Source organism: Trachypithecus francoisi, unplaced genomic scaffold (assembly GCF_009764315.1).
Source record: "Trachypithecus francoisi isolate TF-2019V2 unplaced genomic scaffold, Tfra_2.0 Lachesis_group19, whole genome shotgun sequence".
Taxonomy (NCBI): Eukaryota; Metazoa; Chordata; class Mammalia; order Primates; family Cercopithecidae; genus Trachypithecus; species Trachypithecus francoisi.
The window spans coordinates 4,359,596-4,469,111 of record NW_022681464.1 but is presented as its reverse complement, the minus strand read 5'-3'; the positions used below and the strand labels follow the sequence as shown (position 1 = coordinate 4,469,111).

The following is a 109,516-nucleotide window of genomic DNA, read 5'->3' as shown; positions in this document are numbered from 1 at the left end:
ACCCCGTCTCTACTAAAAAATACAAAAAACTAGCCGGGTGAGGTGGCGGACGCCTGTAATCCCAGCTACTCGGGAGGCTGAGGCAGGAGAATGGCGTAAACCCGGCAGGCAGAGCTTGCAGTGAGCCAAGATCCGGCCACTGCACACCAGCCTGGGCGACAGAATGAGACTCCGTCTCAAAAAAAAAAAAAAAAAAAGAAAAAAGAAGAGCGTTACAGTGTTGCCTGGGGCGATTTACCCAGACTGTCAAGATGAAATCAGACTGTTACTCCACAATGGAAGAAAGGAAGAATGTCTGGAATTTAGGAGATCCCTTAGGGTGTCTCTTAGTATCACCCTGCCCTGTAATTAAGGTCAATGGGAAACTTAGTATCACCCTGCCCTGTAATTAAGGACAATGGGTTACTACAGCAACCCAATCCAGGCAGGACTACAAATGGCCCAGAGTTCAGAAATGAAAGTTTCAGTCCCACCAACAAGTAAAAAAACCACAACCAGTGGAGGTGCTTGCTGATAGCAAAGGGAATACAGAATGGGTAGTAGAAGAAGGTAGTTATTGTTAGGGACAAGCTGCCCCAGGGATTCCCCCCCACCCTCCCCAGCAATGCAGCTGACCCTTACCCTGAATACTCTGCAGCTGAATTCCTGAACCCTTATCTAGGCGCCACAGCAAGGTCACCAGACTTGCTGAGCAAACCCTGATTATAGGCCCCCGGGCGGCACTGGAGAGGTCACAAGAAACCTAAGTTACACCCTCTTGTAAATTCCTATTTTCACAAGACAATATATTGTAAGCCGGTCACGGTCACGAGATGATATGTGGTAAAGTTAACTGACAAAGAATCCCAGGTCTCTCTCCCCTATATGAACCCCTCATTTTGTAAGCTCCGGGCTGCTTCCTCTGACTATGGTGGTGTTAACAGCCCGATGGGTTAATGAACTTCCTTGCCTGACCTTGGGTCTCTCTCTCTCTCTCTCTCTCGTCCTTTCTTTCTACTAACCTTACAGTTATCAATACCAGCTACCACTACATGACCCATTTCAGAAACGAGGACTGTAATTGTCATGAGTATACTTCCTTATTTTGTTAATAATACGTTTGTGCATATATACACCTGTATTAAGCAGATCTTTGTTTTATGTCTTTTCTTGTTCCTTTATGATGTAACATAAGATTTACTGACTTCACATCAGCACTTAAGTGTTGTTAATTTTATGTAATAGTATTTAAGTTAAGGATTAGTGCATTTTCAATTGTACAAAGGATAGTTACATTATGTTGGGTGGAATTATGACCTTGTTATTGTCTTTATTTGGAGATAAGTATGATTTAAGAAGGTGTGTGTGAGTGCCAAGTTGACAAGGGGTGGACTTGTTATGGTTAACGTAGATGTCAACCTGATTGGATTGAGGGATGACTTCATGACTGGGGAAGCATTGTTTCTGGGTGTGTCTGTGAGGGTGTTGCCAGAGGAGATTGACATTTGAGTTGTTGGACTGGGACTCAGTGTGGGTGGGCACCATCCAATCAGCTGCCAACAGAGGCTGGAGCAAAGCAGGCAGAAGAAGGGGGACAAAGCAGCTTGCTGAGTCTTCTTGCTCTCTCTCTTCGTGTGCTGGATGCTTGCTTACTCTCCTGCTGCCCTTGGACATCAGACTCCAGGTTCTTCAGCCTTTTAACTCTGGGACCCCCACCAGTGGCCTCCTGGGGGCTCTTGGGCCTTCAGCCTCAGACTAAGGGCTGCATTATTGGCTTCCCTGCTTTTGAGGCTTTTGGACTTGGACTGAACCACACTCCCAGCTTCTCTCTTTTTCCAGCTTGCAGATGGCTTATTGTGGGACCTCACCTTGCTATCATGTGAGCCAATTCTCCCTGATAAACTCCCTTATATATATATATGGAAGAATATATATCTGGAAGAATGCTTCCAGATTGCAACTTGGTTCCCTTTTACCCCATGTAGAATTCTCCACAACCCCAACAACAACTGCCCAGGCTAAGGGGAGCCTTGAAACTCTGACCTCACTGCCTTTGACCTCCCCTCTCTTTCTGCATCCTTACTCTTGTTTTCACCATGCTGGTGCCCACTGTACAGCTTTTCCACTTGGTCTTTCCTGTGCTTGAAATGGTCCATACCCAGCTGTCCACAGAGCTCACCCTCTCATCTTCAGGTGTCTGCTCAAATGTCACCTCATCAAAACAACCTACCCTGTTCTCCCTGTAAAAAGCAACCCACTTCTGCACTTTCTATTCTCTTTACTGTGCTTTAATTACTCTCATAACACTACCAGCTAACATATTCTGTGTTTACACATTTGTTTGTTCATTGTCAGTCTCCCTTCTTTAGAATGGAAATTCAGGAGGATAGGGACTGTTTTGTCTCCTTAAGTACACCTGGCACCTAAAACTAGGCCTGGCCCTTGATAAGACACTTAAAAACTATTGGTTGAATGAGTGAATATAAGTTGAATAACAAGGAAGCCTTATTATTTATCTTTTTTTTTTTTTTTTTTTGAGGCGGAGTCTCGCTCTGTCGCCCAGACTGGAGTGCAGTGGCGCAATCTCGGCTCACTGCAAGCTCTGCCTCCCGGGTTCACGCCATTCTCCTGCCCAGCCTCCCAAGTAGCTGGGATTACAGGCGTCCGCCACCTCGCCCGGCTAGTTTTCTGTATTTTTAGTAGAGATGGGGTTTCACCATGTTAGCCAGGATGGTCTTGATCTCCTGACCTCGTGATCCGCCCGTCTCGGCCTCCCAAAGTGCTGGGATTACAGGCTTGAGCCACCGCGCCCGGCTATTATTTTTCAATATGGAATCAACTCTTTAAGGAAATAATTCACTCCACACTCCCAGCCCATATCCTCAATTATCAGTTACCTCAATTACCTACTGGTGTGTAATAGCTACTATTTTTGGCTACCTGGCAAGCTTCCACATCATTCTTACTCTAATCCCTTACTCCACTTATCCCCGGGAATAAGCACACACTCTAAGCATGGCCAAGTGGTGTGCTCCAGATAACTGGTCAGAAATGAGCTCACCAGCTAAGCTTGGCCAATCCATGACTTCCTCAAGATCATTCTCACTGGAGTTAGGGAAGAGGAAGTAGCCCCTTGACATGTGTCACATTATTGAGCTAGAAGGCTGTGAATTAAGGGCTCTGAGGGATGTGTTTTTCCCCGGCAGAGAAAGAGATGGCTTGAAAGAAAGTCCCAGCAGCATGGAGCCCTGGGTCCAGTTTCTGGAGCTCCTCTGCTTCCTGCAGCTCTTCCTGCAGTTCCAGGATGCTGGAACCTAGGAGTTTCCCAGCATCCTTCCAACTTCCTTTGCTGCTTTAACAAATACCAACTGAACTCCTGTTACGATTAAAACTCCTCACTAATATGCACCAGGCACCAGGCTGTTCACTGAGGATGTAGTGATGACCTGGACACTATCCTTGCCCTCAAGGAACTTACAACCTTCAGGGAGAAAGCAGAAAGGAAGATGGCAATGGCAATGCAGTCCGAACACATGTATTGGATACGGGACTTGCCAGAATTCAGAGATCTGATGTGTGTCATGACATTGATCAGCTACTTTAAGTTCTTGTGATAATTCTATGTTCAAAGCAACCTAAGGATCTAAAATAATATTGTTGGTCATCAAATCAATATATATACTAACTGAGCACCTACTGTATGCAAGGGTTACCCTAAGTGCTATGATACAGACCTGTAGGGCATTCTAACAGGGGTAGGTTGCCCTTCTAAAAAATAATACATGGTAAGTATGAAATGAAGTCATAGGGCATTCTATTTCTTCCTATCTGTGTCTTTCTTTTTTTAATTCTATTTTTTTTTGAGATGGGGTCTTGCTCTATCACCCCAGCTCGTGTGCAGAGGCACGGTCATAGCACATTGCAGCCTCCAACTCCTGGGCTCAAGTGATCCTCCTGCCTCAGCCTCTCCAGTAGCTGGGACTACAGGTGTGCACCAACATGCCCAGCTAATTTTTTTAAGTAGTGATGAGGTCTTGCTATGTTGCCCAGGCTGGTCTTGAAATCCTGGGCTCAAGCTATCCTCCCACCTCAGCCTCCCAAAATGCTGGGATTACAGACATGAGTGAGTCACTATGCCTGGCCCTATCTGTGGCTTTCTAAAGGAGCAGTTTAGCATATGGTTGGGAGTGTGAGCTTTGGAATCCCAATTGTGTCACTGGCCAGGTGATCTTGGGCAAAGTCACTATCTCTGTGAGACTCAGTATATTCCTGCAGACTGGATAATATAACTATTTATTTTACAGGGTTGTTAGGAAGATTAAATGCATCCATTTGAGTAAAGCAGTTAGAATAGTGCCTGACACATAGTAAATCCTCAATAAATGTTAGCTAACAACACTATGTCTAAACCATATAAATTACAAATTCCTCAAAAGCAGGAGCCTTGCATTATTTGTAGCTGTGCTAACATGTACAGACCACTCAAGATTTTTCTAGTTGCTTGGCTCAGCAGCATTAATATATTAGTAGATGTAGCATTGTCTTGCTTGCTGGTTTTTCCATCTGCTCTAAATTTAGTACTAAATAAAGCCAGTTGTGGGCGTGGAGGAGGTTTTAAAGCTCTCTGGTCCAAATCCATTAGGTTTTTTGTTTTCTTTGAAAGCTGTCATCCAGAGAGAGTTTGGAAGCATATGCTAAAGACCATTTTTAGGCATGTTTTGCAGAAATTTATAGCATCTATTTACATTATTATGTGTTTCCATACTTTAAACTGTCAACCCTTTGCATATAGTAGTATCCTAACTGATGTTCCAAATTTGCTACTATGCTATACGTGGGCTTGCATAATTCCTAACTCATAACATATGGATATTAAATAAATTAGGTTATGAGAAGCAATTCACTTTTTTCCATCTTGGTAAGTAGAATAGTCACAATCCAATAAAGATAAATAAAAATGTCTATGACTAAGGCATCATAATTACACCTTGTATTTGCATAGTGCATAATAATAGCTTACATTTGTATACCTTATTTAATTCTTACAACCACTCAGTGAGGTAAGCAGGCATGGAAGTATCATGAATTCCATTTTACAGATGAAGATATTAAAACCTAGAGGTTTTAACTGACTTGCCTAAGTTTACTACATGATAACAAATGGCAGAGCCAAGATCATACTTGGGTTTCTTGACTGGTAGCCCAATGCCCTTTTTACTTTAGTGGTAGAGGAAAGTGTTAGTAATTCTCATTTTCTTCCACCGATATTTACAGCCTGACTCTACAAAGAACTTTGCCAATGGTGGTCTGTTGTGAGCCTTCGGCAAGGTATGGGTCTGGTATGCTTAATCCCAATTTGTAAATGTTATAGAACCATCCCCATGGCAAGGAGGATTCATATCAGGCAAATGTTGCAGATAACAGTATTTAGCTGCATGTGCTAGAGCTGACAAACTTTGGAATCAAAAGAAGAATCATCAGTGAAGTAACTCAAATAATGGGAGAGGATCTTCCAGTCAACACTCAATCTCCTTGGTCCTTAAATTTCAAGCTAAAGATGCCTATAAAACTCCATATAATATAATCACAGAAGATATTTTGTAGGTAGTACTTTGCACACAAGCAATCATAGGAGTTTTACAGTTTGTTTTTATTGGAAGAGAGCCACCGCTCTAGAATTTCTTGTCATTGAATAGATGGGAGGGAGCGGGAGTTAGAAGCAGAAAAGAGAATCAGCCTGAACGTACAGATGCTGGGGACTATGTGGTTGGGGCAGAAAATGTTTATGCTGTAAGGAATTAGTATGAGTGGTAGAGACAGAGTGACTAAAATTTCTACACACTTACTGCATAAATTCTTTTTTTAGTATGTAAATTCTGATCAGACCTAGTGTAAACTGGCATAGACAAATATGAAGCAGTTGATGTTGGACATAGAAATGGGAGAAAAGAAAGCCAGACAATGTAAAAAATTTATTCCCGGGGCTGGGTGCGGTGGCTCAAGCCTGTAATCCCAGCACTTTGGGAGGCTGAGACGGGCGGATCACGAGGTCAGGAGATCAAGACTATCCTGGCTAACACGGTGAAACCCCGTCTCTACTAAAAAATACAAAAAAACTAGCCGGGCGAGGTGGCGGGCGCCTGTAGTCCCAGCTACTCAGGAGGCTGAGGCAGGAGAATGGCGTAAACCCGGGAGGCGGAGCTTGCAGTGAGCTGAGATCCGGCCACTGCACTCCAGCCTGGGCGACAGAGCGAGACTCCGTCGAGACGGGCGGATCACGAGATCAGGAGATCGAGACCATCCTGGCTAACACTGTGAAACCCCGTCTCTACTAAAAAATACAAAAAACTAGCCGGGCGAGGTGGCGGACGCCTGTAGTCCCAGCTACTCGGGAGGCTGAGGCAGGAGAATGGCGTGAACCCAGGAGGCAGAGCTTGCAGTGAGCTGAGATCTGGCCACTGCACTCCAGCCTGGGCGACAGAGTGAGACTCTGTCTCAAAAAAAAAAAAAAAAAATTTATTCCCCTCCCACTCCAGATAACACCCCATTGTTATCTGAGAGTTAGGAGCCCATATATTTCAAGAGACTGAAAACCAATTCAATGAGCTTGAAAAATAATAAGATGTATTGATTCTCACAGGTCAAAAAAACAGGGATGGTACCAGCATCAAATGCAATTGTCTCAAAGGATCATAGGGTTTTCCCTCTCTCTCCTTCTGGCTTTCTACTCTGCTTTCTTGTTTATTATTTTCTTTCCTACTGCAAATGAGCTTCCTCAATGTAGTCAGAGAAGTTGGCTGCCAGCAGTGGCAGGCCGATACTCCATGCTAGGGTACCACTGTTACACCAAATCCCAGCACAAAGAAAGAACACTTTTCTCTGATGGCTTAAATGTATAATGTCTTAGAGAAGGATTGTGATTGGTCAGTGTGGACCACATGTCTGCCTGTGAACCAGTCTCAAGCTCTTGAGCAATGGAGTGCCAGGACTGGCCAATCCTTAGTTATGTCTTCACACTTGTAGCCAAAGCAGATGGAGTCCATCACCAGAAAAGTGGTAAAGAATTTGGCTGAGCTATCCCAGTTCACTACAGCAACAGTTCCCAAATTGACCTGAAGATAAACATCCCCTGGACCCTTGTTAAAAAACAGATTCTTTGGTGCCTAGCTTAGACCTCCATAATCAGAATTTATATAGGAGAAGGATGGTAATTTGTATATTTAGCAAGTACCCCAGGTGTATTAGTTTTCTATTGCCACTGTAACAAATTAACAAATTTAGTGGCTTAAAACAACATGGATTTATTATCGTCTGGAGGTCAGAAACTCAAAATCGGTTTCACTGGGCTAAAGTCAAGGTGTTGACAGGTTTCCTCCAGAGGCTCTGAGGGGAGAATCCATGTCTTTGCCTTTTTCAGCTTCTGGTGGCTGCCTGTGTGTCCCGTTCCACCATCTTTGAAGAGCATCACTCCAGTTACTGCTTCTATAATCACATCACCTTCTCTGACTCCTTCTGTGCTCCTTTTACAAGGACCATTGGACATTGGGTCCACTTGGATAATCCAGCATAATCTCCAAGTTCAAGATCCTAACTCAGTCACATCTGCAAACTCCCTTTTGCCATATGCTATATGGTTTGGAAGTGTCCCTCAAATTTTGTGTGTTGAAAACTAAATCCCCAAATTCATATCTTGATGCTATTTGGAGGCAGTGATTTGGGGAGATAATTAGTATTAGATGAGGTCATCAGGATGGGGCTCCTATGATGGGACTGGTGGCTTTATAAGAAGAGGAAGAGAGACTTGAGCTTGCATGTCTGTGCTCGTTTGCCATATGATGCCCTTCACCATGAAAACCCTCACTGGAAGTTGAGCAGATGCTGGTGCCATGCTCTTGGACTTTCCAGACTCCAGAAGTGTGAGAAATAAATTTCTTTTATTTATAAATTACCCAGCCTTAGGTATTCTGTTATAGCAACAGAAAACAGTCAAAAACGGCCGGGCGCGGTGGCTCAAGCCTGTAATCCCAGCACTTTGGGAGGCCGAGACGGGCGGATCACGAGGTCAGGAGATCGAGACCATCCTGGCTAACACGGTGAAACCCCGTCTCTACTAAAAAAAATACAAAAAACTAGCCGGGCGAGGTAGCGGGCGCCTGTAGTCCCAGCTATTCGGGAGGCTGAGGCAGGAGAATGGCGTAAACCCCGGAGGCGGAGTTTGCAGTGAGCTGAGATCCGGCCACTGCACTCCAGCCCGGGTGACAGAGCGAGACTCCGTCTCAAAAAAAAAAAAAAAAAAGAAAACAGTCAAAAACACTATTCATGAAAACCCTCACTGGAAGCTGAGCAGATGCTGGTGCCATGCTCTTGGACTTTCCAGACTCCAGAAGTGTGAGAAATAAATTTCTTTTATTTATAAATTACCCAGCCTTAGATATTCTGTTATAGCAACAGAAAACAGTCAAAAACACTATTCAAGGTAACATTCACATGTTCCAAGGTTTAGGACATGGACATAGTGGGCCACTATTCAGCCTACTGCACCAGGTAATTATTATCAGGTAAATCTGAGAAACACTGATAAAGGAGTTAAAAAGAAATTACTTACGCAGGTTGTGAAGGTAAGGAAGTCCTTGGTAAGGTTCTCCTTTTAATGAAAAGCAGCCCCCAAATCATTTTCTTTTCTAACAAGAGCAGCCTGTAAAATCGAGCTGCAGGCACAGACAAGCAAGCTGGAAGCTTGCACGGGTGAATGCCGGCAGTTGTGCCCATAGGAAAAGGCTACCTGGGACTAGGCATGATTAAAATGGCAGCTCCATGTTTCCTTCTCTTTGCTAGCCATGTGTACAGTAAGGAGCAGGCAAGATGGCACTGGCCAAGTGGAAATCCATTTGCATAATAAGATTAGGGTGGGGCAACCAGCCATCCCTGTGTGCTGTGTAAACATCACACCTGGTCAAACCAATCTGTGGGCCCTTTGTAAATCAGACACCACCTCCTCAAGCCTGCCTATAAAAATCTGCTGCAGTTTGCAGCAGGCCAGCTTTTCCCTTCAGACAATGCCTCTCTCCTCTCTCTCTCCTCTCTCTCTCCTCTCTCTCTTCTCTCTCTCTTCTCTTCTCTTTTCTCTCTCTCTCTCTCTCTCTCTCTCTCTCTCATAAAAGAGAGCTGCTCTCCTCTTTCTTTTGCCTATTAAACCTCTGCTTCCAAACTCACTACTTATGTGTCGGTGTCCTTAATCTTCTTAGCATGAGACAATGAACCCCAGGTGTTTACCCCAGACAATGATACTGCTTCAGCACCATAGGAATGGTTAACACCACAAGTGCAACATAAATATTCCAAACATAAAAATTCTTAATATTATATAAGCCTAACTAATCACTTAACTGTATATAATATATAGATGCCCCAATTGGGTGGCCCAACCACCATGTTTTTGAATGTGTCAGTAACTCATTTCATTTTTATTGTTTAGTGTTCCATTGCTATGGTTTTGAACATCCCCCCAAAACTCATGTTGAAATTTGTCATTGTGATAGCATTAAGAGGTAAGGTTATGATGAAGCACAAAGGCCCTCACCAGATGCTGCTGCTATACTCTTAGTCTCCCCAGCATGCAGAACCATGAACCAAATAAATTTCTATTGTTTATAAAGTGCCCAGTCTCAGGTATTCTGTTTTAGCAACACAGAATGGACTAAAACATCCACTGATGAATTTGCCACAATCTATTCATCCATTCACCTATGGATGGACATTTGGATTGTTTCCAGTTTTTCTGGGCTGGGTGTGGTGGCTCACACCTGCAATCCCAGCACTGTGGGAGGCTGAGGCAGGAAGATCACTTGAGGTCAGGAGTTTGAGACCAGCCTGGACAACATGGCGAAACCCCATCTCTACTAAACATACAAAAAATTAGCTGGACGTGCTCACTTTAACCCAGGAGGCAGAGGCTGCAATAAGCCAAGATCGTGCCACTGTATTCCAGCCTGGGTGATAGAGCGAGACTGTCTCAAAAAAAAGAAAAAAAAAAAGAATATTTATGGAGCCTCTTCTACACATATTACCTCTCCCATCTCACCCCCTACTTCACTCATCTCTTATCCTGCCCTAACTGTGTTGACCTTAATTCTGTTATGTGAATACACTGAGCTTACTTCTGCTTCAGAATCTTTACATCAGCCCTCTCCAGATTTTTGCATAGCTCTCTCCATCATTCAGATCCCTACTCAAATGTCACCCTCTCAGAGAAACTCTACTGGTTGCCCTATCTAAAATAGTACTCCACCTCCTCCCCCAATCTAATCATTCTCTATGGTCTTTTTTTTTTTTTTTTTTAAATAAGATTGCAATTATCACTTTAAGATTATGTTATCTGTTTGGCCACATGTTCATCATATGTATCACCCACTAGAATGTAAGTTTTTTTTTTTTTTTCATTTCTAACTTTTATTTTCGGTTCCTGGGTACATGCACAGCATGTGGAGGTTTGTTACATAGGTAAACATGTGCCATGGTGATTTGCTGCACAGATCATCCCGTCGCCTAGGTATTAAGCCCAGCATCCATTAGCTATTCTTCCTGATCCTCTCCCTCCCCTCATCCCATCTCATCTGACAGGCTCCAGTGTGTGTGGTTCCATATATCCATGTGTTCTCATCATTTATTGCCCACTTATAAGTTAGAACATCTGGTATTTGGTTTTCTGTTTCTGCATTTGTTTGTTAAGGATAATGGCCTCCTGCTCCATCCACGTCCCTGCAAAGGACATTATCTTGTTTCTTTTTATGCCTGCATAGAATTCCATGGTGTATATATACCACATTTTCTTTATCCAGTCTATTACTGATGGGCATTTAGGTTGATTCCATGTCTTTGCTATTGTGAATAGTGCAGCAACGAACATATGCATGTATGTGTCTTTATAAAGAATGTATTTAGTAAGTTCTTTAAGTGGCCGGGCATGGTGGCTCATGCCTGTAATCCCAGCACTTTGGGAGGCCAAGGTGGGCGGATCATGAGGTCAGGAGATTGATATCATCCTGGCCAACATGGTGAAACCCCATCTCTACTAGAAATACAAAAATTAGCTGGGTGGGGTGGCATGTGCCTGTAATCCCTGCTACGCAGGAGGCTGAGGCAGGAGAATCGCTTGAACCAGGGAGTCAGAGGTTGCAGTGAGCCGAGATCGCGTCACTGCAGTCCACCCTGGTGACAGAGCAAGACTTCATCTCAAAAAAAAAAAAAAAGAATGTATTTAATAAGTTCTTTAAGGGCCAGGAATTTGTCTCACACTATATCTCCATCTAGAGCAGTGCCTGGAAAACAGCAGAAACTCAATTTTTGTTGGATGAGAATTTTCATTTAAATCTTAGGAAAATAAAAATTTGAACAAGTGTTATACCTCCTTTTATAGCTGAAGCAACTGAAGGTGAGACAGGTTCAGTAACTTGCCAGGAGGGCACAGAGATAGAGCCAGGATTTGAATGCTTGTCCATTTGACTTCAAAGCCCATCCATTATCTTAGCCTCTATTCTACTGTCTCATAATGAAGTGGAATGTATACACACAAGACTACAAAATCAAGTGCCAGTGGACTGGCTTGAGGTTGTTTGGATGAGATCAGCGGAGGAGATGGAGTCATCAGTAGGAGGGGAGTTGGCGTCATGCATGAGTGAGATTTGTAAAGATGGAGGCAGGAGGGAGGGCAAACCTTGGGCCTGGGCCTGCGATTGTCCACCCTGGCTTTGTCCTTGGCTGAAGAAGCCAGTTCCCACCTTCTCCTGGGAGAGCAGTGAGGATGGAGGGCCAGCTGTAGGGTCAGGACTGTGTAAGCCGCATTCCTGGGCCTTTGTGTCATACCTACCAACAAAGGACACTTTCTGAAGAGCTTTTGTGGACTGTGGTTAGGCCTGCAGTCAGGACCCGCATTCTAACTAAAAAATGTAGCCTCCGGCAAGTTCAGGGCCACTTTGCAGCTCCCTGGCAATGGGGATGATCTGTGTACTGGGGAAGGCAGCTGGGCCCAGAGGGGCTTTTGAATCACAGCATTTTTCTTAAAGATGAGGGATGTTATTTTTAAAGCAGGTAGGAGGTGACCTGGGAACCAGCCTCCCTGAAGAGGAGGGAGGGAAACACCTATGGCCAGGGTTATGTGGTGCTCTTATTTCCTTCCTGATTAAAGATGTAGATGCCTTGGTACTTGAGCCCTGGAGGAGGCTCCTTCAACCTGAGAAAGCACTGTGCCCCAGCTCATCCTGGGAGCCGGTACAGAGGGAAGGAAGGGGGTGGCAGTTCAAGGGCAGCAGCTGGGAGAAGCGGGTCAGAAGTGCTGGGGAAGCGAATGTTGGCTAGGGAAAGGAAAGGGGAAGGAAAAGCAGAGAGGCAGCAGCAGCTCTGGGAGAAAGGGACAACAGACCCTTAAGAAGGGCAAGTGTTCCGGGAGCCTCAGAGCAGTGATGGATTTTCCATCTTGGAATCCCCTCCCTTCTCTGCCCCTTATACACAGCTTGTCCTGAGGAGCAGACATGTGGTCTGTGCTCACCCAAGAACTCACAGTCTCCTTCTCTCTTCAATACCCATCTGCTGGGCCTAATTCTTACCTCAAAAAGGTAACTCTTGATTATTCTTAAAAGTTTAAAAAAATAGTAACTGTGATTTTGGTCTAAGCTAATTATTTTTCCTGAAGGTTGTCTCCCAAGAAAAATGCTTAAAGAGGCTGGGCGCAGTGGCTCATGCCTGTAATCCCAGCACTTTGGGAGGCCGAGGTGGGCGGATCACCTGAGGTCAGGAGTTCAAGACCAGCCTGGCCAACATGGTGAAACCCCCATCTCTACTAAAAAATACAAAAATTAGCTGGGTGTGGTGGTGAGCACCTGTAATCCCAGGTACTCAAGAGGCTGAGGCAGGAGAATTGTTTGAACCTGGGAGGCGGAGGTTGCAGTGAGCCAAGATCAGGCCATTGCACTCCAGCCTGAGTGACAGAGTGAGACTCTCTCTCAAAAATAAATAAATAATAAATAAGAAAAATGTTTAGAGAATATGAAAATAATTTGGTGTTGTTTAGGTAGATTGTTTTCCTCCTCAGAGTTGAAAGCTAAAAAAAGTAACACAGATAGATTTTATCACTGAAATGACACCATAGCACTGTTGCCCAGGCTGGAGTGCAGTGGTACAATCTCAGCTCAGTGCAACCTCCACCTCCCTGGTGCAAGTGATTCTCCTGCCTCTGCCTTCTGAGCAGCTGGGATTATAGGCACATAACACCATGCCTGGCTAATTTTTGTATTTTAGCAGAGACAGGGTTTTGCCATGTTGACCAGGCTAGTCTCAAACTCTTGACTTCAAATGGTCTGCCTCGGCCTCCCAAAGAGCTGGGATTACAGGCGTGAGCCACTGTGCCTGGCAGGTTTTTTGTTTTTTATGAACTTGTCATTTCCAGCACTCCCTGCTTGCGATGTTCTCTCTTGTACCTGTGACACTGAGGGCAACTGGTAGATGGGAAATTCACCTGAGGGACTAAAATCTGTCTAGAGGTAAGTCTGACCTGGCGTCTACTGGGGGAAGGGAAGACCTGAGCAAACTCTGTTTCAGTTCATGTCCATTGCCATTCAGTTCTGAATTCTAAGATACGGCACCCAGTAGGGTCACTCGACATGTTTATTCAGTGGAAATGATGTCTGAAAAGTCAACTTTTATCAAAAAGCATTTTAGGTGGGTAGAATCATGACTGTGAACTGTCTCCTAAATAATTTGTGTTCCATTATTCCCCTTCCCAATACATTTTAGATTTTAGGCCCTACATAGGTCTAGACCCTGGAGTCTAGGGGTTTGCCTCTGGAACCAGCAGTATTGGCCTCACTTGAGAGCTTATTAAAATGGAGAGTCTCCAGCCCACCCTCAGATCCAAGGAATCAGGATGGACTTTTTAACATGCTCCCAAGTGATCTGTGTGCATGTTAAAGTAGGAGAAATGCTGCTCTGAGCATCTGATCAGGAGGCCCTCCCAGCCCTGGCTTCAGGGTAGAGCTATTTGGGTTGCAAGGTGGCACCATGCCACACATTGTGGGCAGAGAGTTCAAATTCCAGCTCTGCTGTGAACTTCATCACAGGGACAAGTGACCTAAAATTAAAAAAAAAAAAAAATCAAACTCACAGAAAAGTTGCAAGAATAGTACAAAGAACTTCTGTAAATACTTTACCTAGATTCACTAACTATTAACATTTTGCAATGTATACTTTATCTTTTTTTCTCTCTCTACCTATGTATGATGATTATTCCTGAATTATTAGAGAGTTAATTGTATATACTGGCATGTCTTTACCCTCAAGACTTCAGTGTGTAGCTCCGATAACAAGGACATTTTCCTACACGACAACACCAGGGCTAGAACTAGAGGGAGGCGAACAAGGCCTGAGCCTGGGTGGCCCTTCAAGAGGGCTTCCTTCAACTTTGTACCCTAGGAACCTCTGTTGTCTCGTCCTAGTTCTGTCCTGCATGCTACAGTTATCAAAATCAGGAAACCTAACGCCGACTCAATACTATTATCGAATCTATAGTCTATTATATTTAATCTATAATATATTATATATCTATAGTCTAATCTATAAGCTATTTTCCAATCATGTCTATTGTCCCAGTAAGGTCCTTTGTAGCAAAAATTTTCCCCAGATTCAATTCAGGATTATGTATGACATTTAATTGTCCTGTGTATTTAGTCTCCTTTAATCTGGAACAGTTCCTCAGGCTTTGTCTTTTATGATATTGACATTTTTGAAAATTATAGACTAGTTATGTTACAGAATGTCCCTCAATATGGGAACAAGTTACTTTTTAATCTCTTAATGGTTCGGTTTCATCACTATTAAATTGGGAATAGTCCCTCCTTCATGTTGAATCAAATAGATGAAGACACGTAATGGGCTTGACACATGGCAGGTGCAGGTGGATTAAACAAGAAGCTGCCACTGATCGGGCACTTGGCAGCGCCATGCCAAGTGCTTCACACGCATTGTCTCATTTTGTTTTTACTGCAGCTCTGTGAGATGGGCTGTATTTTTACCCCTACTTCACAGAAGAAGAATCTGAGACTTAGAATCATTTGTCCAAGGTCTCATAGCTAGTAAGGAGTGACATGGGGACTTGAATCAAGTCAGTGAGACTGCAAAGGTTATTCGCTTGTAACATGCTTGTGGTGCTTGCTAAAATCTAGCTTTTTTTGCTAAAATCTAGCTTTTTAAGCATAAAATTTTCCTAAAGTTCACCATTTTAACCATTTCAAAGAGTATAATTCAGTGTCTCTTAGTATATTTACAATGTTGTAAAACTCTCAGCACTATCCAATTCCAGAAATTTCCATCACCTCATGAAGAAACCCTGTAACTCTCAATTCCTCTGACAACCACTAATCTGTTAATCTACCTCTGTTTCTGTGGATTTGCATATACATAAAATGAAATACTACTAAGCAATAAAAAGGAACTAACTACTGATCACAGTAACATTCTGGATCTCAAAAACAACACACTGAGTGAATGAACCCAAATACAAAAGACTGCATATGGAAATATTCCATTTATGTGAAATTCTAGAAAAAATAAAGCCTTAGGAACAGACAGCATGGCAGTCGTTGCCTGGGGACAGGAACATATGGCTGGGAGGTGGCACTGACTGCAAAGGGGCATAAGGGAACTTTTTGGAGGGATAGAGGTGTTCTAATATTTGATTGGTAGTGGTGGTTGCACATTGGATATATTTGCCCAAATGTATCAAATTGTCCACTGTGTCAAGTTTATAATATGTAAATTATACCTCAATAAGATTGTAAAAAAAGAAGAAAAAAATCTAAGCATATCTGGTCCTGAATGGAGTTCAATTCATCAGCACGGCTTCCTTTGTTGCCTGGCCCCAGATCCATCTTCCCAGCCTCATCTCTCACTTCTCTGACACTTGCCATGGGCAAGCCCAGTGTTGGGCACTCAGAGAATGTGAGGGAAGGAGAACCTCTATCTTCAGGGAACTCACAGCCTAGTCTGGGAGCAGAAAGAAAGGGCAGCCAACTCTGACATAGCAGGGCACCCTTCCTAGAGGACCACTGAATCCTAAGGACAGGAACAAAGATATTCCAGACACAGCCTGGATTCCAGTCATTTTGAATCTCAAGTTTGAATCAAGTTTCAACCTAATATTTTGAATAGGTAATACATTTCTATGGCTGTATACTTTAAAACAAAGAGATGACAGAGTTTATTTTAGTGCTTTTAGGAATGTGGGAATCACTTGTAATGTTTAGGTTAATCGATGTTAAGTAATTTTCAGGAGTAACTGGAATTATTTTAAAAATCACTGGGTTAAACTGGGTGCAGTGGTGCATGCCTGTAGTCCCCAGCTACTCAGGAGGCTGAGGCAGGAGGATCACTTGAACACAGGAGTTTGAGTCCAGCCAAGGCAATACAGCAAGACCCCATCTCTAAAAAACAAAACAAAACAAAACCCAAAACATTGGGTTGACACTAAAATATCATGATGCTAACCTGTGCCAGGAGGTCCTTTGCTTGAGGGAAGAGCACTCTGTCTCCATCCCTAGGATGAAAAGATTAAACGTCTATATTCTCTTCACCCTTAGAAAGCTCCTATTCATAAGAGGTGAAACCATTAAATAAAACAAAAGGAAAATAAACCTTTCAAGCCTTTGCCTGCCCCTATCAGAGATCTATGTGGAACTGGCAGTAGCTTGGCTCCCTTTGAGTGCTTTGGAACTATGGTCTTCAAGATTTCTTGCTTGCTTTTCTCCTACAAGAAATTTGAAAAACTGTGTTTTGTTCTTTCTTCCTTCCTTTCTTTCCTTTTTCTTTCTTTCTCTCTCCTTCCTTCCTTCTCTTTCTCTTTTCTTTCTTTTTAAAAATAAGAGATAGGGTCTCATTCTGTCACTTACGCTGGAGTGCAGTGGCATGATCACAGCCCACTGCAGCCTCAAACTCCAGGGCTCAAGCAATCTTCTCGCCTCAGCCTCCTGAGTAGCTGGGATTACAGGCATGAGCCATCATGCTTGGCTAAAACTGTTTCTTCTTGTACTTTTAAAGGTCATATCTAAAATGTTTCATCACAAGTTTAAATTATTATTTCATTTAAATTATAAATTATTTAACAAACCTATTATTTAATAAGGGTTGTTATTTCTGGCTTAAGTATTGGCATTTTAAAATAAGATTGCTACATCATTCTTTAAATGTATCCAAGGAAATTTAAAGATCATAATGCATCTATCATCCATTTAAAAAATACATGAACAAGCTTTTCTTTAAAGTAAATTTTACATCAGTCTTTATTTTTCTTATCTTGTACTTCCATTCCAGTTACCCCTGAACATTTTAATATAATATTTTAAGCTGGAGAGTCTTTTATTGATCAACCTACCGCATTTCCCTACAATTTTTTTTTTTTTTTTGAGACGGAGTCTCGCGCTGTCACCCAGGCTGGAGTGCTGTGGCCGGATCTCAGCTCACTGCAAGCTCCGCCTCCCGGGTTCACGCCATTCTCCTGCCTCAGCCTCCCGAGTAGCTGGGACTACAGGCGCCGCCACCTCGCCCGGCTAGTTTTTTGTAGTTTTTAGTAGAGACGGGGTTTCACCGTGTTAGTCAGGATGGTCTCGATCTCCTGACCTCGTGATCCGCCCGTCTCGGCCTCCCAAAGTGCTAGGATTACAGGCTTGAGCCACCGCGCCCGGCTACAATTTTTTTTTAAAGAAAATTATTGACTGACTCTGATAAGCTTAAAAAGCTCATTTTGATTGCATAATTTTAATACCTAATTGATCTAAATGACACAAAGTATTACATATTTTGGTATCTATTAAAATTAAAGGATATTTTTGCTGAATGAAATAGAATTGGGTCAAACCTAGTCCTAGTTTTCACTTCTATGGATAGAAACACAAAATACCTTGTTCATTCATTCAACAAATATTTATTGAGCATCTCCTATGTGTCAATAGCTACTTTAGGCACTTGTGATACACTGATAAACACTACAGATAAATCCTTGCCCTCATGGAGCTTACATTCTAGTCGGGGGTAATAGGCAATAAACAATAAACACAACACATGAGTAAATCATATAGTATGTCAGAAGTGCTATAGCAAAAGAAAAAGCAGGGTAAAGGGGCTTTAGGTGTACTGTGAAAGTTAAGAATGGGCTGTGATTTTTAAAAGGTCAGGGTAGGCTTCAATGAGGTAACTTTTGACCAAAGTGGGTGAGAGAGTTGTCAATGCAGATATCAGGGGGAAACATGTACAAGGCAGAGGGCACAGCCAGTGCAGAGGCCCTAACTTGGGGGCATGGCTGGCATCTTCTAGGGACTAGAAAAGAGATTGGGAAGGCTAGAACATATTGGAGAATGACTGATAGGAGATGAGATTAGAGAAGTAATGCTCAGGGGTGGAGTGGTGGCACTCATCTTATAGAACCCTTTAGACTATTGTAAGGATGTAGATTTTTACTCTAAATGAAATGAGGATCATTTAATGTAGGGATTTAAGCAGAGAGAAGATATCTGACTTATTTATTTTTTTTGAGATGGAGTCTCGCTCTGTCGCCCAGGCTGGAGTGCAGTGGCGCAATCTCCACTCCCTGCAAGCTCCACCTCCCAGGTTCATGCCATTCTCCTGCCTCAGCCTCCGGAGTAGCTGGGACTACAGGTGCCCACCACCATGCCCGGCTAATTTTTTTGTATTTTTTAGTAGACCCGGGTTTCACCGTGTTAGCCAGGATGGTCTCAAATCTCCTGAGCTCGTGATCCACCCGCCTTGGCCTCCCAAAGTGCTGGGATTACAGGCATGAGGCACCGCGCCCAGCCCTGACTTATGTTTTAAAACGATCACTCTAGCTATTATGTTGGGAAGAGGCAAGCATGAGAACAGGGAGAGCTTTTAGAAGATGAATCCAAAGATGAGATGATGGTGGCTGAGGCCGGGGAGTAGCAGTGGAGGTGGTTAGGGATGCTCTGTGGATTAGACATGCGTGTGAGAAAACAAGGGGAATCTAGAATTGCTGGAGAGCACTAAGGATTTACTTGAGGTTCATGGTGATGAAATTAAAGTGAAACTACTCAGGGTTTTTGGTCTGAACAACTTGCACAATAGAGTTATCAAATGAGATTGGAAAGCTAGTGGGCTCAACAGGTTTAAGGGAGAATATTGTTCAGTCTGTGATGTGTTTGAGGATATCAGAATCTGGAGTTCAGATAAGAGGTCTGAGCTGGAGATATAAATTTAGGAGTTGTCATCATATATGATGATATCATATATCTTAGATGGTATTGACAGTCAGGAGACTGGATGTGATCAAGGAAATGAGTATAGATTAAAAAGAGTTCAAGGGGCCAGGCACAGTGGCTCACACCTGTAATCCCAGCCCTTTAGGAGGCTGACGCAGGCAGATCACCTGAGGTCAGGAGTTCAAGACCAGGCTGGCCAACAAGGCGAAACCCTGTCTCTACTAAAAATACAAAAATAAGCCGGGTGTGGTGGCGGGTGCCTGTGATCCCAGTTACTTGGGAGGCTGAAGCAGGGAGAATTGCTTGAATCTGGGAGACAGAGGTTGCAGTGAGCTGTGATCGTGCCACTGCACTACAGCCTGGGTGACAGAGAGAGACTCTGTTTCAAAAAAAAAAAAGAAAAAGAAAAAGAGTTCAAGGAATGAGCCCCAGTTAGGGGGTTTGAGAGAAGAGATGGAATCCAGCAAAGACGACAGGGAAGGAGGAACCATGAATGAAGGAGAAAAACCAAGAAGATGTGGTTAATAAAAGAGAATCAAGTGATTAGCTGTGTCAGCTGTTACAGATAAGTCAATCAAGATGAGAACTGAGACTAGATCATTGGGTTTAGCCAGTGTGAAGTTCTTTGTTGGCCTTCACAAGAGTAGTTTTGATAGTGTGGTAAGGATGAAAGCATGAATGGAGTTTAAGAGAGGATGGGAGACCTAACACTCAGCTGATGACCTAAAATACGCCACATGTGTACCTCACATGTAATGATTCTACTACGTATGTATGGAGTCTTAACATACGTATCATGCTTGACATGTTTTTGAACTTTATATAAATGGTATTGTATGGGATGTATTCTGCTGTTGTAGAATGGGAGAAGAACTGCAGATAAAGTATAGAAAACTCTTTTAGAAGTTTTCTTGTGAAGGGAGTAGAGAAATGGGTGATAGCTGACAGTAGAAATAGGTCCAAGAGAAGAATCTGTAGGATTGGAAAAATCACAGCTGCTGGTAAACTTACCAGAATGACCCAGCAGAGAAATATTGATAATATAGAATAGGGGATAATTGCTGGAGTGACAGCGAGGATACTGATTAGGCAAGATAGGACTGGAATCTATGTGTTGGTGACAATGCTCCTTTAGCTAGGAGCATGGCAATTCAACCATGTGAGGGTGGGGAAGGCAAAGTAGAGGCTGGCATGTGGGTGTGGGTGATGCTGAGATTCTGTGGAATTTTTTCTCTCATTGCTTCAATTTTCTCAAACAAGGCTATTAATTGAGAATGATGGAGGGGAGGATGTGCAACTTAGAGGACAGAGAAAGTACAAACTCCAGAAGAATGGAGGAGGGAAGGAGGATTGCTGGACAGCACTAAGGGTCTGCCTGAGGTTCCTGGTGATGAAATTGAAGTGAAAGTAGTCAGTGTGATTGCGTTCTTCTCTTGCCACATTCAGATGCATGGGCGCTAGCTTGCATCAGGGTTGTGGCTTTGCCAGGCAAGCACAACAAAGGGAGAGAAAGGCAAAGGGGCTGAGGGCATGTGTAAGAGTGATTGTGATTGGCCAGGGGTTAAGGCTGGGTGAGAGCAGATATGAGGGGTTCAAGAATTGTCGCAGTTAGAGTACTACAGGGAGTGACCTGGAAAACTGAGGTGGTGATCAGGGTATGAGATGTTTGAAACTGAGATAATGAAGAAGTTGCAGAGTTCGATAAGGCTACTGTGATTATGACCATGGGAGGAAGTGGCTTAGTTAGGGTATGTGCAAGTTAGAAGTTAGAGAAGGTACAAAATCCAGAATGATCAAGGGGAGGATGTATAAGTTAGAGGACAGAGAAGGTACAAAATCCAGAAGAGTGGAGCAGAGAAGTGTAAGAGAATTGCTGGACAGCACTAACGGTCTACCTGAGGTTAATGGTGAACAGTGGGGGTCTCCAGCCAACAGCCAGCAAGGGACTAAGGCCATCAGTCCTGAGGCCTGCAAGGAACTGAATGCTGCCAGCAACCACATGAGCTTGGAAGCAGATCCTCTGTCCCAGCCTCACGTTGTAGAGGACCTAGCCAAGTGATGCCTGGACTCTTGACCCAGAGAAACTGTAAGATCATAAAATTGAAGCAATGAGAGAAGATCCTTGAAGAATAAAAGGAACTGAGAGGCCAGGGTACTGGGAAGATCTTATAACCACCTAGCACTAGGACAGAAGTGGCATTGGAGTGACTGACAGGAGCAAATTGTGCAGAGATGAAGTGGGGTGAGGTCAGCGATAGAGGTATTGGATAGCAAGATTTAAAGTTGCTGGTTTAGAGGAGGAGGGGGACGGCCTGGAAGCAATGTTGAGAAGCAAGAAGGAAACCTACCTCATCTCCAGGCACTAAGAGGTTGAAGGCTGAAAACACCGTTGTCACTACTTGATAGGTGGAAGAAAGCGCAGTGTCCCAGGGCAAAGTTGGGTTTCCCTTAAGTAAAAAGGTGAAGGGTACCTGAAGGGAAATTCTGAGAAGAGGTTGAGCTTATAGGGAATATTATTTGCATAAATAAATAGATGGTGTGGTAGATTCTAAACAGGCCCCAAATGATCCCCGCCTCCTGGTGTTCAAGCTTTTGTGTTTCCTTCCCCTTCAGTGTAGGTGGCGCCTGTGATTTGCTTCTGGCCAGCAATGTATGGCAAAGGTGACACAGTATGAGTGACACTGTGTATGTGATGATGTTACATAAGATTGAAACCAGTGTCTTGCTGAGACTCTCCCCGTTGCTGGCTTTGAAGAAGCAAGCTGCCATATTGTTAGCTTCCCTATGGAGAGGACCACATGGCAAGGAACAGAGGGACCAACGGCCTGCAAGGCACCGAGGCCCTCAGTCCTGCAGCATGCAAGGAACTGAATGGTGCCAACAACCACATGAGCTTGGAAGCAGATCCTTTGTTCCAGCCTCACTTTGTAGAGGACCCAGCTGAGCCATGCCTGGACTCCTGACCCAGAGAAACTGTAATATCATAAATGTTTGTTGTTTCAAGCTTCTATATTTCTGGTGATATTGTTATACAGCAATAGGTAACTAATACAGACAGAATGGAAGAAGTTTAGTTATAACGATGTCTCAATGTTTAAAAAACTTCTTCTGAAGTATATTACCTAAGAATCACATATTGATCTATTACCAAATCATGTTTTGTAATCTATCAGCTGACAGATCTTCCTTCAGTTTCGATGACAGAAAAGATTTGAAAACTATCTGACTTGAAAAATAATTTAATATCCATTCACTAAGGTCATTTACTTTCTCAGCATAGATACCGATTTTTGAATTGTCCCTTTTGGATTGCTGGGTAAGTACTGCATTGATCCAATGCACATTAGTAATGGGTGAGAATTTTGACTTTCTTTTGTAAGGTGGGAGGACAGTTTTGAAAGGGGATGCTGTGTCCTCAGCTCCTTTCTTAAGCTGGGCAATTTTAGAAAATAGAACATACAGCAGTGGAAGATGTGTAAATGAATTCCCTTAAAACTGGTCTTCATAAATCCCAGGAGTTAAGAGAACACCAGTTTGGAGCTTAAGGAGCTTTCTGGTAAAAGACGGAATGGCCCAGGCAGTGATGTGGAGGATAGTATGAAGCACTGAGTATGAGTGGTGAAGGCGTGCGGTGGGTGTAGAGAGTTTCTGGGCGACGTGACCTAAGAAATGACTTTAGAACTGGCTAATCATTAGTTTTGGAGGGACTAAAAGTAGTTCCAAAGTAGTTCCTGGTTGGTGAAAATAAATCATTAATGTGTTTTAAATGAAAAAGAAATGCATGCGTCTTGTAAAAAATATGAAATAAAAGAAGCATAAAGTCAAAAGCAGAGCCTGTGCCTTCCCCCACCAAACAGGTAACCTAGTTAACAGGTGTGTCCTAGGATTCGAAGTTCCCCTCCAGCTCAGAGAGTGCGCCTATATCTCTTCCAACAAAATCCACTCAGACTTGCAACGCCTGGCAAGGCTCTTCAATATGTGATTCCTTGACTGTTCTGTGCGTCTCTCGAGTTCAAACACCTCTGGGGCTCGTGATTTGGGGCTGCCAGAAAGGGAAGGAAGGTGCGGCCAGCGTCTGTTTCTTCCCTAAGTGAACTCCTACAACCTAGCCACCTTCTCCCCAGAGCTGTCGATCGGTGGTTGAAGGCCAATTTTTGTGCCTACGCAGGTCCTCAACACAGAACAAAACAAAAAAACAACGACGGCCGGGCTAATAGCTATTTATAAACACTTACTGGACGCCCACTCTACGCCGAGCTCTCCCGCGCTCCTTGGGAACTGTTTTGCCAAGAGATGCCAATTTTCCCGGCGACCACTCCCTCAAGCAGGCCTTCGCCTCTGCCCGCGCGGAGGCCCAGGCCCAGGCCGGGATTCAGAGCCGCCCCTCGGCTGGCGCTGCCCTGCAGGCGCCTGCGCAGAGCGACTCTCGCCGTCACTTGGGGCGGGAGGCGGCGACAGCCGGGAGAAAGGAAAGCTGCGGGGGAAAAGGGCCAAACCCTGAAATTACCCGGATGTGGTCCCCGCGCGCGCATGCTCAGTGTGTTCTCGACAAGTTGGCAGCAACAACACGGCCCTGGTCGTCGTCGCTGCTGCGGTAACGGAGCGGCTCGGGTGGCGGAGCCTGCGTTCGCGCCCTCCCGCTCTCCTCGGGAGGCCCTTCCCGCCCTCCCTTCTGCTCCGCGGCCGCCCAGGGGGTGGGAGCGGGTGAGGGGAGCCAGGCGCCCAGCGAGAGAGGCCCCCCGCCGCGGGGCGGCTCGGGAGCTCGAGGCGGTCCGGCCCGCGCGGGCAGCGGCGCGGCGCTGAGGAGGGGCGGCCTGGCCGGGACGCCTCGGGGCGGGGGCCGAGGAGCTCTTCGGGCCGCCGGGGAAAGCGACGGGCCCGGCGCGTCCGCGGACCAGCAGCGGCGGGAGAGCGGACTCCCCTCGCCACCGCCCGAGCCCAGGTAACCGCGCCATGTCCCCTCCCCTTCCCCTGGCCGGGCCCGCGCACCCCGCCCTCGGCTTCCCCGCCCCGGGGCGGGCTCCCGACTGCTGCGGCTGCGGCGGCGGCGGGGAGCGCGCGGAAGCCGCTGGGAGGGCGACCGCGGCCGCCTGACGAGCCGGGCCGGGCGGCGGTGCCTTGCGTCCCTCCGGCCCCCACGTCCGCTTGCAGCTCGTGGGAGAATCAAGTTAAAGTCAGACGGGACTCCTGCCGCGGCCGCCGCTCCTCTTTGTTGTTCTCGGGTAGTTTCACGGTCGCCCCGGCTGAGCGCGTTGGGTCGGCTGGAATGTGTTGCCTTAGGGTCTAAATGAAAGTTGTAAATTGTCTTAATTTATTTTCTCCAGCCAATTTCAGTTTTCTCTTTGTCTCCTACTTTCTCTTCCTAGTCTTGTCATGCCAGTTTACGCTTCTGGCTTTGATATGTTTACTTTTTGAGTATTGAGAGTGACGGCGGTATGCAGGACACATTCTTAGCACCTAACTGAACCCCTCCTTGCCCCCAATAAAACATGCTTCCTAATAAAAGACATAGTTGATCTTACTGTTAGCACTACATGTACTGAGAGTGAAATTGGTGTAGAGTGGAGGGCGGTGGCTCCATCACTTGTCCCAAACTACTGTTAGGATTTCTCAAACTAGATTGTCAAAGCGACAAGTGTGTAGTTAACGTGAAAGGTTTATTTGCTGGTGCAGAGGCTTTAAAAAGCCCTATTGAAGATTGATAGCTGTTTCCACTCAAAAACCTAAGTACGTTTTTATTTAAAAAAAAACATTTTTATGCATTATAATTTGGAAACTATTATTTCCAAATTAGTTTCTTAATGCATTTAGGTTTTGCACCGTAGTTTAAGATGGAATTGCCAGTTATTTAGGAATAATAAATACAACAAGATAATAGGGGAATTATCCTGAATTGCCTTTCTGCAATAATATGGTCTTAGCTAATTTTTGTTAATAACCTTTGACTTTTGCCAGAATTAGCATCCTTTTAGTCTTAGTAGCAGCTTGGTTCCTCGGGTGTTTAAGAAGTAGGTTCACTACTTTTTGCTGGCAAAAACCATTTAGTCTCCAAAAAAAAAAAAAAAAAAATTGAAATGCGTAATTTCATAATTAGATTTAGAATACTTTTTATGGTGGATTTCATAAATTACCTTTGCCATACCCTGCGGAGACTAGATATATACATTTCAGTTGAAATATAGAAAGTTCTAAAATGTACTTTTTTTTAATGCTAAGGACTTTATATTGGAAAGTTCTGATATGATTAATACATAATATTCCAAACTGTAAAATGATTAACATTTAAAAATACAGTTTTTTAAATTAGTGTTTCTTCCATAATGCTGTCATGATTTTGTTTACTTAAATGGGTTTGTTATAGAACAAATGTAATAGAGATAGATAGGCCAAGCATTTATAATTTGGAGTAGCTTTAGATCTAAAGATAGTGGTGAATTATGTAGGTTTTAAGTTGTTGGAATTAAAACTAAAAGCTTCTTTAGATAAAAATTGTTGTAACATTTTGTGACTCTATTAATAGAAGTGGCTTTTTCTTTGCTTTCCAGGTTTTTGGGTGAGTTTTAAAGAATTATTGCATCTTAGTTTTTTTATTTTTGAAGTGGGACTGTTTGTTTAGGTAACTGCCTTCAGTGTAAGGCTTGAGTTTAGAAAAAACCAAACTGCAAATGTTTTTCAGACGTAATGAAAATTTGTGCTGAGAAAGTCACTTTGAAATATTTTGGAGTAAGTTGGCTGGGCGGGGTGGCTCACGCCTGTAATCACAGCACTTTGGGAGGCCGAGGCTGGCGGATCACGAGGTCAGGAGATCGAACACGGCGAAATTCCGTCTCTACTAAAAATGCAAAAAATTAGTCGGGCCTGGTGGCAGGCCCCTGTGGTCCTAGCCGCTTGGGAGGCAGAGGCAGGAGAATGGCGTGAACCCGGGAGGCGGAGCTTGCAGTGAGCGGAGGTCGCGCCACTACACTCCAGCCCTGGCGACAGAGTGAGACTCTGTTTCAAAAAAAAAAAAAATTGGAATAAGTTTTACGTGAATGATTTTTAAAAGCCTGTGCTTCACTTTCTTAAGCTACATTTTAGTCGAGTGATTGTGTGTGAATTCTTTTTCTGTATTCACCTTCAGTTTTTCTTTCCCCCCCAAATTAAGGAGCAAGAATTAACCTAATTTATGCTGCCCAGTCACACTCCAGCTCTCCCACTTGGAAGCAGTTTTTTTCTGATTGAGCCAGTGTTATAGTAACATTATTAGGCACTATTCTAATTGAGGTGTGAATTACTGAGGCCTCTACTAGGGAGGTTAACCCTACAGAATCTGCAGGGTTCATTATATTTAAATTGCATATTTAGGCTTGTCTAAATTTTTGCCTATTTTGGTGAAAACATATTGTTCTGCCGATGTTTAAACTTAGTTCATTTTATCCCTCTCTAGTTCATGACTAACCATTTTTTTCATTTTTAATTCAGTGATTTTTTTTTTTGAGTGACTGGTTCTTTAAGCATCTTGTATTAGCCATTTCAATGCTCGTTATGTATGTTTGGATTTCTCTTATTTTGTTGATCTAGAAGACTGTGTAGTTATGCCAAAAAAATTTTTTTTTCTTAAAGCGATGATGAATGGTGACTCCGAGTTGACCATTAATCGTGTTTAAAAGTAACCTGACTAAAATGTTTCATTGTTTTCTACAGTTAAAAGACTTAGACCAGCATAACACAGCATTTTTTTTCTTTTTTTCTTTGACATGGAGGCTTGCTCTGTTGTCCAGGCTGGAGTGCAGAGGCATGATCTCCACTCGCTGCAAACCTCGCCTCCCAGGTTCAAGCGATTCTCCTGCATCAGCCTCCCGAGTAGCTGGGATTACAGGCATGTGCCAGCACACCTGGCTAATTTTTGTATTTTTAGTAGAGATGGGGTTTCGCCATGTTGGCCAGACTGGTCTTGAACAACTGACCTCAGGTGATCCGCCCGCCATGGCCTCCCAAAGTGCTGGGATTACAGGTGTGAGCCACTGTGCCTGTCCTATAATACCGCATTTAATACAGTTTTATAAAATTACCACATATGCCAAGCATATGCTTGATCGTAAGTCAGATTTAGAATTTTTGGATTTTGTTTTCTCTTTCTAAAATGTGTAATTTTGGTAATGGGAAATCTGACTGAATTCCAGTTTCTCAGGAACAAGGTATTTTAGGTTGTGTCACCTTGACACTATTGCATGGTGTAATTGGCATCCGGGAATATTTGTGTTTAATTATGAGAGTGAATGAAAACTAGGGTAGTGCTTACAATACGTAAAACTAAGATGATGCATAGTCGGATTCTTACAGTTTATAAGGGTCTTATAATCTAAGCCTTGGTAAGTTGCTACTGCAAATTATATCATAGATCAAATAAGTACCAAAGGCCAATTGTAAAGAGGGTCTGTTAACATTTTAATCAGTTTAAAATTGGCGGTAACAGTAAAGACCATTCAGCTCAAAGAATGTATTTCATTATTTATATTTCAAATGAGAATTTTTTGCAGTTTGGAAAATTTGTAAATGTGTTGAATTCATCTTTTTATTGCTTTTTTACTCCCAACGTTTAGGGCAATGGTCTTCTCTCCTTTCTTTCTCTCTCCCTTTCTCCCTCTCTCCCTCCCTCCCTTTTTCTTTTATTTTCTTTGTTTTTTTTTTTCCTGAGATGGATTTTCGCTCTTGTCGCCCAGGCTGGAGTGCAGTGCAATGGTGCGATTTTGGTTCACTGCAACCTCCACCTCTTGGGTTCAAGCGATTCTCCTGCCTCAGCCTCCCGAGTAGCTGAGATTACAGGCGTGCGCCACCATGCCAAGCTAATTTTTTTGTATTATTAGTAGAGGACGGGATTTCACCATTTTGGCCAGGCTATTCTTGAACTCCTGACCTCAGGTGATCCACCTGCCTCAGCCTCCCAAAGTGCTGGGATTATAGGCATGAGCCACTGCGCCCAGCCTTCTTTTTTTTTCTTTTTCTTTCCATCTTGCTCAGTACCCCAGCCTGGAGTGCAGTGCTGCAATCATAGCTCACTGCTGCCTCTACCTCCCAGGCTCAAGCAATCCCATTTCAGCTGCCCCAGTAGCTGGGACTACAGGCACACACCATCACATCACACCTGTCTAATGTTTTGAAAATTTTTTGTAGACACAGGGTCTCCCTCCGTTGCCCAGGCTGGTCTTGAATCAACTCTTGGGTTCAAGTGATCCTCCCACCTCAGCCTCCCAAAGTGCTGGGATTACAAGCATGAGCCACCATGCCTGGCAAGTAGTTTTCAGTCTTGGCTGTACTTTTAGATCCCTTGAGGAGCTTTACAAAATACTGATGCCTGAATTCTAGCCCCGGAAATTATTATTTGGTGGGTCTGGGGTGCAGCCAGGTTAGCCCTCCACAGTGATTGAGCCATTAGGGTCCTCTGACTTTTTCTTTTGAGCTGTTTCACTTGTGTTAGCTTTACATTCTTTAATGCAGTGATATACACATGTACAGTGTAGTCGTCTCATACATCTATCTTAACATGTCTTTTGAAAGTATTGCCACATTTGCTTTGCTTCTGTGTCTGTCTCTTTTCTTTCTTTCTTCCTCTCTCCCTTCCTGTCACCTATTCCTTTCTCCTCTGTTTCTTTCTTTGCATTCAGTTTATTTGAACTATCTGGTAGTAAGTTTTAGGAAGCTGTATTTCCCATGATGAGAAGTTAATATATCATCACTATTTTAAATAGGAAGTTGGTCTTCTTTTAAAGTATATTCTCAAATGCTTACTTGTACTCCTTTTAGAGACTAATTACTTTAAGTCCCCAAGTTAGCATCTAAACTCCCTGTGGGCTTGGTCTAGTGGCTCACATATATAATCTCAACGCTTCTGGAGGCTGAGGCAGGAAGATCACTTGAGCCCAGGATTTCAAGGCCAGCCTGGGCAACAAAGTGAGACCTTGTCTCTAAAATAAATAAATAAATAAAACAAACTCCCAATGCAAATTGTCTTCTTAGGGGGTTAATCTACTTGGTAAACCATACGTTTTTGCGCCTCCAATTAACTAGTCACTTAACTGGTTTCTGAGAGGCAGGTTGCGTTGGGCCTTTTCCGTCAGGTCTTATACACTGCGAGACAGTTGCTCAGCTAGGCTAGCTAGCTAGTTTCTTTAGGGATCATCTAGGGCATGTTCAGCTCTCCATTTACGTACCTGAAGTAGTTCCCAAGTGCTGGGCTATGGAGTAGTTTCATCGCTGTCTCTGGAAGAGCTATTTAAAAAAATAAAAATTTTTTCCCCACCTGATTTCAACACACATTTTGCTTCAGAATGGGAATGGAGTGGAGGAGGCATGGGAATCTGTGTTATTTTTAAAAAGTGCCTCTTGATTCTAAAGGTTTTGTTTATTTTAGTATGCTTATCCTTATTGCTTTATTTATCTATTTTTTAGAGACAGGTTGCCCAGGATGGAGTGCAGTAACACCATCATAGCCCACTGTAACCTTCAACTTCTGGGTTCAAGAGGTCTTACCTCAGCCTCCAGAGTAGCTAGGACTACAGGCGTGCACCGCCACACCTGGCTGATTTTTTAAAATTGTTTTGTAGAGATGGGGGGTCTTGCTTTGTTGCCCAGGCTAGCCAAATCTTATTTATGATTTAAAACTAGTACTGCTACTGAATATTTATTTTTATAGGAAGGTATTATTTCTGTATCTTAATATGGATGAAGGTATGCTATTTAGGTCTTTTCAAGTAAAAATGTATTTCTAAATATAAACTGAATTAAGGATATTTGTCAGTGATACTCACTAGTGAATTCTAGAGCATATGTTATCAGTAGATGGCCAGTCATTGTAAAAATTGAATAATCTAGTGAAAAGATGACTGGAAATAATGGGGTAAGCTAAGCCAGGAGTCATTGTACATAAACACATTAGGTGTGTCTTATGTCATAAATATGCCTACTAAAACTAGTTGAAGGAAGAACGTGTATAGATGTTGCAATAATGAAGGGCTGGCTAATTGTAAGGAAAAATGATACAACTTCTGTGTAATTAGTATTTTTAATCAGTTGTGTATATTCGTGGTATTTAATTTGTAAAGATTGTAGACTAGATCAATGCTTTGTAAAACTAACAGTACCTCAGACTTCCAGAGTGCTTTTATTTTTTTTATTTTTTTTATTTTTATTTTTTGAGACAGAGTCTCGCTCTGTCACCCAGACTGGAGTGCAGTGGCGCAATCTCGGCTCACTGCAAGCTCTGCCTCCCGGGTTCACGTCATTCTCCTGCCTCAGCCTCCCCAGTAGCTGGGACTACAGGCGCCCACCAACACGCCCGGCTAATTTTTTTGTATTTTTAGTAGAGACGGGGTTTCACCGTGGTCTTGATTTCCTGACCTTGTGATCCACCCGCCTCGGCCTCCCAAAGTGCTGGGATTACAGGAGTGAGCCACCGTGCCCCACCTTCAGAGTGCTTTTTTTTTTTTTTTTTTTTTTTCCAAGTAAAACCTTATCCTTTTTCTTTTTTTTTTTATTTTTTTTATTTTTATTTTTTATTATACTTTAAGTTCTAGGGTACATGTGCATGACGTTTATATCATGTATAACTCCCCAATGCAACCTCCCTCCTTCCCCCTCCCCATGATAGGCCCCAGTGTGTGATGTTCCCCTTCCCGAGTCCAAGTGATCTCTATTCAGTTCCCACCTATGAGTGAGAACATGCGGTGTGTTGGTTTTCTCTTCTTGTGATAGTTTGCTAAGAATGATGGTTTCCAGCTGCATCCATGTCCCTACAAAGGACGCAAACTCATCCTTTTTGATGGCTGCATAGTATTCCATGGTGTATATGTGCCACATTTTCTTAATCCAGTCTGTCACAGATGGACATTTGGGTTGATTCCAAGTCTTTGCTATTGTGAATAGTGCCGCAATAAACATACGTGTGCATGTGTCTGTAGTAGAGTAATTTATAATCCTTTGGGTATATACCCAGTAGTGGGATGGCTGGGTCATATGGTACATCTAGTTCTAGATCCTTGAGGAATCGCCATACTGTTTTCCATAATGGTTGAACTAGTTTACAATCCCACCAACAGTGTAAAAGTGTTCGTATTTCTCCACATCTCTCCAAACCTGTTGTTTCCTGACTTCTTAATGATTGCCATTCTAACTGGTGTGAGATGGTATCTCATTCAAGCTACCAATGACTTTCTTCACAGAACTGGAAAAACGGCTTTAAAGTTCATATGGAACCAAAAAAGAGCCCGCATTGCCAAGACAATCCTAAGTCAAAAGAACAAAGCTGGAGGCATCACGCTACCTGACTTCAAACTATACTACAAGGCTACAGTAACCAAAACGCATGGTACTGGTACCACAACAGAGATAGACCAATGGAACAGAACAGAGTCCTCAGAAATAATACCACACATCTACAGCCATCTGATCTTTACAAACCTGAGAGAAACAAGAAATGGGAAAGGATTCCCTATTTAATAAATGGTGCTGGGAAAATTGGCTAGCCATAAGTAGAAAGCTGAAACTGGATCCTTTCCTTACCCCTTATACGAAAATTAATTCAAGATGGATTAGAGACTTAAATGTTAGACCTAATACCATAAAAACCCTAGAAGAAAATCTAGGTAGTACCATTCAGGACATAGGCATGGGCAAGGACTTCATGTCTAAAACACCAAAAGCAACGGCAGCAAAAGCAAAATTGACACATGGGATCTAATTAAACTAAAGAGCTTTTGCACAGCCAAAGAAACTACCATCAGAGTGAACAGGCAACCTACAGAATGGGAAAAAATTTTTGCAACCTACTCATCTGACAAGGGCTAATATCCAGAATCTACCAAGAACTCAAACAAATATACAAGAAAAAAGCAAACAACCCCATCAAAAAGTGGGGAAAGGATATGAACAGACATTTCTCAAAAGAAGACATCCATACAGCCAACAGACACATGAAAAAATGCTCATCATCACTGGCCATCAGAGAAATGCAAATCAAAACCAGAGTGCTTTTTAAAGATACAGCCCCACCCTTGATTCTAGTTAGTGGAACTGGCCTAACCTGCAGGGGATTTTGATACATCCCCTTTTGAAGGAATAAGCTAGATGACTTGAAAGTCTCATTCATTTAAAAGTTTTATGAAATGAGGCCGAGTGTAGTGGCTCACGCCTGTAATCTCAGCACTTTGGGAGGCCAAGGTGTGGGGATTACCTGAGGTCAGGAGTTCGAGACCAGCCTGGCCAACATGGTGAAACCCTGTCTCTACTAAAAACATAAAAATTAGTCAGACATGGTGGCACACGCCTGTAATCCCAGCTACTCACATGCCTGTAATCCCAGCTACTTGGGAGACTGAGGCAGGAGAATTGCTTGAGCCCGTGGACGGAGGTGCAGTGAGCCGAGATCGTGCCGCTGCACTCCAGCCTGACAGACAGACAGCGAGACTGTCTCCAAAAAAAAGAAAAAAAAGCAAGAAAAGTTTTATGAAATGTATTTTTCAGTTATCAGTTATTAAAATTCAGTTTGGTTTCCACCATCTTTTAAAACAGTGGTTCCCAAAGTGTGGTCCACAGACTCCTGGAGATCCTAGGATCCTTATATTTAAGGGGTTTACAAAATCAAAATTATTTTCATAATGAAACTGAGATGTTATTTGCCCTTTCGGTGTGAGGACATTTGTATGGAACAGTGGTGGGTAAATTGCTGGCACTTTAAAATGACTCTAGGTAGTTGTGCCGAACGTATGAGTCTTTATAGTCAAACACATTAAGCAGTTGAAAAAAATGCCGGTTTCACTTAATAATCCCCTTGCTGCAGCAGTAAAAAGGTGTAATTTAAAAAATCTCTACCCTGGAGTACTTGTCTTTTTAATATTCAGTGTGATTAAATGGGAAGTATGCATAAAGCATTTCTGCACATTGAAGTACAGTGTTCTTTTCTAGGAAAGGCACTTGTGTGATTGAGCTGCAAGCTGAACTAGCTGCTTTTTAGTGGGACACCATTTTTATTTAACAGGATGACAGATAAGCTCAGATAGCTATTTAGATTTGAGTATTTGGCAGGTAATTCCTTGGAAATGAATAAAGTGAGCCGGCCACTTTGAGGAAAACATAGCCAGTGCGAAAATCTAATGTTTCAAGTGAAAATTAGATTTTTGGGAAACTCCTGTCACTATGACTTGCCAGTTTCTTAATACTTAAAGACTTTTCTGATGAGATGGGTGGTGATATTAAGGAATGGGATTAAAAATAATATGTTGGGCCAGGCACAATGGTGCACACCCATATTTCTAGCACTGTGGGAGGCGGAGGTGGGAGAATTGCTTTTGGCCAAGAGTTTGAGACCCTGTTTCTACAAAAACGTATAAAAAATAAGGTGTAGTGGCATGTGCCTGTAGGTCTAGCTGCTCAGGAGGGTCAGGTGAGAGGATTGCTTGAGCTAGGGAGTTCAAGGCTGGAGTAAGCTAGGATCGGACCACTGCACTCCAGCCTGGGCTACAGAGTGAGACTGTATGTGTATGTGTGTGTGGGGGTTGGGGTTGGGGGGGCAGTATGAGGAAGTGTGTCAACACTGCGAAGATCTGTGTAACTCATTGGACCAATATTTTCCCAAATGACCAGTTCATGTTATAAAATCGTGCACGGGTAGGCGATCCATTCAAAGTACAACATAGACAAATGGATTTTTATATATCAGAGCCAAAAAGTTCATTGATACAGTGAATTCCACATTGCAACTAACTTTTCAGAATTGCCACTTAAGTTTTGGTGTTGAATAAAAGATGAATATCCATTGTTTTCTGAAAAGGCTATTAAAATACTCCTCTCTTCCAATTAGCTGTCCATGTGAGGCACATTTTCTTCATGTACTTTAACCAAAACAACATATCATAACAGGTTTAGTGCAGAAGCACATAGGAGAATCCAGCTGTCTCCTATTAAGCTAGGCATTAAGAGAAATTTGCGAAGGTGTAAAACAGTGTTACTCTGATTCTTAACTTTTTTGTTTTAGAAAATTCTGTTTTTCATAAACTTATTATTTATATTAACATGTAATGGGTTTATTATTTTAAATGAATTAATAAAGCAAATACCAAAAATTTTAGTAGTTGTATTTATTTGTAATGTGATAAATATCGATGTATATAGCCCACATAAAAGCTATTTGATATCTTGAATAATTAAGAATATAAATAAAGGTCCAGCTTGGCCAACATAGCAAAACCCTGTCTCTACTAAAAATACAAAAAGTAGCTGGGCGTGGTGGTACATGTCTGTAATCCCAGCCACTTGGGAGGCTGAGGCACGAGAATCACTTGAACTTGGGAAGCGGAGGTTGCAGAGAGCTGAGAACATGCCTCTGCAGTCCAGCCTGGGCAACAGACTGAGACTCAGTCTCAGAAAAATAATATGAATAAAGGGATCCTGAGATCAGAGAGTTTGACAGCTGCTATTTTAAAGTAACTATTTCTATGTATTCTCAACTAAATTACTGATTGATTTAATTGTTTATGTGGTTTATACTATATTGCTGTTATTTCTAAGGATGTTAGTCATTCAGTTTCTGTTATCAGGGAACGTGTAGTAGACTTAAAGTAAAAAGGGGAATTCATTGGCTTGATCTGGAGATAGAGTTGACCTCAGATTGCTATATCCAGGGTTTCAAGCAGCATCACCAGGGCTCTTGACTTTGCTTCCTTTCAGGTAGTTTGCAGGCTAACTACTCCCAGCTTCGAGGAAGCATGAAGAGGGCCTTTTTTTTTTTTTTTTTTTTTCCTCTGTAGTTCCATCGGAAGTGCTGGCGCTATGTCACTGGCCTGCCTTGGGTTCTTTTTCATCAGAAACAACACTGTGGCCAGGGGGTGGCTCTGATTAGTCTGGGAATTGTCCCACCTGGCCAGATTGGGAGATTCTCCTTGGAAAATCAGACGGCTGTGTTACAAATGGGGAAATATATGCTGGTACACAAACACTGATGTCCACCTATAGTACTTTATTATTTCTTCTTTTAACAGCCTTTAATTTATTAATCCAAAAAGGGTAATTTTTTTTTTTTTTATTATACTTTAAGTTCTAGGGTACATGTGCATAACGTTTATATCATGTATAACTCCCCAATGCAATCCCTCCCTCCTCCCCGCCCCATGATAGGCCCCAGTGTGTGATGTTCCCCTTCCCGAGTCCAAGTGATCTCATTGTTCAGTTCCCACCTATGAGTGAGAACATGCGGTGTTTGGTTTTCTCTTCTTGTGATAGTTTGCTAAGAATGATGGTTGCAAGGCCGGCGGACCCCGCCCCGCCCCCTCGCGGGGACGGGTTGGTGGGGGGGGCCGCCGGGGGCCTCCCACTTATTCTACACCTCTCATGTCTCTTCACCGTGCCAGACTAGAGTCAAGCTCAACAGGGTCTTCTTTCCCCGCTGATTCCGCCAAGCCCGTTCCCTTGACTGTGGTTTCGCTGGATAGTAGGTAGGGACAGTGGGAATCTCGTTCATCCATTCATGCGCGTCACTAATTAGATGACGAGGCATTTGGCTACCTTAAGAGAGTCATAGTTACTCCCGCCGTTTACCCGCGCTTCATTGAATTTCTTCACTTTGACATTCAGAGCACTGGGCAGAAATCACATCGCGTCAACACCCGCCGCGGGCCTTCGCGAAAAAAGGGTAATTTTTAAATAAGATCATTTAAACTGAAGGTGGCATACCAAAATGACATTTAAACTTAAGATTCATGGGTAAACAAGAAGCATACCTCTCAATTTGTCCTCTGTAATTCATCTTAAAAGTTAAAAAAAAATCTTTTTGTTACTTTTATTGCTTTATAAATCCTTTGTGCTCTTGGAAGTTTGCCAGCTGCCCTCAGTTTGAAGAACCTCAACTTGCTGTCTAGTGTTTAGTCTTTAGCTTGTGCTGCAGACAGTTGCACTAACCATGAACACCTTAAACCTAAGTTTAGAGTTTCTTCCTAGTGATATATTACCAGACCCAGCTTTTTTCTCCCTCTGGGCAGAAGCACTTTTCCGCCGGGCATGGTGGCTCATGCCTGTAATCCCAGCACTTTGGGAGGCCAGGGTGGGCACATCATAAGGTCAGGATATCGAGACCATCTTAGCCAACATGGTGAAACTTGTCTCTATTAAAAATACAAAAATTAGCCGGGTGTGATGGTGTGCCCCTGTAGTCCCAGCTCGGGGGGAGGCTGAGGCAGGAGAATCGCTTGAACCCAGGAGGCAGAAGTTGCAGTGAGCCAAGATCGCACCACTGCACTCCAGCCTGGGCGACAGTGAAACTTCGTCTCAAAAAAAAAAAAAAAATTTAAGCACTTTTCTCAGATATTCCCATAGTAAGTAGTTTATTGATCACTGATCAATAAAAGACACTTATAACTTCTAGAAAATATATGTTTGACACATATAATACAGTCAATTCAAAAATAAACATCTGAGAAAAAATGTCAACACTCCTTACCTAAAATGTATGAATTTACATGAGAGCTTCTCTCAGGCCAATATTCAGCCTGTTTAATTTTAGAGAGTATCTTAACTTGGTTATTTGGCTTTCTAGTCCATTGATTATTATACCTGTGGTCAACATCAGGTGACAGCTTACAATTAATAGCAAGGCTAGAGGAAAAACACAGCAGGCAGGTACAAGAATCAGCTGTCTCTTCTTGCTGACTCTTTGCCTCTTATTACTCTTTACTTGCCTGATTGTAATACCTGTATATGTTAGTGCCTTTCAGATAGGCCTAACTTCTCTACTCATCTCTTCAAACTCAGGATATCTAAAACTGAATTTGTTACATACCTCCTTTTAATTTTTTTTTTTTTTTGAGATGGAGTCTGGCTCTTTGGCCCAGGCTAGAGTACAGTGGCGCGATCTCGGCTCATTGCCAGCTCCGCCTCCCGGGTTCACGCCATTCTCCTGCCTCAGCCTCCCAAGTAGCTGGGACTACAGGTGCCTGCCACCGCGCCCGGCTAATTTTTTGTATTTTTAGTAGAGATGGGGTTTCACCGTGTTAGCCAGGATGGTCTCCATCTCCTGACCTTGTGATCCGCCCGCCTCAGCCTCCCATAGTGCTGGGATTACAGACGTGAGCCACCGCACCTGGCCCTGATACCTACTTCTTTTAGCATTTATTACTTATGTAATGATATGTTTGGGTCTTCCAGATTAGTAGTTCTCAGTGGAGTAAGTACTGCTCTTTAAGGGATGTTGTGGAAATTTGTGGATGGGTTTGGTGGGTTGGGGGCCAGGGATGCCATCCTGCAATGTGAGAATGAGTAGTTATCTTGCATCCCACAAGACTTTCAGATGCCCCAGAAATTCATGTAGGAGGAAAACATAATTAGCTGAAAACCTAACTCTATAATATATATTCACTTTGCCAGGAGTTAAATTTCTTTTAATTCATTTTTTTTCTTGTCTGCCTCCCTCCCTCTCACCCTCCTCTTTCTCTGTTTTCTTTCTTTTTCCTTTCTCCCTCCCTCCCTTCCTTCAGGTTCTGTCACCCAGGCTGGAGTGCAGTGGCATGATCTTGGCTCACTGCAACTTCTGCCTCCCAGGCTCTAGCCATCCTCCCATCTCAGCCTCCCGAATGGCTGGGACCGTGCAGTGGTGTGATCTTGGCTCACTGCAACCTCTGCCTCCCAGACTCAAGCCATCCTCCCACCTCAGCCTCCTGAGTAGCTGGGAGTACAGGCATGTGCCACCATGCCCCACTAGTTCTTTGTATTTTTTGTAGAGAGGAGGTCTCACTTTGTTGCCAGGCTGGTCCTGAGCATAAGTGATCCAACCATGTCGGCCTCTAAAAGTGCTGGGATTACAGGCATGAGCCACCCTGCCTTTGGTTTTTTGTTTTTTGTTTTTGAGACCAAGTCTTACTCTGTCACTTGGGCTGCAGTGCAGTGACTCAGCCATAGCTCACTGCAGCCTCGGTCTCCTGGGCTCAAGTAGTCCTCTTGCCTCAGCCTCTTGTTAATTCATTTTCTTAGTTCAGGTTGTTTAAGAGTTCACCATTTGGGGAAATCCATGTTACTGACTGCAGTGCCATTGTGCTATTTGAGTTGCCAGTATAACACATTTGTCTTGGAAGGCCTGAATTTGTAGCTGTCATATTTGTGATGATTCTTTATATAAATGCTGGCATCTAACTTCTTCGTTACACATTCTAACTTAGTTGGCATGCCTGAGTATAGGTGAAAGTACACATTATATATTAAGCTTTTCCTCCTTTTTGTTATAGTTAGGGCATTGTTATATTTTCAAAATATGTGTAAATAGTTTAGAATTTTGTTTCAGTAAAGCTAAGGTGGTAATATAAATTATTTGTTAGAAAAAAATGGGATGTTGCTCTGAGAGAGTCCAGACCCACTTTCTTACTGTGGGCTACCTGTTTTTGTATCTGTAGTGCTTTGTATATACAGTGTTTGTTGAATTGGTCAATTTATGTTTTCCAGATTTCTTTTATGTACATTGTTGCATCTAATTACCACAGTAAATTTGTAAAGTTGGCAGGGCAGGTGTTTTCATTTTATAGATGAGAGAATTGAAAGAGATGTTAACATTCAGTCATGCTGCTAGACCTTTACTTAGAATATATAATTTTATTTATATCAATATTATGCCCTTGCCTACCACACTTCCATAATCTAGAACCGTTTAATGTAGGAATACATCTCTATATTCCTGCTAGTATTATTTTTTGTATGCATAACTTTTAATTATATTTCAGGCACTTGTGGTCATAGGAATACAATAAAGAGAAAGATGAGAAAGCTGTGTTTGTTTAAGAAAGCAAGGTCATTATCATTTGTATTCAAAGCAACTTGATATTAAAACAACTTTGAGATACCATTAAGGCCCAGAATAGCATAAATTTTAGAAATGATGACATGTGATGGTGAGATTGTGGTGAAATAATTATACTTAAACGTTTTAATTACATTGTAGATTCATGCACATCTTTTGGAATATAATATCAGAAAATGACTTCGAAAGTATATGCAGTCTTCTTATTTGTTTTAAGACAATTCCACAGATAAAAAGCTATGGTCAGTCCAGAAATACTTGCCTGGTATACGTCAGGAACTATGCATGGTGCTGGGAATTTCTAAAATGAGAGTGTTGTTGCTGTTTCCTTGGATTTCTAATTAGTGGCAAAAATGTGAGACAGGTATGTAATCAAATAACTAATGTGTTAAATTGTAATTTAACACGTTTCCTTTTCCCTATTCCCCAATTCCTTTCCTTTCTACTGAGTCTCATTCTGTTGCCCAGGCTGGGGTGAAGTGGCACAGTCATAACTCACAGCAGCCTTCAACGCCTGAGCTCAAGCAGTCCTGCCTCAGCCTCCTGAGGAGGTGGGACTACAAGCCCACTCTACCATGCCTGGCAAACCTCCTACATTTTTGAGACAGATTTTAATAGAAAATGCAGAAAAATGCGTAATGCATTTTAGGAAAAAATATCCTTGTAAAACTACTACTGTTTTTTTGAGATAGAGTCTCACTCTGTCGCCCAGGCTGTAGTGCAGTGGCACAATCACGGCTCACCACGGCCTTGACCTCCCAAGGTTCCGGTGATCTTCGAGCCTCAGCTACCCCACGTAGCTAGGACAACAGGCGTGTGCCACCACACCCAGTTAATTTTTTTATTTTGAGTAAAGATCGGGTTTTGCCATGTTGCCCAGGCTGGTCTCAAACTCCTGGGCTCAAGCAGTCCACCTGCCTTGGCCTCCCAAAGAGCTGGGATTACAGGTGTGAGCCATCATGTCTGGCCACAATTAAGCATTTTAATATTTCAACAGTAGCTTTTTCACTGAACACTATGTATCACACACGTTATGTAGAATTTTTCCTTTGAGCTTCTGTATACCCTCCTTTTAACCCAGATTCAGAGTAACTTCATTTTCTGACTACTGTGAAAACGAATTCTAATCCAGATCTCTGACTCCAGAATCTCCCATGCAGTTTATCTTTGGTTATCTGGAAAGTGTACCTTCAGCGTGTATATTGAATGTGGGCAAGTGCTATAAGACATGTGAAAAACTGCTTCTCTGCATGGGGTTTATGAGTTGAGAGAGACATTTATGTAAAAGGGATAACAACAGAGGGAGAAGCAAGTCTTAAATATCAAGTGATGTACATTCTGAAGAGGCTCCAAACTACAACAGCAGCAGGGAGAATGGAAGGAGAGATAGAAATGACTGAGGTAAAGAATCTTGTAACTGTGAGGGAATGTAGGGATAGTGAGAGAAAGAGGCAGGTCAAAGATCTTTTGCAAAGCTTTCCAAGGCTGAGTCATTGAGTGGAATCGATACTTTAACAAAGGTCTTCAGAAGAGGAAGAGATTTTGGTAGTATGATGAGTTTTATTAATCTTGTGGGAGGATGGTTTTATACAGCAAAAGAAAATGAAAGCAAAGTGAGTCTGGAATGCAACTTCAGTGAACAAATAAAATACAACCAAGCATACACAGTACAGGCTCCAGTCCTGCTTTGTCTTCTTCTTAGGCTAATGGCCTTTTCCTATTCTCTGTGGGGTCTTGGGGTCAGATAAGTTACTTTTGTTTTCTACCTGTTGAATGGATTCTTTATTACTCTTCGCTTTTTGTTATTTTAAGTTTTTTGAAACTAATTTACCCTGATGCTTTTACAGGTAAAATCTTTTGCGGAATTTAATGATCTCTTTAAAGAATAGCTGTATTGAGATATAATTTCCGTACCATAAAATTCACTATTAGAAAGTGTACAATTCAGTGGTTTTTACTATAGTCAGAGTTGTGCAACCATCATCATTATCAATTTTTAGGAGTTTTTCATTACAACAAAGAAACACTGTACCCATTAGCAGTCATTCCTCATTCCCCTTCTCCCAGGCCCTGGCAACCACAGATTTACTTTCTGTCTCTGTGGATTTACCTATTCTGTATATTTCGTATAAATGGGATTATATAACGTGTGACCTTTTGTCAGGTACTTCTTTCACTTAACATGTGTTTTCAAGGCTTATCCATGTTATAATGTGTTAGTACTTTATTCTTTTTTATGGTTGAATAATATTTCATTGTATGGAATTTTATTTATGCATTCATCAGTTGATGGACATTTGAGTTGTATCCATTATGAATAACGCTGCTGTGAACATTCATGTATGGGTTTGTGTGGACATAGGTTTTTATTTCCCTCAAGTAGAAGTATGAAGAGTGGAATTGCTGGGTCATATTTACTCTGTTTAGCATTTTGTATTAATACCAGACTGTTTTCCAAAGTACCTGTGCCATTTTGTAATCCCAGCAGCAATGAATGAGGGTCCAGTTTCTCTGCTTCTCAGTACTTATTGTCTTTCTGATTTATCCATCTGGTATGAAGTGGTAGCTCATTGTGGTTTTGATTTTCATTTCCATGATGTCTAATGTTGAGCATCTTTCATGTGCTTACTGGCCATAATCTTTGGAGAAGTATCTTTTAGAATCCTTTTGTTCATTTCTAAATTTCTTTTTTTTTAATCAGTCTCTTTTAACAAAGGTGAGTGTTAACTGCTAGGTAGCATTTAATATCAGGGGATGGTAAATTTTTCATAAATATTAGTAATAGACTTTTAGGTGTAACTAGTGCTGATCCTCATAAGTAATCCTTTAAAAAAGTGCTGGTAAGATTTCCTTTAGGGTAACTAGTAAAGTCAGTAAGACTTGATTGAGTATGCCACTATCATAATGAGAAGACCTAACTTTAATATTTTTGGAATGTCAAAAACAGTGACATTTTAATTAAGTAATTGTATTTTTTTTTTTTTTTTGAGGCAGAGTCTCGCTCTGTCACCCAGACTGGAGTGCAGTGGCGCAATCTCTGCTCACTGCAAGCTCCGCCTCCCGGGTTCACGCCATTCTCCTGCCTCAGCCTCCCGAGTAGCTGGGGCTACAGGCGCCCGCCACCTCGCCCGGCTAGTTTTTTTTTTGTATTTTTAGTAGAGATGGGGTTTCACCATGTTAGCCAGGATGGTCTCGATCTCCTGACCTCGTGATCCGCCCATCTCGGCCTCCCAAAGTACTGGGATTACAGGCTTGAGCCACCGCGCCCGGCCAAGTAATTGTATTTTTAAAAATTATTTTTTATAGTTAATATTTTATAAGAATTTTAAGTAATTTTCAACTCTGAGCATCAAATTTTAATTATGTGCATTGAATCTCTGACTTAACCAGAGCAATTTCATTTTTTCCCAAGTAGTTGAATCTACTTCGTGAAATGTGTTCTCATGTGTGTCTTTTTTTTTTTTCTTTTTTAGGTTATCCTGAATACATGACTAACAATTTTCCTTGCAACCTTAGCTGTTGTTTTTCACTGTTTCCAAAAGATCAAAATTGCTCCAGAAATTGGAGACATATTTGATTTAAAAGGAAAAACTTGAACAAATGGACAATATGTCTATTACGAATACACCAACAAGTAATGATGCCTGTCTGAGCATTGTGCATAGTTTGATGTGCCATAGACAAGGTGGAGAGAGTGAAACATTTGCAAAAAGAGCAATTGAAAGTTTGGTAAAGAAGCTGAAGGAGAAAAAAGATGAATTGGATTCTTTAATAACAGCTATAACTACAAATGGAGCTCATCCTAGTAAATGTGTTACCATACAGAGAACATTGGATGGGAGACTTCAGGTTAGTCTTAAAGAGTTTTTCTATACCCTCTGTTGGCAGATTTAAAAACTTGCTAAGTTTCCTTTCAAGCTACTACAGGGTAATTTAATGCATGCTCCATCTCTTCAGATACTGTGCATCCTATACAAATATGCATTATGGGAATTTGTGGAAGAATATGCAAAAGATAAAATTTTAAAGTTTTTTAATGTTCTATCAGAAAAATGTTCATTTGGAAAATAAAAATAAAAAGCAGAAGAAAACCCACACTTTGCAAGAACTACCTTTAGCACTTTGGTTTTCATTTTTGTAGCCTGTTATTTTCTTTTTTTTTTCCCCAGATGGAGTCTTGCTCTGTCACCCAGGCTGGAGTACAGTGGTGCGATCTTGGCCCACTGCAACCTCCACCTCCCAGGTTCAAGCAATCCTCCTGCCTCAGCCTCCTAAGTAGCTGGGACTACAGGCGAGTGCAACCACACCCGGCTAATTTTTGTATTTTTAGTAGAGATGGGGTTTCACAATGGTGGTCAGGCTGGTCTCAAACCGCTGACCTCAGGTGATCCACCCGCCTTGGCCCCCCAAAATTCTGGGATTACAGGCGTGAGCCACTGTGCCCAGCCATGTTGCTTTCTTTTTTGATATCGTATGTACATTTAAACAATTGGATTACACTTAGTCTTTTTATAATTTAGAAATCTGATATGTTTCACTGTTACCAAATGTTTCATTGATCACATTTTTCAGGTAGAACTTCATAATCTCCCTTGCTGAAATAAATCTTACAGACATTTTATGTCTTAGATTTTAAAGTTTTATTTCAAGACTTTATACATGGTTTCTACAACACAGTCTTTTAAAATATTTATTTATTTCATTTTTTTTCTTTGAGACATGGTCTCACTCTTGCCCAGGCTGGAGTGCAGTGGTGCGAACATGGCTCACTGCAGCCTTGACCTACTGGGCTTATGCAATCCTTCTGCCTTAGCCTCCTGAGTAGCTAGGACTACAGGCACATACCACCATACCTGGGTAATTTTTTATTATTTGTGGAGACAAGGGCCTTGCCGTGTTGTCCAGGCCGGTCATGAACTCCTGGACTCAAGCGATCCTCCTGCCTTGGCCTCCCAAAGTGATATGATTACAGGTGTGAGCCACCATGCCCAGCCACTTTTTGCATTTTTAAAACCTGAGCACAGGCCTTGAAATTATACCAGGGTTTAAATTCTAGGTCTGATGCATGACATGGCCAAGTTAGTTATTTTGAATTTTAGTTTTCTCATTTATGAAATGGGGATTGTAATACTGACTTGGTAGGATTATGAGGATTAAATCAGAATATATATAACAGTGTCTTGCATAATGTGACAGATGAATAAATGGTCGTTTATTTTTCTAGGTGGCTGGCCGGAAAGGATTTCCTCATGTGATCTATGCCCGTCTCTGGAGGTGGCCTGATCTTCACAAAAATGAACTAAAACATGTTAAATATTGTCAGTATGCATTTGACTTAAAATGTGATAGTGTCTGTGTGAATCCATATCACTATGAACGAGTTGTATCACCTGGAATTGGTAAGTAGACTTTGCTTTTATCCTAAGAAACATAAAGGGAAAAGGATCTCAATAGTGTTTTAATTTTTTCTAAGTTAAATTATAAATTTGGAAGATAGCCCACGACTTTAAATAAGGTTAAAGAATCAGACATTTTTAATATACGTGTTTAAATTTGAACTTAGGAACAAACTTATATTTTGACTGCTAAAACCAAGTATTATAGTTGATATTTTGCCCATTTAGAACATTGTTTTTGAGAAATAAGATGGAAAGCATTATAAATTTGAATACTTAGTGTATGTATTGTTAGTGTTTATGCTACTTCTGAATTGAAATGGTTCATGAACTTTTGTAATCTCTGGTTTAACTTGACATTCTCTGTTAAATGGAAAATATTTTCATTGTAATGATTAATGTTTCATTTGTTTTCCCTTTTAAACAATTAAGATCTCTCAGGATTAACACTGCAGAGTAATGGTAGGTAATCTGTTTCTTACTACTTTCTCTTTCTTTTGTCCTATCCTCTCTGCTTTTTTTGTTGACCTAGAATTAGTTTGTGTGGGCGGCAGTAACATTAACAAGAAAATAACTTACTGATTTGGAAATTTAGATTTTGGGGTTGGGGGGCACGTCGGCATTTAAAACTGGATTTAAATTGGCTATTTGCTCTTTGTATATGAACTGCAATTTATGAACTAAAGTACTGTAAAAAACATGATAGAGGAATGTACCAAAAACAAATACAAAGAATGTTTTTTGAGTTAAGACCCATTTTTGAAGAAAATCTCACAGAACCAGTTTTAATGGATGTTAAGTACCCAGAACGTTTGGTAATTTGGAATCATGTATAACATATCCTTTAAAAATGCCAGTATTCTAATTTTCCTTCATTTCAGCCTAACATTTTTATGAATGATAATGTTGAGAATGGTTTAAAATCGCGCTCATTTGTATTTTTTCAGTCTTGTTACATTTTGAGTAAATAAATCTAGGCTACTTAAAAGCGTATGCCCATCACAGCTTTACCTAATTGTATTCTTAAAAAGAAAAAGTGTTTTAAGGTGATTGAGAAAATGAAATGCGAATGGGGGTGTGTGTTTTTGTTTTTTATTGTAATATTTGAGAATGGAGTTTTATTAAATCTTTAGCTCTGTTACTTAGAACTTAATAAACTCAAATTTCTGTAAGAACTAATTATTTGCGGAGAAACTCTTATAAAGAACCACTATCAGCCAGGCACGGTAGTTCATGCCTGCAATCTCAGTACTTTGGGAAGCTGAGGCGGGTGGATCACCTGAGGTCAGGAGTTTGAGACCAGCCTGGCCAACATGGTGAAACCCTGTCTCTACTAAAAATATAAAAAATTAGCCAGGTGTGGTGGCGGGCGCCTGTAATTCCAGCTACTCAGGAGGCTGAGGCAGGAGAATCGCTTGAACCCTGGAGGTGGAGGTTGCAGTGAGTTGAGATCACGCTGTTGCACTCCAGCCTGGGCAACAAGAGTGAAACTCTGTCTCAGAAAAAAAAAAAGGAACCGTTGTCGTCTTAGAAAGGTGTGCTGTAGTTCTGGAGGGAAATTAGTAGTAGTTTAGCACATTTTTGTTTGCAGAATTTTATAGGTGGGTCAGAAATACTAGGTGACCTTAACCAAAATTTAGGAAGAGTATGCAGTTCTACTTGATTTTATTTTCCACCTTTCTCCCATATCACTAGTAATGGAGGAAGACTCAGTGCCTTGTTGTGCTTGTTAGTGACTAGTAGGTTTCTGACAAGGTGGGTTTATTGTTAGGAGCTGTTGTGGTGGTCTGGGAAGGGTTGCTTTAAGATTGGTTAAAACTCTGCCTCTTTGCTATGCAGACATTGATATTATATCACTTCTTTTTTTTGAAAGTAAACACGCTTCATATCTTCATCGTTTTCCATCCATGTTTTTGGAGAAAACATTTGGCTCAGTGGGTGTTAAAGGTTGGGAGACTGCAATGATAAGTGTATCTGAATCTCTCTATGGGGCTGTTTGTGAGGGGGTTCAAATTCTGAATGCTCATTACACACCTCCCCATTCTAAAATTATTGATGCACTGTTACTGATGGGATTGTATGGGTTTTTTAGCCTTTCTTTAGTTACTGTAGGACTGTATTCAGCCTTGTAGGTCCCCCTAGTGGTGGTTTTGTAAAGGCTGTCTTCAGTGCCTTATTTCCTCAGAAAACAACTGGTATTTCTCACAGCTCCTTCTAGATTTGGACAAAGGAATAATATAAGACCAGGTAACTAAAAGTTAAGAAAATGGGACCGTTCCTTCATTTTTGAGTTAATGTCTTATGGTAGTCATTTCCAGCCTTTTATCTTTCATGAAACTTTCTATGACCACGTCGACCTGTGTATTCATTTTAACAAATATTTAATGAGCACGTATTGCCTGGTACTGTGTTAGTTTCAGGGATGCTAAGATAATAAGGTATGTTTTGTCTGCTCAAGTGAGCTTATAGTCTAGTGGAGGAGAGAAAAAGTAAATAAGAGAGTGATAACACCATCAGATAGGTGCTATGTCCTGGCTGCTGGTGATGATAAAGAATACAGACCTAGGGTGGGCCCAGTGGTTTCAGCTTTTTTGTCACCTATAGAGAATATATTCTTTGACCCTCTTAGAACATTTTCTTTTTCTTTTTTGAGACAGAGTTTTGCTCTTGTTGCCCAGGCTGGAGTACAATGGTGGGATCTCGGCTCACTGCAACCTCCGCCTCCTGAGTGCAAGTGATTCTCCTGCCTCAGCCTCCTGAGCAGCTGGGATTACAGGCGCCAGCCACCATGCCCAGCATTTATTTATTTATTTATTTTTTGTATTTTTAGTGGAGATGGGGTTTCACCAGGTTGGCCAGCTGGTCTCGAACTCCTGACCTCAGGCGATCCACTGTCTCAGCCTCCCAAAGTGCTGGGATTACAGGCATGAGCCACTGCACCCAGCCCTCTTAGAACATTTTATAATCACTATATATATGTAAAACTACTTTAAAAGTATGGTTAAATAATAATAGCTAACACTTACTGGGTACTCATTGTGTGTCAGGTCAGACTGAGCTAAATGATTTCTGAGTATTGTGTCATCATTCTCATGATACTTCTACACGGGAGGTGGGATTATTTTTACTTTAACAGATGAAGGGACTGCTACCTGGAGAGGTGAAGGAACTTGCCCAAGAATAGACAACTAGAAGAAGCTGGAGTAATGTGTGCTTGCTGTTAGATATTTGAACAATGGGAAAATATTACAAAAGACAGCAAACTCCATGACAGTTTTGTTTATGGCTATATCCCAAGTACTAGAACAGTACCTGGAACATAGGTGCTCAAGAAATATTTTTTCAGTGAATGAATTTGTTGAATGCTAGCCCATAAAGAGAAATATTTAACAGTTTGGTGTCTGTTTTTCTGGACTTTAAAAAATATATACTATATGTTTTTTTAATTTTATTTTTTTGAATAGGCAATACATGGTCCATAAATCAAAATACTATAAAAAGGTATACAGTGAAAAGAAGTGCTCCCACCCCTGCCCCCATTCCCCCCTAATTCAGGTAATCACTTTTTTTAGTTTCTGGTGTTTCCTTCCAGGGTTTCTATATGCAAAAAATACATACCTCCTTTCTTAAACACGAAATGTATACTGTGCATACTGTTCTGGACCTTGCTTTTTTACTTAGAGTATATGATTTTTTAAACATGCATATGATCATAGTGTACAATAGTGTTTTGTAACTTGCTTTTTTTCTCTTGGCAAAAATATATTGCAGACTACTATCCTTGTTGATACCTTCAGTTTTACCTGAGAAACATTATGGATTATCTGGGTTTAAAGAAATCTGTAGACCAGTAGAAGTTTCAAACTTACATTTGGGAAGTTTAGCCAGCATATTTAAGGCAAGAAAGATTTATGAGTCGTAACTGTTTAAAAGCAGAATGCAGTAGGTACTTAAAGATGTTATGATTGCTGATTACACTGAAGAGTCATCTGAAAAGCAAAAGCAGTGAGTACCAAGTTGACCAGTTGTGTCCTCAAATCAGCTAGCAAAACTAGTAAGTCGGTAAAAAGATCCTGGTCATTATAACAACAGAAAACCTAAAATGTCCAGGAATTAATTAGAAATGTCAGGATTTATATGAAGAAAATCATTGAACTTTGTTGAAGGGTATAATACAAGGCTGAATAAGTGTAGATATACCAATTTTATGCCCCAAACAAGTTTTTTCTTTTTATTATTTTTATAATTTGGCCAGTGTTAGTGATGAGTGGTTGTGTTCAGTTTTTTTATCGATACATAATTTGTTAAACATCCTTTTGATTATCTTTTTGTTCCCATAAAATTTCTTTTTTTTTTTTTTTTTTTTTTGAGACGGAGTCTCGCTCTGTCGCCCAGGCTGGAGTGCTGTGGCCGGATCTCGGCTCACTGCAAGCTCCGCCTCCCGGGTTCACGCCATTCTCCTGCCTCAGCCTCCCGAGCAGCTGGGACTACAGGCGCCCACCACCTCGCCCGGCTAGTTTTTTGTATTTTTTAGTAGAGACGGGGTTTCACCGTGTTAGCCAGGATGGTCTCGATCTCCTGACCTCGTGATCCACCCGACTCGGCCTCCCAAAGTGCTGGGATTACAGGCTTGAGCCACCGCACCCAGCCCCCATAAAATTTCTAAAGAGGAACTTTGGAATGGGATTTATGGGTCTTTAGAATATCATCTTCATGACTTTTGATGCATGAACGTACTTCTTAAGAGGTTTTTAAGAGGTTGCACATAGAAACTTGCACAATGGATGATTATTACTGCCTTGAAATAGTCTCAATTTAATAAAAAAATACCCATGTAACTTAACTGATATTTACATGTAGATTTTTTTCAAAGGTTGACATAGGGAAAGATAAGGGAAATGATGTGCTGGTTCTTAATGAAAAAGGGAATGTCTTTTTGTGGTCTACTAATTTACTGCTTTAAGAAGAGAACCTACTGTTAGTTCAGTGGATTGTTAAGTTCTGGAGTAGTGTTAGTTCAGAAGCAATAAAGGATTGGTTGTTAAAGATAAAAAGCAAACCTTAAAACAATAACCTAAAACCAAAAGGAAGGTTCCGGGCAGAGAATTAACATTTATGCAGTTCAGTTTCAGTTTTCTTTTTCTCATACAATAGAGCAAACTATTTCCTGGTTTGTTAATGGAAAGGTATTATGCTATATCAGCTGGAGTCTAGCTTTACTTACGAAGGTGTAACCACATAGGTGAAAGATTGATTACTGAGTTTTCTCACACCATATGTTTATCAAATATTCTTATTTGGGTTGGGTTTCTAGAGGGAAATTTCAGCTTGCCTTTTCATTTAGAATTTTTCTGTTTGGTTCTAAATCTGTAGGGGACATTCAGTACACTTCATTTTTAAAGAATATGTTGCTTAACAATAATTCTAGATCCTGGAATTGGATATCTGTCAGATCCCACTCATATCTCCACAGTGTGAAATTAGCAAAAGGATGTAGTTAAATACTCAATCTCGATTTAGACCGAATAATTGTTTTTCTCAGCTGGATACGCATTTTCCAGCCATTTGGTTTTTGCCTGCCTTATGTATTTAGGTGATTATTATTCTACGTTTATCAAGAAACTGAGGAGTACCTTTTTAGGATTGTTGCTGGAGGCTGTTGGAACATAGACTAGCTTCAAATTTGAGTCAGATTGATGGATAAAGTATATCTGACGCTGTTACCATTAAATAAATGACTTTTGCTGGTAAAGTAGTATGCTTTTAAAATAAGATGAAAAAATTCTGATTTAAAGTTATTTACACTGTAATTGATTTTAGATGTTATATTACTTACTAATAAGATTTTTTTTTTTCTGGGGATAGACGCTTATAAAAATTTAAAATATGTTTAATTTTCTACATAGCTCCATCAAGTATGATGGTGAAGGATGAATATGTTCATGACTTTGAGGGACAGCCATCGTTGTCCACTGAAGGACATTCGATTCAAACCATCCAGCATCCACCAAGTAATCGTGCGTCGACAGAGACATACAGCACCCCAGCTCTGTTAGCCCCATCTGAGTCTAATGCTACCAGCACTGCCAACTTTCCCAGCATTCCTGTGGCTTCCACAAGTGAGTTCTAGAATCAGATGTAGTCAGCAAGTTGAGTTTTCCTAATCATTGCTTATTTATGTGTAGTCATTTGGGGGGAAACTCCAAGTAAGTAAACATTAAAAGTAACTGTGGTATCTTTCATAGGTAAACAGGTGTTAGACAGGTATGTACAATCGCTTGGAATTTAATGGCTTTGATTAGAATATTGATTCAAATTAGTGATCTGATTTGAACTTTACTATTACATGTAGAAGTAAGTAGCCTCTTAAGCTCTCAGATAGATTTTGGAGAAATATTTAAATAATTAACAAGTAGTTTTGATCCAAGATGTTCATGAAGGTCTGTGTTAATGGAATTGCAACCTTTCTTTTAATCCAGTGTTCTTATTTTGGTTTATCTGGGAGAATATTACCTTGTAGTAGTTGTCTTATTTTCTCACTGTGCAAAGGGATCTTGACAAATTTGTTTTGTATTGCTCAAGATAGACATTAAGTAATTAAGTCAATTTTGATGTAAACTAACTTCTATATCTCTTTTAAAAATATTTGTCTATATTTTTAAAAAATTAGTCTGTTTCAGAAGGATCCTTCTTTTCTGCCATGTCACAGGAGGCAAAGGGGCTGCTAGGTTTAGGTTTTTTGGGGCCTGATGATATGACCTGGTTCTGTTACTTATTTTCACAGTAACCAAAGGTTTGATAGTTTGCTGCCTGGCAAATGAAGTAGCTTTTTTTGCTTTTTTTTTTTTTTTTCCAATTAATCATAGTGCATTGTCTTGGCATGTGTATGGTGTTAGTTGTATGCAATTGCTAAAGGAATTGTATGTAAACCTACATCAGAATAGATTTTTGACAGCTCTGGTCTAATACTGTGTTAGTTGCTGCCAAAAGTACCATTATTCTATTTGCTTTACTATCAGATTAGATTCAACATAGAAATTTTGATCTTTGGAATAAATGGGGGACTGATTTCTGTAATTGTGAGTTTTCAAGTGAAGTATACCAAAATTTCCCCTCTTTAATTCATTACACCACTTCAAAGCAATATGTTTTTGGTTTGCTATATAAGAGATGACAATCTCACTATAGGCAGCATATTCTAAATGAGTCATATAGGTTAAGCACTTGAGAACCCAGATCCTTAATCACTTGGTGCTTCTGTTATCTATCTACTTTTTGTTTACCAAATTAGGAATATGGTTGACAAACAGTGGGTAGTGATAGAAAATAAAAGAAGGTACATTACAGCCGCTTGAACGTAGATTAGTGCTAGAGCACAGCTACCTACTTCTGTTTATATTATCTGGAGATTGAATTTCTTTTTTTTTTTTTTTTTTTGAGGCGGAGTCTCGCTCTGTCGCCCGGACTGGAGTGCAGTGGCCGGATCTCAGCTCACTGCAAGCTCCGCCTCCCGGGTTTACGCCATTCTCCTGCCTCAGCCTCCCGAGTAGCTGGGACTACAGGCGCCCGCCACCTCACCCGGCTAGTTTTTGTATTTTTAGTAGAGACGGGGTTTCACCGTGTTCGCCAGGATGGTCTCGATCTCCTGGCCTCGTGATCCGCCCGTCTCGGCCTCCCAAAGTGCTGGGATTACAGGCTTGAGCCACCGCGCCCGGCCTGGAGATTGAATTTCTGTGCCTTTGTTAATGCTTACTAAAGTGACTTCCTTTTGACTGTTTTGTTCCCTAAGGTTGAGTCCTATTCAAAGATTAGAAAAAGTGATATAAATGAAATGCAGCTAATTTTATCCTGGTATTTATTGGGTAGATTTTAATAATCAAATACTGTAAATACGGTAAGTTTAGAACTTGTGTCAAAATGTTCCCTTAGATCTCAAAAAGTATATTGATAAAATTAAATGAACAAAAAGAAGTTGAACTAAAATAGAAGATTTGAAAGACTATTTTACATGAGCTGATATAGTCGTGGTGTTTAACTTTATTTTACATACTTAGAATTGTATAAGGGAAGTATTCAGTATGGATAACTACAATGGGTCACTTTACAATTTATGTTCATTTTACACCTGAATATTTTAAGAATTTCCTTTTAAATACCTGTAAATTAAAATAATTTATCCTGTGTAGTTAATGACGATTTTTGTAAGTTAGCTAAGAGTATTGCATGTATAATTATTAAAAACACGAACAAAACCATAATTAACCTTTAAAGATAACTTGCACAATCTGGGGGATGAGTAGGAAGGGAGGTTGCTAAAATGTCATTTTTACAGATAAATAATTTGGGGAGTATTGAAATATTCTCTTTAGCTTTTGGTTTTGTAGTTCTTAGCTTTAAGGAAATGTGATATGTAGAGAAAAGAAAAATATTCCTTTTCTTTGATAGTTTGAGCAATGGTGACATTTACTGTCTTCCATATGATTATACTGCCATTTAGAAAAGAATGAGGTGATGCCAGTTATAAATAATTATAAATTTAGTGCTTTCCAAATGGGGTAAACAATCAACTTAATTAATGCTCTTTAAGAAATCAAATTTCCACTTTAAAAAAAAAGCCTTAAAAATGTAGGACAGTAAGCAATATCATAGGATGGTTTTTGAATAGAATAGAAGCCAGGAGAAGTTTGCTTCTCTTAGTATATTGCATACAGAGAGGGCAACTAATTTCGTGTAAATCTGGGAATATGATAGTGTTGTTGAAAAGAAATGATTCTTGGTTTATAAAAGCTCTTGAAAAAATTCGAAAGTAGAGTGATAGTTTTTTTGTTTGTTTTTAACCAGTAAATGGTATATTGATTGGACAGCAGAGCTAGATCTTTTTAACTTCCTCCTCTTCACCATCACATCCTATTTAAAATAATTTTCTGCTCTGCTTTTCTCTGTCAAACCCTAGCATTCTGCCATTACTAGTACCAGTGCTGACAATGATTAATTTTTCAGTTTTCAACATTTTCTTGAGCCTGGATTTTTGGGGTCCTAATCAGAAAGGTCCAGAGAGAGAAGTGGTTGGAGTGGCCAGGATGAACTGATATACTTCTGAAGAAGTTAATATGATAGGCCAGACATACAGTCGTGTTTTGCTGGCATTTGAAATACGTTTGTAAAGAAATAAGCCACTAAAATTAGCAAGACATTACCTAAAATGGAATAATTTTGAGCTTCTTCAAGTTAAGGTTTGTCTTTGTAGATGACTTTAGGTTTTTTTTTAACCTGATAGGCCATGGGTGAGTTACACTTTTTGCCCATCTTTGTGGTTGTGCATTATCAGATAAAATTAGTCCTTCATTTAGTATATGAAATCGTAAGATGACATATATGAATGTACCATGTTAATGTCTTCTTGTTCCTCTAGGTCAGCCTGCCAGTATACTGGGGGGCAGCCATACTGAAGGACTGTTGCAGATAGCCTCAGGGCCTCAGCCAGGACAGCAGCAGAACGGATTTACTGGTCAGCCAGCTACTTACCATCATAGTATGTACATACTTTTAAAAAATCTTTTAAATAGTTGAGAAAAAAGTAGGCAGCCTTTATAAAAGCAAATTAACCCATGTGGGCCTTAATTTTTAGACAGCACTACCACCTGGACTGGAAGTAGGACTGCACCATACACACCTAATTTGCCTCACCACCAAAACGGCCATCTTCAGCACCACCCGCCTATGCCGCCCCATCCCGGACATTACTGTAAGCTCTTGTTTTTGTTGTAAGGCTCTTTTTTTTTCCTTTTTTTTTTTTTTTTTTGGTAGGGCTTTGTTTTCTATTTTTTAAAAATGTTTTTACATCTTTTATTCATCCTGTGATTTTGTTTCATTAAATAGTGCTTTTCAGTATTTTTTGTAAACAGTATTATTTTTCATAGTTATCATACCTTTTTATTTTAGAGGAGTGATGTTTGCTAAACACATTTATTTCTCTGTTGCTAATGTTTCATTAACATCACATTGATTTCCATTCGTTTGTTTACTTTGTATATGTTCTTAGATTTCATCTGTGTCTTGTATATCCACCCATAATGGATTGAAACCCTTTGAGCACTGAGTTCTCAAGGTTTTCCTCAGCATAGTATTCAGTGTACTTTGGATAATGTTGAATCTGTAGATAACTTTGTGCCGGCATGATTGGGAGGAATACCCTACAGATAGCCTATAGTTTCAGGTAGAAAAGGAGCACTGTTCATATGGCTTAGTAAAATCAAGAGTGTAACTCTTTTATATACATTAAATTCCTTCTCATTATAATATTAATAGTACCAAAGAAAACTTAGAAAATATAGAAAAGTGTAAATAAGAAAAGCAAAATTACCCTGAATCCTGCTACTCAAAAATAGCCACTTCTAATATTTTGTCATTTTCCTTCCAGTCATATAAACAGGTATATGTAAATTGACAGGGGGCTCCTACTCTATGTGTATTATATATATCTTGCTTCTTTTCAGTTATGTTACTATTTTTTCCATTTCTTAAGATAATGTAATTTTTTAATGGCTGCCTAGGCCGTCATAGTGTTTAAGGGTGCTGGGTTTGGACCTTTAACAGGCTTGTGTGACCATTGGCAAGTTATTTCACCTCATTAAGCCTCAGGAGCAGTAATAGTAGTATCTACCTCAAGGGGTGTTTGTAAGAAGTAAATGTAATAATTTATGTGAGGTGTTTAGCACTGTGTCTTAACACATTACAAGTTTCCAATTATGTTAGCTACGATTCCATTAAATAAACATCCTTAATTAACGTAAGCACTTGTTTTTAGAATAGACCTAATAGTTATTGTTATACGTTGCATTATAAATTGTACTGTATTGGATGTTACATGAGTAATTCATTTATGATCTGTATTAAATATTGGATGGAAAATTATGTGTAAATTGTGTAATAATAACACTTGGCAGATGGCACTAAAATGTTAGTTATTAAATATCCACAAAAGTGTTAATAGTTTAAGACTATTTGCTTATTGTAAAGTAAACTTTTAGGTTCTTAGACATTGCATAAGCTTGTTTTCAACAATTCCTAACCTATAATAGTTATATTTAAGTAAGATTTACTAAAAGTTTTAGCATTAGACAACTTTTAATAAATAAAAATGGAATTTTTGTTGTCTTTTCTTTAGGGCCTGTTCACAATGAGCTTGCATTCCAGCCTCCCATTTCCAATCATCCTGGTAAGTGTATTTCAAAATTGATTTCCTGTATTTAGATTTAGTGGTGATTGAAACGTGCAAACACAGGCTTTAATAGAATTATAGGGTCACTTCTCAGATAAGTACAATACTCATCGTGACATGAGTTAATCAACAGTATGAATAGCCGATACAGTCACACATAGGCTGTCTATATTTTATTCAGTTTAACTGTCCCCGAAAGAAAAGAACTATCTTTTCAGCTAAAATGGGAATTACAGAAATGCTGGCTTCAGCACTGCATACATACATATGCAGCAGAATAAAACTAGGTTTCAAAATAGAACAGCTGTAAAACTATAGCTTAAAAAGCCAGGAAAGAATCTTACGTACATGCTGAAAAGAAAAATAATTCACTCTATTATTCAGGATCTCTGGTTAACTGGAATTTAGAAACTATTTGATTAAATTGTATACAAAAGAGTAAATAGCTAAATAGCTTTCCTCAGTTCAAAGTTTGTGTATAATTTTTGAAGTTATAGAGGTAATAAAACAGAAAACACTTGAAAATGAAATACTGAAAGTCCCTTGTAACACAAACATAGATTTTGAATTTTTTTCTCATCCCTTCATATCTGTTTTTCTTAGCATAAAAAGATGCAAATATATTACTTCAACTAATCACCTTGATTTTTTGGAAACTATAAACTCAATTTTCCTCCTAATTAAAGTAACATTATTATGAAGAATTATATTTTTATTTTTACTTGTTTATTTTTGAGACAGGGCCTGGCTCTGTCACCCAAACTGGAGTGCAGTGGCATGATCTCAGCTTACTGAAGCCTTGACCTCCTGGTCTCAAGCAATCCTCTTGCCTCAGCTTCTAGAGTAGCTGGGACTATAGGCAGGTGCCACCATTCCTGGCTAATCTTTGTATTTTAGTAGATACAGGGTCTCACCATGTTGCCCAGGCTGGTCTCGAACTCCTAGGCTAAAGCAGTCCTTCTGCTAATAATTTTATTTATTTATTTTTAAATTTTTTGCTGAGATGGGATCTCGCTATGTTGTCCAGGCTGGTTTCGAACTCCTAGCCTCAAGTGATCCTCCTGCCTTAGCCTCCCAGAGTGCTGGGATTACAGACATGAGCCACCACACCAAGCTTGAAGAATTAAAAAAATTTTTTTAATGATTTTCTTTTTCTTTTTCTTTTTTTTTTTTTGAGGCGGAGTCTCGCTCTGTCGCCCGGGCTGGAGTGCAGTGGCCGGATCTCAGCTCACTGCAAGCTCCGCCTCCCGGGTTTACGCCATTCTCCTGCCTCAGCCTCCCGAGTAGCTGGGACTACAGGCGCCCACCACCTCGCCCGGCTAGTTTTTTTTGTATTTTTTTAGTAGAGACGGGGTTTCACCGTGTCAGCCAGGATGGTCTCGATCTCCTGACCTCGTGATCCTCCCGTCTGCACCTCCCAAAGTGCTGGGATTACAGGCTTGAGCCACCGCGCCCGGCCAATGATTTTATTTTTCATCTTTGTGGGTATGTAGGAGATGCATATATTTATGGGGCATATGAGATATTTTGATACAGGCATGTAATGCATGATAAGCACAACATGGAAGATGGGGTATCCATCCCCTCAAGCATATATCTTTTGTGTTATAGTCTATACTCTGTTATTTTAAAGTGTACAGTGAAATTATTGACTACAGTCACCCTGTTGTGCTCTAAAATATTAGACCTTATTCATTCTAACTACCTTTTTTACTATTAACCATCCACACCTTCCCCCAACTCCCTACTACCTTTCCCAGCCTCTGGTAACCATCCTTCTACTCTCTGTCTCCATGGGTTCAATTGTTTTGATCTTTAGGTCTCACAAATAAAAACATGTGATGTTTGTCTTTCTTTGCCTGGCTTATTTCACTTAACGTAGTACCTCCAGTTCCATCCATGTTGTCACAAGTGACTGAATCTCATTATTTTTTATGGCTGAACAGTACTCCACTGTGTATAAGTCAAGCATAAAGAATTTTAAGCATACCAGAATAGTACAGGAAGTTCCCCCGTTGTACTCATTCCTCAGTTTCAGCTATTATCAACTTAATGACCAAACTTATTTCATTCATACTCTCTTTCTTCATTCTATATTATTTTGAAGCAAATCCTATAGCATAGTTTTATGTGTATCTTAGTATATACTTCCAATAAAGGTTTTTTAAAAACATAAACACAGTGCCCATAATGATTAATTTAAAGGGTAACATACAATTCTTAAATACGCCCACATAATTTTCTCTGTGTAAATAATGTTCTGTTATTGATTGTGTTGGTTTCAATTTTTCTTCTAGCTGTTTAAAAAAATAGAAGGGAACATCTTTGTGTTTATAACTTTTCTCATATTTTAGTTTAAGAGATTTATAGAATTTCTAGATTGAAAGGCCATATTACAGTGACATCAGAGTGTGAGAACCAGTGTTACTGTGCTGGCTAGCAGTAGATGTGATAGTTTAATAAACTTTCTGCTGCTTTAAGAGGCAAATATTTGTTCTGGTTACGAAAAAAGTGATGCTAGTGGGGCAGAAGCATTCTTTTAACAATATATATTTATTACCTTCTTTAACGGATTTTCTGTGTTATATTGTGTGTTGTGATTTTAAACATTTTTGTAGGTCAAGGGGTCTAGCCTTTTCATAAAACACTTTTTTTGAGAAATGTAATATACAGAAAAGTATATAACACAAATAAGTATATAGTCTAACATCACTAAAACCAGTACTCATGTAACCACTACCCAGATCAAGAACTAAAACATTACAGCATCCCAGAAACGTTCCTACCCCATGAATTTTGTCTATGTCAAAACCTTCTCTTTCCTTCTCCCCAGAGGTAGCCACTGTCCTGCTTTTTATGAATAAAAAGCACTTTTTTTCTCTTTTATTTATTTTTTATTTTTAAAAATTTTTTAAATTTATTTTGAGATGAACTCTCGTTCTGTCGCCCAGGCTAGAGTGCAGTGGCGCAGTTTGGCTCACTGCAACCTCCACCTCTGGGTTCAAGCCATTCTCCTGCCTCAGCCTCCCGAGTAGCTGGGATTATAGGCACCCACCACCATGCCTGGCTAATTTTTGTATTTTTAGTAGAGATGGGGTTTCACCATGTTGTCCAGGCTGGTCTCGAACTCTTGGCCTCAAGTGATCTGCTCCATTGGCCTCCCAAACTGCTGGGATTACAGGCATGAGCCACTGCATCCGGCCCTTTTATGCTCTTTTAAAGTGATGAAGACATCCCTAAACAGTCTAGTAATCTGGCTTTACTTGTTTTTTAAATTGTATAAATGGAATTACTGTATCAGGATCTTGATTCGTGTGTGTGAATATATTGTGACAAGAGGGGAAAATCTAGAGTCTGAAGAATGAGAGTTTTTGCTGGCTATCCTTGAGAGTCATTAGTGGCTCCTGGCAATTTGGGGATCTCAGTGTTCATATAGCTTAGTGGGAGGTAGTCTGCAGCAGTGAGGGTAGTCAAGGCTCTGAAGAAAGACCTACCCTGGATAGAGTCATAGGTGCGTATAGCGGCGGTGACATTTAGCTAGTCATTTGGACCTCTTCAGTACTTGCCTTTGGCCTCTTGGTAGATTTAATTCATTCTTTTCATGGTAGAACTGGTGTTTAGGCCCAACATCTCCTGGTTAGAAAATAGTATTAATCAGTTGAGGCTATGCTTTTATAGTAGTGTGCATTGACATTAAAGCCTCTGTCTTTTTTTTAATAAACCAGGTCTCACTATGGGGCTCTGTCTTTAGATAGAATAAGGAAGTGATTTATTGGTGAGGCTGTCCTGAAAAGGTCTCTGTCGAGGTAGTTGCCGCAGAGGATTTGCTCTGCATGCACACCTTTAATGGAGTCAGCAGGTAGAACCCAAATGGTCTTTGGCTGTGGATACTAATGGGCCCTTGAGGAGTTCTATCTCACAACTGTTCCTCTTCATTTCTCCTTTTGTACTGTTTCAAGAATATTATAACTGATTTCCCTGTTAGGAGAGCTTCCAGTTCTAGTACCCTCCTTCTCAACTGTATCTCTACTGCTACTCAATATTTATTTTAAAATTTGAATCTAGTTATTTTCTTTGCTAAAGAACTTATTCCCCTACTCAATGCTTGGCCATAGGATAAAGTCCAAATTCCTTAGCTAGGCAGAAAAGAATCTCTGGTCCTGGTCCTTGTGTGCTTCTCTAGCCTCATCTCTTGATGCTTTAACCTAGATATATCATCCCTCTGCTTTTTTCTCGTACTCTATATTAGTTATCTATTCTGCAACAAATTACTCCAAAACTTAGCAAATTGAAACAATAACAATTTGTCATATCACTTAGTTTCTATAGGTAGGGATCTACACGTGGCTTAGCTGGGTGGTTTCGGCTCAGGATCTCATGAGGTTGCACTAAAGTTGTCAGCTGGGGCTGCCATCATCTGAAGGCATTTTCAGAGGCTAAAGGATTCACTTTCAGGGTCGTTTACTGACATACCTGACAAGTTAGTGGTCTCGGTGGTGGTCTCGTTGGCAGGAGGCTCCAGTTTCTCTTCTTGTGGATTTCTCTGTAGAGCTGCTTGAATATCCTTATAATGTGACAGCTAACGAGTGATCAGGAGAGAGTAAGACAGAGTCTCGGTGTCTTTAAATACTTAGCCTCAGAGTCACATCATCATATCTGTAAGAGTCCATGTCCTGTGGGAGGGGACTACACAAGGATGTGAATATCAGGAGGTGAGAGTCATTGGGGGTCATCGTGAATGTTGGGTCCCGTGCTCTCCTATCCTCCCAAATGTGGTGAGCTCTTTGAAAATCCAGCGTAAGTGCACTACTGATGGGAAGCCTTTCCTAATCCTTTGTTCCCTGCTACCTAGTACTTTATAATTGTACTAAATTATAATTACTAGTTTACATGTCCGCTATCCTTGCTTAATGTAGAAAAGAAGCCAAAGTTTAAAACTTTGTGTAGGTATATGGTTAGTGTAGACCCGGTGTGATGAAGCAGTGCTAAAATATTCTACCATAGATTTAGAGCTATTTAAACAGGAAATATACATATACCTTTGAATCTTTTGTATGTGTAAAAATCATCAATAATATATAGTAAATTTATTTTGAGAAATTATTTTTGAAGATAGTTACATAAATGTTTTAGGAAATAGATGATATAATTGTAGAAAATGAAAATAAAGATTGGTCGTAATTACCTTGGTGTTAAAAGATTTCAGATAGGCAGCATACTTGGTGATTCCATGTGTTGACTTTGGAAAAGTTTAATCACCTCATTTCTTTTTTACCAACTTATTGTTTTTGCTTTTTCTTAAAACTGAGGTATATTCATCAAATTGAATATTGATTGCAAATTAAAGTGAAAGAGTTCTTCAGTGTCTGAGGTTATTTTGTTCAGATTCACAAATGGATTTGAAACCTACAAATTTCCAACTTCAGGTGTGTTCTAGACTTTGGAGAGTACCTTTTTGTATTAATAAAAGATTCTCACAGGGCATCTCATCCATATCTTAATAATAAAGGTAAAAATTCATAGTGAGTCACTTAGGTGCTTTAAGCAAATCTTTACACTTTATTTGGAATGACTTTATTTTTATTTAAAATATTGAAGATAGGCAGAGCACTTTGGCTTACTCCTATAATCCCAGCACTCTCAGAGGCCCAGGCCAGGGGATCGCTTGAGCCCAGGAGTTTGAGACCAGCCTGGGCAACATAACGAGACCCCGTCTCTACACAAAAGTACCAACAAATTAGCCAGACATGGTGGTGTGCACCTGTAGTCCCGGCTACTCTAGAGGCTGAGGTGAAAGAAGCACTTGAGTCGGGGAGGTCAGGGTTGTATGAGCCATGATTGCACCATTGCATTCCAGCCTGCATCTCAAAAAAAAAATACGTAAAAATTCTGAAAACAAAAAATTGAAGACAATACCTTGGAGATCTAAATCTTTCATTATAATTTAACAGCATTTATTTGATAAGACGGTACTTTAGAATTTCCCCATTATAAAAAGTATTTAGATAAGTTTTTTCATTGTAAACAATTTTTTTTGTTAACTCAGTCTTTTAAAACCTTTGGCCAGTGATGAGCAGTTTTGGGCTTCATGGCTTAACTTCACTAATTTAGGAGCAAAAAAATAAAAATATCAAAGTTAGCTCATAACTGTCTTACTCCCTTTCAAATGAGTTGGGGCATTCAGAAAGCCCACTCTGCGCTGAATAATTTCAGCCTTCTGTTGATGCTAGTTTTGAGAACTGCGGAGTTGTCATTATATGGCATTAGTCCTTGCAGGCAAAAGCGTGAAGAGATTCTAGAAAAGTTTAATAGTTGTTTCCTATTACTCTCCCCTGTTTTTAAAATAAGAATGATCGCTTCTGACTGATTAGCAAATTGAGAGTGGAGTAAAAAAGTTTTTCACATAGTGCTTTGTATCTCAGTACTGTCAGATTTGCTGGGACTCATTTAGATGAGCTCTAGCATTCTCTGTCCTCCTAAGTGGTAGCCCACTTACCTTTGCATTCCTAGGCCTTTTTAAGTCACTGATCGGTAGTGCAACTCTCCTATGCTGGTTTCTTTTTATTCTCAAGTCTCCTAAAATGTGTCTTCCCAGTACTAGTGTGTCAACTCAAACTAAACCTGTTCAGAGTGCAGCTTTAGATAACCATTGTTGTTTTATGGTGTCTGAACTATTAAGACAAACAAAAACAGTTACTTTAGTGAGTAGGAAATAATAAAGTAAGGTTTAGGTGCAGTTGCAAATGTTGTAAATAATGATGATAAGAGTACATTTTTCAGGCCCGGTGTGGTGGCTCACAGCTGTAATCCCAACACATAGGGAGGGCAAGGCAGGAGGATCACTTGAGCCCAGAAATTCAAGACCAGCTTGGGTATCATAGGGAGACCCAACCCCATGTCTACAAAAAACTTAAAAAATTAGCCAGGCATGGTGGCCTGCACCTGTATCCCCGGCTACTTGGAAGGCTGAGGTGAGAGGATAGCTTGGGCCTGGGATAGCTTAGGATAGCTTGGACTGCAATGAGCTGTAATCGTGCCATTGTACTCTAGCTTGGGCAAGAGGGTGAGACTCCCATCTCCCCCCTCCTCCCAAAAAACATATTTTTCTTAAACATGGAAGCTATAAAACTCCCATTTACCCCCCATCCCCCGAATTGACTCTCACAGAAAAAACATTGCTTACCATGGAACTTTGCTTCTGGTTAGTATCTTTTGGTATAAACCAGGAAATGTATGTACTTGGACCTCATTTTTTTTTTTTTTTTTGAGACAGAGTCTCACTCTGTTGCCAGACTAGAGTGCAGTGGCACCATCTTGGCTCACTGCAAACTCCACCTCCCAGGTTCAGGTGATTCTCCTGCCTCAGCCTCCTGAGTAGCTGGGACCACAAGTGTGTGCCACCATGCCCAGCTAATTTTTATGTTTTTAGTAGAGATGGGGTTTCGCCATGTTGGTCAGGATGGTCACCATCTCTTGACCTCGTGATTGGCCCGCCTTGGCCTCCCAAAGTGCTGGGATTACAGGTGTGATCCATCACGCCTGGCCCTCATTTTCTTCTTACCTAGTATTATAAATATTTGTTTATAACTAAATTTAACATTTGGACTGATTGTGTAAAGACCACTTTTAAGTGCTGTTACTGTTTTTTTTGCTGTGTTTTTTTTTGGCCGCCAAAACATTGGGTGATTGATGTCTTAGACAATCTCTGTAGTTTTGGTTTAACCAGTATACCTATCAGTTGTTCGCTGAAGCTTCTTGTCCATAGCATAATGTGATATCTTCACATTACATTTTCTATAGACAATAATTTTTTTTTTTTTTTTTAATATTTGAGATGGGGACTCTGTGGCCTGGGCTGGAGCGCAGTGGCACTCTCATGGCTCACTGCCGTCCTGACCTCCCAGACTTAGGTGATTCTCCCATCTCAGCCTCCCATAGCTGGGACTACAGATGTACACAACCATGCCCAGCCAATTTTTCTATTTTTCGTAGAGACGAGGTTTCACCATGTTGCCCAGGCTGGCCTTCCTCCTGGGCTCAAGTGATCTGCCCATTTTGGCCTCCCAAAGTGCTGGGATTATAGGCATGAGCCACCATGCCCGGCTGAAAATAATTTCATAAATACTTCAAAACTGGCTTTTTAAGAAGACACTCAGTGAAGACACTTAGTGTATTACTGGTTTTTGTGTTCTAATCATAATGAAATATATTTAAACAAATATTTATCTTTGTGACAAGTTCATTAGCGTGACATGGCAAAACATTTGAGTTTTTAAGTTTTTGAATTATCCAATCTTCATGTGATCTGTTTTGGTAACTCCTCATTGGAAAGTACTTTATTGCTTGGCAGCATTTCGAAAAGTAATTAGGGTACATAGCTTTTACAAGTTGTTTTCTTTTTAAAAAATTTTAAGCATCAATCATACTTCATTTTAGGTTATTTTTTTTTTCCCCATAAGATCTGGGTTTTTGTCATTCTAAGTAACTTTGTTGAAAGTAAGATTGTTGAAAGTTTTATTGCTTCAAATTCTGGTTTAAAGTTCATAAACAGCATATTGAGATACAGATAAATCTTTCTTTTAAATATGTCGAACCCATTTCCACCCTAGGGTCTTTGCTTTTGCTTCCTCTCTGAAATCTGTTTATAGTCTTTACATAGATAAAAGGTTATTCAGATCTCATCTGTTCAGATAGGATGTCCCCTACCATCCAGTCTGAAGTGTTCTTCCAGTCATCTGCTCTTCCATGCCCTGTTTTATTTTCTTCACAGTGTTCATCGTTACCTGAGTTATTTTATTTGTTAGCTTATTTGTCTGCCCCGCACCTCTGTGAGAACGGGGACTGTAGCTGTTTTGTTTCCTACTGTGTATGCAGTGCCCAGAAAGATCCCTAGATACTCTGTAGGTATCTGTTAAATGAGTTAAAACAGGAAAGCCAAGTAATTTTTATGTATTTGGGCTTGATGTAATAATTATTGTATACAAATAAAAATTAGAAATACTTGATCAGTTGTCTTTGCAAACCAAAGTAGCACCTCTTTTTTTTCCCTATTATTTAAAATTGTATATTGCTGTTCAAATGAATACACTAAATACGTCTTCAAAGTTAAAATTATGGTAGTTAATATGACCTGACTTCACTAAAAATATCTTTTGCTATGGCATAGATGGGACAAATGACCTTCTATCCAAGAGACAATTGAGAATCTGTGTGTACAACAACGGTGCGATTAGAGTATAATTAACCTTAACTCAGGGATGGGATAGCTGATTTGCTTATGCACTTTCTCTCAATTAGGGAGTCTATAAAAACATGTCTTGAATCGATGTTATTCAAGGACAGTTCCCTGGAATACATCTTAGGGTCAGTGTGTTTTTAAAAAATGAAAGTTGAGGCTATGTAGAGAATATGAGTAGTCAAATGAAACATCATGGTAAAATAATTTATTTTAGATTCTGATTATTTCTGTTTCTTTAAATTCTCAGTTGACCTGGTCCTAAGAACCAAATTCCAGATTTTAAAAAATGACTTTTAGAACTTGAGGATAAGTGGTAATTAGAAATTAAAAAAAAAAAAAATGACTTTAGGGTTTTAAGAACAGTGCTAGGTACTCAGCTAGAAAATAGAAGACATGGAAATTCCTATTTTTTAATGCATTATGTTATTTTAATCCAGTTGTTTTGGGGGCATTACATTTCCTCTCCCCTTCCTTCACCCTTTCTTTTAGGAAAAGCTTTGTGTTGTGGAGTGCAAGTGAAAGCCTTATACCTTTCTCTCATGGGAGGATGTTCTTTCCCATTTATTTCCTATAGCTCCTGAGTATTGGTGTTCCATTGCTTACTTTGAAATGGATGTTCAGGTAGGAGAGACATTTAAGGTTCCTTCAAGCTGCCCTATTGTTACTGTTGATGGATACGTGGACCCTTCTGGAGGAGATCGCTTTTGTTTGGGTCAACTCTCCAATGTCCACAGGACAGAAGCCATTGAGAGAGCAAGGTATTGATTGTATGGTCAGATAGTTACTTTAAAAATTTAGCATAATACATTATTGTCTTTTATTCAAAGTTATGTTTTCCCATTTACATTATATGTGTTCTTAAATATAAATAAAATAATAAAGGTCATGTTGAAAATTCAGAATTTGTAAGCACTCCATCTTCATTGTCAATGTTTTTGTTGTGTAACATATAATGATAAAAGATAGCCTTTTTTATGTTAGTAGATTTCTGTTTCAAATAGTAAGTATACCTTTTGGAATTTAGTTTGAAAATTTTGTTTTCTGTGATCATACATTTCTACAAATTACTGAAAGGAAGTAATATTAAAAGAGAACACGTTTCTGAAAGTTTTAGTTACAATGTTAAAAGCATTGGTAATAAAAGGGAAATGGTTAAGTAAATTATGATAAATTTTTCATTTTTTATATAGTCATTAAAATGTTTAAAAGTTTGTATAATGAAGTTGGGTGCAGTGGCTCACGCCTGTAATCCCAGCACTTTGGGAAGCGCACTTGAGGTCAGGAGTTCGAGACCAGCCTGGCCAACATGGTGAAACCTTATCTCTATTAAAAATGCAAAAATTAGCCGTATGTGGTGGTGCATACCTGTAATCCCAGCTACTCAGGAGGCTGAGACAGGAGAATTGCTTGAACCCGGGAGGCGGAGGTTGCAGTGATCTGAGATCGTGCCACTGCACCCCAGCCTGGGTGACAGAGTGAGACTCCGTTTCAAAAAAAAAAGTTTATATAATGAAATGGAAATGCTTACAATGAAATACTACAGGAACATACCATTTTATCTACTGTATGATCTCAGCTTTTTAAGGATGTGTGTGCTAAAGAACATAATCTTGGCTCTATCACTTGCTGTCTGACTTTGGCAAATTACCTAACCACTAAGCCACTTCTGGCTAATAGAGTTTTCTGTGATGAAGAAAATGATTTATATTTGCATTGCCCAGTTCAGTAGCCACTAGCCGCATGTAGCTATTGAGCACTTAAATTATAGCTCACTTGATTGACTAATAGGATTTCTAATTAGTTTTAATTTAATTTAAATAGTCACATGTGGCTAGTAGCTATCAATTTGGACAGTATGCCTTAGTTTCCTTATCTAAAAAAATAGTAATAGTACTTATTGAGTTGTAAGGGTTTAATGAGAACTCATACTACATGCTCCTGACACATAGTAAGCATTGTATATATGTGCATCATTATTAGATATGAACAGGAAAAGAAAAAAGAAGGAAATATACAAAAATGTTAATAATAGCTGTCTTTTGGTTTTGTATGATCATTTTTCATTTTTCAATATTAAGCATGCTATACAGTCTGAACTAAATTTTAATTTTAAATATTTATCAAGATAAAATGTAATTTCTTTTTTCTTCCTAAGGTTGCACATAGGCAAAGGTGTGCAGTTGGAATGTAAAGGTGAAGGTGATGTTTGGGTCAGGTGCCTTAGCGACCACGCGGTCTTTGTACAGAGTTACTACTTAGACAGAGAAGCTGGGCGTGCACCTGGAGATGCTGTTCATAAGATCTACCCAAGTGCATATATAAAGGTTAGTTACAATTTTATTTGAATAGTTTAGACTTAAAGCTCTATTTGTTGTCAAAAGAATTGAAATCCAGGTGGAAGGAATGGAAAAATGTTTAAGTATAAAGCACATTTTCGGAGGGCATTTATTGACATGATCAGTAATCTAGTTTGGTGGTTGCCAGTTTGTTACATGTTTTATTTTTTTATTTTATTTATTTATTTATTTTTGAGACAGAGTCTTGCTGTCATCGCCCAGGCTGGAGTGCAGTGGCGTGATCTCGGCTCACTGCAACCTGCGCCTCCCCAGGTTCAAGCAATTCTTGTGCTTCAGCCTCCCAAGTAGCTGGGATCACAGGCACATGCCACTGTGCCTGGCTAATTTTTGTATTTTTAGTAGAGACGAGGTTTCACCATGTTGGCCAGGCTGGTCTCGAACGCCTGACCTCAAGTGATCCTCCTGACTTGGCCTCCCAAAGTGCTGGGATTACAGGTGTGAGCCACTGCACCAGGCCTGTTATATGTTTTATATAATACAAAGGCTCTTGAAAATGCTGAGTGAAATTTCCAAAGTTGTATTCCTTTAACTTGAAATTTGTAAGAATCAGACTCTGGACTTTCATCTTAGCCAGTCTTCAGGATTTTATGGAAGGGAATTCTAAAATTAATAGCTTTTCAAATTAAGAACCTGATAAGCCTGAAATATTTTTCACTAGTTATTATATATTCAACCTCTTTGAATTTTACTTTATAATATAACCTGTTTTTGAAAGAGAAAGATAGTTGTAATTAGATAGCTTAAATATATTTTTAATTTTGCATCATCCTCAGCATTTTCGTTGTCAGTGATTGTAAATTGGTGGAATTAACTGTATCTCATAACTTATTCCCAGGAGGTTGCTTACGGTAAAAATAATATAGCCCCATAGCATCTATAAAAATGGAATTGCCTGATTGCCTTACAACAGCAAACCCAGTTTCTCGTTTCCAGTTATAGTTTAGTTAAAGAATATTGGAATTTTTTTATATGACACTTTAAAACATACCAAGTATAGAGAAAATAATAAACCACCTGTACCTGTCATCCAGCTTCAACAATTATCAGCATTTTACCAATCTTTAATGTGTTTCTCCCCCAATTTTTTTTTCCTGACATCGTTGAAAGCCAATTTCAAACAGCATAGTCACTCATAAAATATTTCTGTGTGAGTAACTCATAAAATACGCCTGTGTGACTCAGAAATCTATACAGACTTCTGAAAAACATAATCTCTGTGCTGTTTATTAAACTTAATAAAATTAGCATCAATTACCTGTTAAAATTTTCAACAATAGAGCATTAGTTATAGTTTTAGTCTGTTAGAACAATAGAATAAAACAACAAAATATTATATTTATTGATAGGATATCCATGGTATAGACAAGTTAGTTATTAAACAATACATAAGGCCTGATTCAGTGGCTCATGCCTGTAATCTTAGTACTTTGGGAGGCCGAGGTTGGAGGATTGCTTGAGGCCAGGAGTTTAAGACCAACGTGAGCCACAAAGTAATAACCCCCCATCTTTACAAAAAAATTAAAAAATCAGCTGGGTGTGGTGGTGCATGCCTGTAGTTTTAGCTACTTGGGAGACTGAGATGGAGGTATTGCTTGAGCCCAGGAGTTCAAGATGGCGGAGAGCCATGATCATGCCACTGTTTTCCAGACTAGGTGATAGAGTGAGACCCTTTCTCAAAAATAAATAAATAAGTAAATAGACAATACATAGACTATGATCCCATTTTTGTTAAATGATGTCATGGTATTTGTATTTGTTTATACGTACCCATAAGTCTAGGGTGGCATGTATAATGCAGTTGTCTCTGTGAGGTGGAAATTTTTGGATTTTGCATTTTTTTTCCACAAGGAATTTTTATATTGATTATTTATGCTTTATTATTATTATTATTTTTGAGACAGAGTCTTGCTCTGTCGCCCAGGCTGGTGTGCAGTGTTGCCATCTTGGCTCGCTGCAACCTCTGCTTCCAGGGTTTAAGTGATTCTCATGCCTTAGCCTCTCTGGTTGCTGGGATTACAGGTGTGCGCTACCACGCCTGGCTAATTTTTGTATTTTTAGTAGAGACGGGGTTTCACCATGTTGGCCAGGCTAGTCTCGAACTCCTGATCTCAAGTGATCTGCCCAACTCGGCTCCAAAAGTGCAAGGATTACAGGTGTGAGCCATTACGCCTAGCCTGTTGTTATTATTTTTTAATGGCTTTGGATTTCCTTATATGTTTTGTAGTCCATTTTGTATTTGTTGGCCAAGGTTGTTTTGAGAGAATTCACTCATTTTATATTTTGTTTTTTCTTCCTGTCATTGCTTCACCTCATGTGGCAAGTTTGCCTTACCCTGGCATCTGGGATTCACATCTCAGAACCAAATCTTATAAATTTAGGAAGTAGGGGGATTTTGTCTCCTGAGGAAATTGAGTTCCATTCTGCAGGTATGCTTGGGGCCTAATTCCCGATTGCCTAGATTTCTCTGAAACTTTTTCCTGCCATGGGCAAGTATTTTATTCCTAGGTGTATTTCTGAATTGGCTGTATTTTGCCAGCACTTGATTTATGGGCAGGTGCCCAGTTGTAGCCCCCAGAGAGTTTGACTATTGTCTCTCTCCATATTATTCCAAGAAGTCAAATTCCTGTCCCCTGCCCTTTGTTTATGGTCTTGGTACCCCTGGTACCTCCTATCTTTAGTCTCTGCTCTCCACTGTGGGTTTTATTTATTATCAGTTTGGATGTATGGGTTGTTTCTGTATGAATTCCATGATCAGTTTGGAGAGGATAACTATTTTAAATAGTTTTTCTGTTATTTGTATGTGGTTGGAGCAGAGAGAGAAGGTGGTTACGTATACCCGCTTACCCATCTTGACTGAGAAGTCTTTTATGTTACTTATGTAATTTAAAATGACTTGATAGAGAACTACAGTGTTGAATATATACCATGTGCCAGATAGTATTTATAAACTTAATCAGATATGGAGTAGTATTTAAAACAATTGGGCTTAAAATGTGGAGTCTTGCAAGTGTAATTTCTTGGATTGTCAAATAAATATATTGTGACTTATTTATATTTTGGTACAGATGGCCTTTGAAAAGGCCCCAAGGTGTGAGACAAGTCATCACTTTGATAAACCACTGTCTTGGACAGATCTTAATAGTGATCTCGCCGGGCGCGGTGGCTCAAGCCTGTAATCCCAGCACTTTGGGAGGCCGAGACGGGCGGATCACGAGGTCAGGAGATCGAGACCATCCTGGCTAACACGGTGAAACCCCGTCTCTATTAAAAATACAAAAAACTAGCCGGGCGAGGTGGCGGGCGCCTGTAGTCCCAGCTACTCCGGAGGCTGAGGCAGGAGAATGGCGTAAACCCGGGAGGCGGAGCTTGCAGTGAGCTGAGATCCGGCCACTGCACTCCAGCCCGGGCGAAAGAGCAAGACTCCGTCTCAAAAAAAAAAAAAAAAAAATAGTGATCTCATACTTTTACCATGAACGGTAGATAAATATCTTGTTGGACAAGATATTTGAAGTTAAAAAAAAATCTCATTTGGTTATATTAACTAAGATTTTAAAATAATTATTTCTGTTTACCAAGTGTATTACTATTCTTTAGAAGAGTCTTACTAGTCAGAAAGAGACAGTTACAAGTACAACCCCTATCCACAATTTCACTTTCCATGGCTTCAGGTGTTTGTGGTCAACCAAAGTCCAACAATATTCAATGAAAAATTCCAGAAACAGTTTGTAAGTTTTTTGTTTTTTTTTTAATACTTTAAGTTCTAGGGTACATGTGCACAATGTGCAGGTTTGTTACATATGTATACATGTGCCATGTTGTTGTGCTGCACCCATTAACTCGTCATTTACATTAGGTATATCTCCTAATGCTATCCCTCCCTCCTCCCCCTCCACACAATAGGACCCGGTGTGTGATGTTCCCCTTCCTGTGTCCAAGTGAGCTCATTGTTCAGTTCCCACCTATGAGTGAGAACATGCGGTATTTGGTTTTCTGTTCCTGCGATAGTTTGCTGAGAATGATGGTTTCCAGCTGCATCCATGTCCCTACAAAGGAGACGAACTCATCCTTTTTTATGGCTGCATAGTATTCCATGGTGTATATGTGCCACATTTTCTTAATCCAGTCTGTCACTGATGGACATTTGGGATGATTCCAAGTCTTTGCTATTGTGAATAGTGCTGCAATAAACATGAGTGTGCATGTGTCTTTATAGCAGCATGACTTATAATCCTTTGGGTATATCCTCAGTAATGGGATGGCTAGGTCAAATGGTATTTCTAGTTCTAGATCCTTGAGGAATCGCCACACTGTTTTCCACAATGGTTGAACTAGTTTACAGTCCCACCAACAGTGTGAAAGTGTTCCTATTTCTCCACATCCTCTCCAGCACCTGTTGTTTCCTGATTTTTTAATGATTGCCATTCTAACTGGTGTGAGATGGTGTCTCATTGTGGTTTTGATTTGCATTTCTCTGATGGCTAGTGATGATGAGCATTTTTTCATGTGTCTGTTGGCTGTATGAATGTCTTCTTTTGAGAAGTGTCTATTCATATCCTTTGCCCACTTTTTGATGGGGTTGTTTGTTTTTTTTCTTGTAAATTTGATTGAGTTCTTTGTAGGTTCTGGATATTAGCTCCATAAGTTTTAAAATGTGCGCTGTTCTGAGTAGATGATGAAATCTCACTCCATTCTACTTGGGATGTAAAACCTTTTGTCCAGCAAATCCATGCTGCCTACACTACCCACCCGTTAGTCACTGAATAGCGAGCTCAGTTATCAGATTGACTGTCATGGTCTCACAGTGCTTGTCATCCAGTAGCCTTTATTTAGTTTATAATGGTCCCAGAGTGCAAGGGTAATGATGCTGGGATATTGTTAAAATTGTTCTGTGTTGTTATTACCTATTGTTAATCTCTTAGTATGTCTAATTTGTAAGTTAAACTTTATTATGAGGTTTATGAGGTATGTATGTATAGGAAAAAACATAGTATATGCACAGTACTATCTAAAGTTTCATGCATCCACTGGAGGTCTTGGAACATATCCCCCGTGGATAAGGGAGGACTACTATATACCTTAAAATGTAACCATTGAGTTTTTTGGGTAGCAGTAACTAAGGGATTTGTAGGTTGTCAGATTTTCACGGGAGATGATATTATTGGGGTAAATTGTATGTAGATAACATGCATCCCTGGAAGGAGTGCCCACACTTTGAGTACACATACCTGGGCACGTGCACACACACACACACACACACACACACACACACACACACACTTTTCCCTTTTTAATTAAAATGAGGAAAACAGACTTGGAGAGCCATAATTTCATTTTATAAGCCAAGAAGCTAGTACTCAATTGTGGTTTTTTTCCCCTTCCAAGTTGACTTTTTTTCCTGATTCTCTCATGACATAGTAGTCATTTTATACTTATGAAAATCTGATGTAATGAAATGACGTTTTACAAGCTTTAAATGAAGCACATGTTTGAATTCTCTTTAAGTGGCTTTGTTCTTTTGCTTTCAAAAGTAAATCTGTTTTGTGTTGTTTAGCACTGGGCGTTCCAGGTTTTTAATAGCTTCATTGAGATTTTGAGAGATAATTCACATGACATACAAGTCACCCTTTTAAGTTGTACAATTCAATGATTTTTAGTATATTCACAACTTTGTGCAGTTATTACTACTCTTAATTTTGGAGCGTTTTCATGACTGTGGAAAGAAACTCCATACCCTTTTAACTAACCCCCAAATCTCCATGCCCATTAGCTCTATTCAACCACTATTCTACTCTCAGTCTCTATAGATTTGTCTACTCAGGGCATTTTATATAGAAGAGAATTATGTAATGTGTTTTATGACTTGCTTCTTTTCACTAAGCATAATGTTTCAAGCTTCATCCATGTAGCACATATCAATACTTCACTCCTTTTTATGACTGGATAGTACTCCACACACATTTTGTTCATCAGTTTATCCGTTGATGGACATGATTTCCACTTTTTGGCTATATTCTGAAGGATACTACTGTGAACATTTGTGTATAAGTGTTTGTGTGTTTTCATTTCTCCTGGGTACATACCTAAGAGTGGAATTGCTGGATTGTAAGGTAACTCTATGTATAACTTTTTGAGAAACTGCTAAACTGTTTTACAAAATGGCTGCACCACTTTACATTCTCACTAGCAGGGTGCGAGCGTTCTAATTTCTCTACATTCTCATCAATACTTGTTAACTGTCTTTTTTATTTTAGCCGTTGTAGTAGGTATGAAGTATAATCTTACTATGGTAGTTTTGATTTGCAAACTTTCTCTGATAATACTGAGTTGGGTTTGTTTTTTTGAACACATTTATTTTAAAGGAAGGGACAGTGGATGCTTCTAAACCACTGGTGGGCTAGGTCAGAGGGTATTATGAACCTCATTTAAATTTATTCCCAGTTACCACATATTGTGATTCCGTAAGTCAAGTAGAACTTAGAATGTCCTTAGTGCAATCTTATTTATGTTCAGGTGCATTTTTCATTCTGGATTACTGTTTCCTAATGTTAATTTAAGATTATATAGTATTGCAGTTAAGCATTGCAGTTAAGCCTTGTCAAAGGAAAATGGCAAAATTTGACTCTTGGTTGTAAAAGACAATGACCTAAAGATGTTGACAGTGATCTTTATGAGGCATGCGTCTTTGTTAAGTAATGGGTTTGTAATAAATTCACAAAACATGGTTAAGTAAATTAAAGCAGAAATTAGCTCAGGAATGGTGGTCAGAAATATTTTTTGGATCTGAGCCAAAAAGAATATTTTAAGCCTTTGGTTACTTTGAATTGCCTTTGTCAACAATTTAGTCAAATTATGAAAGGAAGACGGTAGCATTTCAATAATAGCTGTAATTTTTATCATCTAGTGGAACAAATGGAATCTGTTATGGTATCAGTTATCAATGGAGTAGTTACAGTGTGAAGTCAGGAGGCAACGCAGGTTTTAGTTAGTAGTGAGCCTAACTGAATAATTTTAGGTCTTCTGGTTTGAGTGCTATAATTAGGTAAATAATCTGTGGAAGGGAGGTTTGCTGAGGTGCCTAGTGAATCATTTTTACTACATCTGCAGATGCAGGTCATAAAGTTTAATCCGTGTGGGTAACCTGTAATATGTGCTGCTGACGTTCGCATAGATTCAGGCTGAAACAATCCTAATCGCGATTATGTGCAACACATTGGAGAGAGCCTATGTGTGACATATTACTTGGTTATTTTTTTAAATGACTCATGGTGGGGGTGGGGGAGTGTTAATGTTAAAGGCATACTTGAATCTTGGATATTATAATTAAGTTTTATTCCCCACTCCCAAATAACATTATATATAGATACCATACTTGGTTAGTGATGATTTTAAAGAAGTGGTTGTAGAGACCTAAATGTAAAACAGAAAACTATAAAACCTCTAGAAGATAATATGAGAGAAAAGTGACAACTGTTTTTTTTTTTTTTTTTTTGAGGCAGAATCTCGCTCTCTTGCCCAGGTTGGAGTGCAGTGGCGCCATCTCGGCTCACTGCAACCTCTGCCTCTCGGGTTCAAGGGATTCTCCTGTCTCAGCCTCCCAAGTATTTGGGATTACAAGCTTGCGCCACCACGCCTGGCTAATTTTTGCATTTTTAGTAGAGACAGGATTTCACCATGTTGGCCAGGCTGGTCAGGAACTCCTGACCTCAAGTGATCTGCCTGCCATGGCCTCCCAAATTGCTGGGATTACAGGTGTGAGCCACTGTGCCCAGCCAAGAGAAAAAGCAAGAACTTGTAAGATACAACATCAAAGGCGTGATCCACGAAGGAAAGAATTGATAGGCCTGACTTCATTGAAATGAAACACTTCTGCTCTGTGAAAGACAGGGTCAGAGAACAAGAAGACAAGGCACAGACTGGGTGAAAATATTTGCAAAAGACGCATCTAATCAAGGTCTGTTATCCAAAAATTACAAAGAACTCTTAAAACTCAACAATAAAATAAGCAGTGCAGTTAAAAAATGGGCAGAATAGACTGGGCATAGTGATTAACTCCTGTAATCCCAGCACTTTGGGAGGTCAAGGCAGGAGGATTGCTTGAGCCCAGGAGTTCAAGACCAGCTTGGGCAACATAGCAAGACCCCATTTTAACAAAAAAAGGACAAAAGACGTGAACAAACACCTCACCAAAGAAGATACACATATGGCAAACAAGCATATGAAAAGATATTCAGCATCATAAATGTGTACAAACCCATAGAATGTATAACACCAAGAGTGAACCCTTATGTAAACTTGATTTTGGGTGATAATGATGTGTCAGCATAAATTCGTTGATTGTAACAATTGTGCCACTGTAGTGGGAATGTTGATAGTGGGGGAAGGTTGTATGTGGGGACAGGGACTCTGTACTTTTTGCTCAATTGTGCTGTGAACCTAAAACTGCTCTAAAAAGTAAAGTTCATTAATTTACTTCTTTAAAAAAGTGGTTGTAGAGCTATTTACCTTTTCAAATGTTTGAGTCCCTGTTTTGTTCTGTACTGGGTAATGCCGAGAAAGTAGTGATTTCACTTCTGGGTATTGTGGGCTCTCTGATTTCTGGAACCTGACTTTGTCATGCTTTCTTTCTTTTAAATTTTAATTTTTTGTGTGGAGATGGGGTCTTGACTGGTCTTGAACTCCTGGGCTCAAGTGATCCTCCCACCTGGACCTCCCAAAGTGCTGGGATTACAGGCATCTGCCACAATGCCCCGTCATTGCTTTCTTTACTAAAGTATTTTAGGACCTAATAGTCCAGGAAATACATACATGTATATTTGACACATTCGTATCTCTTCAAAGAATGGGGTAGTCTGACTGTTATCCTTCACTGGTGCTAATTGGGAAAGGTTTTTTGAGGAGGTGGACACTGAGTAGAGAAATAGGAGTAAGTAGGAATGCAATTTGTTATTTGGAGAGAGCATATTATTGTATGTTTTGTGGTTCATGTAAATACCACGGTTGAAGATAGAATTTTTTCAAGCATCTGAAAATTATGGTTTAAGTTCTAAAACTATTGTTTATCAACTAATAAATTATGCATTCTCAGATTTCTCTTATTTTCAAGATTAATTATGCTTGCTTATATTGGGCCCCTTATGTACATAATAGGACTTTAAAAAATATTCATGTCCTTTTAGAATAGGGAGTATAGCCACATGGTTCAGAAATTAAAGTGATTTAAAAACAGTGGACATTGAGCAACCTTGCTTCTACCCTGTCCTTGTCCTCCTTTCCCACAAATTCTTTTTGTGTAATCTTCCAGTGCTTTTTAAAAATGCAAATAAGCAAATATTTTAGGAAGATTTTTTCCCCAGAAAAAAAGATGTGATTTATTATCTGTAATTTGTTCCATATTAAAATAACATTCCAGTACTTTTCATGAATATAAGGGTAGATATGGCAACCCCTTCCTTACTTTGCCACTTCTTCACTTGGTTGATAAAAGTAAAATTATTTATTAACTCCTTAACTCATCCTGAAAGATAAATGATTACAGGGGAGGCTAAAAACAAAATAAGTAACTGTATACTATGCCAAGTTTGCAACAACCTCATGAGAGTATGTACACTTAGCATTCCAATTTTATAGATAAAAGAAACTCAACCCATATAATTAGTAGATATCAGTGATGGGATTTAAAACTGGACTTTTTTTTCTTTAAAAATTATGAACGTTTTCAAACAAATATAAAGAGAAACTAATGAAATTCCATATACCCATCCTGCGGATTAAGTAGTTATGATTTTATATTTGTTTGATCTAGTCTTTTTTTTTTTTTCGTTTCTTAAGTATTTTAAAGCAAGTCCTGGATATTATTTTGCTTCTATTTGCTAAAGCACGCATCTCTGAAAAATGTTGATGTCTCTTATATAGTGACAGTGCCATTTTGTTAAACTCCTCCAAATAAAAATAAGACAAAAAGTTGGCCAGGCGACCAAAGCTATCAACTCCAGCCTAAGGAAAATTCAGCAATTTGGTTATAAAACGGGGAGGGGGACTTCTTAGTTGTTCATTTTACACAGATTTTCACAAGGACAGTAACAGCTGACCCACATTGAACATCTTAGATAAAAGATACAGAGGCGTGTGGCAGCCAAAGCCATCATGATGTTGACATGATCTTCTTGGTCAGCTCCAAGCCACCTTTCCTAACTAGTTTTAGACCAATCACAATGTACATAAAAGTTTACATGTTTTAATTAATTATTTTCATGTGAGAGGTAAAATGAAACTGAGTTTTAAGTAAGTCAGGCATTGGTATTTGATGTATGGAATTTTTCTTTATGGACTCATGAAATGTTTTTTCTTAAAAGGTCTTTGATTTGCGTCAGTGTCATCGACAGATGCAGCAGCAGGCGGCCACTGCACAAGCTGCAGCAGCTGCCCAGGCAGCAGCCGTGGCAGGAAACATCCCTGGCCCGGGATCAGTAGGTGGAATAGCTCCAGCTATCAGTAAGTATGCTTTTGATTTTTTTTTTAAAGGTGTAATAGTTGAAATTTTTATCTTGATTTACTCAGTTGATTAGTTTCTTTGAGCAATAATAGAAATTAAAGTTCTTTTTACTGGGACGATAACATTTTTGAATTGGTGAAATCTGTTCTTCTATAATAGTTGCTTTTTGCCTATGACCCTGTTTGCATTCTTTTTGTATCAAAAATGGAGTATGGGATAAAGGAGAAAGGGGATGATTCTATTATACTGTTCCATCTCCTCCTTTTTTGTTGATGCTTATTATAATTCCTGCCTCACCAGCCAGGGTGGGTTGTAATCACCGAAGTGCTTGGCTTTATTCTAGTAAGGAAAGCATATTTCAGTTTCAGAATTGGACACCTTGCCAATTTTTTTTTTAAAGTGTGCTAAACGTGGAGAGAAAACTAAGTGAGGGTGGTATTTTGATAACTTGTAGACTTTTTTTTAATTTTAGGGTAAAATTGAACTGTGTGCCAGGTTTCACACTGATGGGGAATTTTTTACTGCAGAGTTAAACTCCTGACTATAGACTTTTATGATGGAAACACGTGGCACCCATCTTCCACGTCTGAAGGCATAACTAGTGATTCATTCAACCCCTGTTCTTAACCTCTTCAGTGTGGTAAGCAAATCACACTGGCTAAGAAAACTGCAGTGGCCCTGCAGGTTTCTCTACAGTACATGCAAATTCCTCCCATTAGTTTCGTTGTAATATTGATGAATGCAGATGGACTATATGACTGTATGTTCTGACTGGAAAATTAGATGCAGTCTCCATTGTGACTTATGTTCAGGAGTTTACAATTTACAGGTAGATGAGGCATATTCATTGAGATAATTTGATTTTTTAAAATTTGGGGATCTAAACCATTAATTTGCTAGTTTCAGTGTTATAAACGTGCTTTTACTGAAGAATCCAGAACTATTATTAAATTTCATATTCTCATCAGTTGCCACCACTGAGTAATAGTGTATTACTCTGTTACACTTTGAAATTGAGAGAGAGACTTCATCTCGGTCATCTAAGAGGTCCTAGTGGAACTAAGAATATTAACTGCTTCATTATTAGTTATATCTTATACTGAACTAGGCTGTTCAGACAGTAAGGTTTTTAGAAGCAACCTGTGGACACGCACTGTCTCTTAAAAACAAGTTGTTTCTTATCCCTTCACCTCCACTTCTAAAGAGAAAAATAGGTGAGGTGTTGGTGGATTGTGGTAATTTACTTTATAATTGGTTGTAGCTAGAAGACACATGTGGAATGTAAAGTTCCTTAACCAAAAGTGTTCAACTTGTTGATAACGTTTAGATCTACTGTTACTTCTTGGCACTTTAGCACAGAAAGTTATATGCTGAGGAGAATGAAATACAGAAAGCTGGTCACTTGATTAATTTAGAGTGTAGGGAGGATGGAAGAGATCACCCTGTCCCTCTAATGTCTTCCAAATCTTTTCTGTTAGGTCTGTCAGCTGCTGCTGGAATCGGTGTTGATGACCTTCGTCGCTTATGCATACTCAGGATGAGTTTTGTGAAAGGCTGGGGACCAGATTACCCAAGACAGAGCATCAAAGAAACACCTTGCTGGATTGAAATTCACTTACACCGGGCCCTCCAGCTCCTAGACGAAGTACTTCACACCATGCCGATTGCAGACCCACAACCTTTAGACTGAGGTCTTTTACCGTTGGGGCCCTTAACCTTATCAGGATGGTGGACTACAAAATACAATCCTGTTTATAATCTGAAGATATATTTCACTTTTGTTCTGCTTTATCTTTTCATAAAGGGTTGAAAATGTGTTTGCTGCCTTGCTCCTAGCAGACAGAAACTGGATTAAAACAATTTTTTTTTTTTCCTATTTAGAACTTTTCAGGCATGGCTCAGAGCTTGAAGATTAGGAGAAACACATTCTTATTAATTCTTCACCTGTTATGTATGAAGGAATCATTCCAGTGCTAGAAAATTTAGCCCTTTAAAACGTCTTAGAGTCTTTTATCTGCAGAACATCGATATGTATATCATTCTACAGAATAAATCCAGTATTGCTGATTTTAAAGGCAGAGAAGTTCTCAAAGTTAATTCACCTATGTTATTTTGTGTACAAGTTGTTATTGTTGAACATACTTCAAAAATAATGTGCCATGTGGGTGAGTTAATTTTACCAAGAGTAACTTTACTCTGTGTTTAAAAAGTAAGTTAATAATGTATTGTAATCTTTCATCCAAAATATTTTTTGCAAGTTATATTAGTGAAGATGATTTCAATTCAGATTGTCTTGCAACCTCAGTTTTATTTTTGCTAAGGCAAAAAACTCAAATCTGTGTGTATATTGAGAATCCCTTAAAATTACCAGACAAAAAAAGTCATTTAAAATTACATTTGTTATTCCTAATGGATGACTGTTTATCAAGAAGTATACTTTTCCCCTGTGAAACAGTAGTTGTGTTCTTCTGTATTTCTAGGCACAAGGTTGGTTGCTAAGAAGCCTATAAGAGGAATTTCTTTTCCTTCATTCATAGGGAAAGATTTTGTATTTTTTAAAACACTAAAAGCAGCGTCACTCTACCTAATATCTCACTGTTCTGCAAAGGTGGCAGTGCTTAAACTAAATAATGAATATTTTGGAAACTGCTAAATTCTATGTTAAATACTGTGCAGAATAATGGAAACATTACAGTTCATAATAGGTAGTTTGGATATTTTTGTACTTGATTTGATGTGACTTTTTTTGGTATAATGTTTAAATCATGTATGTTATGATATTGTTTAAAATTCAGTTTTTGTATCTTGGGGCAAGACTGCAAACTTTTTTATATCTTTTGGTTATTCTAAGCCCTTTGCCATCAATGATCATATCAATTGGCAGTGACTTTGTATAGAGAATTTAAGTAGAAAAGTTGCAGATGTATTGACTGTACCACAGACACAATATGTATGCTTTTTACCTAGCTGGTAGCATAAATAAAACTGAATCTCAACATACAAAGTTGAATTCTAGGTTTGATTTTTAAGCTTTTTTTTCTTTTGCACTTTTGAGTCCAATCTCAGTGGTGAGGTACCTTCTACTAAATGACAGGCAACAGCCAGTTTTATTGGGCAGCTTTGTTTTTTTCCCTCATGCTCTACCAGGACTTCCCCATGGACATTGTGTATCATGTGTAGAGTTGGTTATTTTTTGAATTTTTGTTTTACTATAGCAGAAATAGGCCTGATTGTCTAAAAGATGATAAATAGATTGTCTACAGGATAAATAGTGTGAAATAAAATCAAGGATTATCTGTCAGATGCTTCTACTTTTGCCTGGAGGGCTTTTAGCTATAGAAACACTTGTGTGATGGTAGTCCTCCTTATATCATCTGGAATGAACACAGCTTCTACTGCCTTGCTCAGAAGGTCTTTTAAATAGACCATCCTGGAAACCACTGAGTTTGCTTATTTCTGTGATTTAAACATAGATCTTGATCCAAGTTACATGACCTTTGTTTTTAAATAACTTATCTACCAACTCATTTGTACTCTTGAGTACTTACAGATTCTTTCAGTAAAAGCCTAATTGTCTTCTGTAAAAGTTTGGTGATTTAAATTTTATTGGCAGTTTTATAAAAAGACATCTTCTCTAGAAATTGCTAACTTTAGGTCCATTTTACTGTGAATGAGGAATAGGAGTGAGTTTTAGAATAACAGATTTTTAAAAATCCAGATGATTTGATTAAAACTTTAATCATACATTGATATAATTCATTGCATCTTTTTTTTTTTTTTGAGATGGAGTCTTGCTGTGTTGCCCGGGTGGGAGTGCAGTGGTATGATTTCAGCTCACTGCAACTTCCACTTCCCAGGTTCAACTGATTCTCCTGCCTCAGCCTCCCTGGTAGCTGGGATTACAGGTGCCCACCACTATGCCTGGCTAATTTTTGTAGTTTTAGTAGAGACGGGGTTTTGCCATGTTGGCCAGGCTGGTCTCAAACTCCTGACCTCAAGTGATCTGCCCACCTCGGCCTCCCAAAGTGCTGGGATTACATGCGTGAGCCACCGCCGTACCTGTGGTGGTGGTGGCCTCATTGCTTCCTTTTCTACTTTAAGGAAAGTTTTCATGTTTAATCATCTGGGGAAAGTATGTGGAAAATATTTGTTAAGAAGTATCTCTTTGGAGCCAAGCCACCTGTCTTGGTTTCTTTCTACTAAGAGCCATAAAGTATGGAAATACTTCTAGTTGTTAAGTGCTTATATTTGTACTAGATTTACTCACATGCTTTTGAGAACACATCTAGTATGTTATGATCAGCTATTCCGGAGAGCTTGGTTGTTAATCTATATTTCTGTTTCTTAGTGGTAGTCATCTTTGATGAATAAGACTAAAGATTCTCACAGGTTTAAAATTTTATGTCTACTTTAAGGGTAAAATTATGAGGATATGGTTCTGGGTGGGTTTTCTCTAGCTAATTCATATCTCAAAGACTCAAAATGTTGAATTTCAGTGCAAGCTGAATGAGAGATGAGCCATGTTCACCCACCGTAAGACCTCGTTCCACGTTTGTCCAGTGCCTTTCAGTTCATTATCAAAGGAAATCCTTCATGGTGTTGCCTTTGTTTTCCGGGGAGTAGATCCTTTTGTGGGATATGGTCTATCTCATTTTTAATAGTTTACTGCCCCTGGTATACAAAGATAATGACAATAAATCACTGCCATATAACCTTGCTTTTTCCAGAAACATGGCTCATTTGTATTGCTGTAACCACTAACTAGGTTGCCTATCCCATTCCTCCTGTGAACAGTGCAGATTTACAGGTTGCATGGTCTGGCTTAAGGAGAGCCATACTTGAGACATCCAAGTAAATGAAACTCATATTAGTTGTGCTGCATTTCAGACTTAAAATCCATTTTTGTGGGGCAGGGTGTGGTGTGTAAAGGGGGGTGTTTGTAATACAAGTTTTGAAGGCAAAATAAAATGTCCTGTCTCCCAGATGATATATATCTTATTATTTTTAGTTTATTGCTAATTGTAGGAAGGTGAGTTGCAGGTATCTTTGACTGTGGTCATCTGGGGAAGGAAAATTTTACATTTTACTATAATGCTCCTTAAGTGTCTATGGAGGTTAAAGAATAAAATGTTAAAGAAATGTTTTTGTGCCTGGTTTGATGGTAACTGGTTAATAGTTACTATTTTATGCAGAGTCATATTAGTTCACACCCTTTCTGAGAGCCTTTTGGGAGAAGCAGTTTTATTCTCTGAGTGGAACAGAATTCTTTTTGTTGACAATTTCTAGTTTGCTCCCTTCATTTTTGCCAATTTTATTGGCATTTTATTTAATGATAGCAGATTGGGAAAATGGTAAATTTAGGCTACTGAGGTAAATGAGTATATGAAAGCAATTACCTCTAAAGCCAGTTAACAATTATTTTGTAGGTGGTGTACACTCAGCTTAAACAAATGCTTTTTTTTTTTTCCCCTTAAAGGCAGAATCCATCTTGTTGCAGATAGCTATCTAAATAATCTTATATCCTCTTTTGCAAAGACTATAGAGAATAGGCTATGAGAATCTTGTGCAAGCCTTTCCATTTTTTTTCCGTGATAACTAAGTAATTTCTTTGAATATACCAAGAAGTATGTAAAAAGTCCATGGCCTCATTCATCTGCAAAGTGGCATCCTAGGCCCAGCCTTATCCCTAGCAGTTGTCCCAGTGCTGCTAGGTTGCTTATCTTGTTTATCTGGAATCACTGTGGAATGAAATTTTCCACATAATCCAGAATTGCCTTATTTAAGCAGTAAAATGTTTTAATTTTAGCCTTTTTTTGGTGGAGTTATTTAATATGCATATCAGAGGATATACTACATGTAACATTTCTTTTTGTGCTTGGCTATCTTCGTGGACTTCAGGGGCTTCTAAAACAGGCAGGACTGTGTTGCCTTTACTAAATGGTCTCAGACAGCTATGCTTTTAATTTTTAGTTTTTTTTTTTTTAACCCGCTTCTCCCCTCCTGGTCTCTTCCCTCTCTGATAGCTACCATTCATATGTGGGTGTTAGTGTGTCTCCTTTTAGCATTTTCTTCTTCTCTTTCTGATTCTTCATTTCTGACTGCTTAGGCAAGGAAACCAGATAACCAAACTTAGTAGAACTTTCTTTAAAACACAAGTACAAACTCTGGGACAGGACCCAAGACATTTGTGAAGTGCTGAAAAGGACCTCATTGCACTGGCATTTGATACCATTTTGATGTAGCTTAGAGTGCTTCCTGATTCTTGCCGAGTTTCAGGTAGTTGAGATAGAGAGAAGTGAGTCATATTCATATTTTCCCCCTTAGAATCATATTTTGAAAGGTTTCATTGCTTCCACTTGAATGCTGCTCTTACAAAAACTGGGGTTACAAGGGTTACTAAATTAGCATCAGTAGCCAGAGGCAATACCATTGCCTGGAGGACACCAGCAAACAACATACAACAAAACAAAACAAACCTTGGGAAACTAAGGCCATTTGTTTTGTTTTGTTTTGGTGTCCCCTTTTAAGCCCTGCCTTCTGGCCTTACTCCTATATTTTGATATTTTTGACCTATAGGTGCCTTTTTGAGAATTGAGGGTCTGACATCCTGCCCCAAGGAGTAGCTAAAGTAATTATTAGTGTTTTCAGGGATTTTTAACATCAGACTTGAATGAATGAATGAAACTTTTCCTTTTTTTTTAAATGTAATAAGGACTAAGGAAAACCTTTGGTGAAGACAATCATTTCTCTTTGTTGATGTGGATACTTTTTACACTGTTTATTTAAATGCTTTCTCAATAGGTCCAGAGTTCTTGTTCAACCTGAAAATAATGGCTCTGGGTTGGGCCAGACAGTTACACTCTCTAGTTTGCCCTCTGCCACGAATTTGATGTGTGACCTTTGGGCAAGTCATTTATCTTCTCTGGGCCTTAGCTGCCTCATCTGTAAAATGAGGGAGTTGGAGTAGATTGATTATTCCAGCTCTGAAATTCTAAGTGACCTTGGCTACCTTGTAGCAGTTTTGGATTTCTTCCTTATCTTTGTTCTGCTGTTTGAGGGGGCTTTTTACTTATTTCCATGTTATTCAAAGGAGACTGGGCTTGATATTTTATTACTGTTCTTCTGTGGACAAAAAGTTACATAGTATGCCCTTAAGACTTAATTTTAACCAAAGGCCTAGCACCACCTTAGCAGCTGCAATAAACACTTTACAAACACACACACACACCCCTGAGAGGGAAAAGCTTTCATTTTTCTGTCATCTCTGGTCAGAGTTTATTAAGGCTTTCTTTGAGTCATGACATTCTAGCTTTCGAGTTGGTGTGTGTGACACCACCCTCCTAAGAGATGGGTGCTGTTAATTTTTTTTTTTTCAGTGAAAATGGATTTAAAACCTCTTGTTAATGCCTAGTGATATTATGCTCAAAACAAGGAAATTTCCCTGAACCACGTCAATTAAACTGGTTTATATGACTCAAGAAAACAATACCAGTAGATGATTATTAACTTTATTCTTGGCTCTTTTTAGGTCCATTTTGATTAAGTGACTGTTGGCTGGATCATTCAGAGCTCTCTTCTAGTCTACCTTGGATGAGTACAATTAATGAACTTGGTTATTTTCAAGGACCTGGGAGCCTTCCTTGGGGCTAGGTTGAGGGTGGGGGGTTGGGGAGTCCTGGTAGAGGCCAGCTTTGTGGTAGCTGGGGAGGAAGCGATGAAACCAGCTGCTGTTGCGAAGGCTGCTTGTCATTAATAGAAGGACTCATGGGCTTGGATTGATTAAGACTATACATGGAGTTGGCAGACTTTCTTCAAGTATTGAGTTCTGTTCAATGCATTGGACATGTGATTTAAGGGAAAAGTGTGAATGCTTATAGATGATGAAAACCTGGTGGGCTGCAGAGCCCAGTTTAGAAGAAGTGAGTTGGGGGTTGGGGACAGATTTGGTGGTGGTATTTCCCAACTGTTTCCTCCCCTAAATTCAGAGGAATGCAGCTATGCCAGAAGCCAGAGAAGAGCCACTCTTAGCTTCTGCTTTTGGGACAACTGGTCAGTTGAAAGTCCCAGGAGTTCATTTGTGGCTTTCTGTATACTTTTGCCTGGTTAAAGTCTGTGGCTAAAAAATAGTTGAACCTTTCTTGAGAACTCTGTAACAAAGTATGTTTTTGATTAAAAGAGAAAGCCAACTAAATCATTATGTGCTCATTCTTTTTCTTAAGCTTGTGGATATCTTGGATCTGGAAAGAGTTTCTAATCACTTAGAGAATTTTCAAACTTTAGGTCAGCATTTTCCTTTATTGCCTTGTGGCCATTGAAAGGGGAAATGTGACATTTAAAATATGACCCTGGAATAACAATCCCCATTCTTTTCTCATTTTTAAAAGGAGAAGGTGGAGTGATGGTGATCAGAGAGATGGGTGCTAGGGGATTATGAGAACCAGGATGCTTAAAGGAGAGGTACAAATTGGAAATTGGAGACCCTTTCATTGCCCAGCTAAGGGATGAGGAAAGCTGTTTCTCTTCCATCTACCTTCTCTGTGAAATGGGGGTCAATGGGAGGGGAGTGGTGGTCAGGTAAGTTGCTTCTATGGCAATGGCTTTTATATAACATGACCACATCAACATTTGATTTCTAAGCTTGCTGACGTGAGTTTCAGAGAGTTTATCGGGCTGAGAGATTTCTTCTCACCTATTTGCTAACTTGAAATTTAGAGTATTTTAGGCCAGAACTTGAAGAGGATAGTAGGTTAGCATTCAGTTGAGAAAAAGGAAAAACATTCCTTTGTGGAGCACTTCAGGAGAAAGGGCAGTTGTGTGTTTCTCTGCCTTCTGCTCTTGACCCTTAATTCTTTGTGCTTAATTCCATCTCCTCCCGCATCACAACTCTCCCACAAATGGCAGTCTCAAAGCTGAGGACATCTCCATCCCTTCTTCAAACTTTTCCCACCCCTGTTGTCTCACTGATAAATTGTAATGCCCTTTCTCCTCAGCCCTTTATATTCTAAAAGAATAATTCCATTAGTTCTGACCTACTTTCGGAGTGGCATCCACATCTATATTTTGATAGTTTTTTGGGCCACCACTGGATCTCAGACAGATGGACAGGAGGGGTTTAGGGAGAGCAGAGAATTCATTGCCAGCATACCTACCTTAATTGAATGGTAGTAAAGGAAGTTCCCTAGGTGGAAAGGAAATAATGATAGAAGGAAAGTTGGAACATCAGGAAGGAAAAAAAAAAAACCACCCAAAAAACATGGTAAGCAAAAATATGGGTAAGTAGGATTTCCTTCTCATCTTGAGTTTTCTAAATTACATTTGATAGTTGAAACAAAAATTATAACACTGCCTGAGGTGGTTCAAAATGTATACAGAGGAAATATTTAAAACAATTATAAACAGGTAAGGGTAAAAGAACCTATAGGAATATAGGTTTTTTACATTTCACTCAAACTGGTAAAATGACAATAGTAGACTGTGATGTTATGAATATATAATGAAATTCCTAGTACAACTACTGAAAAAAGTATACAAAGATGTATACACAAAATCATTACAGATAAATCAAAATGAAATTCTCAAAAATGTTGAGAATTCTCAAAAAGTAACTTAGGGTAAGGCAGGAAAAAGAACACAGAAACAACAGAACAAAGGTAAATGGAAAATGGGAGACTTAGATGCTAACATATCAATAATTACATTAATAGAAATGGTGTATACTAATTAAAAGATGCTGGCAGAATGGATCAAGAAACATGACCCAACTGTATACTGTCTACAAGAAACTCACTTAACAATAAAGGCAAGCTGAAAGAAGTATGGAAAGATACATATCAGGTAAACATTAAAAGAAAACAGTAATGGGCTATACTAATATCAAAATAGATTTCAGAGCAAAGAAAATACCAAAGAGGAACATATAATGATGAAAGCGTCAGTCCATGAGGAAGACATAGGAATCCTAAATGTGTATGCACCAAACAACAGAGCAGCAAAATATGTGGAGAAAAAAAAGAACTGATAAATCCGTAACTATATTTGAGGACTATAATACTTCTCTTTCAGCAATCAATAGAATTAAACATAAAATCAAGAATATAGAAGAACTCACTACTATCGGCCAATAAGATCTAACTTACATTTATAGGATAAGCCATCCAATAACAGCAACATTCATGTATCTTTCAAATGCTAACAACATAAACCAAGATAGGTCATATCATGGGCCATAAAACAAAAAAAGCGTAAAAGAAGTCAAAGTTTTCTCTGACCACAATATAATCAAACTAGGAATCATCAACAGAAAGATAACAGGAAAATCTCCAAACACAAAACAATGTAAGTAATCTATGGGTCAAAGAGTCTCAAGGGAAATTAACAAAACCATGAACTGAATGAAAATGAAAATAAAACACCAATGTTTGTGGAATATGGCAAAAGCAGTTTGAAAGAGAACTTTATAGCACTAAATGCAAACCATAGGAAAAAAAGGGAAAATCTCAATACTCTAAGCTCCCACTTCAAGCACCTAGAAAAAGGAGAGCAAGGCCAGATGCAGTGGCTCATGCCCGTAATCCCAGCATTTTGGGAGGCTGAGGCAGGCAGATCACCTGAAATCGGGAGTTTGAGACCAGCCTGTCCGACCTGGTGAAACCCCATCTCTACTAAAAATACAAAAATGAGCTAGGCATCGTTACGCATGCCTGTAATCCCAGCTACTTGGGAAGCTGAGGCAGGAGAATTGCTTGAACCTGGGAGATGGAGGTCGCGGTGAGCTGAGATTGTGCCATTGCACTCCAGCCTGGGTGACAGAGTGAAACTGTCTCAAAAAAAAAAAAAAAAAAAAAGCAAAATTAACAAAGCAGGCCAAAAGACGGAAATAAAGATAGGAGCAGAAACTAAAATTGAAGCAAAAGCATTAGAGAAAACCAATGAAATAGCTTGTTATTTGGAAAAATTAAAATTGGAAAAACATTTGGTAAGACTCACAAAGAAGACAAATTACCAATATGAGGAATGAAACAGGAGATCACTAGACTGCAGACATCAAAAGGATAATAAGAGAATGCTACAAACAACTCTACGCACATAAGTTGACAAACTAGTTGAAACACCAATTTCTTGAAAACCTACCATAGCTCATCCAATATGAAATAGATCATTTGAGTATCTATAACTATTAAGGAAATTAGGTTCTTAATTTTAAAATCACAAAAATATCAGGCCTAGATGGTTTTACTGGAGAATTCTTACCAAATAACACCAATTCTGTAGTCTTCCAGGAAACAGAAGAAAGGGAAACACTTCCCAAATCGTTTTATGATACTTGTATTACCTTAATACAAACTCAAAGATAATACAAAAAAAAGAAAATTACAGATCAATATCCCTTGTGAATATTCACACAAAAATCCCTAACAAAACATTAGCAACTGGAATTCAGCAACCTATAAAAAAAAATACATCATGAGCAAGTGGGGTTTATTCTAGGAATCCCAGACTTCATGTTTGAAAATCAGTCTAACTCACCACATTGTCAGACTAATGGAGAAAAATGTTGTCATATCAATTGATGCAGGCAAAGCACATGACAAAATCCAACAACCATTCATGATAAAAACTCAGAAAAATAGGAATGGGGGAGACTGCCTCAACTTGATAAAGAGCATCCAGCAAACACCTACACCTAACATTTTATGCCTAATGGTGAAAACTGAATGCTTTCTGCCTAAGATTGAGGATGTCTGATTTTACCACTCTTTTCAAAATAATGCTGAAAGTTCTAGCCAGTGTAATAAGGCATGAAAAGGAAATACAGATTGGAAAGGAAGAAACAAAATGGTTCCTATTTGCAGATGATATGATTGTCAATGTAGAAAATTACAAAGAATGTATTTTTAAACAAGTAACTAATAAATGAGTCCAGCAAGGACACAAGATACAAGCTCTACAGACAAAAATTCTATTATTAGCAATGAATGTGTGGACACAAATTAGAAATACAATACCAATTACAACCACTTAAAAAAAGAAATAGGTGTCAGTCTAAAAACCATGTATAGGACTTACATGCTGAGAACTATGCAATGCTGATAAAGATCTAAATAAATGGAGAAACCATGTTCATGGATTGAAACACTCAACATGGTAAAGATGTTGATTCTCCCTCAATTTTATTAAAATTAACAGGCTTAATGCAATTTCTACCAAAATCTCAGCAAGATATTTTTGTATACAAACAAGATTATTCTGAAGTTTATGTGTAAAGAAAAACTAGAATAGTTAAAACAATGTTGAAAAAAGAATAAAGTGGTAGGGATCAATCTACTTGATGTTAAGATATTATAGCTACAGTAATCAAGACTGTGTGGTATTGGCAGAGGGATAGACACATAGACCAGTGGAACAAAAGAGAACCCGGAAATTGATCCACACAAATACAACTGATTTTTGACAAAGATGCAAAAGCGATTCAATGGAGGAAAGCTAGCCTTTTCACCAAATGGTGATGGAGAAAGTGGACACACATAAAAATGAATGTTGACCCAAGTCTTATACCTTGTACAAAAATGAACTAAAAATGGACTACATACTTAAAATGTAAAGCTATAAAACTTTTTGAAAATAACCAAAATCTTTGGGATCTAGAATTAATCAAGAAGTTCTTAGACTTGACACCAAAAGCTCAATTCAGAAATGGGAAAACTGATCAATTGAATTTCATCAAAATGGAAAACTTTTGCTTTGTAAATGACCCTGTTAAGAGGATAAAAAGACAAGTTTTGGATGGGGAAAGAATATTTACAAGCCACATATCCAATTAAGGCCTTGTGTCTAGAATGTATAAAGAATTCTCAAAACTCAACAATAAAAAAATTCCAATTAGAAAATGGACAAAAGGCATTTCACCAAAAAGGACATACAAATGGCAAATAAGCACATGAAAAGATGTTCAACATCACTAGCTATTAGAAAAATGCAAATTAAAACCACAGCGATGTATCACCACACACAAATCAGGGAGGCTAAAATAAAAAATAGTGACAACTGCTAGTGGGGATGCAGAGAAAATGGACCACATATACACATTGCTAGTGGGCATGTAAAATGGTACATCCACCCTGAAAAGCCGTTTGGCAGTTCCTTTTAAAGAAACTAAATATGTACCTACCGTTTAACCCACTGATTGTAATCCTGGGCATTTGTCCCAGAGAAATACAAAAATGTACCTGAATGTTTATAGCAGCTTTATTTATACCAACCAGAAACTAGAAACAGCACAGATGTCCTTCACAGATGAATGGTTGAATAAACTGTAATACACGCATGGAATACTACTCAGCAATAAAAAGGATCAAATTATTAATACATGCAGTAACCTTGATGAACATTTAGAGAATTATGTTAAGTGAAAAAAAACCATTCCCAAAAGATGGATTATTCTATTTACAAAATGTTCTTGAAATGACAAAATTACAAAAATAGAGAACAGATCAGTAGTTGCCAAGGGATGGCATAGGATGGGAGGTAAGTGGGTGTGAATCTAAAAGGGTAACAGATTATTCTAGGGATGGAAATGTTGTCTATCTTGACTCTATTAATATGGATACCCTGGTGTGATATTGTACTAGCATTTAGCAAGATGTTACTGTTGGGGGAAACTGTGTTAAGGGTACCTGGGATTTCTCTGTGTCATTTCTTAGAACTGCATGTGAATCTATAATTATCTCAAAGTGTTAATTTTAAAAAGTCATTACTATGAGGCTTATGATGAAAGACAACAGTCTCTTACCTCCCCATTTTCCACTCCCATTCCTGTTTCTTAGCTGTTTTTTCTGGGTTAACCCACATCTTCATCTTTGTAAATAGCATACTCATATTGCCATATCTTTCTCCTGTTCTTTTATTATTAAATGTAGACATCTACTGACTTCTTACTCTGGAAAATGATGAGTTAGCTCTCTCGTATCACTACTACCACCATTATTACCCATTCACTGAAGAAAGTAAATCATAACTTTTGATTAATTCGTTATTCACAGCTGGGCCACTCTGTAAATTTTCTTTCTTACACAACTTTTTTGCCTTTTCCTGGAAGTTAATTGCCTCAATATGTTCATTTGCTTGTTTTTCTGTGTAGCTCTTATTTGAGCCCCCAACTTTGCAACAGAATAGTAAAATTTCTTCATTACGGTCAGTCACATCCGACAACCTTTCAGTTCCATTCATTAATTGACTCTTCTGGAGGTGGCCCTCCATCTTAGAGCTTCAATTAGGACTAGCATTTCTCTAGGGCTGCCTCATAGTTGTCATCTATGGACATCTCTTCACCATCAGTGACAGAATTCTTGAGGTTTCCTTCTTTGGGACCAAAAAGGTGAAAGCAAGAGTTGGAGGATGTGACCTTAGTGAGTTGCCAGTGAAAACACATAGAAATGGGAAAATCTAAAACATCCCTGAAACAGAAATGTAACAGCAGGTATAGTAAGAGTAGGGGATTTCAATTAGGGAAGGCAGCCAAGCCTCTCCACAAGTATCTACTGATGGGCCCAGGAAGCAGGACTTCAGCAGGGACAGAATCTGCCTCACTCATCCTTGCGGCAGGGACAGCTGACATCACCATCATCTGATGCAGGCTACAAGCAGGAGTCAATTGACAGGCAGGAGGATCAGCCATGAGAGCTCCAGTGCCAACAGTATCCTTTGCAAAATTCCTTAGAACTTTGCAAACAACCCCTTTGGCTATAGTTATTGGCATTTAAAACAATTAAAACGATGCTGGGATAGGTGTGGTGGTGGCTCATGCCTGTAATCCCAGCACTTTGGGAGGCAAAGGTGGATCGATTGCTTGGGACCAGGAGTTTGAGACCAGCCTGGCCAACATAGTGAAACTCCGTCTCTACAAAAAATACAAAAATATTAGCTGGGTGTGGTGGTGTGCTCCTGTAATCCCAGCTACTTTAGAGGCTGAAGTAGCCTCTAAAGGCTACTTTAGAGGAGAATCGCTTGAACCTGAGAGGTGGAGGTTGCAATGGGCTGAGATCACGCTACTGCACTCCAGCCTGGGCAACAGAGACTCTATCCCAAAATAAATAAATAAATACATATGTACATACATATATACATACATACATACTGTGTAATGCTTGATAAATAAAAACATAATATATAAGACATGCAGTGTAATAGTAAAATGAGCACCCACAAACCCACTCTCTACCTTCAGAACTAGAGGGGTTGTGACAGTAACAACCTTTTACAAATCTCCTGTGGGTTTGGGGACCTAGGGCTGCTGGACCACTGGGGAAGCATTTACTTGAAGAAAACCTGCAGAGCTACCATGGTCCACAATCAGCTGCCACAGTTGCTGCTTCAGGCAGAAATCAGGGGCAGTGCAGGTTATAGAAGCATAGGAAGAGGGCAGGGCTGGGGACACCTGTGACTGCTGCCGTGCCCGTGGTGTTCCTGTAGAACTCTGAGAAAGTCCACGTCGACCATGAAGTAGCCTGCAGGGCTCTTCAGAGCGTCCTTTAACTCCTGTTTTGTATAGTGGGCTTGTTAGGTAAACCACCTCTCTCTGCAACCCATGAGTTCTCAGAGAGCATGGAGTGTACTTTACACTTCATGTTAAAATAAAAAACTTTTTTATTTTTCTTTGAGACAGGGGCTCACTCTGTTGCCCAGGCTGGAGTGTAGTGAGCAATCACAGCTCACTGCAGCCTTGACTTCCCAGGCTCAAGTGATCCTACTTACCTCACCCTCCCAGGTAGTTGAGATTACAGGTTTGCACCACCTTGCCTGGCTAATATTTTGTATTTTTTGTGGGAACAAGGTTTTGCCATGTTGCCCAGGCTGGGTTTTTTTTGTTTTTGGTTTTTTTTTTGAGACAGTCTTGCTCTGTCACCAAGGCTGGAGTGCCGTGTTGCAACTTCTGCCTCCCGGGTTCAAGCGATTCTCCTACCTCAGCCTCCTGAGTAGCTGGGATGACAGGTGTGCACCACCACGCCTGGCTAATTTTTTTTTTTTTTTTTAAATACTTTAAGTTCTGGGATACATGTGAAGAACGTGCAAGTTTGTTACATAGGTATACAGGTGTCATGGTGGTTTGCAGCACCCATCAATCCGTCATCTACGTTAGGTACTGCTCCTATTTCCATCCCTTCCCCAGGCCCTTACCCCCTACAGGTCCAGTGTGTGTGATGTTCCTCTCCCTGTGTCCATGTGTTCTCATTGTTCAACTCCCACTTATGAGTGAGAACATGCAGTGTTAGTTTGCTGAGAATGATGGTTCCCATCATCATCCATGTCCCTGCAAAGAACATGAACTCATCCTTTCTTTATGGCTGCATAGTATTCCATGGTGTGTATGTGCCACATTTTCTTTATCCAGTCTATCATGGATGGGCATTCGGGTTGGTTCCAAATCTTTGCTATTGTGAACAGTGCCGCAATAAACACATGTGTGCATGTGTCTTTATAGTAGAATGATTTATAATCCTTTGGGTATATACCCAGTAATGGGATTGCTGGGTCAAATGGTATTTCTGGTTCTAGATCCTTGAGGAGTTGCCACACTGTCTTCCACAATGGTTGAAGTAATTTATACTCCCACCAACAGTGTAAAAGCACTCCTATTTCTCCACATCCTCTCCAGTATCTGTTGTTTCCTGGCTTTTTAATGATCGCCATTCTAACTGGCATGAGATGGTATGTCATTGTGGTTTTGATTTGCATTTCTCTAATGACCAGTGATAATCAGCTTTTTTTCATATGTTTGTTGGTTGCATAAATGTCTTCTTTTGGGAAATGTCTGTTCATATCCTTCGCCCACTTTTTGATGGTATTTTTTTTTTTGTAAATTTGTTTAAGTTCCTTGCAGATTCTGGATATTAGCCCTTTGTCAGATGGATAGATTGCAAAAATTTTCTTTGTAGGTTGCCTGTTCACTCTGATGATAATTTCTTTTGCTGTGCACAAACTCTTTGGTTTAATTAGATCCCTTTGTCTATTTTGGCTTTTGTTGCCATTGCTTTTGGTGTTTTAGACATGAAGTCTTTGCCCATGCCTACATCCTGAATGGTATTGCCGAGGCTTTATTCTAGGGTTTTTATGGTTTTAGGTCTTACATTTAAGTCTTTAATCCATCTTAAGTTAATTTTTGTATAAGGTGTAAGGAAGGGGTCCAGTTTCAGTTTTCTGCATGTGGCTAGCCAGTTTTCCCAACACCATTTATTAAGTACCAAATCCTTTCCCCATTGCTTGTTTTTGTCAAGTTTGTCAAAGATCAGATGGTTGTAGGTGTGTGGTGTTATTTCTGAGGCCTCTGTTCTGTTCCATTGGTCTATATATCTGCTTCAGTACCAGTACCATGCTGTTTTGGTTAGCCTTGTAGTATAGTTTGAAGTCAGGTAGCACGATGCCTCCAGATTTGTTCTTTTTGCTTAGGATTATCTTGACTCTGCAGGCTCTTTAGTTCCATATGAAATTTAAAGTAGTTTTTTTCTGATTCTGTGAAGAAAGTCAATGGTAACTTTATGGGGATAGCATTGAATCTATAAATTACTTTGGGCAGTATGGCCATTTTCATGATATTGATTCTTCCTATCCATGAGCATGGAATGTTTTTCTATTTGTTTGTGTCCCCTCTTATTTCCTTGAGCAGTGGTTTGTAGTTTTCCTTGAAGAGGTCCCTCACATCCCTTGTAAGTTGTATTCCTAGGTCTTTTATTCTCTTGGTAGCAACTGTGAATGGGAGTTGACTCATGATTTGGCTCACTATTATTGGTGTATAGGAATGCTTGTGATCTTTGCACTTTGATTTTGTATCATGAGACTTTGCTGAAAGTTGCTTATCAGCCTAAGGAGATTTTGAGCTGAGACAATGGGGTTTTCTAAATATACAATCATGTCATCTGCAAACAGAGACAAATTTGACTTCCTCTCTTCCTGTTTGAATACCCTTTATTTCTTTCTCTTGCCTGATTGCCCTGGCCAGAACTTCCAATACTATGTTGAATAGCAGTGGTGAGAGAGGGCATCCTTGTCTTGTGCCGGTTTTCAAAGGGAATGCTTCCAGTTTTTGCCCATTCAGTATGATATTGGCTGTGGAGTTGTCATAAATAGCTCTTATTATTTTGAGATACATTCCATCAATACCTAGTTTATTGAGAGTTTTTAGCATGAAGGGGTGTAGAATTTTGTCAAAGGCCTTTTCTGCATCTATTGAGATAATCATGTGGTTTTTGTCATTGGTTCTGTTTATGTGATGGATTTTTACATTTATTGATTTGCGTATGTTAAACCAGCCTTGCATCCCAGGGATGAAGCCTACTTGATTGTGGCAGATAGGCTTTTCGATGTGCTGCTGGATTCGGTTTGCCAGTATTTTATTGAGGATTTTCGCATCCATGTTCATCAGGGATATTGGCCTAAAAGTTTCTTTTTTTGTTGTGTCTCTGCCAGGTTTTGGTATCAGGATGATGCTGGCTTCATAAAATGAGTTAGGGAGGACTCCCTCTTTTTCTATTGTTTGGAATAGTTTCAGAAGGAATGGTACCAGCTCCTTTATATCGCTGGTAGAATTCGGCTCTGAATCCGTCTGGTCCTGGACTTTTTTTAATTGGTAGGCTATTAATTATTGCCTCAATTTCAGAACTTGTTATTGGTTTATTCAGGGATTCAACTTCTTCCTGGTTAAGACTTGGGAGGGTGTATGTGTCCAGGAATTTATCCATTTCTTCTAGATTTTCTAGTTTATTTGCATGGAGGTGTTTATAGTGTTCTCTGATGGTAGTTTGTATTTCTGTGGGATCAGTGCTGATATCCCCTGTATCATTTTTTTATTGCATCTATTTGATTCTTCTCTCTTTTCTTCTTTATTAGTCTGGCTAGCAGTCTATCAATTTTGTTGATCTTTTCAAAAAACCAGCTCCTGGATTCATTGATTTTTTTTTGAAGGGTTCGCCAAGGTTGGAGTGCAGTGGCATGATCTTGGCTCACTGCAGCCTCCGCCTCCTGGGTTCAAGTGATTCTTCTGCCTCAGCCTCCCAAGTAGCTGGGACTACAGGCACGCGCCACCATGCCTGGCTATATTTTGATATTTTGTATTTTTAGTAGAGACACGGTTTCACCATGTTGGCCAGGCTGGCCTCGAACTCCTGACCTCGTGATCCCCCTGCCTCAGACTCCCAAAGTGCTGTAATTACAGGTGTGAGCCACCGTGCCCAGCCTGAAGGGTTTTTTTTGTCTCTATCTCCTTCAGTTCTGCTCTAATCTTAGTTATTTCTTGTCTTCTGCTAGCTTTTGAATTTGTTTGCTCTTGCTTCTCTAGTTCTTTTAATTGTGATATTAGGGTGTCGATTTTAGATCTTTCTTACTTTCTCTTGTGGGCATTTAGTGCTATAAATTTCCCTGTAAACACTGCTTTAGCTGTGTTCCAGAGATTCTGGTACGTTGTGTCTTTGTTCTCATTGGTTTGAAATAACTTATTTATTTCTGCCTTAATTTTGTTATTTACCCAGTAGTCATTCCAGAGCAGGTTGTTCAGTTTCCATGTAGTTGTGTGGTTTTGAGTGAGTTTCTTAATCCTAAGTTCTAATTTGATGGCACTGTGGTCTGAGAGACTGTTTGTTATGATTTCCGTTCTTTTGCATTTGCTGAGGAATGTTTTACTTCCAATTATGTGGTCAGTTTTAGAATAAGTGCGATGTGGTGCTGAAAAAAATTCTGTTGATTTGGGGTGGAGAGTTCTGTAGATGTCTATTAGGTCCGCTTGGTTCAGAGCTGAGTTCAAGTCCCAAGTATTTTTAAAAAATTAACGTTTGTTAATTTTCTGTCTCAATTGATCTGTCTAATATTGACAGTGGGATGTTAAAGTATCCCACTATTATTGTGTGGGAGTCTAAGTCTCTTTGTAGGTCTCTAAGAACTTGCTTTATGAATCTGGGTGCTCCTGTATTGGGTGCATATATATTTAGGATAGTTAGCTCTTCTTGTTGCATTGATCTCTTTACCATTACGTAATGATGCCTGGCTAACTTTTGTATATTTTGGTAGAGACAGGGTTTCACCATGTTGGCCAGGCTGGTCTCGAACTCCTGACCTCAAGTGATCCACCCTCCTTGGCCTCCCAAAGTTCTGGGATTATAGGCATTAGCCACTGCACTCAGCTGGAGACTGGTCTTGAGCTCTTGAGCACAAACAATCCTCCCCCTCCTCCTGCCTTTCCCTCCCAAAGTGCTGAGATTGTAGGCTAAAATTTAAAAAAGAAAAACAAAAAAAAATGTTTATCTTTACCTACTCACACAGCTGTCCTGGCACCAAACCCCGTTGTTCAGGGTTTTTACCAAGGCTTCGTTACAAAGGTATGATTGACAAAATCATTGACCATGGGTAATTAAGTAAATCTCCAGCCCTGGAGGTGGAGGGGAAAACTAAATCCAGTCCTCTAATCATGTGGTTGGTTCCCCTGGCAACCAGCTCCCCCATCCTTAGGGGCTTCCCAAAAATAATTTCATTAATGTAAACTCAGCTGTGGTTGAAAATAACAAGACACCCTTCTCACTTTTATCACCCTGGAGCTATTTCAGGAAATGGGGACAAAACTGAATATAACAAAAGATACTCCTTCTACTTTCGGCACTTAGAAAATTATAAGGGTTCTAGAAACTCTGACCAGGAGCTGGAGAGGAAGATCTAATATCTATTTCTAATTATTTCACATCATCACAGTGTTCCACACATGAAATCTAGCTTGTGCTTGCTTGTTGTATGTACTCCAAGAGATGTGTTGATGGGTGGACTGGAACCTTTCTCTTCGAGGAGCTTGTGTCCCTCTCAGTGCTGTGCTACTTTCATACCAGGGTGACCTGTAGGAAATAGAGACATCTGGGAAGAACTTGCTCTGGGGAGGGGGCTGTGCTCCCTCGAATGATGAAATTAGCAGGTTCTCCAGATCACAGCAGCACTGCTCAGTGAATGAGCCCTAAGAAGCTGCCCGGAGTGAACCCCAGCTCATCCCAGGACTGCCAAGAAAGCTCTGGCTCTGAAGAGCAATGGATGCTCTGATATTGTTCTTCTGGACCCTCAGGGAAAGGGTGGTCCTTGGGCCTGCAGGTCTCACAGCCATGGGAAGGAGCCTAGCTCACTTCCTACTTTGATAATGGCTCATCCACACTAAGCCTTTGTCAAAATCCTTGGATCACCGCACGATCCCTCTTGCTTCTGGTTTATTCTGCCCACTTTACTTGTGTAATTACTCTTTTTTGTTTCCTTTTGTTTCAGGGAGTCTGTGTTATGCTTCTTGTCTAGAATATGAGTTCCTTAAGGACATGATTTATCTAGTAAGCAAAGAAACCAACTTTAGCTAATTTAGGCAGATAAGAAATTTATGTCAAGGATACAGCTTAGTAATCAGAATATTCTCTAGAGTAGGACACCCAGGCTTAGCGTCCACAAAGTCAGGAAGGAACTGCCCCTCATCCCATTGCAGATTTGGTCTGGGGGAGTCCTCACTGCTATTGCTGGGCTTGAACTCAGACTCACAGTGAGCTTTTCCCGCACCGCACACACTGGGGCCTGGATGCTATTGCTAGATCACTGTCCTTGCTGCCTGCCCTGTCACAGGCCCACATTCTTTACAGTCCTCACTTCTTTCTGTTGACTACAAAGCGAAGTGCATCAGGTACCCGTGGTTGCAGAGCAAAGATCATGTGTGCCTGTCTTGGCCTCAAGAGAGGTTGGGAAAGCAGAGATTTGGCATATTTAGGTTCTGTAGCAGGAGCTGGGCTCTGCCTAGGAAGGTGGGGATTCTGTAAGAGGGAACTTAGGCTACAGCAAGAATACTCTGTATTTTCTGTAGCACCTAAACAATACTTAGCACAGGTAGTAAGCGGGTTGTTTCCAATCTGTGATTGGGGCATGACTCAGCTAAAATCTTGCTGATTAAGGATCCACAAAATAACAGATGTCCACGTATTCGTCACTATTTCTGGTTTTCAACTTAATTTGTTCTTTTTTTTTGAGACCGAGTTTTGCTCTTGTTGCCCAGGCTGGAGTGCAGTGGCATTGTCTTGGCTCACTGCAACCTCTGCCTCCTGGGTTCAAGTGATTCTCCTGTCTCAGCCTCCGAGTAGCTGGGATTATAGGTATGCACCACCACGGCCAGCATTTTTGTATTTTTAGTAGAGACGGGGTTTCACCATGTTGGCCAGGCTGGTCTTGAGCTCCTGACCTCAGGTGATCCACCCACCTCGGCCTCCCAAAGTGCTGGGGTTACGGGCTTAAGCCACCTCACCCAGCCAACTTAATTGGTTCTTACTGAACCAGCCTACCTGGACACAATTAAGAATGTCAGAAACCTAATATTTCAGTAAAATGTTTATCCCAATGAAATATATCAATATATTTTATTCATTTCTTTGTAACTCATTTATTCAACCAATATTATGGAGTTTCCCTACTTCATACGTCTTCTCACCTTTTTCAATTGCGACAGAACTCCAATCTTATTTTGGGTAGAAAAAGATCCAGTTAAAAGACGTCATTTGCTAGCCTTTTTTTTGCAGCTAGGATACCAACTCAGGATTTTTTTCCTTACTTAGTTTTTTTTTTTTTTTTTTTTTTTTTTTTGAGACGCAGTCTCGCTCTGTCACCCAGGCTGGAGTGCAGTGGCCAGATCTCAGCTCACTGCAAGCTCCGCCTCCCGGGTTTACGCCATTCTCCTGCCTCAGCCTCCGAGTAGCTGGGACTACAGGCGCCCGCCACCTCGCCCGGCTAGTTTTTTGTATTTTTAGTAGAGACAGGGTTTCACCGTGTTAGTCAGGATGGTCTAGATCTCCTGACCTCGTGATCCGCCCGTCTCGGCCTCCCAAAGTGCTGGGATTACAGGCTTGAGCCACCGCGCCCGGCCACTTAGTTTTATAAAAGTTACTTGGCTCTCTGGATCTGTGTTGAGCAGTCTAGGGCTCTGGTGCCCATGCAATGCCAATGGGAGGGCTGCCATAATCTCAGGACTAAAGACCCTTTCATAGTCCTCAGGTTCTCATCACTGCTTCCCATTATGCTGCCATTTGAGATTTATAGATTTGTGGTCCAGGTCTTATTTGACTTCACTTCTATTTTTCATTGATACCCCCGTTTAAGGTAGTAGCATCCTGCACTGCATGAGAGGGGCCGGGTGTGAATTGGATCAGAGGATGCAGTGGTTTCCAGACAGTGGATGTGGGGGTTGGCAGCAATGCTGGTGCAGGGCTGGTGGCACTCGAATGTCCCAGGAGTTCCGGGAGCTTTATACAAATGCAGATTTCCTGGTATCCCAACAGACTTACTAAATCAGACTCTGGGACCTAATAGTATGTATGATTCTAAGTTTCCTGGGGGATTATGTTGCACAGCCTGGTTACAGACCCTGAACTAGGTGACCCATTTATAAGATTTGTTCAAACTCTATATTTGGCTTATGCCATCTTAATTTTATTTATCCAAAACTTACCTCACTGCAAATAATAAACAAAATCTTGGGGACACTCCTATTTTAGGATTTGGTGAATGTGGTTGATTTTATTGTTGTTTAAAAAAATCCACTGCCCGTCCATGGGCGGAATGATATGGGAATGGGACAGGGAAGTGAAGGGTATAGAAGGGCAGGGTCCCTAGTGAGGGCTCCACCCTCGGGACTGTGTCCATGGACCTGAGTGAGAACAGGCACTCCTCTTTTTGCGCCCAAATGTTGCATTTTCCAAGACCACTCTGACCTGCCATGCCACCCTTCCTTTGCCCATATAAACCCAACAGCTCAGCGGGCACACACGCAAGTGGCTGAATGTCAAGACCAGCAGACCAGTGATGGTAGAACGACACGGAAGAGAAAGAGAAGAGGAGAGATGTTTGGACGCCAGGGGAGTTTGACTGAGGGTGGTTGGGGAAGAGTCCAGCTGCTGGGTGGCCCGACTCCAGGGGAAGACCACCTTCCCACTCCATCCTCCCTTCTGGCTCTACACCCATCTTGCTGAGAGCCCTCTTTACCACCAGTTAAACCTTGCACTCATCTTTTCAGCCTGCATATGACCGGATTCTTTCAGGACACTGGACAAGAGCTCGGGATGCAGAAGGCTGTCATACTGGCCCTCTGCCCCAGAGGGTCTATTGAGCTGACTAACACACAAGCCATCTGCAGACCACAAAGCTGGAAGAGCTTGGTAACACTGGGGTTGCAGGCACCCACCCCTAGACACTACTGCGGGGCCGAGAGCCCAAAGCACTCACCCCAGCCTCTGCACCTGCCCATCTGCATGCTTCCCCTGGGGGTTTGAGCTGCAGGGTGACCAAACAGGTGAGCCACACCCCTGTCACATGTCCTGCAAAGGGAATCAGGGAACTCTCCTGTTTCAGGAAGATTATACTCTCTTTCCCCCAAGTTGATACCATGTGACCTGCTCTGACCTTTGAAATGCAGCAGAAGTAATGTGTCACTCTCAAGAAGATAAAACAGAAGAAGGAAGAAGTGTCCTGAGGAACAAAGGCTGGTTCAATCTCTTTGAGGTGGTAAGTACCAAATCAAGGAGGTGGTGATCACACCCACTGCCGCAGCTCCAACCGAAATAAAAGATGCCTTTGGTTGAATGTTTTGAGAGTCCTGTTGCTACCAGAGACTGACTGCGCCAGACCTAAAACAATAGTGGAGGCCCTTGTCTTCTGCTGAGCCCCCAAGGAGGTCATATTTTCAAACGTTCTCTTCATGCAGCCAAAGAGGACGATAATGGAGAAAGAATGACCTCCTGGGGTGGAGCCAAGGGTCACAGAAAACTCTGGACTGCTGTCAGCTCCCGGGAGCAGAGCTTCTTGACTTCTGATACTGCATTGTATCAACTTAATCGAGGAAGACAATAAAGCACGTCAATTTAAAGTTTATCATTCAATGAGGTTTGAAGCACCACCAACGTCGAGATAAAGAACATTTCTATCACCCCCAAGTGTTCCCTCTTGTATGTCAACTCCCTCGGTCCTGGGCCACCACTGCTTCCTGTCCATATAGAGTGACCTTTTCTAGAAATGGAATCACACAGTCTGTACACTCTTGTGTTTGGTGCATCTTTCTCAGCATAATGCTTTTGAGAGTCATCCAAACTGTTGTATGTATAGGAAGTTCATATCATTTTGTGCTGTGTGCTACTCCATTTTATGAATGTATCACAATTTGTTCATTCACCTGTTAAAAGACACTTGAATTTTTAGTTTTTTGCTATTATGCATAAAGTTGCTATGCACATTTGTGTGCAAGTCTTTAGATGGACATTTGTTTTTATTTTTCTGGGGTAAACTCCATGAGTAACATTGATTGGTTGTATAGTGAATGTATGTTTAACATTTTCCAAGCTCTTTTCCAAAGTGGTTGCATCATTTTATTTATTTTTTTCTTTTTTAAGACAAGGTCTCACTGTCACCCAGGCTGGAGTGCAGTGGCACAGTCGTAGCTCACTGCAGTCTTGAAATCCTGGGCTGAAGAAATCCTCATGCCTCGGCCTCCTGAGTAGCTGGGACTACAGGTGCATACCACTACACCCAGATAATTGTTTTATTTTTTGTAGACACAGAGTCTCACTATGTTGCCCAGGCTGGTATGGAACTCCTGGCCTCAAATGGTCCTTCCACCTTGGCCTCCCAAAGTGCTGGGATTACAGGTATGAGCCACTGCATCCACTGCTTCATTTTACTTTTCCACCAGAGAAAAATGAAAGTTTTCATTACTCTACATTCTCACCAACACTCGACATGGTGAGTCTTTTTAATTTTACCCATGCTAATAAGTATGTAATGGGATCTTATTGTGGTTTTGGTTTACATTTCCTTGATGACTAATGATATGAGCATCTTTTCATGTGTTTTTTGGCCATTTGCATATCTTTTTTGGTGAAGTATTTGTTCAAATTTTTGCCACTTAAAAATTGGATTGTTTGCCTTATTAATGAATTGTAAGAGTTAAAAAAATTATTCTGGATAAAGACCTGTATCAAGGAGAAAGATATATTTTCTTCCAATCTGTAGTTTGCCTTTTCATGTTCTTAGCAACTTTCAAAGAGTTGTTGTAAAATTTTGATGACGTCAACTTTATGAATTTTAAAATTTATTTTTTGTGATGTTTGTGTTCTAAGAAATCTGCCTACCTCAGGATCACAAAGATTTTCTTCTAGAAGTTTTATACTTTTAGTTTCATGTTTAGGTCTATGATACATTTCAAGTTAATTTTTACATGTGCTATAAGGTGTCAAGATTCATTTTCTCCCATAAGTATATCCAATTGTTCAAGCACCTTTTATTGAAAAGTCTTTCTGTCTCCTCCATTAAGTCACCTTAGCACCTTTATGAAAAAGTAATTGTCCAGGTAACTTCACACTGAAGAAACCGACAAACACTGCCTCAGCCAAGGCAGTCAAGGTTCACATCAACAGTTATGTTGATACTCTGTGCCCTTGATATGATATGATAAAAATGTGACTTTACCTCTTTGGTCTTTTTTCCAGTCTAATCATAAGAAAAATATCAGACAAATTACAGGTGACGGGTATTTTTTAAAATGCCAGTACTCCTGAAAACTGCCAAGGTCATTCAGAATAAGGAAAGTCTGAGAAACTGTCACAGCCAAGAAGAACCTAAGGATACTTGAGAATGAAATGGAATGTGGTATTGTGGATATAGGATCCAGGAACAGAAGAAGGACATTAGGTAAAAATGAAGGAAATCTGAATAAATTATGGACCCTGGTTAACAGTAATGTTAATATATTGTTTCATTAATTATGCCAAATGTACCATTTCAGTGGAAGATGTTAATAATAGGGGAAACTGCATGCAAAATATATGGAATCTTTTTGAATTATCTTCAAAAATTTTCTGTAAATCTAAAACTTCATAAAATAACAAGTTTAACAAAACCAAACAAAAAGTCAATTAACCACATGTGTTTTGAAGCTCTGTTATTGATTGTGGTTACATTTAGGATTTGTACATCCTTTTATGAGTTAGCAATTAAAGAGTGGAATGTCTCTCTTTATCCTGGTGATTTCTTTTTGTTTGTTTTTTTTTGAAACAAGATCTCACTTTGTCACATAGGCTGGAGTGCAGTGGCACGAATGCGGCTCACTGCAACTTCAACCTCCCAGGCTCAAGTGATCCTCACACCTCAGCCTCCTAAGTAGCTGGGAACATAGGCACATGCTACCATACCCAACTAATTTTTCTATCTTTTTGTAGAGGTAGGGTTTCTGTGTGTTACTCAGGCTAGTCTCAAACTCCTGAGCTCAAGCAATCAGCCCACCTCGGCCTCCCAAAGTGCTGGGATTACAAGTGTGAGCCACCACACCCGGCGCCTGATCACATTCTTTGCTCTGATGGTACTTTTTCAGATGTTATTGTAACAACTGCATTTCTTTTGATTCATATGCATGGTATATGTTTTCACCATCCTTCTACTTATAGTTGGGTCTTGTTTTTTTCATCCAGCATGACCAGCTTGCTTTCAAAAAATCTCTCTATATGGGGTATTTAGACCATTTATAGTTCATATAACTATTGATACAGTTGGATTTAAAACTCCCATCTTGCTATTTGTTTTCTATTTATTCTATGTTTTCTTTGTTCTTTTTCCCTCTATTCCTGATTTCTTTTGGAGTGATGTAGAATTTTGTATGATGCCATTTTATCTTCTCTACTGGCTTATTAGCACTACCTCTTTGTTGTATTTTTAGTGGCTTTTTTAAGGCTTACAATATGTACTTTTAACATAGTCTACCTTTAAATAGAATTCTATTTCTTTACTTACGATATGTGAACCTTATTTCCATTTCCCTTCTTCTATTCTTTGTGTTACTGTGGTTGTACATTTTATTTCTAGATATGTTATAGACCCTGCATTACATTGTTACTATTTTTGTTTAAACAGGCAATTATCTTCTAAAATATTAAAAAGTGGCTAGGTGCACTGGCTCACACCTGTAATCCCAGGACTTTGGGAGGCCGAGATTGGAGAATTGGTTGAGCCTAGGAGTCCAAGACCAGCCTAGGCAACAAAAAGAAGAAAAGACTGCTTCACTGCTATCCCAGGGATTGTCTTCCCGGCTGCCAACACTCATTCTGCAATTTTTCTTTTGAAACAGGGTCTTCATCTGTCACCCGGCCTGGAGTGGAGTGGCATGATCATAGCTCACTACAGCCTCAACCTCATGGGTTCAAGCAATCCTTCTGCCTCAGCCTCCCGAGTAGCTGGGACTGTAGGTATGCACCACCATGCCCAGCTATTTATTTATTTATTTATTTATTGAGACAGAATCTTGTTCTGTTGCCCTGGCTAGAGTGCAGTGGTGTGCACAATCTTGCCTCACTGCAACCTGTGCCTACCAGGCTCAGATGATCCTCCACCTTGGCCTCCCAAGTAGCTGGGACTACAGGTGCATGCCACTGTACCCAGCTAATCTTTGTATTTTTTGTAGAGACAGGGTTTTGCCATGTTGCCCAGGGTGGTCTCGAACTCCTGAACTCAAGCTGCCTGCCTTGGCCTCCCACAGTGCTGGGATCACAGTTGTGAGCCACTGTGCCTGGCCTAATTTTTTTTTTTTTTTTTGTGACGGAGTTTCTCTCTTGTTGCCCAGGCTGGAGTGCAGTGGCATGATCTCAGTTCACTGCAACCTCTGCCTCCTGGGTTCAAGCATTTCTCCTGCCTCAGCCTCCTGAGTAGCTGAGATTACAGATGCCTGCCACCACAACCAGCTAATTTTTTGTATTTTTAGTAGAGATGGGTTTTGCCATGTTAGGCAGAGGCTGGTCTTGAACTTCTGAACTCAGGTGATCTGCCCGCCTTGACCTCCCAAAGTGCTGGGATTACAGGCATGAGCCACTGCACCTGACCTAATTTTTTAGTTTTTGTAGAGACAGGATCTTATTATGTTGCCCAGGCTGGCCCTGAATTTCTAGGCTCAAGTGATCCTCCCATCTTGGCATCCCAAAATGCTGGGATTACAGGCATAAGCCACTGCACCTGGCCTATAATTTTTTTTTTTTTGAGACGGAGCTCACTGTGTCACCCGGGCTGGAGTGCAGTAGCTCGATCTTGGCTCACTGCAGCCTCTGCCTCCCTGGTTCAAGCAATTCTCCTGCCTCAGTCTCCCAAGTAGCTGGGACTACAGGCGTGCGCCACCACGCCTGGCTAATTTTTGTATTTTTAGTAGAGACAGGGCTTCACCATGTTGGCCAGGCTGGTCTTAAACTCCTGACCTCAGGTGATCCATCCTCCCTGGCCTCCTGAAGTGCTGGGATTACAGGCGTGAGCCACCGTGCCTGGCCTGGCCTACAATTTTTGATGCTGGTACTTTCCTGATCTCACAAAAAGCTTTCAGAAACAGACAGGACTCCTTGTTCCTTCCTCAAATGGTCCTTAGGTGGTTTGTTAACTGAAATTTCAAGTGTTCACATATGTTCGGGATATGTAGCTTGACTGGCACTGGGCCACCCTCGATTGTAAGGTGCCTTCTGAGCTGTTGAAAAGTAGTACGTGTGTGTCTCCAAATCAGTTGCTAAAATGTGGTCTACAAGTATCTTCCTGCAATTCCTTTTCTCACCTACTGATATATGCTCAAGATCTTTTCACGTTAGTCCATTTAGAGCTGCTACCTTGTTTTAAAACACTGTATGAAACCTGCAGCATTCCCGGTATGGTTCTACCACAACTCATCTAACCACTGTTCTATTGGTAGGTCTCTAACTTGTTTCTAAATAGTATCGGATGGTACAATAAATATATCTCACATGCCTCTGAGTGTATTTCTCTAGGACGGATATTGAGAAGGGGAGTTCTTGGATTGAAGGGTATGCCCATTTAAAATTTTTAATTGTCTCCCAGAAGCCCTTATCATTTTGCAGTCCCACCAAGTGTGTATTCAAGTGTTTATATATTCCATTGCCCTTGCTCACATTGGATATTATATATTTAGGAATCTGTGTCAATCACATTGGGTTAAGAGCGATGCTATAATGTCGTTTTACTTTGCATTTTCCTTACTAGTATTAAGGTAAGATGATTTTAACATGCAGAGCAGATGAAAATAACTCCGCTCCATCAATTTATTGGCTTACTGTTCTATGGGTCAGGAGTGCAGCCTTTTTTTGTTTTGTTTTGTTTTGTTTTAATAGAGATGAGGCCTTGCCATGTTGCCCAGGCTGGAGTGCAGTGGCTACTCACAGGTGAAGTCCCACTACCGATCAGCATGAGAATTTTAACTTGCTCTGTTTCCAACTTGGGCCAATTCACCCTCCTTGAGCAACCTGGTGGTCCCCACTCCCAGGAGGTCACCTTATTGATGCCAAAGTTAGTCCAGACACCTGATGGGCATAGTGTACTACAGCCTCAAGTAGTTGTGATTACAAGGCTGAACTTCCACATCCAGCAGGAGGCCAGCACATAATAGCTGAGTCCTCCATTCAGCATCTCATAAGGCTGAAACCAAGGTGCTGGCCAGGTGCATCCTCATCTGGAGACTTGATGCGCTTCCAAGCTTCCTCAGGCTGTTGGCAGAATTCACTTCCTTACAGTTGGAGGACTGAGATCCCTTTGTCTTGCTGGCTGTTGGTTGGGAACTGTTCTCAAATCCTAGAGGCCACTCTCAGGGCTTGCCACGTGACTTCCTCCAGCTCAGCCATGGGACCCACCCACCGTCAAGTCCCTCTCATGCTTTGAAGCTCTCAGACTTCCCCTTCTGTGACCCACGAAGAAAACAGTCTGCTTTCAAAAGGCTCACGTGATGAGGTCAGGGCCACCCAGATCATCTCCCTATTTTAAGGTCAACTTTACCATTTGACATAACTGAATCACAGGAGTAAAATCCATGATATTCACAGTCTCAGGGATCTTTCAGGTCAGGGCACAGGCACTCAGGGGACAGGAAGCTTTGGAAATCGTCTCAGAATACTGCCCACCATACCACCAAAGAGGGCGCAAAAGAGAGACCTTTCACATCAGACAGGAGGTTGTATGTGGGCACTGCTTGTGCTAGGAACAGGGGGGTGTGTGTGCATGTATGTATGCATGTGTGCATGCATTTGTGTGTGTGCACGCGCGCGTGTGTGTGTGTGTATGTGTGTAAAGGACCTTCAAAGAAGCCCAGGTAGAGTTTCCATGAGGAGCTCAAAGTCTGATAGATGATGAGCAGTTGAAGGAAGCTTAGGGCACATGACTCATGACTCTGGGAAGTGTTCTCTTTTTCAATGAAACCCTCCCAGCAGCCCCAGCGATGTCGTCTATGCGTGGTCTCCAGATGCTCTCCATTACTGCTGCGTAGGAGAAGGGAGAAGGGTGAGAGATAAACCTTTACTTCAGATTAAAGCAGGACGTGGTTGGTGTTTGCACTGAAGGTCAACTTTCTGAGGAGGAAGGTGGAGGATCAGGGAAGGCTTCCTGGAGGAGATGGCTTTTAAACCTGGCCTTGAAGATTGGGGAGAATTCCAACAGGATGAGCTGGATGTGGAAAGGGGCTTCCAGGAAAGACACAGCCAAGTGTGGAAGCCCGAGGGGCATTTCAGGAAGGGCAAGCAGCCAGTGTGTAGAGCTGAGAATGGAGGATCAGCAGCAGGAAAGAGTTGGGGCTGGGCCAGGATGAGGGGTAAGGACCAGGCAGAGAAGCATGGGTTTCAGTAAAAATGCAAGGTCAGGCCGGGCACGGTGGCTCAAGCCTGTAATGCCAGCACTTTGGGAGGCCGAGACGGGCGGATC

The 109,516-nt window shown here is 40.1% G+C and overlaps 2 protein-coding genes across 9 annotated transcripts; one reads left to right on the top strand and one right to left on the bottom strand.

Moving 5' to 3' along the window:
* Positions 1-13,620: 13,620 nt before the first annotated feature.
* LOC117063893 (translation initiation factor IF-2-like) lies at positions 13,621-24,220 on the bottom strand. Of its 7 annotated transcripts, none has more exons than XR_004429154.1 (3): positions 23,489-23,747; positions 21,602-21,724; positions 13,621-14,101 (listed from the first exon to the last, which is right to left on the bottom strand). XR_004429154.1 is itself a non-coding variant. In XM_033177704.1 (2 exons), the coding sequence occupies exons 1-2, from the start codon at positions 24,206-24,208 to the stop codon at positions 14,085-14,087; spliced, it is 465 nt and encodes a 154-aa protein (XP_033033595.1). In that variant the 5' UTR covers positions 24,209-24,220; the 3' UTR covers positions 13,621-14,084. The 7 variants fall into 7 exon arrangements, 1 of the variants encoding a protein (XP_033033595.1); XR_004429153.1 differs by lacking the exon at positions 21,602-21,724 and adding an exon at positions 21,149-21,337; XR_004429151.1 differs by having other exon boundaries at positions 21,602-21,737; positions 23,489-23,746.
* On the top strand, positions 24,059-85,955 carry SMAD4 (SMAD family member 4). 2 transcript variants are annotated; one of them, XM_033177702.1, is made up of 12 exons: positions 24,059-24,195; positions 42,534-42,909; positions 44,285-44,459; positions 44,889-44,918; positions 50,363-50,575; positions 53,869-53,988; positions 54,085-54,201; positions 55,624-55,674; positions 65,490-65,673; positions 67,071-67,239; positions 77,625-77,763; positions 79,243-85,955. In XM_033177702.1, exons 2-12 carry the CDS (start codon positions 42,661-42,663, stop codon positions 79,452-79,454), a joined length of 1,659 nt encoding a protein of 552 aa, XP_033033593.1. In that variant the 5' UTR covers positions 24,059-24,195; positions 42,534-42,660; the 3' UTR covers positions 79,455-85,955. The 2 variants fall into 2 exon arrangements, with proteins under 2 accessions (XP_033033593.1, XP_033033594.1); XM_033177703.1 differs by lacking the exon at positions 79,243-85,955 and adding an exon at positions 78,292-79,221.
* Positions 85,956-109,516: the final 23,561 nt, after the last annotated feature.

What these genes read in the sequence shown, in the direction of transcription:
- LOC117063893 (XM_033177704.1), bottom strand. Translation starts at nt 24,208, where the DNA reads ATGGCGCGGTTACCTGGGCTCGGGCGGTGGCGAGGGGAGTCCGCTCTC.
- SMAD4 (XM_033177702.1), top strand. Translation starts at nt 42,661, where the DNA reads ATGGACAATATGTCTATTACGAATACACCAACAAGTAATGATGCCTGT. An exon ending in GCCCCATCCCGGACATTACT is followed by an intron (nt 54,202 to 55,623) that starts GTAAGCTCTTGT and finishes TCTTTTCTTTAG; the next exon opens with GGCCTGTTCACAATGAGCTT. An exon ending in TGGAATAGCTCCAGCTATCA is followed by an intron (nt 77,764 to 79,242) that starts GTAAGTATGCTT and finishes CTTTTCTGTTAG; the next exon opens with GTCTGTCAGCTGCTGCTGGA.